Source organism: Acartia tonsa, chromosome 3 (assembly GCF_053477335.1).
Source record: "Acartia tonsa isolate MP-2025a chromosome 3, ASM5347733v1, whole genome shotgun sequence".
In the NCBI taxonomy this organism is placed as follows: Eukaryota; Metazoa; Arthropoda; class Copepoda; order Calanoida; family Acartiidae; genus Acartia; species Acartia tonsa.
Window position 1 is genome coordinate 34,491,238 of NC_137262.1, and position 144,179 is coordinate 34,635,416.

The following is a 144,179-nucleotide window of genomic DNA, read 5'->3' on the forward strand; positions in this document are numbered from 1 at the left end:
GGGAAAAAAATGTATTTTTATAATACTAATTGAGGTAAATATTTGTAAAGATTTACTTGTTATTGATTTCTTCTTGCGTCAAATTACTTGTCAAAAGACTCTTTTGGGACTTTTAAACATCTAGGGGGGAAAGGGGTTATACATTACTAGATGCTACGCCACTAGAGGCCTCTATGGGCACTTGAGAAGGAGGGAAGTTGAATTTAATAACCTATCTTTTTTATTTAAGATTTGAAAAGAAAAAATAAAAAACAAATTTTTTAGGGGGATTATATTTTAATTTAAAAAGTAATTTTAAAAAAAATTTATTTGGGGGGAGGGGGTAATTTTTTCTAGGAGCGATTTTTCTTGGGAGGTTGGAGGAACCCTCCCCCAAAATAGTTATATCATTCCCGGGACCTCTGAAAAGCTACCCTGTAAAGGAGAACCATATCTATTCATCGGTTAGCGAGATTCTTCGATACAAACAGACAGACAGAAAAACATCTTGTTACTTTATTATAAGGACTAGCGGTTAGTTTTAGCTAATTTTTAAAATTATCCGCTGGGCAGTGTTTTTTAATTTTTGGTGATAGTACCATCCGCCAAAATAGCTATAAACCTTTCCTTGGCCTAGGAGAAGCTACATTGTAAAGGAGCACCATATTGGTTCAGTGGTTAGCGAAATTCTTCGGTACAAACAGAAAGACAGACAACAGACAGACATCATGTTAGTTTTTTTTATAATGACATACAGAAGTCTAATCTGAGCTGGATCTTTAAATGTTTAGCTGTTGCCGTAGCCGTGGCCAGAGGTACAGCCACTAACCTAATAGCGATCTTTAAATCAAATTGGCCACGCGTGGCCACAGCTATGTGCGATCTTTAAATCACAACCACTTTTTGAATTTTCAGTAAAAATATGAAGAAAAAAAATATAATAATACGTAAAAACTTCAAACATTTAAAAATCCATGTTTTATTAACAGCACTGGTAGTGGTAGTCGACTATGGCCACAACTCCGGCCACGGCTACGGCAACGGCTATACATTTAAAGATCCAGCTCAAAATATATTTACTGAACTCTTATTAATTAATTATCACTAATGGAGTCAATTAGTGTCTTTAGTTGGGATATTAAAATGATTTTTGATAAATAAGAGAGTAAGTTTTTTGAAAGTGAAGCTAACATATAATAATGGTCTATTTCACTTACGTATGCATTTTAACATAACTTCTATTGCAATTGAGGTTAAGATTTCGACTAAAACTGACCCGAATTAATTTAAGTACCAGAATGGTTAAGGCTAAACTTGAGATTTAAGTCCTTGATGAGTTTTTCTTTTTACTACCCTTTTAGATGTTAGGGGCGAATTCGCTAGTATCATTCGATATCAGGGCTCGTCAGCCGCAACTCAGCCGAGCACAAGCCTCAAATTTTAACAGGCTTGAGTAAAAAAGTTATTCCAAAAAGATGCAAAAGAAGGAACAGCTTTAAACATCTAGCTGAATTTTAAAATTATAAAATGACGATTTCACCGAGGATTACACGTGGCTTCGCGCGGCTGTCAAGTTATTAATCAATTCATCGTCCCTACTGTGTATAAAGTGTTTAATGACTATTGTATAAACACAAAATACAAATTGATAAGGTAAATTTATGTACAATATAAGTGTCTCAGTCATACATTAACTATAAAAGGAGAAAAATATTAATTAGAAAAGCCAAAGAGTGCAAAAAACTCAAACATTTTTCTTTATAAATGAGTTTTAATATCCAACAAGGATAATGAAGTTCATAGAATTTAAAGATCACATATTATAATTTAGAAAAATTAAAATCCATGGACTATAAATTCGTTAGATTAATAACTTTTAATAAATCTTAAACTAAAGGGCGTGCAAAATAAAATGCGTAGATTTTTTAAATTCAAACTGCTCGGCTTGTGTTAATAGTAGATTAATGTTATGCATACCGTTAGTTCCGCTAAGAAGTCTATTTTATAGCAGTTTCAAAACTTTTTATCCAATCATTTTAATTTATAGAAGGCATTATTTTGTTCGTAATTATTGGGGATGCATATTATCGTTCATTGTCTTTTAAGTCCTTAGGAACCATAGAAAAAAACCTAATTATAGAAAGAAATATTTAGTCACAACTATTCGATAGAAAGGTTTCGTGATTTTTTATATGTAGATAATTATTATTTTAAAGATTTTACAATGAAATTGAATATAATTCCACGACTTCAGAATATTTGGCTACAAATTTACACGCTTTCATTTATTTCAGGAAAGAAGTATTTTTTTATTTAATACTTAAATATCTACACAAAAAATTAATGATAAATAATTGTTTTGTTTTTGTGTATGCCGTACAAATCCTACTGAACGGATGGAAATTATTTTCCAGTATGGCTTCGAAACCGATTAATATTCGCTAGATTAGAACCGGTTCTAGCCATTTTGAAAAATCATTTAAAGCATCGTTTTACAGACAATGTTCCCCCAGGGGCTAACAAAACTGATTTTAATCTTACAACTCTCTATTTTAATACCCGCGGAAAGCTGTATATAATATGATGCGATAATTTTCCCCCAGGGGCAACAAAACTTATTTTAATCTTACAACTTTATATTTTAATACCCGCGGAAAGCTGTACATAATACGATGCGATAAATAATTATTCTGATACTTAAAGTTAAAAATTCACAACAATGGTTAAAATCAATAATCTCTTTTTTGTAAAGAGAGTTTCTGAGAAGCATGGTACATTAATAATCAAGGAGGGAGAGAGGAGACATTTCCTGTCAATTCTCTTATTCGTTAGCTTAAAAACTTCAAGGCTTTTATTGAATTTTGATTGGACGGTTCCAATCTTTTCACCAATAATCAAGACTTTCTGGGAATTGCTATAGAGTTGCTACGCTCTCTAAATTGTACCTAAATGTTTTAAGAATCACAAAGTAAAGTTTGAATCCGATAGAACAATTCGCAACCATGATAACTAATAAATGAGCAACGCTTTAAAACAAAATACTTATTTGATGAAGAGGAGAGTAAAATATTGATTCTAGCATGTTTTGTTATTCTTTTTCTGTTTGGAGTATCTCTGGCATTAAACCTGGCGCCTTTTTTCTTGTAAGTATTAGAATTTGTAATTATTTGTTCTTTCTGATAGAGATGGGTATTTTTTTAATGTACATAAAATAAAATAAAACTCTCAGGAAAACTTCTGTAGAAATGATTATATTTGTATTCTAACTAGCAGAAGGATTATAACTATTACATTCAATGGTAGCGAAGCTGTTCAGAATTATGGTATAAAATAAGCTGTTGGAACTTTTAAGCAAAACATTAGACGTAAATAAAGAGGGAGAAAGGGAAGGAAATAGAGAATAAAATAAGGAGGGATAGAGGGAAGGAGATAGAGAATGAGAGGGGAGTAGAGAGAGATTGGGGAGGAGATAGAATAAGAGGAGGAGGGAGGAGAGGTGAGGAGATAAAGAAGATTAGAGGTGTAAGTAGAGAAGGGAGAAAGAGAGAGGAGAGATAAAGAGATTATATATATAGTTAGGGATCTATGTAGTTTAGAAATGCGTTACAGACAGAATGAAAAGAAAGACAGCCAGACAAATTATTGTCAAATTATTAAAACTATAATTCAATAAATATTTATATTTTCAGGTTTATGAGAGCTTATTCAGAAAAGAAAGATGAAAATATTTACCATTCTTTACAAGATAATTAACTATGATCAATTTTTATTGATTTATTCTGTATGTTTTATTTTTACAAGCGAAGCTTTTCTATAATTAGGGTCGGTCCGTCCGTCCGTCTGTCCGTCCGTACCAGGGATCCCTGGTCCGTACGTCTGTAACGGATAGCTTTTTTTGTTAATTTAGGCATGTTAGAATTGTCCTATCGATTTCACACTTTGCATGGTGATTACTGTAGTAGTTAGGTACGATTTAGAAAGCGTAGCAACTCTATAATCGTTACTAGAATGTCCATACGTCCATTTTAAACATAATGATTTTCAACTTTTATTAACAACAAAATTTGTATCAGATACAATTATCCGATTGATCTGATTTTTTTAACACTGATACCTAGGACAACAAAGTACAATATTATAAGCGAAGCATCTCTATAATCAAGTCCTAAAAATGTAAGTATGTCCATGAACATTATCCTGTATCTAGCAGTTTTTCAACAAATTTACTTATAATTTTGCTTCGACTCTTATACATTTATATTCTGATTATTCAGTTCTGACACTGTACAAGTGTTAATGTCAGTTTGTCCTACCGTTTCAGTGCTTCGCTTTTATGGATTTTGTCAACCTTGTTCTAGCCCTATTTTGCCTCTTTTGATTACAGAGCCTTTAAAGGCTAAAGGCCTAGCCGCTAGAACAATTACATTTTATCATTTTTTAGTTTGAGTAAATATGCAAAAAAAATGTACTTTTTTGTACAGACTTTGTAATAGTATAAATTATAATGTTAATTTAATAATAAAACTGATGTCAAACTGTTGTTCATGTCCGCCCTTCACTTTTTTCTTGTTTGTACGGCTTCACATTTATGTATGTTATCATCCTTGTTTTTTTTTATTGAAAAATATACATAAATAATATCATTATTGGAAAAAGAAAATTACAAATTAATTCCTAAATTAATATGAAAATCTGGTAATGTGTATTTCATACGAGTTTTTAAAATTGAAGGCATGCAGGGTGGGGGCCCGGGGGCTCATTGGAATGTAAATAAAACTGGTACCCAACGTTTTTTAAATATGCTTCCTCATTCGTTGGGTTCCACACATTTTACTTTATTAAATCCAGATTGGTTGGTAACAATTTTTATCTACAAAGGGGTAATTTTGTCTATCATAATTGGGAAAGTTTATCAACCATGTTTACGTAACCTGACACGTTACACATTTTCAAACTTCTAAATGTTGGTTATATGATGAAATGGTCTGTTAGAACATTTTTGTTATCTTTATTATTATTTAGAGGATTATTTTTAAAAGCGAAGCTTTTCTATAATTAGGGTCGGTCCGTCCGTACGTCCGTAACGGATAGCTTTTTTCGTTAATTTAGGCATGTTAGAATTGTCCTATCGATTTTAAATTTTGCATGGTGATTCCTTTAATAGTTAGGTACGATTTAGAAAGCGTAGCGACTCTATAATTATCACCAAAATGTCCGTACGTTCATTTTAAACATGTTGATTTTTTAACTTTTTTTAACAACAAATTTTTATGTCATCTAATCCTCCGATTGATCTGATTTTTGGTATATTGATTCCTGGGACAACAAAGTATAATGTAATCAGCGAAGCAACTCTATAATCAAGTCCTAAAAATGTAAGTATTTCCATAAATAGTATCCTGAATCATGCAGTTTTTCAACAAATTTACTTACAATTTTGCTTTGACTCTTATACATTTATATTTTGATTATTCAGTTCTGACACTATACACGTGTTAATGTCCGTTTGTCCTACCGTTTCAGTGCTTAGCTTTTATGGATGTTGCCATCCTTGTTTTTGTTTGTAGTCAATTATATATTGACGTAAATAATATTTTAAGTTTAAATTATTTTTTTTTTAAATTGATTGAATTTTTCCCCTTAAAATTTGTTACGTCCACTTAATATTTAGTATGGCTATTTATTGCATCGAATTATAGACAGCTCGGTCGATATTAAAATGAGAAATTATATGATTAAAACCAGTTTTGTTAGCCCCAATGGGCCGAAGTCCAAGACCAACATAACTGGTATTGATTTTATGATTTTTATTTTACTACTCGTGGATATTTGTCTTTAATACAATGCTATACTTTAGTTTTCAGTATAGCTGAGAACCGGTTATAATCCAGTGGATATTATTCGGAAAAAAATATTTTTACAGTTAAGCTTGTCTGTCTGTCTGTCTGGCCAAACGATTTAATTTGGAACTGGCTATTTTATAATAGACAAATTCAGGGTCTGATTTTTTTTTTGTAAATGTACGTACATTTGAAATTCACAAATATTTTTAAACGGTTTATTTAAACCAAAAATTAATTCAACTATTTGAAGTAGTTTTTTACAATGGTCATTGAAAATCATTTATAGTACGACAGGGAGGGAGGGGTCATTGGAAAAATAAACTTGTTTTATTTTAATTTTGAACATTTAGTTTCGAACTATTAGTGTTTACAATTTCAATATATCTTTATAATCTAGACCTATTTTTTGAATGTATTAAAATTTATCATCCATTGTCATATCCCTTAAGATCCCTGATAACCTCTGTCTATGGCTGAGGTCTCCTCTCCCTAGTATATTAATGGATATAGAATACGTGGATATTGTAACAGATTCTAGCACACCCTGATAAAATGTTTCTCCGAGCTGGCTAATGTAACAAAATTAAGCCTCCACAATAAGATATATAAGTTTTCCGAAATTTTAATGTTAGGGGGAGATTTGAAATCTGCATCAAATTTTAAGGATTTTTTTTATAAAATTCGTTTTTTGTATAATTCTTTATCTAAAAGCGGAAATGCATTTTAAGTTAATTAATTTTGACCAATAGGATAGGTGGATTTTAAACTACCTGCGCTCTAATTGGTTGAATGATGTACGCCATCCAATCAGAGCGCAGATTTTTTAAATTCACCAATTACAGATGCCAAAATTAATTAACTTAAATTGCATTTCCGCTTTTAGATAAAGAATTATAGAAAAAACGAATTTTATAAAAAATCCTCAAAATTTGATGCAGATTTCAAATCTCCCCTTAATTTAAAATTCCGGAAAACTTATATATCTTACTCCACAACAACCTTATCACTACACACTGACCATGGTGGAGCGTATTGGCCAATATCTAAGGATTGTTTTAGCAAGCTAAACTGATAACAAAAATTCCCCTGTCACAATATCAACTTATTCTATATCCATGTGTATATTAATATTGAATATATCAAACATATTAGTATTTAGATGCCACTAAAACTTTGTACTGTACATTGAAAACAGGAATGTCAACATCCATAAAAGAGAAGCTCTAAAATCATAATATTAATGACGGACAAACGAACAATAACTCTTTTAGAAGGCCAGAACTGAATAAGCAGTGTATAAATATATAAGTTTATATGAAATTTCAAGTTAATTTGTTGCAAAACTGCTTAAATACAGAATACTGTTTAAAGACATAATTACATTTTTAGGACTTGATTACAACATTATACTATGTTGTACACGAGTCAATCATTTATTTTCAGGCCAGGTTTTAATCCATTTGTTACTTCTTTATAAGAATAAAATAAGATCTGCCAAAACTTTATGTTAAAATAAATAATATTTCGGAGGTCAGTTATTATAAAGACAACAAAGTAAATAAATCATTTTTTTGTATTTTACAAAATTTTATATGTTGCTAATTACCAGTTCTAATACTGTGGAGTGTGGACATTGATCGGATTCGAAGCCTAACTGGAAATTTAATGTACAAGTTTCTATACTTTACAATTGATCATCGTATATTATTTCTTAATTTGAAAGCAACTCATGTTTATATTTCTATTGTCTTACTTCTTCAATACTCTTGATCAAAAAAGATTATTTAAAGAGAGACTCTTACCTTTAAAAATTACTTGCAAATACACCCTTAAAGCCCACTAGGGACACTTTAAAAAATTTGTCTATCCTCCATTTTCAACTGTAGGTTTAGTATTAAAAAGAAAACAAAAAAATTGAGTGGAATATTAATTTTAGGGATTGGTTTTTTTTGGAGAGTGGGGGAACCCTCCCAAAAATGTTTAAAAGCAGTGCTCGGCAGCCACGCGTCAGCCACATGTAAGTCCTTTTGAAATCCACTATTTACAATTTTTAAAATCAGCAGGAAGTCTAAACTTGATCCAAATATAGCTGCCGAGCCTTGGTTAAAATACTTCCCTGGAGCTTTAAGAATATTCACTGTCCAGCGGTTAACGAGATCTTTCACAACATTAACACATACACATATATCCCAGGATTTTTAAAAGCTATTTCATGTTTGAATTAAGGTCTTGGGATAAGTTTTAAACTATTTTTTTTCAAAAACAGAGTTTTGATATTTGTTATATATCGAAGCTAATTATATACAACTTTCTGCGAATCTTTAAATTTAAATAAAAAATTATAAGATTAGATTATCCTCTAGGAGCTGAAGACCTTGGCTTACAAAACTGGTATCAATTTTATGATTTTTCTCCTAATATTCGTAAAAAATTGTCTGTAATCCGATGCAAGACATGATTTTTCCGTATGGCTGAGAACCAGATCTAATACAGCGGATCCTATTGCGAAAATATAATAAAAAATCTATATCATAATTTTTATGAGTAAGAATAAATCCATTGTCCTTTCATTTTTAATGATATGGTCCTAGGGATTTTTACCGCATTTTTCCCCAAAAAAGCCGCCATCAATTGTTATTATAAATAGTACAAAATTGAGATAATGTGTGTGGCGATTAAAAGCGGCTGAAGAACTCTAGAAGATAAAAAAAAATAATTTTAGACCCCCAGAAAACATGTTTTTCAAAAAATATACAATCTCAATGTATAAAGTTTGACCTTCAATTAATTCTACATGGCGAAAAAATATTTAATCTGAAAAATATAAATAAATCCAATCATGTAAAGTACGATGTTTTTTTTTTCATTTTACGTTGAGATATTATTAAACTCTTTACCGATTAAGATCTCCATTTTAGGAAAGATTCACCAAGATCCAAAAATGGTTTCAGTCATTTATACAAAATTCTAAACTCTTTTGTGTTGAAGCAATTAAAGGAAGCCTGCAAGAAATACCACGCTTTAACTGCTGAAAGACTGCCACAAGTAGACCCAATACCCCAAATTTGAAGCCTTCAGCTTCTATAACAAAAAAGTTCTAGGCATTTTAAAATGACATTTTATGTACAATGAAAATTTTGAAAGAATTGCAATGCTCATGTTGAAAACTTTGAAATTAAACTACGTGGCCTAGAAACAAAATTATAAGCTTATCTTTGTCATAAATTTAGGTTTCCAGTAACTAATTATATTTTTACAATAAAAATACCCATTTTTATAGTCAAAATCTTTTTAAAAAATTAAGTTTTAATTGCGTTGTACCGAATGTACTGTAGCCAATAAGAAGGCTGAATCAGCTTAACAACCAATCACAGCTAAGCTTGTTTTAGTTTACCCCTTTGTTTCCGCTATGATTTTCGTTTAAAAATGCAATTTAAATCGAATTTTTTTAATAGATTTTGACTATGAAATGTGGTGTTTTTATTGTAAAAATGTAATCAGTTACAGGCAATCTAAGTTTCTGACAAAGATAAGGTTATAATTTTGTGTCTAGGCGACGTAATTTAATATTGTTTTTTCTTTTATGAGCATTGGAAATCTTTTAAAAATTTCATTGTACATAAAATGCTATTTTGAAATGCCTAGAACTTTTTTGTTATTGAAGCTGAAGGCTTTAAATTTGGGGTATTGGGTCTTCTTGTGGCAGTCTTTCAGCTGTTAAAGCGTGTTATTTCTTGCGGGCGTCCTTTAAGTCACCATAATGGTTGGATTAGTATTTTTAGCTTTGGTTAGTTTTATAAAACCTAAAAATAATATTCTAATGTGTACTGAATTATTTAAGTACGGTTGATAGATAAATCAGTATATTGTTAAAAGTGGCCATAACATGTGTAGTATTATTATATCGCAGGACAGTGTATTTGTGCGCCCAAATTATTTTCATAGAATTCCTTCCAAATTATTTTATAAACAGGGCTACATACGATTGTAACATACAATAATAAAAAAGAAAAGGAAACACAGAAAACAATAAAATAATTCAGATAGTGCATAATATTAAAAAAAAATTAATTGCAAGAATTATGTACAACTTTCCAAACAAAAATGCAATTGATCTTTTTATTTATGGAAATTGATTATGATAAGTAAGTTGTATTACGGCTTATAGAGTAGCTATGCTTTTAATTAAAACTAACACAAAATAAGATAGCCTGATATCTAGTTGCCGAATGTGTACGCAGTTTCCTGAGTGTTTCCTCATCCTAGCTCAATATTTACTACTAGCTAAAAAAGCTTCAAACTTCAAAAAAAAAAAATCAAAATTTAAAAAATTCAAATTTATAATGTATATTGTATAAATCGTTTACACATTCAAATTTTGATTTTTTTAAGGGAAGTTTGAAGATTTGTAGCTAGTAGTAAATATTGAGCGAGGATGAGGAAACACCCAGGAAACTGCGTACACATTCGGCAACTAGATATCAGGCTATCCAAAATAAGATACATTGTTTCGATAACATAACTTTAAAAGAAGCTGGCTTTCAAATAGCATACAGACAATTTCATTATGCTCATTAATATTTTTAGTAATGATGATTTAATTTTTCTTGTGAACCTTTCTGAGTAGACAATTTTGATAAAAAAAAATATAAATTATTTTCTCGTATTCATTTGAATCCGGTGGATAGGAACCGGTTCTCATGAATACGAAAAAACTATGTCTAGCATCGTATTATATCCAGCTTTCTACGAATATAGAAATGTACAATCATAAGATTAAAACCAGTTTTTTTAGCCGGTGCCTTTTGGCACCTCGGGGCTAAAAAAACTAGTTTTAATCGTATAATTGTACTTTCTATATCCGCGGAAAGCCGTTTATAATACGATGCGAGAAATAACTATTCTCGTATTCATTCGAATCCGGTGGATAGGAACCATTTCTCATCCATACCAAAAATTATTTTCTAGTATAATTCAAAAACCATTTGTATCTGTTGGATTAGAACTGGTTCTCAGCCATACTGAAAAATCATGTATAGCATTGAATTACAGACAATTTTTCATAAATATGAAAAAATCATAAAATTAATTCAATTTTTGTTAGCCTAAGCTTTTTGCCCCTCAAGGCAAACAAAACTGGTTTTAATCTTACATTTTTTAATTTTAGTATCCATGGAAAGCTGGCTATGATATGATGCTATAAATAACTATTTGGTATCATATAAAACTTTCCATGTCAAATAAGAAAATAAGATAATATTGCTATTTTATATCAGGGGTAAGAGTTAAATTAAAAACAAATTACTGTAGTTTTGATTATGATAAATTAGGAAGAAAGATCTTAATACAAACATCAAAACAGTAAAACAGATATTATTTATAATTCTTTACGTATCACATATGACCTCAGATATTATGTATTCTTTTACATTTACAAAATTTCTTTTTGTTGTTATGAATTTCTAGAAAAATGTAATTGAATTGTTAAAAACTATTTAAACTAATGATATAATAAAAACTGAATACAAAATATTCAATAATTAATAATCCTATTATATTAAGTAGTAAGCTTTTTTTGTCTGGAGCAAAGGATCTTGCTAACCGCTGAACCGATATGGATCTCCTTTATAGTAAAGCTTTTTATAGGCCCTGATATGGTTTTTTTAGGCTGCTTTATTTTTGCAAATAAGTTGATGTAAGGTTTTAGGCTATTTTTCTGCCCTTCCATATCCCGGTGAATATATAGCTCTTCTATATCTCTTTGAATAAAGAGCCCCTAAATGCTAGGGGCACAGACTATAAAAAGTGAATTACAAAATATATTCAAAAATCAGTTTTGCCTTTTTTTTTGTGCATGCTTATTTTTTTATCTTATATCCAATTAGAATACAACTCGCATGGTTAGGACTTGCAGTCATTAAATGAACAAACACACTATCTAAAGGGGAATATAACAACCAATTTCTCTTAAAGAATTCCGTTTGAAGCACCAAATTTGATTTTCAACAATGACAAGTGCTAAAAAACAAACCAACAGAGTGAGTTATTAAGCAGAAAATTAGTGGCGAAAAAGCATTAATACAAAACAGGAATATATAAATATTTACCACAAAACCTTTTGGAAATGTATTTTTTAGCTACCAGAACTCCAGACCAAGGAAGTTGTATGCTGGATGTTCTTTTGTAAAAGGTATCTTAATAGCAGAAATTTTTTTTATATCGGGAAAGAATTGGCAGATGTAGAGAACGACAAAATAAATTGTAGAGTAGCTTCGCTACCAACAAAAAGCAAATAATGATTTTATTTCAATTGGTGGATTTTTGAAAGAATCGAATTTAATTTATTTTCTTTTGTATAAGAAGAAGAGGGAACATAGAACATAATTTATAAACAATTCATTATCATATTATTAATGGCGTTCGTTATTGATCAGGGGGCCCATTTAATGAATAATTATTTTCTAAAATAAACACATTAAAAAAATGTCTATTTTGTCGATTAAAATATAAGCGTTTATCTTATGGAAATACACAAAGAGGTTTTTATTATTTTGTGTAGGGTAACCTCACCCTCAACACACAAGAAACCTTTGAATGCGCAGCTGTTAGTATTAAAAAATGTACTAATTTTGTAAATGCTGATGACAACATCCATAAAAGCGAAGCTCTGAAACGGTAGGACAGACGGACATTAACACTTGTAAATTGTCAGAACTGAATAATCAGAATATAAATGAATAAGAGTCAAAGCAAAGTTGTGAGTAAATTTGTTGAAAAACTTCTTGATACAGAATAATGTTTATGAACATACTTACATTTTTAGGACTTGATTATAGAGTTGTTTTGCTTATAATATTGTACTTTGTTGTCCCAAGAATCAGTATACCAAAAATCAGAACAATCGGATAATTAGATCACACAAAAGTAAAAAAACAACATGTTTAAAATGGACGGACGGACATTCTGGTAATGATTATAGAGTTGCTACGCTTTCTAAATCGTACCTAACTACTAAATACAGGAATCACCATGCAAAGTTTGAAATCAATAGGAATGTCTAAATTAACGAAAAAAGCTATCCATCTCAGACGGACGGACGGACGTACGGACCGACCCTAATTATAGAAGAAAAGGAGAAAAGTTTGATAATTGTAATTAATCCATACTAACAGGATGACAACATCCATAAAGGCAAGCTGTAAAATCAGACGTTAGGTCAACTAAAAATCAACACTTGTAGTGTGTCAGAACTTTTTTTATAATTCTTTCCCCAGGGACGTCCAAGTTTTTATTTTTTTGAGGTTTTTTTAAAGGTTGCAGTGGGGCAATCTAATGTATTTTTAAAAAATTTTCGGGGGTAAAATAAGGGTTTTTCGGGGGGTAATCACCCCTTTATACCACACAATAGGGACTATATCTGTCCCCCTAAATATAAAATCTGTATAGGCAACAAAAGATGTTAAGTGTTGATTTTTCAGTTATCAATAACATTAGAGGCAGTGATTATCATCTTGTTATATGATAAAAAAATATGTTATTATTATAAATGATAAATATAATTTTTAAGTGCGCATGAATATGACAAGTGTTATATAATAATTACTAGTTGCTTCTCCCCTAGCCTTTAGGGAAGGCGGGGATTTAAAAAAAAATTCAAAATAGAAAAAAGATTCCTAAGAGGATAATACCCTATTATCTGTTTTATTTTTCATATTACCAATTGAACTAGATACTAATGACGCAGCCGCTTTTTATTTTTGTATGAAATAATCCATTTACTCCCCGTAAAATAATAAAAGTGATTTTCTCTCTGTTTCAAGAAATATAATAGAAATAAGAGGAAAAATGTTAAGGAATATACAAGGACAAATAGAAATCATTTTGCCGCGAGTTATTAGTAATATCTCTTTTCCAGACCTCTTGCCCCTCTGCCTCTTGTTTTTTCATCCAATTTTTTTTCTTTCTCAATTTTCAATCTCTTAATAAACTCTTATGAGCCTTTCTACCACAATTTTCTCTCTACCATCCCTCCTCTCCTTCTCTCCCTCTCTCTCTCTCTCTCTGTCTCTGTCTCTCTCTCTCTCTCTCTCTCTCCCTCTCTCTCTCTCTCTCTCTCTCCCTCTCTCTCTCTCTCTCTCTCTCCCTCTCTCTCTCTGTGTCTGTCTCTCTCCCTTCCTCTCTGTCTCTCTCTCCCTCTTTTTTTTTCTCTCTCTCTCTTTCTCCCTCTCTCTCTGTCTCTCTGTGATCCAACTGTTGCTCTTGATATTATGATATGTTCTAAGAAGCCTACTATAGTTTGGTTTCATGAGGCTCAGAGGTTAATTATTATTTTTTACCTTCAGTGTTTTAATTAGTGAAACGTTTATTTTAAGATAATTATTTGAAATAAATTAATGAAATATTAATTGTGACAAAAATCCGTTTTACTTATTTTGAATTTTAATTAAATATTCTTAAGTTGATTTTGAAAAAAAAACAATATATTTTTAATATTAAAAATCATGTAATGTATTAAGATAAAAAAAAATATTAACCCATGGGAAAGAGTATTTGATGTTAACCTTTATAGGAAAATAAAATATAAAAAAAGATTTGTTATAAGAGTTTTTAAATAAAAGTAACAGGATGTTTGTCTGTCTTTATGTACCGAAGGATCTCGCCAACCTGAACCACCTACCTGATTTGGTTCAGAAAAGATTTAAAAATAGTTTAGGGGAAGGTATCATCAGCCTCCCATAAAATCTAGCCTCTAGAAAATAAATACCAAAAAATAAAGTGCCGCTAGGAAGCGCTATTGTATGACTTAATGGACTCTCCTTCGTATTACTAAAATTTCAATTTAAAGTGGGGTTGTCGACTTTCCCCTTCCCACCCTCCAACACCAAAGGGCCAAAGAGGCCTCTAAGTGCGTAGCCGCTTGTAATATTTATAAAATGGTAAGTTTTTGTCGAAAACTTTCTCGAAAATTGCTGGTCCCAATTGGTTTTGCTTTTTAAACGACCTCCCTCGCCCTCCCCTATAGGGTAGGGACAAAGAAATTAATTAATCATCATTAAATTAATAAAAAAATAATAATAACAGATAGATCAATTATACATACATATATTGATATTTTGACTTTAACAACGCACTTGAATATATTACTTTTTAATAAGAATGACCTTTTAAACTTTAGTAAGAGGGATTTAGAATTAGGATAAAGTAATTGTTATAATTTCATGTTGAAGAACAAATTTAATTTCATATTATATCGCTTAACATAAGTTAAAAGATGTTTGTCTATGTGTTTGTACCAAAATATCTTACACATATAACAAATAACAACCACCCCCCCCCCCCCTTTCAGAAAAAGTTCTGACACTCCACAAGGGTTATTGTTTGTTTGTTTTGACTTCTGATTTTAGAGCTTTACTTTTGTGGATGTTGTCATCCTTGTGTGTTTATTTTTCCCTGGAAAACAAAAATTATATTTAATCTACTTATCTTTTATTTAATTCAAAATTCATAATAATGAAAATATTTTTTAAGCAATTAAAAGGCACATAAGAACGTAAAAGGTCATAATTATTGATATTTTATTTCAATTTTTTAAAAACAAAATTCTTAAATTAATTTGTAAAAGTTCTTGTGATTCAATATTCAAATTTACTTACCTAATATACAAAATTTTTATCAAGCTACTTTCTAAGTCAGTCCATCCGCTTGTAAGAAACAAAATTTGTTAATTTGTTTGGTCCGTCTGTCCGTCGGCCTAAATACAAAAGAGTAAGACATAAATGTATTATCATGTTTAAAGGTTTCGTGAGTTTCTAAATGATCATCTTTCTTATTTAAGTTTTCTCCCACTCTGTTCATTATCACTGAATATCTGCGCTATATTTCATTTTGTCCGTTTTTCAATTTAAGATCCTGTTCAGCGAAAAAAAATCAAAATAATATTTTGAGGCCGATTAAAAGATCCTTTACTCCATAAATATCAAAACCTCCACGAATATATTTTTCAATAGTTTTAGGGTTCAGCTTGAATTTGTAGTGCTTTGCTAATTATGGATGATGTCATCCTTGTTTTGTCTATCGAATATCCAGTATGGCTTTGAAACCGATTAACCCTTAACGCTCTCCATCCGGTTTATTTATCTCATTTTCTGTGTGTGAAAGACAAAGACCCCAAACTGCTTTAAGTATGGGTATGACACATAACTGAGAGTTGGAATTTTTTGAATATCTCCATCCTGGCGGGCACAGGATGCCAGCAAACCTGGTAGGGTCATCCAGGTAAAGGGCAAAAATATTTTTCCGGAATTTTAAAGTTAGGGGGAGATTTTAAATCTGCATCAAATTTTGAGGATTTTTTATAAAATTAGTTTTTTCTATAATTCTTTATCTAAAAGCGGAAATGCAATTTAAGTTAATTAATTTTGGCATCTGTGATTGGTGGATTTAAAAAATCTGCGCTCTGATTGGAAGGCGTACACCATTCAACCAATTAGAGCGCAGGTAGTTTTAAATCCATCTATCCTATTGGTCAAAATTAATTAACTTAAAATGCATTTCCGCTTTCAGATAAAGAATTATACAAAAAACGAATTTTATAAAAAATCCTTAAAATTTGATGCAGATTTCAAATCTCCCCCTAACATTAAAATTCCGGAAAACTTATATATCCTATTAAACAAAGCATTTTATCTTACCGAAATACTAAAATATCCTCTAGTAGTACATTCTCATATTAAATACAGGTCTTCAAGTCAATTTCAGGTTCCAGATATGATCCTAGAGGTCCTGATCATCCAGGTCTCCAGAAATCTTAAAAAGGCTAATGTGGCCACAATTTTTAACTTAGAGACTTAAAATTTTAAACTTAAACTTTTCTTACTTGTCTACATAACGTATTTAAATTTCATAAAGATCCGACTGCGGCGGCTGGCAGCTGCCAAGTACAGCTGCGGCCGCTGAAATTTATATTTTGATATTTCTAATATATAATTTACATAAAGATAAACATTTTCTACAAAAAAATTTCTTCTAGCTTCAAAAATAAAAAAATTACAGCCGTTTGAAATTTTTAAGTAAAAAAGGACCTAAAAACAAAGGTTGTTAAATAAAAGGGTGAAGGAAGCGAAAATTGACTTTGACTTACTTAAAGTCGGAAATTCATTATCAAACTTGGGACTTTTAGCCCTCTAGCTCTAATAGGAACTGAGATAATAAGGGGGGGGGGGACGCCCCACCCCCCTCTGACCGATTAAGGTGCGGCAAGGGGCTTGACTGTTAAGGGTTAATATCTGCTGGATTAGAACCGGTTCTGGATCATACTGAAAAATCATGTATAGCATCGTAATACAGATAATTTTTCATAAAAATAAAAATAAAAATCTTAAAACATATACTAGTTTTGTTAAATCTTTACGATGATCTAAATATCTAGTAAATAATTAGTTTAATTTTTCAGACGAAATGTAACTATCTACAACCAATGAAGTAAAATGATCAGAAGAATGATAAAAATATGAAATAAGCTTGCTAAAACGATCAAACATGAACTTCTACCGACTTGTTATATCGATAACATTTGTTAATTCAGTTAACTGTAATTTTTTCACTCGATTTAGCAATGTAGGCCTAGCTGATTTTGACATAAAAAGTTTAATTTTTACAAATAGCGGATCTGGACTTGCAGGCCAATTATTGAACAAACATGGAGGTATGTACAATTTTAGTTATTTAAGCCTGTTAAAGTTGTCCTATCGATTTCAAACTATGCATGAATATTCTCATAACAGCTGTGTATAGCTCAAAACTCGATAAGTGTAACAATAAAGTCCGGTTGTCCATTTAAATATACTGATTTTGAACTCTTTTGAGATCATTTATTTTGATATTTGTATTATATACATCTGATTTATGAAACGATGATTCTTATGACAACAAGGTACAATTTCAGCAATAAAACTCTATAATCAAGGTTTTGTTTAGACTTATAAATTAATATACTGACTATTAAGTTCTGACACTTTACAAGTGTTGTTAAAGTTCGTTTTTTTCCAACTGTCGGATAACAAAGATTCGCTTTTATGGATGTTGCCATACTTGCCATCATACTCTAATCTTTGCTTTCTTGGTTCTCTTAACTTTATTTTAATTATACTTGTATCAATCACATATTTCGGGAAAATATATCGTCCAAACATTTGTTCGCTCGTATTGTTGAAATGAATCATATGTAATTAAACATAAACAAATATGTTAGTCTGTAAGAAATTCCTCTTTAAATTGGATGAATTATTGTGTCTGAGAGCCTATTTAAGGTTATCATTCTATTATTTTCTAAGAATCTGCACTTCCTATAATATTTTTGTGTAGTATATAAAGTTGGGTGCAATAATTCATATTTTACTATGTATAAACTTAGAAAGTTGGGCATATGTTATGTTTGATTATTTAACACTTAAGGAATGTGAAATTAATTAATTCGTTTTGCCCTAATGCAGAATTTTATTTTTGTATTAATAAAAAAATAGCCGATACAACAATAATGATTTTAATTGAGGTGGTACCCTTCCCCTTTCCAGGACCTTTGCGAAGCTACTTTGTAAAGGAGAACCATATTAGTCCTTTTGTACAGATAGACACAATTCTGTTACTCTTTATATAAGGAACTCCTATAATATTTTTGTGTAGTATAAGGAACTTATGAGAGACATCAAAAACAGTTTTTTGCACATGTCTTAACACAAAAGATATTGATATTGCGCTTCCAACTTTATGATATAGAAATCAATTTTGGCAAAATGATAATATAAACAAATATCAAGCGCACATTTTTGATCTATATATAAATTTCGGATCATGGAAAGGAAACGAAGTAGAGAGTTTCATTGTATTTTTACAGGGGCTTTTCTCCTATTTCTAGTCCCGCAGGGGGGCTGTAACCCTGCTGGGTCAATTCCCTAAACCTGCGGGGTAATCATTAACATTTACCTAACCTACAATAACCTATCAAAAGCTACTGTCAAAATACGACGAAACCCGCTACTTCGTTTTTCCATGATTCTAAATTTCCTATTATTATTGTACTTAGATTATAATCAAAACAAAATAATAATAGAATCTATTATATTTTAATCTGTTTAAATGGAATTCTTAATATTTGGATAGTGCATCAGATTATCATGTACTCTAAAAAAGTGAAACTTGTATTTGGTTGAAATAACGTCCCCCTCCATCTACCCTTTGTCTCCCACTGAATGAATGAACTGACCAATAAATGATGTCCAAGATAGCAACCTAAATTGACGACAATTTTTCCCCTGTCATAATATCCACGTATATTTATATCCATTCCTGGTTCTATATGGTAGATAGGTATTATATACCAACACATTTTAATTTCCAAATTTAAAATTGCCGCCAAAATAAACCGATCACGTGATATATTGTTAAAGCGGAGTCACGTGATTTGTTCATTTCAGCGGCATATTCAAAAAGAGAAGATTTCCTTCTATCTATCTATTTGATTTCTTTTAAACAATTAAACATTTTGCCATCAAATCATTAATCTCTTTAACTGTACGGCTTCGAAACCCATTAATATCAGCCGGATTAGAACCGGTTCTCAGCAATAAGGAAATATTTATTATAGCTTCGAATTATAGAAATTTTCCATGAATATTTATTAATTAATAAATCATAAAAATAATACCTGTTTATGCCCGACAGGTCTAACAAAAGTGATTTTAATCTGATGAAACTGTCGAAATATTATTAATGAAAATTAGATAAAGTCAATGGAAATTTGGGTAAGTATAAATTTACCACTGGTTAATTACAATGTATATTAGCCTCAAATGTATCAATGGTCATTTTTTATTTGACACTATACGCTGTTTCCAATTTTTCCCGTCATAATATCCAAATGTATATCCATTGATCCACACTAAAAATTTAATTTTGTGTAAACAAATATGATATAAGATTTTGCAGGATAATATAAACAATATAAATCAAGTTCTCTCCTACATTTTTGACAATTTCTCTGTGTACTGTAAAAAAAGTATAATTTTTTTTTGAGTTTTATAATATTTTTAATGTATACTTTATAATCTATTAATTACGACATTATTGAACGGTTTATTGCATGAGAAAATAAAGATACAAATTGCTTAACAGTTATTTTACATTAATTATTTGAACTTTTTTACAGTATGTACTTTAATATATTTTTTTATGAATCTTTTAAACTAGCAACTAGCAATGAAGTGAACTAAAAATGGATGTTTATGATCCAAACCCTTTTTGCATAAAATATATTTGTCTTTTGTAGCATGTTTGACAGTCAGACGGATCGAATCAATTATATACCGAATGCTCTTTGGTTAAGGAAATCTATCCCTTTATCTAGCAACACATCCGAGATTCATATTTTAACCTGGCGGTTCATACAGGTGGATAGACATTTCATCTATAGAGTAGGTTTGCTATTAAAAAAAAACAACAAACTTTATCAGATGAAAGAAGAGATTTTTCAAAGATTTTTACAGGGTTTTATGACCTATGGCTAAGGAACCAGTTTCAAGTTCTAGAAAAAGAATATAATTATATTAAAGTAAATTATTGTTAAATTTGATATAGAAATAACTAAACCTGAACTTTAATAATTATTCTGGCCAAAATTTAAACCTGAACTGTGATTGTTTCGGTTCAGAGAAACTAATTAAGGAAAACCAATCTAAATAATTAAGAAGACGTCAAAGCCATTCTTTTGTGGTTTTAAACATTTTTTTTCAACGATTTTGAAAAATGATTATACTTAAATTAATTTTACCTTTGACATAAGAAAAAATTCTTTGGTTTCCAATACGAACCTAGCGTTGTCATATATAAAGACGTTAAAAATAGCCTCCATTGCTACATTAGATTCGTGATTCTATAAATACGATTAGGAAAAGTGCCATAGCGAATCTTATTGGCATGCACAGCTAGGACTTACAGGTAAAGTCGTGCAATTAAAGCCTCAGAAAGGAAAGGTGAAGTTCTCCGTGGTATTAGTCAAGATTTAACTCTGATTAATATTTTACTTACTTAAATCTTCAATTATAACATTATGACAAAAAGATACTTCTCCTTTATTATTAACTAGCGACTTCGCCCCTAGCATCTAGGGGCTTCGCCCTGTGAGGTAAGGGGAAATCAACCCTCCTATATAGAGTTTGTTTTTAAAAAATGCGCTCTGCTACAGGCTGATGCCTAGTACAGATTTGTTTTTAAAAAATAGGTCTGCTACAGGCTGACGCCTAGCACCACAGCCTACCTAAAAAAAAGGGGGGTTGGAGAATTTTTTGTTTTTGGGGGTTGGGGGTGTCCCACCCCCCAAGAAAATAGCTCAAAATCACCACAGGACCAGTAGGTATACTTCCTGAAGAGTAGAGCACATTCGATTTAGCGGTTACCGAGATCTTAAGCTTCAGACGGACAGACAGACAGACATCGTTCTACTTTGTATTATAGATGGTTATTAATATGCCGGACTAGTTGATAAATTCCCTGAAATACAAAATCCAGTGCAGTGGTTGAAGATTTAATACAAACGGACGGACAGACATTGTTTGACTTTGCATTAAAGATTATTATTTTTGTTTCAGTTATTGAACCTGAAGAGGCCTATGCTAAAGTTGGAGAGGGAAGTGCTGCTATAAAATGTTCAATTCTGGAAAACTCTAAATATTATTTACAGGTACATCACTTGTGCAATAGAAATAGAAGAGTAGAAGAATATTCTGAACCCTTTTTCGTCAAATCTAAGAGAGAACATTCCTAGCAGACAAAAGTATTGTTTACTTTCGACTCAAGCTGATGTGGATTCTTAAAAAATGATAGACTCGCTCTTCGATAGTGAGGCAAAATTATTTTTGTGAAAAATCATCCAAAAGCACATTAAAAATCTACAAAAATTAAACAAAATCATATGTTAATAACCCTCTTAAGATTTTATTTCATTTTTGTAAATTTTTTTATTCGATTTTGGAGGATTTTTCACAAAAATAATTTTGCCTCACCAGCGAGTTGCCAGCCTAACTTTTTTTTTAAGAATCCAACTTTGTTTCAAGCTTTCAAATTGTAAACGAAATTTTTGGGCAATTAATTCTGATTCCGCAAAGCTTTCTACTAAGAAAATATACTGTTAACAGCTGACTTTTATGTATGTATGAAATGAAAAAAAACATGCCTTCGTAGGAAAATGTGTACATAATTTCAACCAATGAGATCCAATGTAAATTCCGATGTGATTCTCCTATTGGCTCAATCAGACATTCCCTCTCTTTCTTAGTACCTTTATTACTTGTGCTTAGGATGATAGGGAACATTTAGGGAACGTAAGGGACAATACAACGGCCGATAAATTTACTCCTTCTGTAGAATACATTTATTGGTTGAAACATTTGGACACTCAACTCTTTATGAACCATTCAATTAAAGTTCAAGCCTCAAAAGTTGTAGAGTCAAATACTAAAAAAAGTTATTATAAAACTTTGGGGACTAGTGTAATAAACAGCTAAATGTCACCTCCCTCCCTGGGATTATTGCACTGAAAATTAAACTGTTTTTAAAAGCGAAGCTTTTCTATAATTAGGGTCGGTCCGTCCGTCCGTCCGAGATAGATAGCTTTTATTCGTTAATTTAGGCATGTTAGAATTGTCCTATCGATTTCAAACTTTGCATGATGATTCCTGTAGTAGTTGGGTACGATTTAGAAAGCGTAGCAACTCTATAATCATTACCAGAATGTCCGTACGTCCAGTTTAAACATGTTGATTTTTCTACTTTTTTAACAACAAATTTTCATGTGTTTTAATTATCCGTTTGATCTGATTTTTAGTAAATTGATTCCTGGGACAACAAAGAACAATATTATAAGCGAAGCAACTCTATAATCAAGTCCAAAAATGTAAGTATGTCCATAAACATTATCCTGTTTTTAAGCAGTTTTTCAACAAATTTTCCCACCATTTTTTATCTCGACATTTATACATTTATGTTCCGATTTTTCAGTTCAGATACTATACAAGTGTTAATGTCCGTTTGTCCTACCGTTTCAGTGCTTCGCTTTTATGGATGTTGTCATCCTTGTTTAACAACAAATTTATATATGATCTAATTATCCGTTTGATCTGATATTTGGTATATTGATTCCTGGGACAACAAAGAACAATATTTTAAGCGAATCAACTCTATAATCAAGCCCTCAAAATGTAAGTATGTCCATAAACATTATCCTGTATCAAGCAGTTTTTCAACAAATTTACTTACAATTTTGCTTCGAATCTTATACTTTTATATTCTGATTATTCAGTTCAGACACTATACAAGTATTAATGTCCGTTTGTCCTACCGTTTCGGTGCTTCGCTTTTATGGATGTTGTCATCCTTGTTTTTTTAAAACTTTGTAGGATAAGTAAATTATAGACTAGATGTTCTGCACAAAGCATAAAGATTCATCATGACAAAATTAGGACTCTATCTATAATAGCAGCCGAAAAATAATGCAGACAAATAAACATTTTGATAAATGTAGTATTTTTAGAGTTGGAGGAAGAATACTTTTATTGAGAAAAAATATTATATATATCTCTCTCTGGAATTTCATTATTATTCATGTGGGGGAAATATTTTCAAAATTCCACAAATAAAAGACATTCTCACTGCAAATAATTAGTGGTAATAAAAAACAATTCCAAATAGTATATATTCCTTATAAAAAGGATGTAGATTATAGGTGGATACTAAAACAGGGGAAAAAATGTTGTCAATTTAAGTTGCTATTACCCCTTTGATTTATTAGACTGTACGTTTTTCCAGTATGAGGGGAGGGTAAGGGAGATATATTTATTTTTGGTTTGCTACACGGTTCACTTTATTAGAGAACATGAATATCTGGTTTAAGATCCAAGTTATAATAAATCCATTCCTAATTAATTAAAGAAATAGTTTTATATTACGTACTATTACTTTTGTGTACAGTTAAAAAATACCCCAGGGATTTTCAGAGATAAGACAATGGATGATAGATTTATGTCTATCCGGATATAGTAAACAAAACTAGTCCTTCCTTCCTTCCCGTCCTGGGTTCAAAGTAATTTACAGTTCAAATTTTCCTTTCCTTCCTGAAATTAATAAATTTAAAACATTGTTAAATCTCTTAATGATGATAAAAATGACATTTCACTGTAATAATCTCAATTAAGTGTAAGTAAATCTTTAGGGATTTATAAAACTTGTACTTTAGTTAATGAAAGAATGTAAATTCTAAAGTTAACAAGGATGACAACATCCATAAAAGAGAATCTCTTAAATGGTAGGACAAATGAACATTAACACTTGTTGATTGAATAAGCAGAATATAATTAATGTATAATATCGAAACAAATTGTAAGTAAATTTGATGAAAAACTGCATAGATATAGGATATTGTTTTTAGACATACTAACATTTTTAGGACCTGATTATAGAGATGCTTCTCTTATGACATTGTACTTCATTGTCCTAGGTATCAGTATTCCAAAAATCAGATTAATCGGAGAGTTTTATCACATTTTTTGTTAAAGAAGTAGAAAAATCAACATGTTTAAAATAAACATACGGACATATGGTACCCTAACGATTACAAAGTTGCTACGCTTTCTTAATCGTACCTAACTACTACAGGAATCACCATGCAAAGTTTGGAATCGACAGGACAATGTTTACCTGTTGAAATTAATGAAAAGAGCTAACTATCTGTAACGTACGGACGTACGGACCGACCCTAATCATAGAAAAGATTCGCTTTTAAAAAGATAATGATAAGAATCCAGTAAGGGATAGGATATTAGAGCATCATTTCTACTGGTATCAAAAGAAACAGCGTAAACTCCCTACAAAAAAGACGTCATACAATACAAAGTACCAATGATAGGCCAGTATAAATGGTACTTGGTATGGTATAGTAAAATTTTTACTGGCCTCTCATTGGTCACTTGTATTGTATAAAGTCATTTTTTTGGCGGCCCTTTACGCTGTTTCTTATCAAAATTTAAAAATCATCTTATTTGTTGGCTCAAAACTTTCAGTCCTTTTATTTGATTTTATTTGGTTGGTTGCATATTAGTAGTGATCAAACTTTATAACAAATATTTTGATTTGCAGAAGGTTAGTTTTGTTTATTACCATTGGGGATGTTAATCAATGTAATCTTATTTCTTAAGATACCTGTGAAGAAATGTTATTAAAATAGTTAATTTACAAAAGTGATATTTACCTAAAATTTAAAGACCGATAAAAAATCATGTTGACATAAGTAAAAGGGGGGTAAAAATCATGTATAGTATTACAGACAATTTTACAAGAATATAAAAATCTAATATTTCAGGGTTACAGACCAACAGATCTGGAATTTGTTGTTGAAATGGAAAAAGAATATTTGAAGTCAACCAAGGATTTGGAGGAATGGCCGAAGCAGGTACAACTTTTCAAATTAATAAATTTAAATTTTTTTTAAGTCGTTCTTTAAAGCTTCCGTGTAAAGCACTAAACATTTTAAAAAATATTTATTAGATCCTTTTTAGATAGGATTTATAGATCCATTTTTTTTTTGTAAAATCAATTATAGAAATATTTTTATTTTAATTTATTTATTTTGCTGCCGACTTTTTCACCAGTAATTACAACAACAACAAAAAAACATTTTTAGAACCTAAAATATATCATTTTAAACTATTATTCTGTGTTTAATTTCTATGATTAACCTTTTTTAGGCAAATGTTTCTGTTACTTCTATAAAGATATTGAATTCAACAACTATTGCTGGAGACTTTTTGCTGGAACAGGCTGCAGTTTTCAACATCACTTGCATTCTCAATTTAAATCAGGTATTATCATTAAATGATGCTTTCCCTCAGGGTGCCTAGCAAGCACAGAAACGCCCTCCTTTCCTAAAAATGTAAGTATGTCCATAAACATTATCCTGTATCTAGAAGTTTTTCAACAAATTTACTCACAATTTTGCTTTGACTTGTATTCATTTATATTCTGATTATTCAGTTCTGACACTTTACAAGTGTTAATGTTAGTGTGTCCTACAGTTTCAGAGCTTTACTTTTATGGATGTTGTCATCCTTGTTTTTTCTAATTCTAAACCCAATATATTCTAATTTAACCCGACCTAAAGTAAAATGAAAACAAAAACTACTAGCCCTTATTTTCAATTCATTTTAAGATAAGGATAGGGGTTCTCTATGCGACCAGGCACTTTTGAGGAAACAGCAGCTCTTTCTGGACACTTTGAACATAAACCTATAGATGCAATGTCAGACGCGTGGCATTAATGCAGAATATTATATCTCTTTGTATAGGAACAGGTGCTACCCATTCATTCCCTGTTTCCCAGGTACTTCCAGATAAAGGCTGAGCAATCAAAAGAATAATTGATTTTATGTTCTATAATGATAATATATTAAAGTAGTGAAACAATTGTATTCCACGAACAAAATTAGAAAAATAAAAAAAAATTTAATTTTACACCTCAAATTACGATGAAAGAAGTTCAAATAATTGTTGGTGTTAAAGTCTTTGGAACAAACCAAATAAAAGCCAATAATAGTTGATAACCGCATCGTATTATAAACAGCTTTCCGCGGATATAAAAATGTAATGTTATAATATTAAACCAGTATTTTAGTCCCGGGATGCTGAATGCACGACCATAAAAACTTTTTCATTTCTTATGATTGTACAATTTTTGTATTCGTAGAAAACTGGATATAATACGATGCTAAATATATTTTTTTTCAGTATGGTTGAGAACCGGTTCTAATCCACTGGATATTAATCGGTTTCGAAGCGATACTGGAAAAATTCTTCTAAACTTATAATTCTGTTTAAAAGCAGGGAAAAGGGAATGAAATTCTGACAAACAATTCTAAAGGAAAATTTCCCCACAACCCCCTTCCCCCTTTCCTTTCCTCCCCTTCCTACCCACCCCTCTTCGGTTACACAAAAAACAAGATATACCCCCAACTTACTTTAAAAGGTTTCGTGTCTTTTGTAGAATTTATTGTTAGAATAGCTATTTCTGAGTTCTAAATCAAATAAATTGTCAACAGAGAGAAATAATATAAATTTGTTATGAATTTATTTTTTTGTTGGACTATAATAGTGTTTACGCTTCATTTAATATCTTATTCATAAATAAAAATATAATTATTTCATTAAATTAAGAGTTTCTATTATATTTATACATCCTATTATATAAAGTAATAAGCTTTTTTTTTCTCTTTAACGAAGGATCTCAATAACCGCTGAACCGATGTAGTTCTCCTTTTCAAGGAATCTTCATATATGTCCCAGGATGGTTTTAGGCTAAATTATTTCCGGATTTATGTCTTGGGTTGTTTTTTAGGCTATTTGTTGCCATTTCCTAGCTCTTGAAATACAGAGCTCCTAGAAGCTTATAAAATTATATTGAAATCAAATTTAGAGAAAGCCTTATGTAACTTAACAAATCATTTAAGTTTTATTATGCTCTAGGATTTAAATTATTTGAACCATAATATTATTTTCTTTAGGATGGGGGTAATTTAGACCTTTACGATCTTTAGTTTCTAATAAAAGTATACAAGAATATATAGTGGCAATTTCTATTGGGAGAGTAAAGGTTTACCTTTCTTAACATCCAGCGGCACGCGAGTTCCTTTGGTACAGACTTACACACAGACACATATATCTTGTTACTTTTTATATTATACTAGTGGCTACGCTAATAAAGGCCTCTAGGGGAACTTGAGGTGGTGAGGTTTTTTTTCTAGAGGTGATTTTCTTGGGATTGTGGTGGTACCCTTCCCCGAAATATTTATAAACCTTCCTAGGACCTTGAGATTCTACAGTGTAAAGGAGAACCATATTGGTACAGCGGCTAGCGAGATCCTACGGTACAGATACACACACACAGACAGATATCCTGTTACTTATATAAGAATAAGTATTTAAATACTTAATTAATTTCTAGACGGATGCGGAAAATGGCTGGAAATCTAAGGAGAAAATTGGTGAAAGCATTATCTACGTCGGAGGTAAATATTGTTTTTTTTTACAGAGACATAGAATAATATTTATAGAAAACAGAAATAATATATTCATTAGTAGAGCAGCAGTAACGTTGTAAGTTTTTTTTTTTTATATGAGAAAAAAGATAATGTTTTGTTTTCCTTATATGTCATTGAAATCAAGATTTATCAGGTCAATGAATAAGAAATCATAGTTTATTAAACACTTTACTAAGTTCAAAGTTACACAAATCATATGTTTATTTTTCTATCTATCTATCTCTATCTACTATCTATCTATCTAATTATCTATTTATCTAATTATCTATATATCTAATTATCTACCTATCTAATTATCTATCTATCTAATTATCTACAGTAAGACCCACGAAAAAGTATCTTTTAGGGTTTACAGTTCTTATTTCTTAATATATCATCAAAAATAGCATATATCCGTGTTCTCTGTACATTTCCACACAAGCATATAAATTTTACCTCATTAACATCGGAGATTTTTAGAGCTAAAGTTTTGAAAAGGTGACTGAGAAAAAGATTTTTTTTGTTTCTTATAATTTTATGATGGTTATATTATGTCTTTCTGGTAACTGAAGAATGATATACAAAGAAAAACAAGTTAACTTATCATTTCTTTTTTATTCCACCAAAAAATATCAATTTTAATGTCAAAAAAAAAAACTATTAATGAATTGATTATTTACAAATTTCAGGCTATTTACTTACCTTTATTTATGAAAAGGATTTATTAAGGAAAAGGATCTATTTTTTTTTGTTTTTGTATAAAGTTTCTGGTAGTAACAAAAATAATAGGATTTCTATCTTAATTTTGCTAAAAAAGTAGTTTTTATGTTAAAAGTTAATTTTTTGCTCAGTCACTTTTTCAAAACTTTAGCTCTAAAAATCTCCGGTGTTAGTGGAGGTAAAATATTTTTTTTATATATGCTTGTATGGAAATGTATAGAGAACAAGGATATATGCTATTTTTGATGATACATTGAGAAATAAGGGCTGTATACCCTAAAAGATACTTTTTTGTGGGTCGTACTGTATCTATCTGTCCATTTGTAGTTGAAGCAGAGCCTGTGAAGAACTTTACCTGTGTATCTGACAACTGGCAGAATCTCAACTGCTCTTGGATAAGACCTTACAATCCTTTACCGTAAGTTTAATCATAATCCGTAAAGTAGGTTGAGGTGGGGGGGGGGGGACAATTTTTTTGCCTTTTACGTTTTAAACTGAAATTGAAAGGGGATGGTCGGATCCTCCCCTTTCTTTCAGCTTTGTCCCTAGAGGCCTCTTGGTTTGTTAAAAGCGAAGCTTTTTTATAATTAGGGTCGGTCCGTCCGTACGTCAGTACGTACGAACGTCTGTAACGGATAGCTTTTTCCCGTTAATTTAGGCATGTTAGAATTGTCCTATCGACTTTAAATTTTATATGATGATCCCTGTAATAGTTAGGTACAATTTAGAAAGCGTAGCAACTCTAACCGATTGATCTGATTTTTGGTATACTGATTCCTGGGACAACAAAGTACAATATTATAAGCGAAGCAACTCTATAATCAAGTCCTAGAAATGTAAGTATGTCCATAAACATAATCCTGCACCAAGCAATTTTTCAACAAATTTACTTACAATTAATATGAATAGACTCATATTTATTTATATTCTGATTATTCAGTTCTGACACTATACAAGTGTTAATGTCCGTTTGTCCTACCGTTTCAGTGCTTCGCTTTTATGGATGTTGTCATCCTTGTTTTATATAATAATTAACCTTATTTTTTTAGGATTGAGTATAGTGTTTTCTTTCGGACTGAGGGTCTTTTTTCACAGTAAGGATTCTTTCATTTTTGTTACGGTTTCTTTACCTTTTTTATAATTTATATGTTTTAGGGTTTCTTGTAGCGGGACAAAGTGTCTAAAAAAACAGCCATATGACGTCATAAAATAAAGGAGATAAGAGGAGAAGTAGAAAAGAAAACCCTAAAAAAGAGATGGATAATCCCTCATTTTATGACGTCACATGGCTGATTTATGAGACACTTTGTCCCGCTACGGGTTTATTCAGTTATAATAGTTTTAGTATAATAAAATTAATATTAGAATATAATATATATGTAAAAGTAACAGGATGTTTGCATCTCTTTAGCAAATGATCTTGCTAACAACTGAACCTATATGATTAAATAAATCATCCCCTTTAGTAAATTGAATGTTTTTATAGACAGACAAAACCTAACACAAAAGATTATTACAAAAAAAGAACAACAGTGGTTGGTTGTATTTTAGTCAAAGAGTTAAATGATAAAAAAAACCAAAGATTCATTTCTTCACGCTAGACTAAAAAAAACTTATTACTTTGTAAAGAATTTTCCAATATTACTTCGAAATCGTTTAATATCTGCTGGATTTGAAGTTCTTAGCAATACTAAAAAATAAAGTATAACATTGTATTTCAAACAGTTCTACGGATACTAAATTGAAAATCATAAAGCTAAAACCAGTTTTGTTAGTTCGAGCCTTCGGCCCGCGCGGGTAAAAACATTGGTTGTAATCTTATAATTTTGAATTTTATATCTGTGGAAAGCTGTCTATAGTACAATGCGACAGATATTATAGTTTTAAAAACTATGATTTAAGAAATGTCAAAAGTCCTTGTGCATGCTTTTTTTTATGTTTTTCTGTTATTTTCTATTTTTTTATATTTCTAATTTTTTTAGTTATAATCTATAACTATTTTGTTCTAATATCAGGGGGCAAGATAGTTTTTATCAGGGCTCGGCAGCTGCAGCGGCAGTCCCCTGTAAGCCTCAGGGAAAATACATTTTTAAGGTCAGCTGAAATTTTAAACCTGACCAAATATGGGAATCCAAAACAACTTTTTAAAGCATCCAAAGGATTTTGAATTTGAGGCTTAGTCGCGGCTGACGCGCGACTGCCGGTCCCTGGTTTTTATAGGTGCTATATCACTGTTTATTTGTATCTATTATTTTATTTTTAGTGTATCTAAATGTTGTTTGTTGGGTATTGCTCGTCATAATGAGCTTAGTAGGTTTTGCTATACCAGCACAATTGATGTTGGCGCATATGGTAAGTTTTGTTCTTGTTGATTAAGTTTTGATTTAATATTTGGTGTGTAATATCCTCTTAGAATTTTTTTTTAATTTTGAAAATTTGAGTCCACCCCCGACAACAAACAACTCTGGCCGCAGCGCTCGGCCTCCTTGCCTGCCTAACCGCAGCGCTCTGCCCCCTTGCCTGCCTAGCCGCAGCGATGGGCTCACTAGCCTATAACCTAACCTAACCTAAAATAGTTGTTTGTTGCATTTTAGTACCTTAAAATCGACTTAATTTTTTTTTTTTTAAACTTAAATTACTTAAAAAATAAGAGGTCTACAAAAAAACCGATTGCATATCTGAATTCTATGAAAAATTTTACATCTACTACTTACTAAAAGAACCGGCTAGCTATAAAAAAAATAGTTGATACACCTTCTTTAAAAAAAAAATTCTAAGAGGAGAATGCCATTTGGTGTCCTGCTAGTTGTCCGCGTTATAACCAATAATTCAAAACCTAGAACTAAAAGGGCGATTTTGATTATCATCATATATCAATATACATAAATTTATAGTCCATTGTCTTATCCCTTAAGATTCCTTATTTGTGCGGAATTACTTGGTCATTATACACTACACTAAAACAACATGTTTGACTATTATTGGAATTTTTAAAAAAATCCTAGGAAAAAAATAAATATTTTAAATAGAAGGAAAATGTAAAAATATATAAATATTTTTTTATTATTTGGTATTGCGGTTTTTAATATCAAATACAAATATTCAGTTTTTCAGAAATTTAGATGTTGTAAAATACCTCTGCGATATTTCAAAATATTTTACTACATTTTTTTAAACTAGCGGCTGCACCTCTTGCATCCAGGGGCTCTGTGTTCAAAGGTTATGGGGCAAAATAGCCTAGAACCATCTTACGACCTATTTGAAGCTTCCCTTCAAAATATTACTTACTCAAGACAGTATTTGTTGAAATCTTAAGCTTCAGACAAAAACAATAGGCCTTAAAAATGATTTTAATTTTTAATTTTGTAAATCTGATAATATCCTTCTCTACAGTGTTTTTGTTTATAAATTTTTAAAATTCAGCAATTTATTACAAAAAAATACTAAAAGATAATTGAACGCTACATTGACAAATTTACTTGGGTGACAATCGTACTAATACGATAAACCCTCAAGAGGACAAACGTACTAGGGGGGGGGGGGAAGGGGTCATTCTTAAGAAAAACGCTATAGGATTTTTTAACCTAATAAAAAAGTTATTTGAAAGTAAAGGGGGGAGAGTCTATCCTTTACTTTCGAATTAATACAATAGGTTGAAGAATTATTTTAATATTATTTTAGCCCGAGACTTTCATCTCCTGTACGGAGATTGGACTGCCTGGTATTATAAAGATCAGCCAAACAATAATTATATAACCGTACAAGCCAATAGTACTCATAATTATAAAGGTACTTATATTCAGTTTAAAAAAAATATTAGTGGTTTCCCTCTAATTGCCTAGTCGAGCATAGAAATAATTGATTGATTGATTGTAGAAACAATAAATTGAACATTAAATAGGGTAGTTGTTCGTGTGCTTTTGTTTTACTTTGGTTAGGTTAGGTTATAATGGGTAGCTTTACAAGGGTTAGACCCCCTCCAAAGGGATGGGGCATTAAGAAACCACCCCCTATTCTTTTATCTTTAAATTCTAAAAAAGGAAAAGGAGGGATTCAAGCTCGCTAAGCATTTTAAGGAAAAGCACTAAATCAGCTCACGTACTATTTCTTTTAAAAATCTATTAATCGTTTTGTCTCAATAATGATAACTTTTGATAAACAGAATAAAATTTCTTTGATTGATGTGCTCTAGATTGAATATATTTTCATACTCCATGTATTGTAAAAAGTAAAAGCAAACAAATAAGGAAAAGGGTTAGATAAAAATGAGAAAGATAATACAAATGAAAATATTTGTAATCCAAATGAGATGAAATATATTTGTCATTTTACAAAAAAAAGTTGATATTTTCTTTATAAAATTTTGAAATAGAAAGGTATTTCTAGATTTTATATTTAACAAAAAATTAACGCTTTTATATGACAAATATATAAAATTCTAAAAATATTTTAATTTAATCCAAAAATTCTCACAAATCCGTTTTTATTGTTAAATTCATTTTACTTAATATATAATATTTTCTATATAATATATAGGCGTTTTCCAAGATGGGCGTTTTTTGAGATGGGAATTTTTGAGATAGGCATTTTTTGAGATGACCCATTTTTCTGAGATGTGCGGTCAGCTATTAAGTTATAAAATTATTAAAAAATATGGCATATGCACCAAAGTACATTTTATTATCTATTGATAAATTCAAACATCTTTCATATTAATTTAGATAAGACTGGTTGTTTTTCTAACAGATTTAAGCAAAATTGTGAATGTTTCAGCACCACAGAGGATATTATTTATACATCTTTGTAAAAATACTTTTACTGCGGTCACTTGACCATACGTGACGGGGGGATTCTATATCCAATTAGACCCAGCCTAATTTGCCCTAAAGTAAAAAAAAAACAAAAAAATTTCCAAAATCCCTAAAAATTTTCAAAATAATGGATTCTTTACCCGACTGGGTACTTTTGGGGAAATAACCCTTTGTCTTTCCAAAAAGAACCTCATTTAATTTTTTCAGCTCAGAGACATCGCTAGTTGAATAAATATATATTCAAGATTAATATTCCCCTACGCACCCCAGAATCGTCTTGAGAAAATCCGTAAAATTCAAAAATGAAAGGGTTAATATAACCCTTCGCACAGGAAGTTGAAATTTAAGCCTAATATGTTATTTCTGACTGATATCTAGCCGTTCAGTTAAATTCGGACGTTTAATATAATTGAAAAAGGGAATATAACTCAACGTTCGCTGGCCGTAGAAAAATAATAAAATTTTGAAAATTTAATTGGGAACGTTCTCATAAATATTGTTTAAAATATTCACGCAACCTATTTTTCTGTTTTAGTTTTCCGGAATTTGATTTAGCAAATAATAATTGGCGTTTATTTATATAAAGTAGTAAGAGTTTTTTGTCTGTTCGGGATCTTGCTAACCGTTGAGCTTTTTAGTAAACTAGCGGCTGCGCCCCTAGCATCTAGGGGCATTTCATTCGAAGGGAAATGGAAGGGTAAAAAATAATAATAGCTTAAAACCATAATTAGACTTATTTGTAAAAACAAAATAGCCTAAATCCATGATAAGGCTAAGGAGAACCATATCGATTCAGTGGCTAGCGAGATCCTTCGCTACAAACAAAAAAAGCTTAGTACTTTGTATAATAGGATATTAAATAAATAAAACCATTTAGGTATACAATTTGCAAAATATATCTAATTAGACTTTTAGGTTTTAACACTTAAAAAGTTAAAATAATGAAAGAACCTATTTTATTAAATGCTCATATTTAAACTTCCTATTGTAAAGGATTATAGGGGGTGCGGTGTTCACAGGGATTTTACCCCCCCCCCCCCATATTCGATTGAATATGATTTACTTTACAGTTTACTACCATTCTCTGAAAAAATAATAAAAAAAGTAAAACAAGGCCAATAAAATCTAAAATAATACATTTATATAGTTCACAGAAGCGAAGCTCCTCTATAATTAGGTTTAGCCAGTTAATTATTAAACAGCTTCCTTAAAATTAAGTTATCCATCTTAGGTAAGCTTCATATAGGTCCCCGTATAGTTTAAGGCAAACCATAAGGGATAAGACAATGAGCGATAAATTTATTTACATCCCCAAAGATTGATAGTGGTTGAAATATTTTGATGCTCAACTTAATGAACAAACCATTAAAGTCCCCAAAGTTGTTAAGCCAATGAATAAGTAAACGTTATCATAAAACTTTGAATTGACAAAATTGTCCTATAGGAAGAATTATTAGGGGGGGGGGGATGTATGAAGTGAGAGAGAATGAGTGTTTATTTAACTCCTCCCCCCCCCCCCAGAAATGCTAAGATTACATTCAGACCAGAAAATTGTAGACTGATCATTAATGATATTGTCTTCCTATTGAAAACTTCGGATCATGTTACTTGTAGATGCAGCACTGCACTTACAAGTAACATGTTTAACTTTGCTAAACCTACAAGTAACATGTTAAAAAGATTTTTTAAAAATTTCTACAATAAGATGCGCTAATAGTTATTTCTTGCATCGTATTATAAACTGCTTTCCGCGGATATAGGATGTAGTGAATTAAATTATGTACATTTAAAATGTTTTACTTTTTAATGCATTTTTTAACGTAAAATTAGTAGTTGAAACGTTTAACCACTCAAGTCCCCAAAGTTGTTAAGCCATCAAATAAGAAAATATTATAAAACTTTTGGGATTAGTGTAATAAACATCCCATTGTCCCCTATCTCTTTGAACTTTGAAAAGTATATTTGATGAAAATCTTCGTAAAAAAATCCGACATAAATCTTTAATAGTAACCTTTTTATAGACGAATGTTAGGAGTTATACATTATAGAATTGTGGAATAGCTTTGCTATTAAAAAGTTAAGTAATATGTAGTTGAAATATTGAGAAGATAAATAATATCAATGGTCAGGTTTTAAGCTAGTTTCTCTATAAAATATAAGGTATCCCTAGGAACATGGGACGAAGCTACTAGTAAGTTAGTAAATTTCCCCTCCTTCCCCTAACAAATTTTAGTTACAAAAAACAAAATCCTTTTAAGTTTTGCTCACTAATTGTTTTCCCCTTTTTTAGTGGCACAGCTACTCTATAACTAGGTTAGGTCAGTCTAAAAGTCAAAATATCTTGCAATCAACATTAAGAAAAATCAGTGTTCTTAAGAGATAAGACAATGGCCAATAAATTGATGTACATCCTCAACAATGATACACAAAATTACCTTCTATGAATATGTCACTCTCTAGATTAAATAACTTAAACTACAATACACAAATATTCTTGTTGTATGTATTTATATCAATGATTTTGGATCTAGTCAACCTTGTTCCATTGTTGCATGAAAGGATGGGGGAGGGGAGAGGAGGTCATGTTATAATTATCAAATTACAATATGACGTCTATTTGGGGGGGGGGGGGGGGGGAATGACATGCATACACGGGTCATTTAATGTGATTTAGATGTACACTTGTACATTTAAATTATGCTTATTTTGATATTCCGACCATAAACACCAAAAATAGAAAGACAGAAGGACATTTCAAAATATAGAGTAGCTTCGAAAGTTTGGAAAGTCAACTCCTAAGTCTAACCCAGAAGAATGAAGGGATAATAAATAAAAGTAAAAGTTTTCCTCCCCAACAATCTACAATACAAAGTAGAATGATGTCTGTCTGTCTGTCCCTTAAGATCTTTGTAACTGCTGGATTCTACTCTTCAGGGAATATACCTACTGGTCCTGCGGTGGTTATAGGCTATTTTCTTGTGTGGGGGGGGGGGACACCATCAACAACCCCAAAAACCTACGTGATATTTTGTTAGCAGAACTAATCAGGGCAAGTTCCAACCTTCTCCCAATTACACCTAACACATGTTTTTGTAGTTTTACAATATACATGTACTAGCGGTTACGCCCCTAGAAGCCTCTAGGGGTACTTAAGGTAGGAGGGGGAAAAGTCGACCTCATCCCATTTTAATATTAAGTTTTGAAAGAGTAAAAAAAGAATATTTTGGGGGGGAAGTTTAAAACCTTCCCAGGACCTGTAAGAAGCTTTACTGTAAAAGAGAACAATACCGGTTCAGCGGTTAGCGAGATCCTTCGGGACAGACAAAAACGCTTACTACTTTATATAATAGGATAATTAAAAATACTGCTCCCCCCCCCTACAATTTATCATTACTTTTTACACTATCTACTTTGAGAAAATTACAAGGATAACAACATCCATAAAAGCGAAGCTCTAAAATGGAATGACTGATATTAACTTTTGTAGAGTGTCAGAACAAATTAAGCATAATATTTTTGGATTATTTTTGACAAAATTATACGTTATTTTTTTGTAAAACTGTTAAATACAGAATAATGTTAAAAGGACAGACCTACCGACCCTAATTATAGAAAAGCCCTGCTTTATAAAAAGTAAGGTTGGACCCCTTGCTCATATCAAAACCTCAACTTCCTGTTGTTGTATTAGTAAAGAAATATGGGAGGGATATTAAATTAATCTAATGATTTTATAAGTTTAAATTTTTAAAAGCGAAGCTTTTCTATAATTAGGGTTGGACCGTACGTCCGACCGTCCGTACGTCTGAGATGGATAGCTTTTTTCATTAATCAAAATCAGGAATCAAAATACCAAAAATCAGATCAATCAGATGATTAGAAGTTTTGGAATTACTTAATTTTATTGGTTGGCGCAAAACTTTGGGTACTTTTATTGTATTTTCATTGGTTGGTTTAAGACTATCAGTGTCCACACTTTTCAACCAATAATCTTAATCTACATATGGGGTAATTTTGTTTATCATTACTGGGGATGTACCAGGGGCATCCAAGCTTATTTTTTTTGGGGGGGGGAGGGTAAATTTTTTTTAATGGGAGGTTATTTTTTTGAGGGGGGGGGGTAATCAACCTTTTACCCCCCCCCCCTTGGATGTCCTTGGGATATTATTTATTGTTCATTGTCTTATCCCTTAAGATCCCTGACCAACCCTCAACATTTTGATCATAACTTAGACAGGGAGTTGTAGTATTAAATATAAATGATACAAACTATTTTTTTTGTAATATGTAAAATTTTCTGAAAAGTTTAGTTTAGATTGTAATAGCAAAGCTATTCTATAACTCTCTTTGACCATCGTCCTTTCATCAGTCCCTAGGTGATAGGATTCCTTTATTTCTTGTGAAGAATTTTGACTTACAAGCAACTACATTATAACTCACTTTGTCATTCTGTCCTGTATTTCTAAACAAAATAAAGTCTTTAAGAATTATCCGAATCTGTAACATGAAAATCTGATGTAATGTCCAAGTAATTATAAATCCATTTTAAAGTCGATACTATCCCAAAAAAGGACCACTGCACTGTTAAGGACATTTGATAATTAATGACACAAGTACTCAAAGTTTTATTAAAAAGTTTTTTTACTCGTAGGTTAAAAAAATTGAATTGTGATTGGTAGGGTCCGAACTTGTAGTGCCCAATCTTTTCAACCAATGTTTTATATTGTATAGATTTTTATTTATAATTTTTGGTGATGTACATCAATGCAAAGTCCATTTTCTAATCCTCTCAGATTCCTGGGTATGAATCATAGATTATTTGTGTGTGTCCATTCCATTTTAGAGGCGCTACTACAACGGAAATATTATTACTTGGATGCTGCATCATATTTTCATGTATTCTGATAAAGTGAAACTCATAGCTGGCTAAAATAACCATACCCCCCACCCCCCAACCTACCCACTCCCCTTCTACTAGATGAACTAATAAACAATAAACGAGTTCTATGTTAGCAAGCTAAATTAACTACAAATTTTCTTTCTCAATATATCCATGTATATTTCATAAAGCTTCTTAATTAAAAGTGAAAGTTAAATTTTGTTTCTTTTAACTTTTAAAACTGCTCATATTTAAACATCAAGTTCCTATTGTAAAGATTTATGGGAAGGGGTGTTAATTATATCTACTGCTGTAAAAAACAAAGCTTTTCTATAATTGGGGTTGGTTTCACGTCCGTCCGTCTGTACATCTAGAACCGATAGATTAAGAAAGTGGAACAATTTTATAATATTAACTTATAATTCTGTTTATACTTATACATTTATATTCTGATTATTCAGTTCTGACAATATAAAAGTGTTACTGTTTGTTTGTACTACTGATTCGCTTTTATGGATGTTGTCATCCTTGTTGATAAACCCTCCGATTTCCTTTATTTGGCTAAAGTTAAACAGAGTTGCCCCCCCCCCCCCATATCCAATTAAATATGATTTACTACTATTTTCTGCCAAAATAAAGGTAAAAGGTAAAACATGGACGATAATTGTTATTTCTTTCATTGTATTATTAACGGCTTTCCGCGGATATAGAATGTACAATTATAAGATTAAAACCAGTTTTTAAGCCCCGAGGTGCCGAAGAAAACTAATTATATATTCTAATCTCCCTCCCCCCCCCCCCCCATAAAAAAAGTTGCTCTTAAGAATTCATTTGTAGTTCAGGAAGGGAGCAGAGAAAATAAGAACGGCTTGTTTTTTTTCCTATGCCTTGTAAAGTAAATCATATTCAATTGAATATGGGGGGAACACACCCCACCCCCCATAATCCTATACAATAGGAAGTTTAAATATGAGCATTTATAGAAACAACAAGGATGACAACATCCATAAAAGCGAAGCGCTGAACTGGTAGGACAAACGGACATTAACACTTGTATAGTGTCAAAATTGAATAATCAGATTTTAAATGTATAAGAGTCGATGCAAAATTGATTATAGAGTTGCTACGCTTTCTAAATCTTACCTAATTACTGCAGGAATCACCATGCAAAGTTTGAAATCGATAGGACAATTCTAACATGCCTAAATTAACGAAAAAAGGTATCCGTTACGGACGGACGTACGGAGTGACGGACGGACAAATGGACGGACGGACCCTAATTATAGAAAAGCTTTGCTTTTAAAATTAACTTTTATGTGAGACAATGTTAGATATACCTTTGTAAGAATGTGTTTCTAAGGACCAATTTTTAAAAGCGAAGCTTTTCTATAATCAAGGCCGCTCCGTCCTTTACTGATATCTCTTATCATAATTTTCTTTTCTATAATTGGAATTGGTTGCACGTCCGTCCGTCTGTACATCTGGAACAGATAGATTTTTTAGAATTTAGGCATGTTAGTATTGTTCTATTGTACAATTTAGAAAGCATAGCAACTCTATAATATTCACTTATAATTTTGTTTTTTTACATTTATATTCTGATTATTCAGTTAAAACAACAATATTTTGAAGCCTTAAATTAGTTTTTGAAACTAACGATATGACTGGTTCATGGAAACCAAAAAATAAGCATAGCATTTCAATACATCTTTACTTCAAAATGACAATAACATTTCCTTTTTCAGGATTTTTTTCTGTCAATCGATTCGAATATTAACTTCGCCCCGCTTTACATGACCGCTATGTTCTCTTATCATATACATTTTAACCGGAATTTGAATTATTTTTTTTTTTTGGGGGGGGGGGGTGGAATAATGCGTAAATAAATAGTAATAAAATAATATGTATAATATAAAATATTTTGTTTTGTTTTCAATACTTTTTAAAAAGAAATTTAAGCTAATAACAAACCGGAACATCTTTTATGCAAGGATGCATCAATAGTCCATCAAAAAAATTGTTCGGATTCTTAATGATTATTATGTAACATACTTAGATTTTCTTTCCGGTTTGTTATTAAATTGCTTTAAAAATCTGTGGAAAGCTGTCCAAAAATCGCATGTTAAATTATATATAGCATCGTAAGGTTATTTTTATTATTTTTAAATCTTATGATTGTATGTACATTTCTATATTTGTAGAAAACAGTCATTGGATTTTTATTTTAATATCCGTGGAAAAATATATAGTGAGTTTGTTTTTTTCTGTGTTTAAGAAATCTAGTTAAATCTCTTTCAAGTTTTACATGTAATATAACACGATGCCCTTCCATTGGGTTTTTTTTTTTTTTTGGGGGGGGGAGGGGGATTATATCCTGGGGCATAATTGATAATACATTTTAAATACATTAGGGTCAGTCCGTCCGTCCGACAAAAACGGATAGCTTTTTTTGGTAATTTAGGCATGTTTTTCAACAAATTTACTTACAATTTTGCTTCGACTCTTCTGACACTATTTAAGTGTTAATTAATATCCGTTTGTCCTACCGTTTCTAGTGCTCACTTTTATGGATGTTGTATGATACACAAAATTACCTTCTAGATTAAATAACTCAAACTACAATTAAGTATAACTATATACAAATATTTTTGTTGAATGTATTTCTATATCAACGATTTTGGATCTAGTCAACCTTGTTCCATTTGTTGTTTGTACTCATGGGTAGGGGAAGGGTCAACTTATCATACATGCAACATGAGATCTTACAGAAAAAGGACAAACATGTCCACTCCTAAGATAAATTCTTATAATAGTTTTTTCTTTCATCGTATTATTAACGGCTTTATGGCTATGCGGATATTTTTGTAGAAAACTAAATATAATACGATGCTAGACGAGAAAATTTTTTATTAAAGTACTAAGGCCTACAGACAAAGGTCCACTTCTTTAAATTATTTTGAATTATTAAGGCAGACCAGATCTGAGGCAGACATATGAATTATAGAGAAGATATGCTGAAACAACAAATCTCTATTGCTCTCTTTTGGAAAGTGAGGGTTGTGGGGTGGGTGGGGTGTGTGGATCTCGCTAACCGCTGAACCGATAATGTTCTCCTTTACAGTGAAGCTTCTTAAAGGTCCTGGGAAGGTTTTAAACTATTTTTGAACCCCAAAAAAGTATTTGTTTAACTTTTTTGAAACTCAAATCTAAAATGGGATGAGGTCGACTTTTCCTCCTCCTACCAGTGCCAGTGCCCCTAGAGGCTTCTAGGGGGTGTAGCCACTAGTTTTATATAAAGTAGTAAGCTTTTTTCTATCTGTAGCGAAGGATCTCGCTAACTACTGAACTGATATGGTTCTCCTTTACAGTGACGCTTCTTAAAGGTCCTGAGGTGGTTTTAGGCTATTTTTGCCCTTCCATATGCCTTTGAATATATATAGCCCCTAGATGCTTGGGGTGCACGCAGCCGCTAGTAACTAAAAAAAAATTATGAAACTAAAAAAGATTGTATAAGGTTTCGTGATTTATCAAGAAGTAAAGGTATTCCATCAAATTATTATTTATTCCTTTTTTTTTTGGGTCACAATAAAATGGAACGCTAGGCTTGGAATATAATGTAGGGATTTAATATATCAGAACGATAGGTTACTGTCCAGTAATAATACAGTTAAAGTTTATTATCTTTAACCCCTTTCTATAGAACAATTCCCCCCGTCTCAAAATATACGGAAATCTAGAAATAATTGACCATGTGTGAAATTTGAGTCCAACGTCTTCAAATATTATATTAGTTTTGAACTAGCGATATCTCTGTTCAGCTTAATTTTAAAATAAAATCAAGTTCTTTTTTTCTTAACTTTTTAAATGTTGTGTTGTTTGTATTTTTCGTTGTATGTTCTACTTTGGATGTATTAAATGTATTTCTTACCCCAGATTTTCATTTTCTCTAATAAAGTTAAACTCGCAGAGGGCTAAAAGAACGATGTCGTCTCATCCAACCCTTTACCCCATCCCCTACTTTCCTCTTGGATTAATGAACTGACCAATACATGAGTTTCATATCAGCAACTTAACTACAACTTTTCCCCTGTTATAATATCCACAAATATTCTATATCCATTGATGTATAAATGCTAACAGTTTGGAGCTGCAAGTAACCTGACAGTTGGGATTAAAATGCTGGCATACAACACAATGACCTCACAGTTTGATATTTCAAGAATGAAGACCATAGATATAGATATCACTTCAGGAATTTTACATTTGCAATTATTCTTATTTTTTCATTTTTACTTTCTTTTTTGGAGAGACAGAAAGTATCATATGTGACGTCATAAAAATACTTTTAAAGTCATCTTTTTTTAGGGGTTTTCTTTTATTCACTTCTCCTCTCATCCATCTTTGTAAGACGTACTTTTAAGATGTCACTCATGACACTTTCCTTATCTTCTTTTTATGTTTCTATGTTTTTTTTTTTTGCACGATATTATTATTTGTTATTTTTTTAGACTTTTGACATTTACTTCAAGATATATCCTATATTATAAAATAATATAATATAAAATAAGATTTTTATTAGTAAAGGTCTTGCTAATTACAGTAATGATTGACTAGTTTTTAATTTCACTGGAGCTTTACCCCTTAATAGTGTTAGGATAGATCTTCTAACCATTCAAATAGGTCTTTTCAGTGCTTGGGGCGCAACTGCTAGTTTACAACTATAATTTTAATAACATAAACATGAGTTAAAATTTCTGTATGGTTAAAAATTAAAATTCTCTAAATATTGCATAAGTATTTACTCTTGACTAGAGAATACTCGAGGTGTGGAGAAAATATGGGCATTTGATTATAAATACCAAGGTAGTGAGGAGTGTTTTTTTTTATTGATAAAAGTGAAGAAAAGCTCTTTCTCTATATTTTTTATATTTTAAATGAATCCTGTAAGAAAAAGGATTTTTTGGATTTTAATCGCATTATATTGTTTTTATTTAACTTAAAACACATCATCAATAGATTAACAGAAATTGTAGAATAGAAGCTGATTAAATTACATTGTCCTTCACATCCATCAATTTAAAAAAAAATCAAATACTATTTTGATATATTTAAAATATTTTGGAAAATTTAGCTTAAATTCTAGATAGTATGACGTTAATTGAAAGATTTTATATTTAATTTATTTGTTTGTATAAAGACATTCAAGGATATAAATTTGCTCTTTTATACAGTTTGATATATACAAAGCCTTTGACATTACGTGTCTTACCTACAATCCAGGGAGTCATACAGATAATTTTGGTAATTGAGGTGTGTAAAAAAAATCGGGTATAGTCCCATTCGTGGCAACGCCTCTTTAGGGGCGTTTTATCGTATTTTCTCAATGACTTTCCCCTATTTCTATCCCTGCAAGGCCATTTGATTTACCCTGCGGGGCAATCACCTATCAAAGCTACTGTGAGATTAAGAAGAAACGCCCCTTAACCCTTTACAGTCGGGCCCCTTGCCGCACCTTAATCGGTCGGGGGGGGGGGGGGCGTTCAACGCCCCCCCTAATTATCTCAGTTCCTATAAGAGCTAGAGGGCTAAATTTTTTTGTGCAAGTCCCCTGTTTGATAATGAATTTCCGACCTTTTATAAGTCTAAGTCAATTTTCGCTTCCTTCACCCTTTTATTTAACAACCTTTGTTTTTAGGTCTTTTTTTATTTAAAAATTTCAAACGTCTGTAATTTTCTTATTTTTGAAGCTAGAAGAAAATTTTTTCCCAGAAAATGTTTATTTTTATGTAAATTTTACATTAGAAATATCAAAATATAAATTTCAGCGGACGCAGCTGTACTTGGCAGCTGCCAGCCGCCGCAGTCGGCGGTCGGCGGGAAAACGGCGGCGGATCTTCATGAAATTTTAATACGTTATGTAGACATATAAGAAAAGCTTAAGTTTAAAATTTGAAGTCTCTAAGTCAAAAATTGCGGCCACAGGAGCCTTTCAAAGATTTCTTGAGACCTGGAGGATCAGGACCTGCAGGATCATACCTGGAACCTGAAAGTGACTTGAACACCTGTATTTCATATAAGGATGTACTACTAGAGGATTTTTTAGTATTTTGGTATGATAAAATGCTTTGTTTTAGTCAAAAAAATATTTTTGCTCTTTACCTGGATGACTCTTCCAGGTTTGCTGGCATCCTGTGCCCGCCAGGATAGAGATATTCAAAAAATTCCAACTCTCAGTTGTGTGTCATACCCATACTTAAAAAGTCAAGCAGTTTGGGCTCTTTATCTTTCACACACAGAAAATGAGATAGAAAAAACCGGAAGGGGGGGCGTTCAACGCCCCCCCCCCCCCCGACCGTTAAGGGTTAATAGGCGTTGCCACGAAAGGGACTATACCCAAAAATTCTTAATGTATTACCCGAAATTACCAGTTGCCAATATAAATGGAAGAGTGGAAGATTAATTTATCTTTGATTTTCCAATCACTGAACCTGATAAACACTAAATCAGATAATATTTGTCATTTGTAGAATTATATAGTGCGACCTTTAAAAAGATAGTTATACTTTAAATGTAAAAATCCACGAGTAAATGTATCTTTCTACTCATTTGATTCTAGATATACATTAATATTTTTCCTTTGGCCTCATATGAGCGACGTGAGACCAAAATATCTTACTTGCTCAAATTTAATAACGAGTGGTTAATTTTTTGAGTAGATTTCTCTAGCTATAGCATTAATTTAATCTTAACCCTGACAACATTTAGGTTTCTTCTGTGTCCATCCAAAGATTCTGTAGAAAAGGCCACAGGAATGATATTCCCCGGGGAAGACCTAACCTTTTGCTTCCTAAATTTCCAAACGTGGCCGCTGTACCGCCAGACCATGCGCAATTACGCCATCTTTATTGTGTTCAAGACACTGTTAGATACAAACACAACTGTACAAGTTGAGAATATTAATCATATGAGCGTTGGCAAGCCTGGCTGTTGTGTTTTCAATGTTGTTTTTAAATACAGGGTGTTTTTTAATGGAAAAAAAATATTGATTAATTAACTCACTTACCATTGACAGAAATTAATAATTAATATCTCATTTACTTCATTGATGTGGGGCATTTTGTATCAGATAAAAACATTTCGTGGTTCTCAACAAAATATGCTTTAAAAACCAGTTTTTCCAAAGGGTCTAGTTTTTGAAGATTAAAGAACCCAATTTAAGGGGTGTGCAAAAATACGTACATTTTTAAAAATTCAAATTGCGCAGCTTGCGTTAATAGTAGAAAAATGTTATGCATAGCGCTAGAATTGTCATAAACTCTAGTTTTTGAAAACAAATTGTATCATATTTGTGCTATTTGTAGTTAGGGGGCTATGCAGAAATTTTTTTTGAAAGATTTAAGAGTTTTAAATCAGTTGGAATATTTCATTATGTAGATCCTAAACTATACCTCGCATAGGAATGGTTCTTATATATCAAAAAGGTTTTAAAGTTATATTTTGTTAAAAATCATGAAATGTTTTATCTGATGCAAATGCCCTACGTTAATGAAGAAAATAAGATATTGTTTATTATTTTTTTTTCAATGGTAAGTGAGTTAAATAAAGCATACTTTTGTTCCCAAAACACCATGTAATTTTTGAACCTCTAGATGTTGTGTGTTTTTAAAACCCATTCCGCTTAAACTCGATAATTTTAAATATCTAAACTTTTATACATCTGATAAACACTATAAATATCGTAGAAAAAATATATGTTTTTAAATCCATTCCAACTGATTTTGTTTTCAAAATCATTTTTATTTAAAATTCACTTTAAAATTTAAATGATTTTTTTTAAATGAAGGTAAACAATAAATGCGAATATTTATAATATATTTTTAGTAGGGAAACTACTGTATAAATCACTTTTTATGTCTGTCCGTAAATCTATGGGGGAAACCTGACTTTTTCGGCTCCTATTAAAGATAGACAGCTGAAATTTGTAGGGATTAATATGCTTTCATTTTACATATATCAACCAAGTTTCGTCAAGATTTGCAAATTCATTGGGGTGCTAAATCGATTCCTTTATTTTACCCCCCTTAAACCAAATTACCCCCCCCCCCCTTAAAAAATCCCCCTCCAAATAAAAAAGCTTGGGCGCCCCTGAGTTCACGTTCCACATATTTCCAAAAATTTCTATATTAATTGGGATGCTAGATAGATTCCTAGATTTTTAGGTTTTCTTCATTTTTTCGACCCTTATTGAAGATAGAAGGCCGATATTTATAGGGATTGAATAAGTTCACATTCTGCATATTGCCAAAAAGTTTTATAAAGATTTGTTTAATCGTTGGTATGCTAGATCCATTCCTAGTTTTCGTGATTTTCTAGACTCATATTCAAGATAGAATAATTGATTTTTTTCCTAATGTCCATCCATAATTTTTTAGGTGCGCTACTTATGGATGTTGTCATCCTTGTTTTAATTTAAAATTGTTTACTTTTTATATGGATTATATTCTTAAATTTCCACAGAGGCATTGTTTTTATTCTATCTATTCTAATCTTTTGACAAAATAATTTTATACTTAAAGAAACACAAACAAACTTTTGTTTATGAAAATAGGAAATTTTTAACAAAAATAATAAATTTATTGTTGCTAAGTTTAAAAATTTACTCATGGAAGTCCATGTAGGGGGGCCGGGGGGTTAGTTAATACCACCCTCAAAAATGATTCACTCCCGAGATCTCTTACGCCGAATTATTGGGTAATAACACCTTCCAAAAAGACAATTTAGACAAAAATCCTCCAATCTCCCTCCCATTTTAAATGTCCCTAATTTTACAAAAACTAATATTTCTTTAAAAAATAGAATCACCATTTGTTTGTTTAATGTTTAAACAAAAAGTTATATAAAATTATTTTCTTTTAATTAAATTTAAAACAAAAATAATACCTTCTAACTGATAAAATGTATTAATTAATTTTAAAAAGAATTATAAAATTCAATATACTTTTATAAAAAAGAATTATTTTTGTTCCTACTGAATAAACTGTAAAAAATTCTTTCTTTGTACTTTTTCCCCTTGTATCTAAAAACCCTTTTCCTAATCTAAATGTTAATATTATCACGTGTCTTATAATATTACAATGAGAGTGAAAAGGTATAAGAAGGTATATAATGAAAACAAGGATGACAACATTCATAAGTAGCTAAACACCGATAAGAATGGACAGACGAACGGACAGGGTAAACTTTTATACCAGATTTCAGTGGATATTTAAAAAAAAGAAAGAGAGTATACAACAATTGAATTATCAGGAAATTTAAAAAAAAATACATGAGTGTATTTTAAAGCCTAGCCGACGACTGACCAACTAGGTTGTATATTGAATGATCTTTGATAGAGGGCATCTCAAAAAAAAATATAAGCAGTCGAGAAATCCCGATGCCCCCAAAGCGTTACGGACAGTCAGATTGCAACTAAAAATAATTGTATAACACCAGTTTTCCACAGAAGTTGAAAGTATTTTTTTTAATTGGGCAACGGCGGCTTTGAAAAGCGGCTTAGCATTGTTTGCAGAAAACCAGTTGCCAAATTAAGTATACTACCTAATTGGTCCGTCAGTCTGTCGGTCAAGCTACAAAAGACAGTTAAATTTTGATATGCAAGGTTTCTTAATGTTCTATTCATATCCTTCTATTTTTTTTATTTTTATTATGACCACTAAACATCTAAAACTCATCCTGTCCGTTTGTTCATTCATGATGTTTTGCTTTACAACTTATTGATGTTGTCATCCTTGTTATTAGTAATATGTACTTGTTTGTACATAAATCTAAATTATTTATATTTTTATTTTAAAATTAAGAGGTTTAACTTTAAAACTTTTTTTAAGCATTTTGATTTTTTCAGACATTTCTGGTTTAAGTTGGTTTATATTCAGAGCAGAGTTATTGCTTTCTTTTAAAACTTATCTTTTTTTTTATTTCAACTTTATACACTTTTCATTTCATAATAAGTACTTGATTTCTTGATGTTAATTGGCGTTGCTAAAAAAGACCTAAAATACAAAAGACCTAATTCTACAAAAGACCAAATTTATGGATGTTGTAATCCTTTTGTTTAAGGTATATTTAGGCCTTTTGTAGGAATAGGTCTTTTCTAGCCCCAGGGTTAGGTCTTTTGAAGCTTAGCTCTTTCAATGATAGCTTTTAGATAAACTATTTATTATTTTTTAGTTGTACCTGGACCTGTAAAAATGCTAGAAGCCACGAATATTACTCATGACACCGTCACATTTCTTTATGAAATTAAACCTCAACTTAGGCATATTATTGTCATTATGTTATGCTATTAAATTTTGGAACGAAACCAAAACTTGTATCTTATCTATACACTAGCGGCTATGCCCCTAGAGGCCTCTAGGGGGCATTTGAGGAGGAGAGAGTCGAATTTAATAATTCAATTTCTTATTTTAGATTTTAAAAGAAAAGTAAAAAAAAAGTTTTACGTTTGACGTTTGTTTTTCGTTGAACTCTCTTTCTAAAATTGTGAAATAAAAAAAAAAATTAATTTCTCTAGGGAGGGTGGTGGTACCCTCCCCCAAAATAGTTATAAACCTTCCTGGGACATATGAGGATCTACCCTGTTAAGGAGAACCCGATCGGTTCAGCGGTTAGCGAGATCCTTCGCAACAAACAAACAAACAGACAGACAGACAAACAAACAAACAGACAGACATCGTTCTACTTTGTATTATAGATTATGCAGGCAAATTTTAGGTTATATGCCAAGTCAAACACAAAAACTCCACCCCCTTATTTTGCTAATGATAAAATAATTGGGTTGATGGTTTTTAATGATATTATTTGTTACCTTATGCTAGGTTAAGTTAGGTTATAATGGGGATATGGTAGTACCACAGGGAATTTTGTTATAAGATTGAAAAAAGCCCCTCTTCATCCCCCCTATGTAATTTTTTTAATAATTTGTAAAGCCGGTTTGAAGGAAAGCAGCAAATTTCGTAGGGCTAATATCTCAACATAAGTATGTAGTTATAATGCTAGTAAACAATTTGTAAATCTATAGTATTTACATTTTATTTTCTCGTTTATAGAATGAATGATTTGCGCTAAAAACATTTGTTGTCTAAGGTCCTGAACATTTGGGATGCTGAAATAATCCTATTAATGTCATATCGTTGTTTAAAGACTTTAGTCTTTGTAAAATAAAAATTCAATTTAATTTAATTTAATGACAATAACTTTGGATGTTAGAATGTTACCAGAGGCAATGATACATCAGATTCAATACAGGTATTTAATACTTTTCACAAATAAAATTTAATCAAATAAAAACTATATACTGACACACAAATATCAACTAAGGACGTTGAAAGGAGGGCGTTAAGAGCGTGAAAATCCCACAAATTATTTTTTTTACATTTAGCGTAATGGTTTAAAAGCCCTTAATTTTTACAAAACCGGTAATTTGGTGAATTTTTCTATAAAATTACGAATTTTCTTCAGAAACAAAAAATATTCTATTTATGTTTGCTTCTGAATCTGTCTAAATAATGTTAAATATAATTAAAATCTTAATTAATGACATTTTGACTGAAACAGCACGTTTAATCATTTGCAAGAGAGCAATCTATTGGATTAATCGATATTTTATTACTTGGTTGTTGCACCAGATTTTCATGTACTCCAATAAAGAAATGCCCGCATACTGATTCCCACCCAGTCCTTCACCCAATTAGATCCATTCTCACTGTATAAACGAACTGACCAATAAATGAGAAGCATTGTAGCAACCTAAAATGACGACAATTTCTCCCTGTCAATATATCCACGTATAATATATCCATGTTTAGATTATCCGGGACCTCAACTTGGTATGAGCTGGCTCACCATGTCTCAAAACCAAATCTTAGTATGATTTCACTCTTTGATCATTTTCATCAGGTAAGCTCAGATATAATGGCAGACAAATTGATGTACATCCCCAATGATGATACAAAAAAATCTCCCATTGTGTATATTACAGTTAGTGGTTTAAACATTTTGACACTCAACTTATTGAACCAACCAAACAAAACTTTAAAAAAATGTTATTGAGTCATGTAATAAGAACACGTTATTAAAAAACTTTGGGAACTAGTGTAATAAACAGTCCAATGTTCCTTCCCTTCCTGGGATAGGCTACATTTGGGTCATCAAAAAAAAGCCCAACTCAAAACACGTCTATCTCAGAATTTGCTTATCTAATGAAAATGCCTACTAAATAGATTTTAAAAAAAGAGTTTAATTTATTTATAGCAATCAACAGATTATATAAAAATATATTTTGTTAAATATGTCACTATATATAGCACTAAGTGTTTTGAGTATATGGCCCTACATTCATAGTTAAATGGAAAGATCTTAAAGGATAATATAATGCACGATAAATTGATGCAGTACCCTTATGTTTGTTAAAATCATATTTTGAACAGTCTGGTCATCGGATAAAGTTCAACTCATCCTGCTAAAATATAACAAAAGCACCCATAGTTTTTATTCCAATGAAAGAAGGAGCACGCTTTTAAAATTAAGGTTACCAGTTTAGTTTACAGTCCATTTGCACCTTCCTTCTTTGTTAAATGTGATACGCTATATTGAATGTGGAAGTGATTATGGATGAAATGATATTATATTATATATATTAATTATATTTATTTATTTGAATTTTTTTTGTAACTAACCTATACCTAATAAAAATTATACATAGTATTTACCATGTACTGTAAATAAATTTCACAGAAAATTTCTGGTAGAAACTGGAAATTTCGGTTGGTTACATGCAGAAACCAATTTATAATTTATATGATATTTACACAAATACACTTATATTTTTAACAAGCATGATGTATCCAAAAAATTAAGAGACATTTTATTAGAGAGAAAATAGAATATTATTTTTAAATCTAAGCAAAAATATGTCATTAACTAGTTTAAATCTTGGATTCGACGTACTAACGTTAATGACCGAGTTCCTTATAGTCAATTCACCATCTTATGAAACATTAAGTTTGAATAATATTTCATTGTATTATTGTATTATTGTTCATTAAATTAGTCATCTATAATTTATTTGCCTGTTTAATGATCAGAGGACGGACTGACAGTCCTACCATGAAAGTACAAAATACTGTATAAAGTTTCAAATACGTGCACTTTGAGAATACAAATACCCAGTAGATCAATAATATACTAGGTTTCCTAGTTCAAATGTATGAACCTACTAAAATACTCCTAAATGTATAATTTATATTGTGTTTTAAAATGCTCTTTGTGTTGTATATTCTTTCAAACAATAAGTACTGTACAAAACTGGAGCCTGAATTAGCCTATCATCAGACTTTATATATTAAAGCAAACACATTAAAACTTGTTTACCTTTATATAAGTTTAAGTCTATTGGTTTTCATTCGACATTAACACTGTAATGTTTGCTCTAGTCTTTTCATTAACTTTTGTTAAAAGCGAAGCTTTTCATAAATTGAAGTTGGGCGTCAGTCCGTAAAGGTTAGCTCTTTTAGTTAATTTACACATGTGTGTCAAGATTTCTATAACAGCTAGGTACGACTTAGGAAGCGTAGCAACTCTATAAGCGCTACCAGAAAGTCCGTACGTTCATTTCAAACATGCTGATTTTTTGTATGATATAATTATCCTTTAAATTTGATTTTTTGGAGTACGTACTATATTACAATAAGGAACAATGTTATAAACGAAGCATCTCATTTTCTATAATCAAGTCCTAAAAATGTAAGTATGCCCCTAAAGAGTATTTTGTATTTAAAGGTTTTGCAACAACTTTACTTACCATTTTGTTTAGATTTATGGATTTATTGTTATCCTTGTTAATTGTTATATTCGTTTACATTTCAGGCCACAAATGAAGTGAAAATACCAGCATTATACCCATATTCAAATTACACTGTAAGGTAGGTCCTATACTAAAAGTACTTTTTATAAAACAAGGATGACAACATCCATAATAGCGAAGCTCTAAATGTAAAAGGAACAACAAACCAACAATAACTCTTGTAGAGTGTCTGAACAGAATAAGCAGAATAATAAGCATAAGTCTAAACTAAATTGTACGTAAATTTATTGCAGAATTGCTTGAATAGAGGATACTGTTATAAAAAACTATCTGTCTTAACCATGACACTTTGGTTAAGTGTGACTTCCGAATTTGCGGGAAGTTCTAGAGATCTTAGTTTGACGGACAAAAACCCCCAATACCAGGAACCATCAAGTTTCAACAGCAGGTTTGAGTATAGATTTATTGATACAAACTATTTCAAAGTCCTGAAATTACAAAATCAATTAATACAAAATTCCAGTTTTTATAACCACGTAATATTATTTGCTTTTTAAAATCTTTTTTTCTACGGTTAAGAATCTTTGGGTACTTTGGCTTTAAAGGAAAATTATTTGGTTTAATAGATCATTGTTAACCCTTAACGGTCGGGGGGGGGGCGTTGAACGCCCCCCCCTCCTGTTTTTTCTATCTCATTTTCTGTGTGTGAGAGATGAAGAGCCCAAACTGCTTGACTTTTTAAGTATGGGTATGACACATAACTGAGAGTTGGAATTTTTTGAATATCTCCATCCTGGCGGGCACAGGATGCCAGCAAACCTGGCAGGGTCATCCAGGTAAAGAGCAAAAATATTTTTTTGACTAAAACAAAGCATTTTATCATACCAAAATACTAAAAAATCCTCTAGTAGTACATCCTTATATAAAATACAGGTGTTCAAGTCACTTTCAGGTTCCAGGTATGATCCTGCAGGTCCTGATCCTCCAGGTCTCCAGAAATCTTTAAAAGGCTCCTGTGGCCGCAATTTTTGACTTAGAGACTTCAAATTTTAAACTTAAGCTATTCTTACATGTCTACATAACGTATTAAAATTTCATGAAGATCCGCCGCCGTTTTCCCGCCGACCGCCGACTGCGGCGGCTGGCAGCTGCCAAGTACAGCTGCGGCCGCTGAAATTTATATTTTGATATTTTAAATGTAAAATTTACATAAAGATAAAAATTTTCTAGAAAAAAATTTTTCTTCTAGCTTCAAAAATAAGAAAATTACAGCCGTTTGAAATTTTTAAGTAAAAAAGGACCTAAAAACAAAGGTTGTTAAATAAAAGGGTGAAGGAAGCGAAAATTGACTTAGACTTATAAAAGGTCGGAAATTCATTATCAAACAGAGGACTTGCACAAAAAAAATTAGCCCTCTAGCTCTAATAGGAACTGAGATAATAAGGGGGGGCGTTGAACGCCCCCCCCCCGACTGATTAAGGTGCGGCAAGGGGCCCGACTGTAAAGGGTTAAATGCAAAAATAAAGGCACATAAAAATTACTAAAACATAATAATTGAATTATAATAAAGTTTCATGTTTAGCTGGCTAAAGCCTTTTAAACTTAATAAATTCGTCCTATACGCCATTCAATTTAAATAAAATGAACAAAATCTACCTGAAGTTCTTGTGGTTTAAAGCCCCTGGTATACTAGGGTTGTTCACGCACTATGAGACCAATGATAGGCCCAACTTTATTCTCCGAAATCTTCATCCACTCACATATCATTCAAAAGTAAAGAGCGTGGAGCATCAAAACATAAACAACATTCATGCCGCGTCTCTTTAGGAAAGGAAAGTCAAACAAAGACGACATTTGCGCTGAATTGGGATTATGAATAAGGGAATTAATTTCGATCTTGATAAACACAAAGCTTCCTCGAAAAGAGGTTAAGACACTATCGATAGGACAATAATAACTTCAACAAAAATCTAACCGTTACGGACGGACTGACGGACCGACCCTAATTATAGAAAAGCTTTAACATGACTACATAATTATTGAGTAATGATGATTGAATTGATAGGGTTCGTACTGGAAGTTTAACAGCAAATCTGTCTCTATCTACATATTGGAGTAAATGGAGCTACAGAACATTCAAGACAAATCCAACAAGACCTTACAGGTATAAAATTAACTCTTAATGGTCTGGGAGGGGGGGATTTACAACCCCCCCCCCCCCCAACCTCATCCCACCATCCGCTTTATCCTATTAATTAAAGTATTAAGGTTTATTTTATGAAGCTTGAGATTTCGATAAATACTTAACCGATTGAGTTCTATATTGGAAGGAAGCTCCTTACAACTTGGAATACAGAGCCTCTAGATTAAATAGTCGCAACCGCTAGTAGGAGTAAAAGGGAGACACTATTAATGAGGAGTTCCTTGAAAAACAAGGATGACAACATCCATAAAAGCGAAGCACTGAAACGATAGGACAAACGGACATTAACACTTGTATAGTGTCAGAACTGAATAAGCATAATATATATGTATAAGAGTCAAAGCAAAATTGTAAGTTAATTTGTTGAAAAACTGCTTGATTCAGGATAATGTTCATGGACATACTTACATTTTTAGGATTTGATTATAGAGTTGCTTCGCTTATTACATTATGCTTTGTTGTCCCAGGAATCAATATACCAAAAATCAGATCAATCGGATGATTAGATCACAAAAAATTTGTTGTTAAAAAAGTTAAAAAATCAACATGTTTAAAATGGACGTACGGACATTTTGGTGATGATTATAGAGTTGCTACGCTTTGTAAATCGTACCTAACTATTAAAGGAATCACCATGCAAAATTTGAAATCGATAGGACAATTCTAACATGCCTAAATTAACGAAAAAAGCTATCCGTTACGGACGTACGGACGTACGGACGTACGGACGGACGGACGGACGGACGTACGGACGGACCGACCCTAATTATAGAAAAGCTTCGCTTTTAAAAATGTACATCTTGGAAAGGCCAATAAAGTTAGAGAATAGAGGGAGCAAGGGTACATGACTATATAGAACTATCGCAAAGACCTACCAACACAATCCCATTGCTCAAGAAATTTGACAGCTTAGACTCTAAAATGGCTGAGTTTTATACAGGGTTTTTCATTTTTAGAAACAATACCCTAACTATAAAATTTATTATGTATTTGTGTTTGTCCTTTATAGATAATACATATATCTTAAAATTAATAAAGTAAAAAAACAATTTTGGCGTTGTCAAAAAATTATAAAATCGTAAAAATCTGGATAGTAATTTCATTACAAGCTGTCTTGAGTACAATTATTTCGGAAAGTAGAGATTATTTTCATTTTTTATAATAACAATATTAAAGTTCAAGTTAACAGCACTATAGATTTAATTTGTTTTTAAAAATATATTTCTTTTTTTAGGAGGCTTTTAAATCTTTATCTCAGTACTAGATAGATAACTTTCTTCCTTACAACTTTCCTAAATAGTTTAACTGTCCATAGCAATGTGAACTGAACCAGAGCGCATGTCTGTGTATATGTCATATTTAGTAGCGAAGCTACTCTATAATTCACTTTGTCTATCCATCAGACAGTCCGGATTTTTTTTCAATGAACTTGTAATTAAAATTAATTGTATTTGTTTTTTATAAAAGGATATTACATCCTAATAAATATATGTAAATTATTTCAAATTGTAGCTCATTTATGACACTATACATGCTATACTCTGCTTTTACAGTTACCAAATGAATGTAATTATTTTAAATTCCTGAAAATCATAAAAATCTGTAAATTGCTATATACATTTTCAATATTTCATGCAATAAATCAACTGTTTTTTGAAAGACATATTTGTTAAATGTTGCTAAACTTGATATCATCATCCTTGTTAGAATGTACTATAGTATTTGAATAAAAAATGTATTATTATTTTTTGAAGCTAGCTTTTTAATAATTACGCTTAAATTCTGTTAGATTTACTGATAATTATCATATAATAATTTTTTGCTTATTTTCAAGGTCTTACTATTCTAATTATATATACATTATTATGTTTAATAAGAAAATTCTGACATTCATCTTAGGTTATTTTTTTTTAAGAATTGGTATCTTTGAATTAAATATTCAAATAAAATTACACAGTACAAATAATAAAACAACAGGTTTTGCATACAAAACACAATCAAATTAATGGAAACACTTTTGAAAAGATAGCATTGATTTTAAATGATAAATATGCTCTAAATTTTTACAAAAATTAGGCAAAACATTTATTTTTTGTCGTTGATAACAATATCTTATTCTTATACTCTTATTTACAAATAGTTTTACACTAAAATCTTTTGATTTAATTGTTTTAACTCTTGTACATTAGGTACATGACTTTAATTAATAATAAAGGTCCCCCAAATCCTTATACCAAAATATACGGTGGTTTTGATTAATTAGTGAAGTTCCTTCAAATCTTATTCCAATGACAGCTTATGAGCTTTCTAGCAGCTAAGTGAGAAAGCAAAATTTCTATCGATAAACAACCTTCTGCAGCGTCAGTGGTCTTTGAAAAAAGAAAATGGTTTTATAGCTATTTATCACTCTATATATATTACTTTAATGAAAGGCCTAAATCCATGTATAGCTTACCATAAAATGGTAATTGATATGGAGCTTAATTAAATTAAGTATCTAAATCTTATTATTGACCATTAATTTATCAGAGTTTATCGCTAGTTTAACCAATTTTTATGTATTAAATAGTGTATTTAAAAATCAATTAAGGATTTCTAGCTTTCCAGGATGTTTATTAATCTGCTAACCATATTAATGCGAATTATGAGATCTTTACAATTTACATCAATCAAGCCACTCTCTGTACCAAAAGATCTTGGGAACAGCTAGACTGAACGATTTGAAATAAAATTAAGAGATAAAAAATTATATGAATATGAATATAGAGAGAAATGAAATGAAGAGAGAGTAAGAGAATGAGATAAAATAAGTGAGCGATATATATAGTGAGAGAACGAAAGAGAGAAAGATGAATAGAGAGATATAGCTAAAGAAGGAGAGAGATAGTTATAATTTGAGAGAGATATAAAGATAGAGAGAAAGAGAGATAGAGATAAAGTGAACTAGATAGATAAAGTAAGAGCAATAATAGTAACTGGATTTATTTTTACTTGGATCTTAAACCAGATTATCCTGATAAAGTAAAACTTGTAGCGGGCTAAAATAACGATACATTACCCTATCCGCTCCACTCTTACTAGATAAACGAAATGACAAATAAATGACAGAGGGAAAATATAAACCTAAATTGATGTAATTTTTTTCCTTGTAATGATATCCACATATATTCTACGTCCATTATTTTAATCGTCTTATTTTACAGTCTATTTTCTTATCAATACGGATGTAACATAAATAGCAACTTATTTTCAAAATTAATCATATAAAATGTTATTATTAATATAAAAAAAATCAATATTTGGTTATTAAGGGTATTATTGATTTTTGTATTTTTAGACCTCCGAAATTGCCTTCTACAAGTTTTGTATTAGAAAATCATCCATTGGTAAGTTTTTCAAATATTTACATTTATGCATTTACGAGCTGCTACGCCACTAGAGGCCTCTAGGAACACTTGAGGAGGGGGATTGAAGTGGGGGGAGTCAACACTTTTTTTAGTTTTAAGATAAATAAAAAAAATTTTGGAAAAAGAGTATTTTTTTCCAGGTATGATTTATCCTGCTTGTTTGTCTGTAGATTTTTAAAATATTCTTTTTTAAATTGGCTTTCAATCACCTATTCTTCATATTTTTGTCAAAGTGCCAAATAAAAGCGAGGCATTGAAATAGATTTGAAATTAAACAGATATAAACTTAAAACAAACCAAACAAGGTGTGATAAAAATAAGCCAGCTAATGATAGATTTTTTTATTGAACATTGGGGACCATTTAGTCCAATGTTTCCTCCCTCCTTGTCAACAAACATTAATTAGAACTAATCCTTATACAAAAGTGACAGAATGTTTGTTTGTCTGTGTATCTGTTTGTCTGTACCGAAGGATCTCGCTAACCGCTGAACCGATCAGGTTCTCCTTAACAGGGTAGCTTCTCATAGGTCCCGGGAAGGTTTATAACTATTTTCTTGGGGGTTGGGTCACCCCCAACCCCCCCCCCCCACAAAAAAAAATATTTTTTAAAACTAAAATTAGAAATGAGTGGGGGGCAGCCCCCCCCCAAAAAAAAAAAATGTTTTTTCGCCCCCCCCCCCAAAAAAAAATTTTGTTTTACTTTTTCTTTTAAAATCTAAAATAAGAAATTGGGTTATCAAATTCGACTCTCTCCTCCTCAAAAATATAAAGTGATCATTTACTAATTATTATAAGAATAAGGAAAACTGATCATAAAATATAATTGGAACAGAATTCATTTTGATTATCAAATTTTCCTTTTCTTATTTTTATGGTTTCAGCAATATTACTAAAATATTGAAATAAAATAATGCTTGTCCGCAGTTTTAGAAATTTAATTTTTCGCCCACATCTTTAAATTTTTGTTAATTTATAAAGGTTTAATAATTATAAAATTTGTTCTTAAATGTTTGACTCAGCTTATTTTCAATATAAAAATTTAGTTTGTATTAAAAAATAATTTTAATTCATTTTCTATTTTGCACCTTTCAGTTAAACGCGAGCAAAATCTATAATACATATATCTTATATATGTAGGCAGACAGGCAGAGGGGCCGAGCACCGCGGCCTGGGTCATAGTTAAACAAAAAATCCTTATTTAAAGAATATATGTATGTTTACAGACTTATTCCTAACCTAAATATTTCAAACTTAGAATTTTAATGAACAAAAAAGTATTTACCTTTAAAGCGAAGCTTTTCTTTGATAGGGGTCTGTACGACCTTACCTTACGGTTAGCTCTATTCGTTAATTTAGGCTGTTATAGTCCGTTTGATACTTTTAATGACGATTTATGAATAGTTAGGTAGGATTTAAAAATAAACGAAACTCTATAATCGTTACCAGCTAATCCGTACATCCATTTATACAATATACATGTTGATTTCTGTTTTTTTTGCATGATACAATTATCGTATTCATCTGATTTGTATAACAATGATTCCTAGAAAATAAGGTAAACTATTTTAAGTGAATTATCTCTATTTTCAAGTCGTAAAAATGTAAGTATGTTTTTAAACATAATCCTGTATTTAAGCATTTAAGCAACAAGATTATATTTACTATTTTGTTTAAAAGATATTTTGCTTGTTAAGTTTTGACACTCTACAAGTGTTAATGTTTTTGTTTGTTAAATTCAGAGCTTCGCTTCTACTGGTGTTTTTATTTTTGTTTTTGTGTTCCTTTATAAAAAAAAATATGTCTAATTATGCTGTTTGTGTGCAATAAAAAGAAGAAAAAAAAATCAACATTGAACTGTTTTTTGATGTTTATTATACATTTGAAGAGGGATAAAGTAATTCTTATGGGATTTTTACAAGATTAAATGTATCTTTAATAAATTTGTTCAATTTCTTATATATTTAATATTTTTAAATTTATCTTTACCGTTTTCTTTTAAATGTAATATCTTTACAAATCAATTTTAAACGCTTAAGTGTCCTACACACAACCCAGGGATCTTGAGGGTTTAAGACAATGGCCGATAAATTGATGCATATCCCCAAAATTACCCCCTCTGTTGATAACAATAAGTGGTTGAAACGTTTTAATGCTTAACTAAAAAAACAACCAAAAATTTAATAAAAGTGCCCAAATATGTTAAACCAACGACTAAGAAAACTTTATATAAAACTTTGGGGACTAATGTAATAAACATCCCAATGTCGCCTTCCTGCCTGTTTCCAACCTGTAGATGGCATCGCTGAGGAAATGCACAGTACATCCTTTTTAGTAGCGAAGCTACTCTATAATTCACTTTGTCCGTCCGTCAGTCCGTCCGTCAGTCCGTCAGTCCGTCCGTCAGTCCGTAACGCTATGGGGGAAATGGGATTTACTCAGCTCCTATAAAAGATAGAAAGCTGAAATTTTTGACAACATTCCCATCATTAAGGAGCACAATTAACTATAAAACATCAATGGCGGTCGGACGGCTTTTTAGCAGGTTTTAGGCTATTTTTTTATTTTCCACATTTTTCCTCATATCTTTGGTGTTTATGGTCCGATTTTAAAAATTTTTTCAGTTAGATATATCAAAATTAAATTTTCCGTCGTTTGATGAAAACAAAAATGACGGTCAGACTGCCTTTTTGCAGGTTTTTGGCTATTTCTATATTTTTTACATTTTCCCCCATATCTTTGGTGTTTATGTCTGGTAAGCCGAGCGTTCTCGGCCCACAGGGTAACGAGTTCGGATTCAACGAGCCCTAGCCTCTAAGTATTCTACCAAACAAACAAGCAGGATTCAATCATACAGAAATTATATATTTAAACTGAATAATATTTACAAGTTATGTTTACTATATATATACAACAGATTATGACAATGGTTAGGTTTGAAGGGGGTGTGGGGCGCTAGGGCTTAGCTCCCGACGGCAGACAGGCTGTGGGGGCAGCGGTGGTAAAAGGGGAGGCAACGCCTCCCAGTTATATAAGCGCGTGAGGGACTCGTGATAGTTGCATGTTTGAGTCCCCTCCCCACATTTAGGCAGGCTAGTTTGACCGCTGGGTGCGGGGTCAACAGCGGTCATGAGATAGATGGTGATATAATAGGACTTAGTGCAGGGGGTTTGTTATCATAAGTCACAGCGAAGCAACTCTGTAAACGGCCTGTCCGTCTGGATGTCGTATTACCACAACCTCCCCTTCAAGGGTTGCGTGGCTCCTGAGCCACCAGGCCTTGAACCTGGGGATACGACAGCCGATGCATGCGCCGGACAGGCAGTTCTTGGGGCACAGCTCGATGGAGGACAGCTCGGGCTACACAGGCTCCCTGGGACACTCGTTGCTCGGTCTGACTGTGGTTGGTGATCAGCATTGTCAGCTCCTGGTTGGCTTCGAGGCGTGGGTTGGCGACGGCCAAGCCTCGCCGCTGGAAGTTTTGCCTCGTCTGCAGGATCAGTTCTGTGGCGGCTGGTAGCTGGACACGGAGGCCTAGGCAGACTCTGGTGGTTCCTAAGGGTGGAATGGTGATGGCAAAGGGTGCATAGAACTCCATGGGGGCGCCTGCTTGATTCAGGTTGCTTGGTCTCCTAGCTCCTACCCGGATGGGGATGGCTGTCATCAGCAGGGGGCACATGGCTTCTTCTTCTTCTTCTGGGGCGGCTTCTTCCATCGCAGTGGCTGGCTCTCCTCCTACAGGCTCGCTGCTGGCTGGCAGGTTCTCCATGTCCGTGTCAGGGTTCCAGATGGCATCTCTGAGTGGCTCTGGAGCGGGCGGCGGCGGCGGTGGTTCGTTGGGCTGCTCCTGCAGGTTCTCCTCTACTGGGTCACGATCTTGGCCGCTAGGCTGTGGGGCGGCTGCGGCTGGCTGGTGCACTGGGAGCTCCCCTGGGTTGCTAGCTGCGGGCGCCGCCGCTCCAACTGGCAGCTCAGTGGCGTCCTCGTCGCCGTCCATGTCAACTTGGATGTCTGCTGGGATCTGGTGGGCAGTCACATCTCCAGTGTATTTGTGCAGTCGGCCTACATGCGCGGTAACTTCTGAAATCCTGGCTACTGGAGAGGCAGGTTTAATGACATAATGGACTTCTGTAGCTTTCCTCACTACCTTCCAGGGGCCAGTCCATCTCTTGGTAATCTTGGCTGCCTTCCCTGGCACCAGGCGGGGGGCCAGGTACCAGACCAAGTCTCCAACCTCATACTTGGCCGTGCCTTCGTAAGCTGCCGCGCTCCTCCTGATGGCTCCCTCCTCCTTCTGCTGGATGGCATCATACACTGCATAGTAACGCTGCAAGAGAGCTTGGACGTTGGCTGGAACTGAAGCATATTCGGTCTCTGGCAGCCGCAGTACCATGTCCACCGGAAGTTTGGCCTCTCTCCCAAAGAAGGCCAGGAACGGGGTCACGCCAGTGGATCTGCAGGCCTTAGTGTTGTAGGCGAAGGCGATGGCAGGCAGGTGTGGCTCCCAGTTGTTATCGTCTCTGTCCAGGAACAGGCGCATGCCTGTGTTGAGCGTCCTATGAAACCTCTCCACTCGGTTGGACTGCGGGTTGTAGGGTGGTGGATGTGTCAGGCCAATCTCAAGTCTGGAGGCCAGTTCCTGGAATACCTGGCCGGTAAATTCCATTCCATTGTCGGAATGGATCTTCAGGGGGCATCCGAACGTGGCCAGGTGGCGGTGCAACAGGGCTTCAGCCACCGTGAGGGTGCGCTTGTTGGGGATGGCGTAGAGGCTGACAAACCGGCTGAATCCATCTTGGCAGGTGAGGATGTAGCGGTTCCCAGCTGAGGTCTCTGGCAGTGGCCCCACCAGGTCGATGAATAGGACTTGCTGTGGATACCCCTGGCGGGAGGGCACATGGATCCCCTGCTTCAGCCTCTCCTTGGTAACTTTCTGGACACACTCAGGGCAGGTTTGTACCATCAGGCGGACGTCACGGGCCAGGTTGGGCCACCAGAAGTGCATGGCAACGCGGGCGATAGTTGCGTCCATCCCAAAGTGCCCAGCCAGGGGGGTCCCATGGGCTAGAAAGAACGCGTCCTGCTGGAGGGCCGAAGGCAGCAGGTATCTTGTCCTCTCTCCTGTCAGAGTCTGGTCAGTGGTGGTGAGGCAGCCGTGCTCGTCAAGCCCCAGGGCTGGGAAGCGGCTGGCATACTGCTGCTCGTCTCGTTCCTTGCCACGCAGCTCAGCCTTGGTTGGGGCTTTGCCATCAGCCACCCATTGGCGGACACGGAGCAGGAGGGGGTCCTGTGTCTGGGCCTCCAATACTCTAGCTGGATCCAGTCGGGCGGCAGGAGGCCGGCTAGCTGCGGACTCCCCTAGCTGGCAAAGGTTGTGGATATACTCAGCCTGCTCTGCTAATTCTTCGGCGCTAGCCGTTGGCATGTTGGCATCTTCCCGGCGGCTGAGGGCGTCGGCGTTGGTATTCTGGGTGCCAGGCCGGTGGCAGACGGTAAAGTCTAAGGCCGCTAGCTCCTCCTGCCAGCGGGCCACCATCCCTGTGGATGTGTTCAGTGATTTCATCTGTAGCAAGGCAGAGGAATCAGTGTTGATTTGGAAGCTGCGGTAGGACAAGATGCCGTGGAATTTTCGGATCCCATACATAATGGCGGCCATCTCTCCCTTCCAGGACGGGTAGCGCGTCTCAGGGTCGGTTGTCTTGCGCCCCACGGCGGCAATCAGCCTCTCCTTGCCCTCCTGGCATTGACTCAGTATGGCAGAGATGGCGCGGCTGCTGAAGTCGGTGGTGAGCTGGAACACTGCTGGCAAATCAAACCTGGGCGGTGCTCGGATGGGGGCCTTGCGGAACTTGTCCTTGAGTTGCAGCAGCTGGGCTTCCATCTCAGGCGTCCAGGTTAGGGCCTTGGCCGTCTTCTGGCGGTTCATCTCGTAGGTGAGGTCTGCATACTCTGGGATGAACAGGCGGTAGTATCCAAAGAACCCCAGCAACGCCAGCAAGTCCTTGGGGGTGCTAGGGGCTGGCCAGTCCAAGATACGGTCAATATAGTCCTCTTGCATGGCTATCCCCTCACGGCTGAGGGTGTGGCCCAGATAATCCACCTTAGATCGGAACAGCTTGGTCTTGGCTGGCTTGAGGCGGATCCCTCCCCTGCGGTGGGCTTCCAAAACCTCTCAGAGCCTGGCCAGGTGGGCCCAGGTATCCTGGTGGAAGGTCAGGACGTCGTCAAGGTATGACTGGAGGTTGGCTGTGCCTAGTGGGTTTAGGACCCCTGCAATAAACCTGGAATAGACAGACGGTGCCGTAGCCAGGCCAAAGGGCATCCTTTTCCATTGATACAAGCCCCTGGGGGTGGTGAAGGCGGTGCAGGGCCTGCTGTCCTCGGACACACGGATGGTGTAGTATGCGGCCACCGCGTCTAAAGCACTGTAGACACGGTGCCCGCCAGCTCGTTCCACCAACTGCTGGATCCTAGGCAGGGGGTAGCTGTCCAGCTCCAGACACTTGTTGAGGGCTCTGTAGTCGACAGCCCAGCGGGTGCTCCCGTCCTTCTTCTTGATGGGCACCAGGGGGCTGCTCCAGGCGGAGTCTGACGGCTCTATAACTCCCTCCTGTAGCCAGGTGTCCAGTTGTTTCTCCAGTTCAGCCTCTTGCCGCGGGTTCAGATCCCTAAATCTCTGGCGGATCGGCTGGGTCCCTGGCTTGAGGCGCAGCTGCAACTCAACCACATCTGTGCAGCCGGGGGTAGAATTAGAGAAAACGTCCCTGTATTCTGACAACATGGTCCAGACCTCCTTCTTGAGCAAGGGGTCCTTGCGTAGGAACTCATTGTCTTCCATCTCCAGGGCCTCCCACAACTCCTGCATGTCTATAGGCTCAGCAGGTTCTTGGAACGAGTGGAGACGCGGGGGAGGCGTATCAGAGACCTCTAGAATGTCAGGTTTGACCAGCTCCCCTGCCACTGGGAGGCCAGCATCCAGCAAGAGGGGCACCTCCCCCTCATTGACCACCAGTACTCTAAACACAGTGGCAGAGCCAGGCCTGTGGGCATACAGGCCCTCTGGAATAACCAGATCCTCCCCAAACCTCTGTTCTGGGGCAGCTAGTTGGATGGCATCCTTGGTGCGATGGCCTACTAGCTCAACAGGGACCGCCATAACCCCGCGGCTAGGCAGGACCACCCGCTTGGCTGTGCGGAGCTGGGGTGGCTGGCCATCAGTTGGAGTGACAGCGCTTAGCCTATACGTGGCTGGTGCGGGGTCAGCTTTGGCTCCGGGACCCACCGGCCGCGACTTGACGGGCTCGGCTTCTAGAGGGGCTGATGTGTCGGAGCCAGGCGTGGCTCCGAGGGCGTCCGGCCACGATTTGACGGGCTCGGCGCTGGGAGAGGCCAAAGTGCTGGGTCCAGCTTTGGCTCCGTGGACGTCCGGCCGCGACTTGACGGGCACAGCGCCGGGAGAGGCTGGGGCCTGAGAGTTGAGTGTGGCTCCGGGTACATCAGACCGCGACTTGACGGGTCTGGACTCGGGCTTGGCTGGTGGACTGGCTGGAGGTCCCAGGTAGAGGGGGCCAGGTGGACACGGCTGGCCGTTGATAAAGGTGTCGGCGGAGAAGATCGGTTCTGGAGGGCTGGCAATCTCAGGAAACGTTGTTGGCAGGCTCTCCCTTGGCACCTTGGGCACTGGGGGCAACCCCATGGCTAGCAGGTTAGCTCCCTTGTGTGCGTTGAGCTCAGCGTCCACCCAGTGTGTGCCTTTCTCAACCACACGCGGCTGCTCAGGCAGGGGGCCTGGCAGGGGCCCCTCATAGCTTAGCTCTCTCTCGGCTGTCTCCCGGTCAATGGGGACGCCACGGAGTGGGATAAACTCCCCACGCACCCACAGGCAAGGTGGTTGCATGTCGAAACAGAGCCTAGTTCCGAACTCCTTGAGAAAATACCCTCCTAGGTTCAGAGGGTGTGAGAGGTTCCGGACCACAGTCACGTGGTATAGATGGAGTATAAGCGTGTGTGAGACTGCCATATATAACTCTTTTAACTTTCCAATTACCTGGAGGGGCTGACCTTCCTCATTAGCAGTCAGGATCTGGGTGTTGTCCGGAATCAACATGCGTTGCACGCCCATTGCGTGCATGAGGTGCTCAGAAATTACAGCAGACCCTGGTACACGGTTGCCAGAATCAATCATGGCATCAACCTGTACATGCTGGGCAGGGTCAGGGGTAGGAAACCTCACCCTGATATGGCAGGGGAAGTGGAGGTCCTGCCCTTGAGACAAGGGGGCCTCTCGTTCAGCTGGGGTTGGCAGAAACTTTGGTGGTGGCCGCACCGCAGCTATGGTGGTATCGCTTACCATGGTGGCTTAGACTGTAGCTTCGATTCACTAGAGCTTATTAATTATCACTTGGTCAACAATTTTATATTTATTTTTATCACTTGGTTGACATTTGTACACAATTATGTGTTGTTATCACTAGGAGCTCTAGGTGTGATTCTGGAAGCACTGGCAGCAGGGAATGTCCGTCCTGCAAGGTTTAGAGGGGTGACGGCGGTAGGGAATGACCCGTCCTACAGCGCCGCTGGTTCGAATCCCGAAAATGGCGGCAGGGAATGGCCCGTCCTGCAGCGCCTCGGGTTCGAATCCTGGGAGGCAGCGGCAGGGAATGTCCCGTCCTGCCGTGCCTGTGGCTCAAAATCTGCTATCCGTCGCAGTGGTAGGGCTTACTTGTGTGCTGAAGCTTCGCAGCCACACATTGCCTTCTTAGGGAGACCAGCACACAGCTGTCTGTCTCGTAGGTTTGGCCTGGGTGTCCTGGGGCTTGTCCCAGCTACACTTGCCAATTTAGACTCAGTTCTGTAGCCGTCTGAGCTAAATTATCCGATTGCCGTGGCTGCGCACCTAGCGCTACTCCTACACGACACGGAAAAAGCGTCTTAACTGGCGCTTTTAGCAGGCTAAATCTGCTTGCCGTAGGCCAGAGGCCCACATATTGCGTTCAAAATGATGGAAATTCGACCTAAAAAGGCCGTCTCACGGGTCAGTTGGCGGCTGATTGTCCCCTTACTTGCCAAAGGGTCCAATCAGAGGTAGAATAGGCTAGTTTCTGTAAGGCTCGATTGAAACACGCTGACACCAAGTTCTGGTAAGCCGAGCGTTCTCGGCCCACAGGGTAACGAGTTCGGATTCAACGAGCCCTAGCCTCTAAGTATTCTACCAAACAAACAAGCAGGATTCAATCATACAGAAATTATATATTTAAACTGAATAATATTTACAAGTTATGTTTACTATATATATACAACAGATTATGACAATGGTTAGGTTTGAAGGGGGTGTGGGGCGCTAGGGCTTAGCTCCCGACGGCAGACAGGCTGTGGGGGCAGCGGTGGTAAAAGGGGAGGCAACGCCTCCCAGTTATATAAGCGCGTGAGGGACTCGTGATAGTTGCATGTTTGAGTCCCCTCCCCACATTTAGGCAGGCTAGTTTGACCGCTGGGTGCGGGGTCAACAGCGGTCATGAGATAGATGGTGATATAATAGGACTTAGTGCAGGGGGTTTGTTATCATAAGTCACAGCGAAGCAACTCTGTAAACGGCCTGTCCGTCTGGATGTCGTATTACCACATATGGACCGATTTTCAAACTTTTTTCAGTTAAAGATATCAAAATTAAATTTCCGCTCATCTGAAGAAATCAACAATGACGGTCAGACTGCCTTTTTGCAGGTTTTTGGCTATTTTTATATTTTTTACATTTCCCCCATATCTTTGGTGTTTATTAATCGATTTTCAAAATTTTTTCAGTTATAGATATCAAAATTAAATTTCCCGTCGTTTGAAGAAAACAACAATGACCGTCAGTCCCAATACGAAATTTTGTGCTTCGCTACTTATGGATGTTGTCATCCTTGTTATTTTCTATTTCCATCTATTAAATTTTTCCCCAATTCATTAATTAAATCAAAATGTAAATTTATTCGAATTTTACAATAGAATCTGAAATTTCATAATTATTTTCATATTTTTCCTTTTTTAGATTCTCATCTGCTCTAGAATTCTTTTTCTCGTATTCATTTGAATCCGGTGGATGGTAACCGGTTCTCATGAATACGAAAAAACTATGTCTAGCATCGTATTATATCCAGTTTTCTACGAATATAGAAATGTACAATCATGAGATTAAAACTAGTTTTTTTAGCCGGTGCCTTCGGCACCACGGGGCTAAAAAAACTAGTTTTAATCTTATAATTGTACATTCTATATCCGCGGAAAGCCGTTTATAATACGATACGAGAAATAACTATTCTCGTATTTATTCGAATCCAGTGGATAGGAACCGGTTCTTATCCATACGAAAAAACTATGTCTAGCATCGTATTATATCCAGCTTTCTACGAATATAAAAATGTACAATCATGAGATTAAAACCAGGTTTTTAGCCCGTGCCTTCGGCACCACGGGGCTAAAAAACTGGTTTTAATCTTATAATTGTATGTTCTATATCCGCGGAAAGCTGTTTATAAAACGATGCGAGAAATAACTATTATTCCTTCTAAATATCATTCTCTAAAATATTCAGGGAAAGAGGGGACACTGGGTAGTTTATTACACTAGCCCCCAAAGTTTTTATAAGAATGTTTAAATGTATTTATAATTTGGGAACTTTAATTGAATTGAGTAATTGGTTCATTAAGTTGAGTATCCAAACGTTTCAGCCACTAAATGTAATCAACAGAATGTATAATCTTGTGCATTATCATTGGGGATGTACAAGATTTAAGTAATTTTAAAAAAGCATTTCGCCTTCTGCTAATAAAAATCATTGGTTGAAAATTTTAAACACTTCAAGTGTGGAGCTAACAAATCAAAATTTGAAAAAAGTACTCTGAGCCAAAAAAATATAATACTGTGATTATAAAACTTTGGGTACCAGTATAACCTACAGCCAATGTCTCCTCCCTCCCTGGTTTAACCAGAATTTATGGTTCCATTGTAACATGATGTATACATTTATACAGGGATGTCATAAAAGTTTCTTTAAGTTGAACATAGAAAAGAAAAGAGCTCTGAAATTTCTTGTGAATTTTTCCCCTAGCATTTACTATAGGAATAATTTAGCTTATGTGCTTAGCAGTTTATAGTTGTTGCTATGGACGCTAAAGTGATATACATCCCTATTCCCTAATGATGATTCCTTTTATTAATTATTGGTTAATAAGTTTGTAAACTAGCCTGGAACCATTAATTAAAATTACATAAAAGTACCCAAAATTGTTTGTGTCAAAAAATAATAATAATACGTGGTTTTAAATCTTTCTAACCAGTGCAATTTTCAGTCCAATGTCCCCTCCCTTCCTGGGTTGCTGCTTTAAAGTAAAACAATAAATAGATAAAGTAAATAAGTGTATGTCCCCACTGCGTAGAACATGTACCGACTTTCAATTGGGTCTTTGAATATCAGCCAATATAGTCTTAAATATTAACACAGCCAAGTCGCTACAAAAGAGCAGAAAGTAATTTGCTGGCAGACTAAAAGTTCCCCAACACTTGATCCATGTAGTTTTCTTGATTATGTATCTATACTTATACACTTATTGTTATAATATTTAGTCGCGGCATGTGCGCATCTACTGGGAGAAGTTATCCCCTGAGGAGTGGAATGGTCCTGAGTTCAAGTATAAGATTGAGTTGAGGAAAGTTGGGCAGGAGTCAAGACCAGCTCAGTTTCTCAATATGGTCGACAACCAACAATTTTCCCACATTTACAAGTAAGTTATAAATTATTGTCATATGCCTTCGAAACCGATTAATATACGCTGGATTAGAACCAGTTCTCAGCCAAATGGAAAAATCTTGTATATCATCTCATTACAGACAACTTTCCACAAATATTAAAATGCATACCATAAATTAATACTAGTTTGTTAAGCCAGGGCTAACAGAACTTGTCTTAATCTAACAATTTTCCATTTTAATATCCACGGAAAACTGTCTATAATATGATGTGATAAATAACTATTATATAATAAAATGTGATAAATCAAAACAAAAAATTGTAAATACTTTTATTCAGGGATATAACACTGACAGAAGAACTTGAATTCTTTATTTGGTCTGTAAACAGGAGAGTTTAGATTTTTAATTAAATTAAAATTTATTAATCTGTGCTGTATATTCATTTTATATTCATCAAGGATCTGAAGGGATAAGACAATCGCCGATAATTTGATGTACATCCCCAATGATGATACACAAATGGGATAATTTTAACAACAACTAAGGGTTGAAACGTTTGGACACTCAATCTGATAAACCAACCAATCAAAAATCAAAAGATCCCAAAAGATAACGTTATATTAAAACTTTGGGGACAAGTGGAATAAACAGCCCAATGCCCTATCCCTACTTGAAATTCAAACAGTTTTAAATTTGAAAGGTTTCGTGTTTTCCGCCATTGATTTTTTTATGGAAATGTCTGCTTTTTTAATCAACTTGTCTGTTTTCAAATCATGAATTATTTATGCTTCGCTACATATAGATGTTGGCATCCTTGTTTAAAATATAAAATTCTAACTCACTGTATTGTTGTATGGTATAGAAATGGAGAATCAGAACATGCATCAAGAATTTTAATACCACGGGTAGCAGACGCCAAACTGATATTTCCGCAGTATATTCTCTATAGAAAAGCTTCAGATGTAAGTTATGTTTCCAGTATGGGTTCGAAACCGATTGATATCCGCTGGATTAGAAATTGTTCTCAGCTTTACTAAAAAATCATGTGTTGCAACGTAGTGCAGACAATTTTCAACTAATATTAAAAAAATATTATACATTTGTTAGCCCGGGGCTAACAAAACTGGCGTTAAGTATATAATTTAAAATCCGCGGAAATCTGTCAATGATACGATGACTATAATAACTATACGTAAATTTCAGGATCATCAAGCGATAAGACAAAAATAGTTATTTCTCGCATCGTATTATAAACGGCTTTCCGCGGATATAGAATGTACAATTATGATATTAAAACCAGTTTTTTTAGCACCGAGGTGCCGAAGGCACCGGCTAAAAAAACTAGTTTTAATCCTATGATTGTACATTTATATATTCGTAGAAAGCTGGATATAATTCGATGCTAGACATAGTTTTTTCGTATGGATGAGAACCGGTTCCTATCCACCGGATTCGAATGAATACGAGAAATAAGTTTAATACTGCATAAACCAACCAATCAAGTACAAAATTACCCATAGTTTCTAAGTATATTAATTTTGGACATCTTGTTTATAATACTTTGGGTAAAATATGTAGTCCAAAATATATAGTCCAAAATAGGCGCTTTACCTAAATAACCCTGTCAGGTTTGCTGGCATCCTGTTTTTAACAATATAAAGTGCCTCCAAAAAATGATAGGCCAGTATAAATTGTAATTGATCAATGGTAAAATTTATAATGGCCTCTCATTGGTCACTTGTATTGTATGACGTCATTTTTTGGCGGCACTTTTTCATCCTGTGCCAGCCATGCTGGTGATATTCTAAACATTTCAATTTCCAAACGAGTCTCATTTCAAACGTCAGTTATATATAGCCCTCTATCTTCTAATACACAAAGAAAATGAGATAAAAATACAGGGAAAAGGGAGGGGGTCGTTTAGGTATGGAACGTCCTACCCCCCCCCCCCCCCCGACTGTTAATGGTCAAATTGTACTATCAAAAAAAGTTCTTTTTAGCTCTTAATTCTTTTTGTAAATAGTACCTACTCTCATGAATTAGATGAGAGATATAATATTAAACATATAAAATGCATAATCCTAGAAATGAGAATTAAACATTAGCTTATTGAAAATCCTTCGTACTAAGCTTAAACCTGAACAATCTGGAAAATAATTCGTTCAAATTTAAACATACATTATCTTGGGAAGATTGTAGCTTTTCCAGTGTCCCTTCGAAACCGATAAATATCCGTTGGATTAGAATCGGTTCTCAGCCATACTGAAAAATCAGCATCGTATTATATCCAGTTTTCTATGAATATAAAAATATTCGTCATAAGATTGAAACCAGTTTTTAGTCCGTGCCTTCGGTATCTCAAGGCTAAAAACTGGTTTTAATGTGATAATTCTACATTTTATATCCACAGAAAACTGTTTATAATACGATGAGATAAATAACTGTTCATGAAGTGAAAAAGAACATATAACTATCTAAATATAAGTTAATCGATAATGATATATTATATTACATCATAGGTTTATTATTCTGCATTCATAAAGATGTACAGACTTATTTATACAGCTTTTTACGTCTTAAAGGGAGTGGACGGAGAGTCTCGTTATATTAGCCAGCTGCGTGAATTACTTTATCAGAGTGCATAAAAGTCTGATGAAACATTCAATTAACATCATATTTTGAAAATTACACAAATACATTGTTACAAAATATCAAGATTGTAGGAAAATTGTTCAGTTGCAATCTTTTTTAAAGATAGTAATCTTTTTTAACAAAGACAATTATGTCCATAAACAGCGCAGCAATAACAAAAAATACATTTTAAGGGATAAGACAAAATTGATGTAGACCACCAATTATGCTGAACTAATTTGCTTTTTTGTAAAATAAAAAAATTGTTGAAAAGTTTGGACACTGCTTGTTTGTACAATCTAATTAGGACTTCCCAATATATTCCAATAAAATTCCCAATATTTCTGATGTTTGGTAGATCATCATATTTTTCAGTCTTATATCCATTTATTTTATAAGTAACTTTTTGTGTAGATATACGTATATACGTTCTAAAATACGTATAACTCAGTTATAGAGTAGCTGTGCTACTAAAAATTAACATTGAAAGCCCCAGTGCACTGGTCAATACAAAATCAAGGCCATTGTTTTTTTTTGTGGTGTAGCTACTCTTTAATTCATACAATTGTTGGTCTGTCCGGCATGCCTGTCTGTAAGTAAGAGTATAGTATTTGTTTCATCTTTATTTATAGTTTTTGTGTTTTCCCTCTAACTTTCTAGTCGATCAAAGAATTCGCCTTCCCTTATTTGAAATGAATTGAATTGAATTGAAATAAAATAAAGTGTTTTTTTAAAGCACCGTAGGTTTAGACTCTGCAGGGTTAGGGCCACCGTAGAAGTTAATTTTGATTATTTATATCAATAAGGAGGGGGCTTGTTCTCAGCTCGATAGTCATTTTCAAAGAAAGCACCATTAAGTTTTTAAATGCCTTGTAGAATAACTATTCAATTATTTCATTTTGATTTGTTTATCTCTATGAATAATAATTATTATTTTTAGCCTAGAATGATTACAAAATAAAGAAGATTAATAAGATATTATATAGCATTACATATATTTTCTTCTGTACAATATGAAGTATCTCTTACTTTATACATAAGTACTTTTTAATAAGCGCATCCTCTCAATATTTTCTTATTTCTTATCATCTTTTTCCTATTTCCCCTCTTTCTTTCTTTCATTCTCTCTCCTTTATCTCTCTCTGTCTGTCTCTGTCTCTGTCTCTCTCTCTCTATTTCTTCTTCTCCCCCTCTTTTTCATTTATTTCTTTTCATTCTTATTCAGTTTTTGTCTTCTTTTACAAAACTGAAAAAAAAAATTTCTGTCTATCTATCTATGTTCCTAATTATTCTTGGGTCTTGTAAATTCAATAGATTTATTATCTTAGATGTTTATTCAGACACAATAGTCCACGAAATTTCTAGCAGACCAAATTTTTTGTTTATATTTATTACAAGCAATATAATTTTTAAAATGACATAATTTCCCCCAAGTAACAAATTTATCTTTTAGATTCAACCATTTACAGCTGACTAATTAGAAGAAACTGCACTTTCATATTAGATTATGTACACTTTCTAACCAATTCTGTGGTTCAATTGTTCCTACTGTGTACAATTGATACAATTTATTGATTAGAGACTTTCTATATTTATTTTATAACTGTATAAATATCAAATATCTAAGATTATTTTATGTTTAAGATATTTCTAGAAATAACCAGCAAATTATACATAAAATATTTATTTTACAAAAATAAGACGTATCATATTTTGCTTAATTAAACTTTCCCAGTAGAAATTTTATAAAAAAAAAATCAATATGAAATTGACTAAAAGTTATATGTCTATTTAAGGTAAACAAAACGTATATAATTTTAGATGTAACCATAGGGAAGTGGGTATGAAGTAAAGAAATTAAGGCAGTGGGTTATTAGAATTTTCGCCATAACCCTGGATGTTTTTACCTAAATCTATTTCTTGACAACCTAAACCCCTGTATTTCCAACTTTTGTAGAGGGCTCTCACTCAGCGAACCTATCTTTCCAGGGCTCTTCTAACCAATACTAACCCTAACCTAAACTAAAATAATTATGTGGTCAAAAACAATACGAGGAAAACTGCAAAATCCTGGTAACTTGTCCCTTGCTAAATTTAGATATATATCCAGGATTCAGACTATGATATAAGTTGGAGAAATGTGGCTAGCAAGAGCATCCAGGAAAACAATGGCATCCATGACAGTAAGGGTATCCAGGATAGTCAGGTGGACTCCTACACTGTTCTATGGATGCAATGCAGGTAAACATGCATAAAAAGTATCATTTACTGTATTATAAATTAGTTCTTATATATACGGATATAGACAGATACCAAGTTATAAATTATTATGTCTTGTTTAAAAAACCTTTTTGTATAGTTACTAGATAAAACTTCTTTAAAATATTTGCAAAATTAATAAAAATCAATTACAACATATTTACTATAAAAACTTTGACTCTATTTGCCACTATTTATTTTAGCACTTTGTATAAACTAGAGATGGAGAGTTAAAATATCAGAAATTAGGTTTATTCAAATAATACATTTATCAATTGTTACCAAGAAAATCAGAATAAAATATTTCTATATAACATAATATTTCCAAGTAGTAATCCAATTAAATTAAATTATTAGTTAATCAATCATATAACTAAAAAAAATTTAATTATATTTATATATGGTTTTTCAAGAGAAATGTCTTTATCAAAATCATTTATATAAAATGCTTTATATATTTTGAAAGAAAACAGTTAAAGTGTCGAACTATGACGTCAGAAAAAATTAACAATTAACCAATAAGAAGCCAGTATTCACTGTGGTAAAATATATAGCGGCCTCTCATTGGTTGATTGTTAATTTTTTCTGACGTCATAGTTCGACACTTTTACTGTTTTCATTTTGAAAACCTGTTATTTATTATGCCTTAAATCCTGTTATTTATTATGCCTTAAAACCCGGTTTTTCCAAAAGTTCCTGATTTAGCTATTGGCTATTTTATGAATTTATTTTATTTTCTTATATTTAAAAAAACCTTCATATATTCTTATTAACGATTATAATAAACAAGCTAATACCTTTTATCATCTACTTTTTATAATCTTTTGGAATATAAAATTCATTCAGCATTAATAAGAAATCTTTCCTAAATCTATTTAATTGTTTTAGCTGAATTTGTTTTATGTACTCGTAACTCGACCTCTCTACTTCAAATTAAATTTTTATGCAAATTATGTTTATTTTATATTAATTCTTTTAAGCTTCTTTATTCATTTTTTATTCCTTCCTTTTTTGTAGCAAATCTCATATATAATTTAATTTTGTATGCCTTTACGTCAGTCCCTCCGTAATGCAGAGGGGAAAACTGTCTGTACCAATAATGATAAATATTTGGTGCTTTCCCGTAAATTGTTTAACAAAACTTCATTGTTTTTTGTTTTTTTTAAATGGTAAATGCCTTAGGTGGGTTAGTTTTCCCTTTGCCTATCCCCTGCGGAGGACTCATCCCTACTGGTCCTATTCCTATGTTAGCCTAACACGGCGAGGCTATCCAGTTCCAAATATAAACAAACTTAACTTGATCTAAAGTAATTAGCAAACTACTTTTTCAAAACATTAATGGGAGTTCTTTGCTTGACTGGTGGGAGGGTTAAAGATTAAACCCCAAAAAAGCTCACTAAATACTTTATATGATTGGATTGATCTATTCACAATTTAGGTCGAACCTGTTGGAATCCTGTACAGGAAAACTGTCCTGGCAAACAATACCTGTACAACATGAAACAGAAATATACTCATTCAAGCTACCTTTCAATTCTACAGAACAATATACGGTAAATTTATTACTGATCAAGGGATATTACGAAATAAGACAATTGACCTTACATTGATATAATCTCATTGTCCAATGATGATTGCCCCTTTTGTAGATTATTACTATATTGAGTTTTTGAACAAACGAATATAAATTCCAGTATGGCTTTCAAACCTATTAATATCGACTGGATTAGAACCGGTTCTAAGCCATACTGTGTCGTATCGTACTATGCCCAGATTTCTACTAATTTTAAAAGGAAAATAATAATATTGAATGCCAGTTTTGTTAGTCCGGACCTTTGGACTCTCAAGGCTTAATAATCTGGATTTAATCTTATAACTTTTTATTCATATTAATATGTCTATACTATGATATGAAAAATAAAACTACGATATTATTATTATATTTGATATGATATAAATAAAGTATATTAAGGCCGGATATACGAACAAAAAATCAACTTAATATAGATTAGTCTCACAGAGGTTTACTGAGGTTTCGTGATTTAAACTAATACATTTTTTGGTTAGGTTGGTGTTGGAGCCAATAGAAAAGGGTTTTCAAGTGGAATCAATTGGGCTGAGTGTTTAGTTCATAAGGTATTTATTATTATTAACTGTCTGTCTGTCCGTCTGTCAGTACGTAGGTCTGTAAAGCTGTAGAAGAAAGGAAAATCTGCATTATAAATCACCTTCCAATTATACGTTATTCCATCCATGATTTTGTTATTCTTTTTCAAATGAATAAACCTTTACCCAAAACAAGCTTTTCTTTTACCCCCCCCCCCAAAAAAAAAAAAATTTTAACCCCTGAAATATGTTGGCAGGTGTAAATTTAGTTTACCCCCCCCCCCCAAAAAAAAAAGTTTACCCCCGGGGTAAAATTTTTTGGGGGGATAATTTGATTTTATTAAATATTTAGTATTAAAAATGCGCGCGAGGCGCACAAAATTTTTTTTTGTTAGAGATTTTTTATTTTATCATCAATTTATTTCATAATAAGAGGGAAGGGGGTTTCTGCGCTCGACTAGACACTTTAAGGTAAGCTGCCGCAGACTCTTTTTGTATGTTGAACACCCTTAACATTTAATTAATAAATCCTAATAGGAAATAAACCCTTTGATTGCACGACCTTTTTCGGGGTTCGCACAGACAAACACGCACCAGACATAGCAGCACTTAATAAATATAGATAACTATTAAAAATCTAATAAATTTAACTTTTATTTTTATTTTTTAAAGAATACAAAATGTATTTTATTCACAAATAGAATTTGTCTAGAATTTTGAAAAAGTCATTAGTTTTCATATTTTTTTGCATTAAATATAAAAATTTTGTATATTTCTTACAATTGGTCAGAAACCTAACAAAGAACAAGGATGACAACATCCATAAAAGCGAAGCGCTGAAACGGTAGGACAATCGGACATTAACACTTGTATAGTGTCAGAACTGAATAATCAGAATATAAATGTATGAGAGTCGATGCAAAATTGTAAGTAAATTTGTTGAAAAACTGCTTGATACAGAATAATGTTTATGGACATACTTACATTTTTAGGACTTAATTACAGAGTTGCTTCGCTTATAATATTGTACTTTGTTGTCCCAGGAATCAGTATACAAAAAATCAGATCAATCGGATAATTAGATCATATAAAAATTTGTTGTTAAAAAAGTAAAAAAATCAACATGTTTAAAATGGAAGTACGGACATTTTGGTAATGATTATAGAGTTGCTATGCTTTCTAAATCGTACCTAACTACTGCAGGAATCACCATGCAAAGTTTGAAATCGATAGGACAATTCTAACATGCCTAAATTAACGAAGAAAGCTATCCGTTACGGACGGACGGAAGGACCGACCCTAATTATAGAAAAGCTTCGCTTTTAAAAATGTACAATAAAAACAAATATCTTCTTAGAATATTAACCCATTAGTGCCGAACTTCCCCCCTGTCGTCAGAATCACTTGAAATTTTAAACACAGCTTCCTTAAGGGATTGTAAGACATTTGTATTTTTAGATTTTTTGATTTGTGGCATACCAAAGAAGTTTTTTTTTTGCGTCGTTTCCGACGCATTCGGACTAATCATTTTTCCCATGCGTCTATTTTGTACCATATCGGACTAATCATCTTAGGCTTTTACTGTATAATCTATTAGTTGCTTCGCCCCTAACCTCTAGGGTGGGTGGGGAATGTCAGAAAAATAGCATAAAACCATCCCAAGATATTTATAAAGCTTTCCTTATAAGTAAAACCAATTCAGACCCGAAATTTCTATAATCTTTAGCTTCAGACAAAAACCTTACTACTTTATAGTATGGAACACTATACTAGCAGCGGCTTCGCCCCTAGAGGCATCCAGGGACCCTTGGGTTTGGGGGGAGTCAAACCCCCTCTTTCAATTACTGTTTTTAAAGAAAAATTTTTAAAAAATAATGAGAGGGGTTTATTATTTTCTAGGGGTGATTTCTCCTAGAGCGGTTGTGGTACTCTCCCCTAAAATAGTTATAAACCTTACCAGGTCCTATGAGAAGCTAAAATGTAAAGGAGAACCATATCGGTTCAGTGGTTAGTGAGATCCCTTAGTACACACAGACACATGTATGTAGAATGTATTTAGATCCTGTTACTTTATTAAAAGGATACATAACACAGATACTCTACAATTATTGTCTGTCTGTACGTCCATTCGTCTGTATAAAACAATTCAGAATATAATTATTTGGTACTAGTGACTACGCCCCTAGAGGCCTTTAGGGGCACTTGGGATGGGGAGAGGTCATTGAATTCTACAACAATATTTTTTATTTTTTATTTAAAAAGAATTAATTTCATTAAGTTCATTCTATTTTTTCTTGTGTTGGGGGTCTTTTTTAAGTGGCGATTTCTCTTTGGAGGGTGGTGGTACTCTCCCCCAAAATATTTATAAACCTTACCAGGTTCTATGAGAAGCTACCATGTAAAGGAGAACCATATCGGTTCAGTAGTTAGTGAGATCCCTTGGTACACAACACACAGACACATGTAGAAAGTATATCCTGTTACTTTATTAAAAGGATACATAACACAGATACTCTACAATCAGTGTCGGTCTGTACGTCCATTCGTCTGTATGAAACAATTCAGAATATAATTATTTAGTACTAGTGGCTACGCCCCTAGAGGCCTTTAGGAGCACTTGAGATGGGGAGAGGTCATTGAATTCAACAACAATATTTTTTATTTAAAAAGAATTAATTTCATTAAGTTAATTCTATTTTTTCTTATGTTGGCGGGTCTTTTTCAAGGGGCGATTTCTCTTTAGAGGGTGGAGATAACCTCCCCAAAAATAGTTGTAAACCTTCCTAGGACCTATGAGAAGCTACAAAGTAAAAAAAGAAGCATATCAGTTAATCAGATACACAGATAGATACCCTTTCACTTTATTACAATGTTTAGCAAAGAAATATGATTTTGTCGACAATTATATTGAACAACCCAATACATGACAACCCCTCGCCCCCCCCCCCTCCAGCCCCTGTTAATCCTTAAAGTTTTAAATAACTTTTTCTTATTTGTTGTCTTACCAACTGTGGGGAATTGTATTTGTATTTTGATTGGTTGGTTTATTAAGTGTCCAAATGTTTCAACCACTAAATGTAATCTACAGAAAGATTTTATGGTATAATATCCCTGAGTAAGTACATCAATTTATCGGTCATTGACTTACTATTTTAGATCCCTAACCAATACATTTCTTAGTTGTAGCGTAGTTGTTAATTATTTGGATGCAATTATATATATACAGACGGACGGATGTACAGACAGACCATAATTGTAGAGTATTTGCGCTATTTTTATGAATATATTAACAGCTAGGCTGCAATAAAAATTACGGAAGTATAAACATATTTACAGTCTTTAATTGGCTGTAATTTTGGATATATAGACAGACATACATACATTCCCTAGTTGTAAGGTAGCTATTATTTATTTGGATGCAAGTATGGAAATACAGACAGGTGGACGTACAGACAGACCCTAGTTGTAGATTATCTGCGCTACTACTTTTATATCCTTAAAATAAAGTAACATGTTATTGTATGTCTTTGTGTGTGTACCAAAGGACCTTGCTAACCACTGAACCTATATGGTGCTCCGTTACAAGGTAGCTTCTACTAGGTCCTGGTAAGGTTTATAACTATTTTGAAGGAGGGTACCACCACCATCCCTTAAGAGAAATCATCCCTAGAAAATAAAAAAACCCGAAATTAAAAAAAAAACTTTTTCTTTAAAAAATTGTAATTGAAAGAGGGGATTCGACTCCCCCTGCAATCTAAAGGGCCCTAGATGCCTCTAGGGGCGTAGCCGCTGCTTGTATTGTATTCCATACTATAAAGTAGTAAGGTTTTTTGGCTCAAGCCAAAGATTACAGAAATTGAAGGTCTGAATTGGTTTTACTTATCAGGGAAGCTTTATAAATACCTTGGGATGGTTTTAAGCTATTTTCCTGACATCCCCCACACGTCCTAGAGGTTAGGGGCGTAGCAACTAGTAGATTATAGGAGATTATACAGTAAAATCCTAAAATGATTAGTCCTATAAGGTCAAAAAGGACGCAATGGCTAAAATGATTAGTCCGAATGCGTCGAATACGACGCACAACAATTTATCAAAAAAAAGTATGTAAACTAACTAAAATTAAAGAAAACTTAGCAGAAACTAAAAATATATAACAAATGCTATAATTAATTATAAATAAGTATGTTTTAATTCTTTAATAGAAAAAAGTTAGACCTGGTGTGGAAATTTTTTCAATTTTTTTCCACTTCTGCCATGAAAATATGATTTCATCTGGTCATCGAATTAAGTGAGAGCCCAAGCAATGTAGAGGACAAAACTTGAAGCTCTATTCAGTTATTTACAAACATTTAAAAAGGACAGCATAAAAAAATAGAGTGATAGTATAGGTTTGAATTTGTGCGTCGTTTAAGACCCTATTGTCATTAATGGGTTAAGACAGGACAAAAATTGTCGTCAATTTAGGTTGCTATTTTCCTTTCATTTATTGGTCTGTTCGGGAGGAGGGGGGTGAGAAAATGAGGGAGATTGTTACTACAGCCAGCTTCACGTTTCTCTTTATTAGAGAACATGAAAATCTAGTGCAAGATCTACGTTATACATCAAAGTAAATTCATTCTTTAAGAAAAGTTAGAGTGGGAAATTATATGTTTACTATAAATGCATGTTTTGAAATTAATTATTATATTATTTCAGTATGAAGAGGTAGGCAAGGTGGATACAGTTCGAGTCCTACCAAGCATAACGTAAGTATCTCACTTGCTCTGTCCATTTAGTCCTTTAGTCAGTTCATAACACTTTCGGGGAAAATTTTTTTTTCTCGACTGCTGTTTAATAAAGATATTTAATATTCTTTTAAGACCTTTGCACAACTTAATACATGCTTATCGTCTGTCTGTTATTTAAACTTTCAAAAATAATTACTTATTTTTATATATATGCTTCGATTTTACATCTTTTTTTATTCCAACTAAAATAAACATAAAATCAAAAAATGTAATTTCATTATTTTTATCTCAATGCATATTCGTAATGAATTTCTAAAAATATTAACTTTCCTTTTCTATAAAAGTAACAAATGTCTGTCTTTTTGTCTTTTCCGAAGAATTTCTTTAACCACTGAACCGATATTGTACTCCTTTATAGTGAACCCTCTGTTTGGTCCTGATAACCGTTTCTATAAATTTTTGGAGATTAGACTGTAACACTCCAAAATAATTGTTATAATATATTTGTCATAGTTAAATTAAAATAGAAAAGAAGGTCATTGGTTTTTTATCAATTGAATATTTTATCATTATTATATTTATATATTTTAAAATAAAATCTTTTGTTTAGGACTGCAGACGTACATTGGCAAGTCTCCTGTAGAAACAGGTATGAATTTGATCCTTGACTTATTGGGTCACTTTTCAATCCATTATTATTCTCTTGGTTCTTGGTGTTATTTACTGTTTTCTATTGAAGTTAACATAATAATAGCATTGATATTGACATTTTTTTATAATGGCGTTTATTGATATTATAAGGGGGGGTATAAACCTTAGTTATATTTATGTTCATCCCAATGACGATACACAAAATACCCCCACTGTAAATTTAATTTAGTGGTTTAAAAGTTTGGTCACCAAACTTGATGAACCAACCAATATAAATTCAATATCAAATATCAATATCAATTCTCAAAAGTTGTTAAAACAACGAATTAAAAAGCGTTATTATAAAACTTTGGGGCATAGTTTAAAAAACAGCTCAATATCCTCTACCTCCCTACTTTTCCCAGAGGGCTAATATTTGAACCTCCTTTGCGACCCTATTGAATCTTCTGTGGGGTTGGCTTGAAGATTTTTGATTGATTTTTCGTCTGTAAATCTCAGTATAATTTTAGGCAAAGTTTGATTGAAAGTTACGAGTTAGAGTTATGTCAAGAATATTCAAATGAAACTTGCCAACTAACAGAGGTAACTAGTTTTTTATTGCACAACCTTTGTCTTCGAGTCCTCAGATAATATAAAGTTTTACATTGTGTGGTCCATGTCACATGTAAATTTATTTCACCTTTCTAACACAGCTGCCGTAGTTACTATAAAATAGTTATTTCTTTCATCGTATTATAAACAGCTTTCCGTGGATATAGAATGTACTATTATAAGATTGAAACCAGTTTTTTTAGCCCCGAGGTGCCGAAGGCACGGGCTAAAAAAAGTGGTTTTAATCTTAGGATTGTACAATGAATACGAGAAAAGATTTTATTTCTGAAATTTGTAATTTGTATGTCTCTAGTATGTTTGTGTGAAACAACAGGGATGTCTGAGAGTTGGGGTGGGGGGGGGGGGGGGTATTTGTATGTCTCTAGTATGTTTGTGTGAAACAACAGGGATGTCTGAGAGTTGGGGTGGGGGGGGGGGGGTATTTGTATGTCTCTAGTATGTTTGTGTGAAACAACAGGGATGTCTGAGAGTTGGGGTGGGGGGGGGGGGTATTTGTATGTCTCTAGTATGTTTGTGTGAAACAACAGGGATGTCTGAGAGTTGGGGTGGGGGGGGGGGGGGTATTTGTATGTCTCTAGTATGTTTGTGTGAAACAACAGGGATGTCTGAGAGTTGGGGTGGGGGGGGGGTATTTGTATGTCTCTAGTATGTTTGTGTGAAACAACAGGGATGTCTGAGAGTTGGGGTGGGGAGGGGGGGTGTATTTGACAGACACTCGCCCCCCCCCCCTTATCCCATCGAACGAGTTCATGGGAGCCCAAAACATTTTGGACATAAACTAATGATTTTTTTCTCTACCTCAAAATTAATTTCGACCTAATTGGCTGGTTGTTTTATTCCGGCTTTACATAATTTGTTTAAGTAAGACTTACGTTGATAAAAAGTAAATTTGTTATTTTTAAAGCCATATAAATACATGTTTTTCTGTACAGATGATAATTTATAAAGTATTAAAGAAGGGCTGAGGGATAGAGACAACAATTATCATTTAAAAATATGAGAAACTCAACTGCATTTAAGTTGAATCTTACAAAATAAATTATTTTAAATAGGTAGCACAGCTATAAAAATATCAATAACTTCATTATAGTGTGATAAACTAATGGACAGGTGAGCTACTATACCCAATGTATAGAGTATTTGCACTTCAAGCACATCATAGTTTCTGCTTATAAGTACCACTTCGATAGCAACAGATGAGAAACAATTTACGTAGGATTTTTTTTCCATTTTGCTTAATATCATATCTTTAAATAGATTAATAAAAACTGGAATTAAATGTCTGATTAATATCCTGGGTGATGGTTGATTATAACACGCAAAAATTGCGTATATATTTTGCCAATACATTCCTCCAATGTAATTTCTAAACCCACCCATCTGACATAACAGCAGTAGGCACAATTCTTAACGGTACGATAATAGCAAATAACTAATGTACCAACACATAGAGTTTAAAGAGCCACAGAGAGAGAGGGGACAATGGGCTGTTAATTACATTATAGTCACCACCAAAGTTTTATAGTAACATTTTCTTATTCGTTGGCTTATTATTTTTGGGGACACTAGTGAATTTTAATTGGTAGATTCATTAAGTTTAGTGTTCAAACGTTTCAAACACTAATTTGTGTATCATCATAGGGGATGTACAATGTACATCAATTTATTGTCCATTGTCAATAACGTAGAAAATTTTTTAAAAATTTCCCACAAATTTTCCTCTTAGACATCTGTAAAAAAAAAACAGGAGTGTTTTAAATCAATCAACAAGACATCGTGTTTTTAAATAAATCTCTGGGAGACAAACAATATAAAATGTTTATTTTAAAACAAGGTCCGTGTTGTGCATAATTGGCGCAGCAAAAACTAAATTTGTTTGTGAAATGAACTTTTTTCTATCACGGCTCCAGATTCAACATATTTCCTCTAGATAAGAACCTGTTCTGAACTGTAATTAAAACAAATGTTTTTTATAGTTTTATTGAAATTGTCAACGGTAAAAATAAACCAGTAATTATCTCATAATCTCAAATAGGCATTACACCTTAATTGACTGCGCTTGAAGAATAGCCACGCTATTTAAAAATTTGTGTACAATTTGATTTACGACGTTATCTAGTTATCATAGACGATGAATTATAATAAAAAGTACACCAAAGAAACTGTACAATAGTTATGTATTTATCGCATCGCATTATAAACAGCTTTCCGCGGATATAAAATGTTCAATTATAAGATTAAACCAGCTTTTTTAGCCCCGAGATGCCGAAGGCACAGGCTGAAAAAACTGGCTTTATATTCGTAGAAAACTGGATATAATTTTTTGTTTAGATTAGAACCGATTCTAATTCACCGGATATTAGTCGGTTTTAAATGAATGCGAGAATAGTTATTTCTCGCATCGTATTATAAACAGCTTTCCGCGGATATAGAATGTACAATCATAAGATTAAAACCAGTTTTTTTAGCCCGTGCCTTCAGTTTTAATTTCATGATTGTACATTTGTATATTCGTAGAAAGCTGGATATAATACGTTGCTAGACATAGTTTTTTTTGTATGGATGAGAACCGGTTCCTATCCACCGGATCCGAATGAATACGAGAAATAATGTTATTTTTTGTGTATTTTTGTTTACTAATTTATTCGTTTTTTTAAAATTTGATCTTAAAATACGATATCAAATATGTATTTATTTAATTTTAGATTGGCTACAAATATGTTGACCATAAATTGAAAAACTTGACTGCTAATACTAACTATAAGGTAAATGGTTTTCAAATAGAAATTTTACAAATAAAATTCGCTCAAAAACCGGGGAAAAAAGGAAAACATTTAATAGCTGTCCAAAAAGTTTCAATCTCCAGATCTCAAAAACTTTGACTATTTCATTGAGGTTTAATTCTGTTGATCTCCAAACTGTTAGTGTTCAAACTTTTTAACCAACAGCCATTTACTGAAAGGGTATTTTTGTTTATTATTAATGGGAATGTATTTTTATTTATGTCAATTGTCTTATCCCTTAAGATCCATGATCTAAAACCTATTTGTTTGATATAGTTGAGAATGCGATACAAAACCCACGAAGGTCAGGTTGGAGCTTGGGGGGAGACTGTTACCTTCAGAACTGAACAAGGTATAAACCGAATTATTATTACTTTGATGTTGGTCCAGATTTTTATCTACTCTGAAGAAGTAAAACTGGGTATAGTCCTTTCCACGACATCCCTCCATAAGGAGCGATTATTCGTATTTTTCACAGTAGCTTTTCTCCTATTTCTAGCCCCTGCGGGGGGCTCTAACCCTGCGGGGCCATTTACCTAACCCTGTGGGGCAATCACCTAACACAATATAACCTAACCTAACCTAAAATAACCTATAAAAAGCCATTTTAAAAATACGAAGAATCGCTCCTTAGGGAGGGATGTCGTGGAAAGGACTATATCCGTAAAACTCGCAGCTAGATAAAATAACGATACCTCCCATCCACCCCATTCTACCACGCGATCTGCTATTTTTCTTAGGGGGGGGGGGGATTGAAATATTTATTTTCCCATACAAAGTAATAGTGTTCAAACTTATCTAATAATGATTTCATTTTTAAGGGGGGCAATTTTATTTATCATATAGTTTGGGGTAACATCAATTTATCATATCCCTTAAGATTTATGAAGCCTTTGCAAAGTAAAGAGAAATTAATATTATTGTATTATCTATCCCTGCATCCATGAATTATATCTTAATTATTAATAAATAATGGGTTTATTATTACTTGGATCTGACACCAGACTTTCATGTTCTTAAATAAAGTAAACCTCTTAGTGGGCTAAAATAACAATATCCCCTCCCCTTCTACTGGAAAAACGAAATGACCAATAAATGAGAGAAGACATAGCAAGCAAAACTGTCGACAATGATACCCTTTCATAATCTTGATCTTGATAGGGTTTTCTGTCTCGTAAGACACTACCCGTCACCATTTCTGCACTTCTTTCTGTGTCTTGCTATATTCGGTTTTGATATATTTCCACCACAATATTCGCAAGGAATTCTCTCTGTTCTCTGACCTATTGCTGCAACCTCCGGCTCTGGATTACAGCTCTTTCTGTGTTGGCTAAAATTTTTCTTAGAAATTGTCCTGCTACACTTGTCACATGTTCTTGTCTCTGGATTTAATGACCTGATACCTGTACAGACCTTTATGTGATTTTTCAGGTATCCTTTGAAATCGAAATTTTCACCACATTTCTCACAGGAGAATAAGTTTTTGTGGTTAGATTTCTCATGGACTCGTTTTCTGTGAATGATAAGACCTGTTTTGCTTTCACACTTTAATCCACAGTCTTCGTAGCTGCAAATAAACTCTTCCTCTGGATCCCTCTCGACATTTCTCTGGCCTGGGATGTCCTCTGTCCTCTTTCCTCTGCTCCTCTCCCAAGCATGTAAGTGGTTCATTCTCTCCGTGACAGTTGCTTTCCAGTAAGATCTGTCCTCTGTTAACTGGCCTATCTGTGTCCAGTCAATCCCAGCCTCTCTCAAAAGTCTTTTCCAGTAAAGGATCGTCTTTCTTTTCCTACCTGGGACTTTCTCATAGCTTTCCAGATCCTCCATCCAGCCTAGAACTACAGCTTTCACTGTCCTGTCGTCGTCCATTCTGAACACATGCCCAATTCTCTCCAAAACTCTTTTTTCAATTTTCCATCTGACTGACTTTACGTTTAGCTCATTTCTGACATCCTGCATATTGTAACCATCCTCCTGCATTTGGATAAGTGGGGGTTTTATCTTCTTACTCCAAAGCCATCTGTATTTCTTGTCCATTGTCCGCTGCAATCTGTTAATCTCCGTCACCTGCCAGGTTCTAGCTTGGCAGTCAAATAATAAGGTTGATTCGACGCAAGCCTCTATAACTCTTGCCTGCATGGTTTTGGATAACTTAGATCCTTTCAGTCTATTCTTGACCTTGAACCATGTAGCTCCGGCTCTCTTTATTCTCTGTTTAGTGTCCTCAGTCTCTCCCATGTAACAGCCTAGCATCCTAATTTTGCTGCTGTCCTCCCTTCCAAAGTTTAGTTCTTCTTCTTTGTCATCGTTATTCCGTTCTTCAAACTTGTTCATAATTTTCTTTGTTTCCTGAACTCCTTGTTCCAGCTCTTTTTTCTTGCCAGCTATGGTGGTATCATCAGCAAAGAGTCCTTTATCAATCCTTATTCTTTTTGCCTCTGAATTACCACTCTTTTCCCATTTAACCGAGCTGGGAAAAGTGCTACCTGGGATCCAGCAGTAGCTAATGCCAACTTCAAGTCCTGTTTCGTCCGCCTTTCTTTTCCGTGCCTTGGCTCCCTGTCTCATAACCACTTGGTGGAATATATTAAAAAGCACTGGAGAGGATGGACAACCCTCTCGGAGACCTCTCTGGGGCACCCAGCTCTCACTTGTGCCTTCTCTACTCTTAATTTTGTAAAAGGTGGTTTCATGTAAATCCATGATAACTCTGAGTCCTTTACCTCTAGCTCCGTATTTCTGTAGGATCTTCCATAACATCGGTTTGTTTACTCTCGGGTAAGCTTTCTTTAAGTCCAGCAGTCTGGCCCCCGGCATTTCTCCTTCCTCTATGGTTATATCTGCAGCGTCAGCTCTCTTTATCAGGTCCTTGGTGTCCTCTTGAATTCTGTACATCATCTGAGTTACGTCACAGGTGGATCTATTTTTCCTGAATCCTGCTTGGTCGTCGTCAATTAGTTTAAGGTTTTCTGACCATACTCTCAACCTGCTGGCCATGATTCTTGCCAGGATCCTGGAACCCATGGCTAACAGGCATACTCCTCTGTAATTATTCACATTGTTTCTGTCGCCTTTTTTGAAAAGTGGGATAACCAAACCGGATTTCAAGCTATCTTCCCATTTTTCAGCTCCATACTCGAACATAAACTGAACTATCTCTATAACTTTCTCTATGACTTCTGGCCCACCCTTAAACAGGTATATGAGCCTTACTCCGTCCTCTCCTGGAGCTGATTCCTTCATCTTCTTCATCTCCTTTAGGATTTCTTCCCTGGATGGTGTGGCATTCAGGATCTCAGCTTCCCTAGTAGCTTCTTCAGTTTCACTGATATCTTCAACTAAGTCGGCTGTGGCCTCCATCTCTTCAGGATCATTTTCAAACCGGTCCTTTGAAATTTTTTGAAAATGAACCTTGAATTCCTCCTTTGTAAGATTAGTTGATTCAGGTGCTCGTGTCATGCCTCTGGTCCCTAGTTCTTTCAGTTTCTTGTAAACTGCTCCTGTGTCTCCTCTCTCGCCAGCTTCTTTACACTCATCAACAATGTCTGACCACCAGTCTTTCTCCCATTGTCTGGTCTTTCTCTGTAGTTCTGTTCTTGCCTGTTTTAGTTGATCTTTTGTCTGCTGTAGTTCCAGGTTTATTATGTCAGCTTCTTGTTGTGTGTCTGCTTCTCTCTGTCTCTCCATTAGGTCGTTTCTTTGAGTCAGCTTGCCAGTGATGTTTGCTCTTAGTCTTTCTATCTCTCCTTCTCTGCCTGCCATCCATGGATTTAAGACCTTTTTTTCTTGGGTACCACAGATGTCTTCAGCTGCTTTGGTTACAACCTCTGTCAGCTCGTTCCATTTTGTTCTGCTGTCTCCTACATATGGCTCTGTTCTCTCCTGTTCCTCTAATAGTAATTCAACTCTGTCTCTGTATCTTGTAGCAATCTCATCATCTTTCAGTCGTTCCCAGTTGATTTTTGGCGTCTTTTTTCTGTTCGTGTAAATTTTTTTCTTTGGTTTATTTATCACTAATGTCATCCTCTTTGGTTTATGGTCTGACAGGGAAAATTCGCCCAAGGTGCAAATTTTCCTGACTAAATTATGTCTCTGGTTGTTCTTCATCAAGAACCCGTCCAATTCGTACCATCTGCGTAGCGCTGGGTTGAACCATATGCCTCTCCGTTTATGATTTGAAAAACTGTTCACATAGCATAAATTGTTTTCTTCACAAAAATCTAGTAACTCCTGTCCCTGTCTGTTTGTTTCTCTGAGTCCAAATTTGCCGCAAATATTTGCTCTGTCCTCGTTTCCTCCAATGTGTGCGTTAAAATCGCCGCCAACAATTAACACTTCGTCCTTGTTGGCCCACTGTATATGAAGCCTCAGGTCCTCTTTGGCTTCCTCAATCTCTGCCTCATTATTCCCCCTCCAGACAGGCAAGTATGTGGAGGTGAGGGAATGGCCCATTGTTTTAATTGAAATTGACCGTTGACTATGCTTGGTTATTTGTCCTTGTTCACACCAAGCTTGTAAAGTTTGACCTCTCAATAATATGGCTGCTTTATTTGTGTGGACTATAGCAATTAATTTTTCGTCCTCTCCAAGCCATATGGTGCCTTGTCCCTCTCCATTGACCTCTGAGAGGAGCACTGCATCCCAATTGTTCTTATTTGCTTTCTCCGCTATCTCTCTCAGTCGTCTCCTGTTCCTCTGTCTCAATGATACTCGTTGGACGTTCCATGTTATCACATTTAATAAGCTCTTTTGACTAGTTGTGTTTATTCTGGCTCTGCGTTTTTCATTCCGTTTCTCCTTCCTCCTTTCTCGTCTGGCTCTCTTCCCCTCCTCTGTCTTGTCTCTTGGTCCCGGGTTTGGATGTATGGTCTGTAAATTTATCTCAATCTCTCTCTCCCTTCTCCTCCTTTCGTCTGTTGCAGTAATGGTGTTTCGCCTACATGTTTTTAACGAGGGAAAAAGCTCGGCTAGTGCTTTCCCCCTCCGTTCCCAAAAAAAGAGCTCTTTTTGGTTCCCCTTGAACAGAGTACACCTCCAAGAAATATGTCTTCTCCGGGCTCCTGGTCTCTTTGCCACACTTGTTGATCTTGTCCAAGGTGTTCCCGCTGGCGCTTGTACTCTTGTACGGGAGCGGACCATTTGTACCAGCACCCTTTCATAATATCCACGTACATATATTAATCAATTTATTAATCAATTTATCATATCCCTTAAGATTTATGAAGCCTTTGCAAAGTAAAGAGAAATTAATATTATTGTATTATCTATCCCTGCATCCATGAATTATATCTTAATTATTAATAAATAATGGGTTTATTATTACTTGGATCTGACACCAGACTTTCATGTTCTTAAATAAAGTAAACCTCTTAGTGGGCTAAAATAACAATATCCCCTCCCCTTCTACTGGAAAAACGAAATGACCAATAAATGAGAGAAGACATAGCAAGCAAAACTGTCGACAATGATACCCTTTCATAATATCCACGTACATATATTCTTCATCATCTTAATAAATTAATTACTAATTTTAGGTGTACCAACTAAACCAAGAAATATTTCATTTTCTGGTGCAAAAGACGACATTTACAACGATGGAAAATACATTACTATGGAATGGACACCACCACTACAAGCAAATGGAAATATTACTAAATATGAGGTATGGAAATTATGTTAGATATATAGAATGAAAAATGTTGATGAATGAAATTGTAGTATTTAATGAGCTTTCTTAGGTAGGACCGTAAAGTATTGCTTTCTAAGTTAAGCATAGCAACTTTAATTTTGTTAATATGACAATTATGTTTTTATATTCTTAAATTTTTATGTAATCTATTTGATTTTTAAAATAGTGATTCCTATAACGATTAAACACAATGCATGCATTATGTCATTTGTGTAAATTATCTATAATCAAGTCTAAAACTTTTGCTATATCGATATTGTAATCCTTACTTCTTTTAGGTGCTGATTTCCACACTAGAAGGAGCAAGAGTTGATAATTTTACATCAACTGAATTATTTCAAGATGTTCCAATAAGTTCCTTATCATCATACACAGAATATTTAACCCAGGTAAGATGTTCCTATTAATTCCTTACTATCATACACAGAATATTTAACCCTGGTAAGATGCTCCTATTAGTTTCTTACTATCATACACAGAATATTAAACCCAGGTAAGATGCTCCTATTAGTTCCTTAGTACCATACACAGAATATATAACCCAGGTAAGATGTTCATATTAATTCCTTACTATTATACACAGAATATTTAACCCAGGTAAGATGTTCCTATTAGTTCCTTACTACCATACACAGAATATTTAACCCAGGTAAGAAGTTCCTATTAATTCCTTACTATCATACACAGAATATTTAACCCAGATAAGATGTTTCTATTAGTTCTTTACTATCATACACAGAATATATATTATATAACCCAGGTAAGATGCTCCTATTAGTTCTTTACTATCATACACAGAATATTAAACCCAGGTAAGATGCTCCTATTAGTTCCTTAGTACCATACACAGAACATATAACCCAGGTAAGATGTTCATATTAATTCCTTACTATTATACACAGAATATTTAACCCAGGTAAGATGTTCCTATTAGTTCCTTACTACCATACACAGAATATTTAACCCAGGTAAGATGCTCCTATTAGTTCCTTACTACCATACACAGAATATTTAACCCAGGTAAGAAGTTCCTATTAATTCCTTACTATCATACACAGAATATTTAACCCAGATAAGATGTTCCTATTAGTTCTTTACTATCATACACAGAATATATATTATATAACCCAGGTAAGATGCTCCTATTAGTTTCTTACTATCATACCCCAGGTGGTCCTTTGTATACGCGGATCCTTTTTTTAGTATACATTTTTGTTTACAATAGTATACATGGCCTTACTCTAAAATTGTATCAATTTTGTTATACTATAGTATAGAAAATTTGTGGGATCTACAATAGTATACCATCGTTATGCAAGAATTCTTACGAGGGTACGAGAAATTTTGTTAGTACAAGAGACATATATTATATACTAAAACCATTTTTCGGCCGTGATTCTGTAGGTTAGAAAATTAGTATGAGTCATTAAAAATTAATACAAATTAAAATTAGTACGAGAAGCAAAAAATGTATACTACAAATTTTTTTAAAAATTCCCAGGTAATACATAGTAAAAGTAGAATTTTTTTTGTATTATGAAAATCATACAAAAGTACAAAAGTGGTTCTTTAAGGGTTAGAAAACTTATATTTTCTCAAAAAAATATCATAGAGTTAAGGGAGATATTTCCATGATTTAAACTATTCATAATGATAAGAGTACATGAGATATTCTCATCTTTTACTTCTATAATGGAAGCTCAGTGAAGAGATTCTCATGTTTTAACTCTTATCATGGCTAGGCTATGATCCTTTCCATGCTTTACTGAAGTTGATTAGGTTTGGTATACTGGAGTCTATAGTTTAGATTTTGTAATTATTTAAAATGAAATATTTTAAAATACTGAAAAAAAACAATGAAATGAGAAACCAATTTGAATAAGATTTACTTATTTGATTTTTAAACAACCATATATATATTGGAAACCCCAAAAAAACAAAGTTTTTCTAACAAGTGAGAGACACCTAGCAGCAAAAATTTGAACTATATCAGGTAGAATTATTTTTGTATTATGAAAATTATACAAAAGTACTATTGTATTATTTTTTTGTAATTTTGTACAGTCCCTTATTTTTTTCTTGTACATGTTGTATCATTTTTGTCTACAATAGTACTTTTATGGTTTTTTTCATTAAGTAACATATTAAGTCCCAAAATTTTTTACTTAAAAAAAAATTTTGTACTTATAAATAAAATCAAAATTGTAGAATTAGACAATTTTTTTGTCAAATTCTAAAATTTCTTTTTGATATTCAAAAAATGTTTTTCAAAATATTTCCTATGTCCTCAGTTTTGGAACTCATCTAAATTTATGTTATGGTATATTTTTTATTGTTCGATTGTATACATTCTTAAGATTTTGTTAGAGTCTACAAAATTGGAACTTTAAAAACATTTTTATAATGAATACTATTATACAAAAAAATTATACAATAAACGCTATGTTCATTTTTAAGCAAAGTCCAAAAATTTGAAATGAATACTATCACACAAAAAAAAGTACTATCAATACTATGTTCATTTTTAGGCAAAGTTCTAAAATTTGGACTTAACCAAATTTCCTAAACTTTGTACTATTGTATATAAAAAGAAATACAATAAGCATGAAACAAAAAACTCTTTTAAATCCACAAATTATACTCTAATTATTTTTGTTACTTTCGAGACATATTGAAATATTCAGTAAAATAAAAAAATGTTTGGACTCTGCCAAATTTTTGAAATTAATACTATTGTACAAAATAATAATACAAGATATACAATCAGGAAAATGGTATTAGTACAAAAATAAAAAAAAAAGTGTACAACATATACAAAAAAAAATATACTAATAAATAAAAAAACATAAAAGTACTATTGTATACAAAATTGATACAACATGTACGAGGGGACTTTGCCAAAAAAAATTTACTGTACAAAATTTAAAAAAAAATTATACAATAGTACTTTTGTATGTTTTGTATAATTTTTATAATACAAAAAAAAAATTCTACCTATACTAGGAACAACCTGGGACACAGAATATTAAACCCAGGTAAGATGCTCCTATTAGTTCCTTAGTACCATACACAGAATATATAACCCAGGTAAGATGTTCATATTAATTCCTTACTATTATACACAGAATATATAACCCAGGTAAGATGTTCATATTAATTCCTTACTATTATACACAGAATATTTAACCCAGGTAAAAAGTTCCTATCAAATGCAATATTGAGACTTTATTAAATTTTAAAAGTTCAAAGAAAACTAAGATGAATATCCATATCTATTTCTAGAAAATATTGTTTTGATTATGATTTTTGGGAAGGGCAGGGGATACCATTATTAAATTATCTCAAGACATTTATAAAGCTTCTCTGAAAAGGATAACCAAATCAGTCCAATATTTTCAGAGATCTTTAGCTTCAGACAAAATCGTATTGCACAAAAACAAATACTAATATAAGTGAACGAATCTCGAAAGCTACTATACATTAATGATTTGACAGATAGACTTACGGACATACTCCATAACGGACGGACTGACGAACGAACCCAGGTTATGGAGGATATGATTTACAATTAATTCAATTCTAAGAACCAAATTAATTAATCGTTTGTTAAATTGAAAATATTATCCGTTTTGAGTAAAAAGATAGAGGATGTTTTTGTCAGGGATCTAAAGTGATAAGACAATGGCCGATAGATTGATGTATATCCCTAATGATGATACATAAAATTACCACTTCTGTAGATTACAATTAGTGGTTGAAAGGTTTAGACACTCAGCCAAATGAACCAACCAATCAAAATTCAGTAACAGTCCCCAAAAAGCTATTATAGGACTTTGGGGACTAGTGTGATAAATGGCTGATTTTCCATCCCTTCATGATTATTTTTTGTACAGTTATAAAATTAAATTGGAAAAGATTGATAACATATTATTTCCAGATTATTTCGTTTTCTCATTAACTACTTAAAGGAGAAGTTTTGAAATAAAATAATTTATATATATTTTGTAACTAGCGGCTACTCCTCTAGAGGCCTAAAGGGTCTTCAGAGAGGGTGTGTTGACCCCTAACTTTCAATTGTAGTTTTCAAAGGGCGATTTTTCTTGAATGGTTAAGTGGTGGTACATTACCCAAAATATTAATAAACCTTCTAAGGACCCATGAGAAGCTACACTGCAAAGGAGAACTATATCGGTACAGATGATAATTAGAATCCTCGGTACAGACAGACACAAAGAAAAACAGAGATCATGTTTCTTTTAGTTTTAGTTTATTTAGATATAATAATTAGGGAAGGGGGGGGGGGGTCTTGGTGTGTTAACTAGTTACTATGAGAGAAAGCACGGAACAGTTGTATTGACAATATAATTATGTTTAGGTGTCAGCCTGTACAACCTTCAGATGTGGTCCCTTCTCAGATCCAAACACTTTCAGGTAAAAGTTCAAATAAAATATTATGTTATTACCTCTATAACTAATGAGTTTTTTATTTGTATTTTTTGGGGGGTTGGATTTGAGGTATAAATGGAATTTTCTCGACTTTAGTATATTTGATACCCATGTATCAAAATGACAGGATCTGTGTGTCAGTTTCTATTTGAACATATGATTCTCTTCTCATAGATAATGGGAAGGTTTATAACTTTTATAAAATTCTTACTTTGTCAATTGCTATACTATCAAAGGATATTATTGTCATAAGTTTTTTTAAAAAAAGTGTTATTGACTTTAAGCTTGATTATCAACTTCTATTTCTTTTAGAACTCCAATTGGAAAACCGGGACAGCCAAAAGAACCCAAAGCTTTATTTACCAACAGAACGCATATTCAAATTACTTGGGATTCTAACTTTAGGGTAAGTTATTAGCTGTGTTTAAGGTTCGTTCTTGTTAAGTTGTTTGTAGCGTAGCTAGGATATAACTAGGATATGTACTTACGTGCGTCAGTATGTCCATATGTCAATCCCATAGACATTCTTTTTGTATTTTTATTCACAATTATATATATATATTAGTCAAGCCCTAATTGGGTATATTACAAAAAAAGTAAGTTTTTTGCCGAAGCTTAAGATTTCGATTACTACTGAACTGATTGAGTTCTCAATATCAGGGAAGTATCAAAGGATATTGTAATTTATTTTGCGTGGGATGGATTTTGGCTATTTTCTACCCTTCCCTATCCCTTGGATACACTGACTAGTGTTATATTGTAATAGTTTCTTGAAATCTAAAATTAACTTTTTAACAAGATGACTTAATATATTCAAGGAAAATTACTCTCAAAATTAGGTTGACGATTCAAAAGCTTCTACAGGATCAATAAATCATTTAAATATCTAAAAATAAAATTTATTAACTTTTCTCTTTAATGGCTTATTTAACTAAAAAACTTTCTGATTTATAAATTTTTTATAAATATATTTAGATAATATATAAAATTGTTTACAAACAAACGTTTAACAATTGATTGAGTATTAAAATGTGAAAAATATTAAAATAGCCAAAAAAAACTTCTAAAAAGCGGTCCGACCGCTATGGATGTTGAAAAGTTAATTATCCTCCTTAATGATGGAAATGTTAACAACAAATTTCAGTCTTCTATTTTAAATAGCAGCGGAAAAAATCACACTTCCCTCCTAGCGTTACAGACTGACTATCGGACGGACAAACATACCTATTTAATTATTGAGTAGTTTCGCTACTAAAAGATAATGTTTAGAACATTTAAAATAAATAAAAATAAAGATATTCGTAAAACAAAACAAATTTTGTTCGTTAAACACGTTGTTAAAATCTAAATGCAGCTGAATTATTTTAGGCTTTCTGTTTTTTTTTTAAATCTTACACATCTATAATCTATATTAAAAAGTAGAACGTTGTCTCTCAAAAGCTTAAGATCTCGGTAGCCACAGTAAACACAGAAACTGATCCTTAGGTGGTTATTAGCAATTTTCTTGAGGGTTGGGACATCCTCCCCCCCCCCCAAAAAAAAAAAAAAATGCTCCATCCTATTTCTTGATTTTGATAAAATAATATCTATTTGTATTTTGGAAAAATATTAAAATTAACTTTTTAATTCGTTTAATTAACATTTCAGTCTAGCTTCGAAACCGCTGAATTAAAACCGGTTCTAAGCCATATAAAAAAAATTATGTATCGAATTATAGCCACATTTCTACGAATATTAAAATGTAAATCATAATAATAATAACTATTTTGTTAGCTCTGGCCTTCGGCCCCTGGGGACTAACAAAACTGGTTTTCATCATATAATTTTATATTTCAATATCGGCGAAAAGCTGTTTATAATAAGATAAAGAAAAATAACTATTATTTTTAATTTTAATAAATAAATAAACATAAAATATGGTTATATAAAGAAAGAAATTTTTTCATTTACGTCTTTTCGGCTCGTAAACATATATTTTTAATAAATTATCACCAGAAAAAATATAACTTACTAGATTTTAATTAAATTTCTTGTTTAAACTTTAAGAAATTATAAAATGCTAAAAATGTCATTGATTTAATTTGATATAATGTTGGCATTAGGGGAATGTCTTGGCCTAAAATTAAGAATATTGTATTTTAACAGTCGTTATTTTTGTTTTATTTTTTGTTACATAATTGGGATAAATGTGAATGAATAACATTATAATTTGATTATTAAGAAATTATAATAGAATAAGATAGCTCCCATCCTTTCATATAAAGTAGTAAGGTTATTTTTGTCTGTAGCATAAAAATACGGTAACTACTTAACAAATTGAGTTCTCCATATAAGGTAATTTTCAAATATATCCTGGGATGGTTTTAGGCAATTTTTAGCCTTCTCTACCTATTCGAATACAGAGCTCCAATATGCTAGGAGTGCAGCCACTTGTTAATTTATAAACTATCTATCTATCTCTGTAACATTTACCTGTTCTTTTCAGATTGGAGCGCCTCAAGTATTTCAATGGAATATTTTGATTGACAAGCCCGACGACTTGTTTAATCATACACACTTAGAAAAGGTTTGATTTTATAGCTATTCTATGTATTTAGATATGTATTGAATAATATCAAAAAGAAAGATCATAGAAATTCTAAGCTATTGGTTTATCTCAAAGTACATAGTCGAACACACAAACCCACAAGATAAATTTTGAAATAAATTGAAAATATTTTTTTGTTGGTTATTTATTACTTTAGGTTAGGTTAGGTTGTATTAAGAAAATAGTAGCCCTGCAGGGTTAGTACCCATCGCGAGGGATTAGGCATAGAAAAAAAATGCCGTAGTATTTCTAAAAATTACAAGGGGTATCAGTTCACGCAAGCCTCTTTGAGGGAAAAGATATTTCATATTTTAAATTAAAAATTGCGTGAATTTTATGAAATTGCATATTTAAAAAAACCTTTAATTTTTCGTCTATCACTCAAGGTGTATTTTTTGGTCAGGTTACTGGAACAGAACTAAGTTATATATTTGACATAACAAGACTGAATCATTCATCCTGGATACCAGATTGTGATAACTCAAACTTTACAGATCGTTACACATTTTCCATACAGGTATAGTTCTCAAACTTTACAGATCTTTATACATTCTTCATACAGGTACAGTACACAAATCCTATAATTTATAGTAATACTTTATGTATGAAGCTTAAGATCTCGGAAATTGATAGTCCAAATTAGCTGTAGTGTCCAAGCAAGCTTTAGGATATTTTCTTGACAGCAACCGAACACCCCTAGACTAGAGGTAAAGCAACTAGTGTAAAGTAAAGCAGCCGCAAGCTTGCAGCAGTAAAAGCCACTTATTGATTGCTAATAAAAGCCCTTTACCAAAAAAATTACCTCATAATGGGGCTATTCACCATGACACTCTATCGTCAGGTCCAACAATCCTGGAGAGACTCTACAAAGTGTCAAAAAAAATTAGCCGTGGGACGTCAAAAGATCATTTTTTTGGACTCTTTGTAGAGTTTCAATGAAAGTCTGTATTTAAACCACAAATAAACTTTTAAAGATATGATATTTTGTTTTTAGGCGTTAGTTAAAGATAAAAATGAATACGTGTTTGAATCTGATTGGAGTGAACGTGGCTTCTCACCACCCTTCTGTGCTGGTGAGATGGATAGATAGATAGATAGATAGATAGATAGATAGATAGATAGATAGATAGATAGATAGATAGATAGATAGATAGATAGATAGATAGATAGATAGATAGATAGATAGATAGATAGATAGATAGATAGATAGATAGATAGATAGATAGATAGATAGATAGATAGATAGATAGATAGATAAAATTATAATTTTAATCTAAGTTAATATGTTTGATTAAATTCTTATTTTTATCAACCCCAAGTCAAAAAACAAAAATACTTCTGAAAACAAAAGATTATGAATTATAACTATTGAAGTAGATCAAATTCTTTTGATTTATCATTCTTTTGTTTTGATGAATAAGAACAGTAGTTTTTCACTATCACAATTGAATGAATAAATACATTTTAGGAATGGCCACACCTATCTACCTAGTTCTGATTATCTCAATTGGCGCCATTTCTGCTGTTCTCGTCTCATCATTGGTCGTCTTTCTTGTCTTCCAATGGTTTCATTGGAGGAAATCATTGTTTGACAAGATCGGAGAGGATTTGGATGGCAGGTTCGATCCTACAGACAGGGATGTGGAGCCAGACCTGCCAGATGATTGTTCTGGAGCTTTCCAGGTAATTTAATTATCATAATTGGTATAAAATACATTGTTTTGAAGTGAAGAAACTAATGTAACTAGATCCTTACATAAAAGTAACAGTATGCCTATATGTGTGTGAGAAGCGCTAAAGTATCTCGCTAAACTCTGAACCAATTTAGTTCTTCTTTACAGGAAAACTTTTCATATGTCCATGGAAGGTTTATAAACATTATTTTTTTACTTTTTTCTGGGGGGGGGGGGGGCTAAACATACTAGACGGGGATAATAACACCCCCCAAAAAAAAACACTTTTCGTGGTGCCTGAGGCAACCATAGCGAAGGGGCAAACTTTTTAATGTGAGGGAAGTACACACCCCTTACCCCCAGGCCCCCCCCCCACCCCCCAATCGTGAACGTCCTAGCTGAATACACTTAAAGGAAAAAATATTTTTAAAAATTAGAAAATTGAGATTCAAATAGTATTAAAGTGATTGATATATGTATGTTCAGAATTTGTAAATAACTAATGGAATACAAAAAAAAACTTTTATTGCAGATAAAATACTTCTCAATCAAAAACTTTTGACAGTTAGAATTAGGGAAAAAACACAAAAAGATTTACTTATTTATACAATAAAGTTTTTTTTATATTATTTCCCATATAAAACATTTTCAAAGCTTAAAGTAATACCTTATCTAATTCGTTGGCTTAAAATCTTGATTTTTTTTAAAAATAGGCCTGTACTAAGTATTTGTTTTAAACCTTTTAATGTACTAATTTTAATCTGTGGTTGTTTATTATAATACAAGAATAAGGTATAACCAACAAGCGAATTAAATCTAAAATATTATTTGGGGGGAAATGGAGAGGTCGTCATTTTTACGATGTGTTGCCCCCCATCGACAGCGGAAAAACACGTATAGGTTTCGCAATTTTTGTCCGAATCAATTGTATTGTTAGTATAAGCTGATTATAATAGGGCGAACATCAATTTATCGGCCATAAGTGGTGTGGGAGGGGTTTCTTTTTTATTTTCTTTTTTAATTTGTGTAATCTGATGTATTGGACAAAATTTTTGGTGGTAAAATGAGGGGTTTAAGGGGTTTAAACATCTCTTTAAACGTCTATGATGTACAAATTATTTTTTGTAGTAAAATTTGCTTGAATCATTTTTCGTATATTTTTATTTTTATTATAAAAATAAAGATATTTTTTTTATTTTTCTTTTTACAGAAACCTTGATGGAAAATTTTGATTTATCAGCATATTTCGTATTTTGTTTATCTTTAATATTCTTCAAATTTTTTAAAGTTAAGCTTTTCTATAATAAGGATAGGTCCGTATGTAACGGATAGCTTTTTTATGTTAATTTAGGCATGTTTGAATTGTTCTATCGATTTCAAACTTTGCATGATGAGTCCTGTAGTAGTTAGGTACCTCTAAGAAAGCGTAGCAACTCTATACCAGAATGTCCGTACGTCCATTTAAAACATGTTGATTTTTTACTTTTTTACAACAATTTTTATGTGATATAATCATTCGATTGATCTGATTTTTGGAGTAATGATTTCTATCACAATAAGGTACAATATTATTAGCAAAGCAAGTCCTAAAAATTTCAGTATGTCCTTAAACAGTATTCTGTATTTTAGAAGTTTTGCAACAAATTTATTATAACTTTGTCAAAACTATAAATATATTTATATATTGTATATTTAGTTCTGACACTCTACATGAGTTAATGTACGTCTGTCATACCATTTCAGAGCTTCGCTTTTATGGATGTTGTCATGCTTGTTATTTATTAAAGTTAAATTGAAAAGAAAAATGTGTTTCTCGTATTCATTCAAATCCGCTGGATAGGAACCGGTTCTCATCCATACGAAAAAACTATGTCTAGCATCGTATTATATCCAGCTTTCTACGAATATAAAAATGTACAATCATAAGATTAAAACCAGTTATTTTAGCCCGTGCCTTCGGCACCTCGGGGCTAAAAAAACTTCAACATATAATGCTAATAATAGTCGGATTAGAAAATTATAAAATTTAGTTTTGAAAAGGTTGAAGTTTTTTATCTAAATTTTCCGTAGTCTTTAAAAAAAATCTTTCCATTCCTTTTTTTTATTCTGAATCAATATTTATATTTTATTCATGTATGTAGGTTAGATTTCAAAAGTTTTCCCTTGGTTTTTGAATGTTAAAAGTTATTTAATTAAAAACAAGGATGACAGCATCATGTAATATGGATAAGGAGATTTGTTGAAGTCAATAATAGATTTATAGGGAAAAAATCACGAAACAATTTTTTATAGCAGCAGAGAAAATCCAATTTCCCAATTATGATTACGGACTGATTAATGTACGGACAGACAATTTGAATTATAGAGTAGCTTCGCTACTATATAGAAAGCATAAAGCCAATAACAACATATTAATAAGGAATATTGAATGTAAATTTCAAGGTCTGAGATTAGGCATATAAAAATTAAACTTTTATAAGATTTAATTTATTGTTGTCAACAAAAAGTTAATAAAAATGTATAAAAAAAACATTCGAATTGTGTTAAAGATTAATATTTGACGCTATCCCATGCATATACAATTTTCTAAGCTTGTTTATAAGTTAATGGTTCCTTGGCTTTACAATTTAAATACATGGAAACTCTATGATAACAGTATACAGTATGATAATAAAAACATTCATGTTATCTCATTTGAGTATATTTTAACTGAAGGAAAAGTTAAGATTTTATACCCTTGTCTGTAACCGCAGGATGCGTGATGATTTTAAAGTCATGTTCATCAAGTTTTCTGCATTTTTTAATTTCCTTTTCTTCTTTTACATTAGAGTTTCATTCGAGTGCTGATTAAAAATGATGATAACAAACTTTTTGCTGGAAATTGCAGCTGATAATAATTTTGGTGGGGTAATCACCCCTCACACCCCTGCCTCTTTCCATGTTAATTCTACCCTGGGGTAAATCAGAAAGCCCATTTAAAATGTGTTGATCATTAAACTTTTTTTACATTTATTTCTTATTTGATATAAATATCCCATTCTTTTGAGTTTTGGAATATTGGGCAACTAGTTACTATTTAATAAGCAAAGCACCCCAATAATCAAGTTCTGAAAATTTTGCTTAAAATTTTGTTTATTCTACATTGCCATACTAAAATAGTTATTTCTCCCATCGTATTATAAACAGCTTTCCTCGGATATAAAATGTACAATTAAAAAACTGGTTTTAATCGGATGATTGTAATTTTTATATTCGTAGAAAACTGGATATAATACGATACTAGACAAAATTTTTCAGTATAGCTGAGAACCAGTTCTAATCCACCGAATATTAATCGGTTTCGAAGCGATACGGGAACATCTTTTAGGCCACTCAACATTAGTTCAATTGTCTACCAAAACATAAAACCTGATCGAAAAATGCACATATGTACAGTATTTAATTTGCATACATTTTGTGTGCAAAAAGGAAGAACAATGTCGTAATAGTTTGTCATTTTTTTCTGTTAAACTCAGGGATCTCAAGGGATAATACAATGGACGAAAAATTTATATGCATTCCTAATGATAATTAACAAATTACTCCTTCTGCAGGTTAAGATTATTAGTTGAAAAGTTTGAATACTTTTAGTTTAAGCCAACCAAAATTTTAATAAAAGTATCCATAAAATGTTTGAGGCAAAAGAATTATTACTATTATTTTTTCATTTTTGGTTTAAACCGCAAACATTGGCTGTAAGAGATTATTTTGTTTATTATAATGTGGGATGCACATATTTTCAGCAGTATTTATAATTTTTAAGTCTATAGGGAAGTATCATCATTGTCTTAATTCAATCTTCATCATTTTAGGATGACAAATCTCGGGATCTAAGAAAAAATCTTCTATCAACCAAGTCTTCTGAATTTTTGTCCAAGGTAATTAATATATTCTTAGCTATTTGATGACAAAAAAAGAATTTTCTTCAAATTAATCTACAATTCTTAATGGTTTATAAAAAGGCAAAAAAAGTATTATATTTTCTGTATGCTCATGTATTACTTAGACTCTAAGTAAATTGAAATATTTTTTCACTGTCAGAAAAGTTAGAGGCAGTGTAGTTTTATTTGTTACACATTTCTCCTCGACAGAAATACCGTATTATGGACAGCTTTCTGCAGATATTAAAATGAAAAATCCTAAGATTAAAACTAGTTTTGTTTAATGGGCTGAAGGCTCGGGCTAACAAAACTGGTATTAATTAATTAATGTTATGATTTTTATTTTAAAATTCGTGGAAAATTGCCTGTATTACGATGGTATACATAATTTTTCAGTATGGCTTAGAACCGGTTCTAATCCAGCAGATATTAGTCGGTTTCGAAGCTACACTGGAAAAAAGTTTATCTTAAAAGAGATCAAATGTATGTTTTTATTTGTTGTAATAAGCATATTTCCTGTTCCAACAATGTAATCAAAATATTTTTTAAATTAATCTTTTCTTGAATATTGAATTTTTGTATCTAGATACATGGATCTAAAGGGATAAGACTATGGGCGAAACTTTGACGTACAATGATAATACATAAGATTACCACTTTTGTAGCGTAAAATAAACTTTCGAACTCTTAACTTATAATCACAATTCACTAAAATCCCCAAAGTTGTTAGGCAAACAAATAAGAAAACGTCATTGTAAAACTTTGAGGACTAGTTTAATTAATCTGTCAATTGTCCCCTCTCTATCTCTTTAATCTGGATGACTTTCAACATTTAATGTATTTTCTTTAAGATGTAATTATTGTCGATAATTATTCGAATGAAAACAATTGTCCTTGTTAAAAATCGTATGTCGTTTTGTGTTGACACTGAAGGATCACGGAAATGAAATTTCTATTCCAAATGTAAAATATGTAAACATGAAAATAAATGAACATGGTTATGAGCACAAAAATTTCACAATTTTATTCAAAAAACAACATTTTTTTCTAGTTTTTAAAGAAAACTGTATGCATTTAAATGCTGATGTATGCATATTGCATATATTTTAAAAAAATTAAAATCCTATGTGAAACGTTTTGAAGAAGAAATTACCCCTTAGAAAAGAGATGGGGTAGAGACTATTTCCTGACGTCAATAGAATAGGTAGGCCAAAAGCAGTGACATCTATCTCCATTTTGCTAGGACACTATAGAGTATAGACAGCTACGATAAAAAGTTTTTAATTTTTGATAATAAAAGAAACTGCTAATGTTTATATTGTATACTATCGATTACGCCTCTTGAGGCCTCTAGAGGTCCTTAGATTTTAGTTTTAAAAAGAAAACCTTCGGCACTTTTTTACAAAGGAAAGTCCAGTAAGTAATACATTGGCGATTTCTCTTTGGAGGGTGTTGGTACCATTCCCAGAACCTATGAGAAGCTACATTATAAAGGAAAACCATATCAGTTTAGCGGTTAGCTAGATCCTTTGGTACAAACGGACACAAAGAGATCATGTTACTTTATCATAAGGATAGGACAAACCTTACTACCTAGATTAAGAAGAACCACAAGATATGTTGAACTAATAACTGCACTCAAGTTTAACCAGGACATTTAACTAACACTTTATAATCACGTTCTCTCATTCGTTGGCTCAAATAAAAAAAAAATATATTTAGGTGCCTCGACAATCCAGCAGTGGATATGATTCTATTCCAGAGGATTTGAACACCAAGCTGACCCAGCAACTTGATCAATATATTGATGGAGATAATGACAGTCTTAATGATGATGATTCTCAAAATGATGACGATCTTCAAGGAACACTTTACGAATTTTGTTCATAAAATATAGATTCTTATTGTTGAAATAAATTTTACTCATTTTTATGGATTACGCAGTACGAGTTTTGAAACTTTGAGGTGCAGAATTATTTGAATGCCATTGTCTCTCTCTTTGCTATAAATAAAAGTCTTAGGTGCTAGAGGCGTAACTAATGGTATTTTTTTTATATTTATGACTATTTTATTATTTTAAATCTCTATACGATCAATACGAACATGAACATCTTTTTATTATTTCTTTATTTTCATAATCTAAAAGTAAATTGTTAAGTGTAAATGTATATTAGATATTGAAGATTCCGAATCCACCGAATCTATTGAAAATAACGCAAGTACAAGAGTAAGTGAACTGGGCTACATTGTGGCTACAGCAGCCAATACAAATTTCAGTAATACAGGTATAACATTTTATTCTTTTTTTTTATGTTCTTGAAAACTTAGAACTTTTTAAGCTAGAAGGACAAATATTTTGTTATTGAAATTAAAAATCATTCAACTATCGTTGACCAAACGTTGCCAATGTAAGAAATATTCAAAGTGTGCTGGAGACCTACAGAATCATACCTGAAAACTGATTAATCGGTTGTAATAATTGTAATTTATGGGATATTTTACTACTTTGGCCAATTTAAATGCTTTGTCGTATTTAAAAATGTGTTTGCTCAATACCTGAATTAGCCTGCAAGATTTGCTGGTATCAGGCCTGGACCCACTATTTTTTTTTAAATCTCAGTTGTGTAAAATTTCCATTTAGTGATCTATTTAATAGTCTTCTATCTTTCACACGAAGAAAAGAGATAGGCTCCTCCCCTATCAGTTTAAACCCCTAATTTCTACAAATCGTCAACATTTTAATTGCGTAGTTTTTTAGCATTTATTTCATATTGAAGGTTACAGTATGATTGCTTGTAAAGAAAATGGAGAGATGTCCCTGGTGCAAAACAAGCACGCCAGAGTTAATACCTGGAACAATGATTCCTCCAGCAGTAATTCTGGAGGCTGGCAGAGTTCTGCCACTGGATATGTCCAGCAGCCTTTGTTGTCAGGTATGCAATTAGAAATAATATTACTTTTGATAAAGCTACCAATTTATTGGAAACTATAAATTTATTTGTTACTTTTTAAAAAATATTGTTTTTGTGTTAGGTGTTAAATTAACAGCACATAAATTTATGTTTAAATTATCAGGATTATTATCTTTCCCCATGTAGTTTTAAAATAATATTATTTTTTGGGGGGGAATAGTCCCTTCCGCGACATCGCAACTTAAGGGGCGATTTGACGTATTTTTAAAATGGCTTTTTATAGGTTAATTTTTTTTATTTAATATTGGGTTAGGTGATTGCCCCACAGGGTTAGGTAATTGCCCCCGCAGGGTTGGAGCCCCCCGTAGGGGCTAGAAAGAGGAGAAAACCTACTGTTAAAAATACGAAGAGTCGCTATTTAAGGTGCGTTGTCACGAAAGGGACTATACCCATTTTTTTATCTTTCTAATTCTACTGTTCATATGTCATAATGCTTCATATTCTTTTTATAAGAAGCGGGCGGGTATCAACCCTCCCAAGACCAACTTGGACCAGAGAGTTAAAAATTACTTTGGCTGTTTTATAGTAGTAAACTATCTATATGAAACAAGGAAAGTACACTAGCCATAATAGTAGTCGAGTTAGTAGAGTGAGGGCTTTTTTGCCTGTCACCCCGTTCTATTAATGTCCGATCTTTCAGGGTTAACAATTATGATTACTAAATGTTTGATTATAGGATTATCAACAATGAATGGGCGACTACGGAGCTCCTCTACCTCAAGTTGTAGTAGTAGTTACAAAGAAGATTATCCCTACACCCTCTCCCCCACATCCCCAGACCCTTGCACACAACAACCTTTTTCCCACAGTTCTAAACTTGGATTAGAAACAAATAATTCAGGCACTGTTGGCTTATTAATGCTGTTTGGTTATTACTTTTCATGATTTAATAATTTCATGCATACTATTAGTTACAGCAAAACATGATTTTCTCAACTGCTTATAAAGATAGCTGTCCAATTTTTTCATAAAAGTATACTCTCTATGACTTGGCTGCTATATGTACTAGTCTTCTGAAAATTAATGTAAAGATGCAAATTAAACTAATGATTATATAATCAAAGATTTTCTGTCTGTCCATTTGTCTAGCTGTCCGTCTATCTGTAAAATTAAAGTTTCGTAAACTTTGTTTAAAAACCTTATTAACTATGTATTAATAAGTCAACTATAATAGGAGATTACACCAACCCCCCTAATTCCTTTACCCCTGGATCCCGCCAGCAGAGTAGCTCTGCTACAAGTCCTTATATCCTTGCTTCTGTGCCTTCTAGCCCCACCCACAATCAACCTGGAACTAACAAACAGCTTCTGGCCAATGACAGAAAATTTTCAATTATGAGTGATACTTCAATAAGGTAAATTGACGATTTCAACATAAAGGTACTAGTCGAACTTGTACCCCCCCCCCCTCAACTCTACTTTAAAAAATCTAAAATAAGGGAAGGAGTTTTTTATCTGTTTATTTATTGGTTAAATTTGGTACTGTATATTCCTGCAGGAATTAGGCACCTCATGTATAGGCCTCTCACTGGGGTGGGGAATAAACACACCCTCTCCTCTGAATGTTTAACTTTAAATGTTGCAGAGATATGTCAATGAATTACTTTTTATAATTAATATAATAGCATAACTTTAGCTTTTAAACCATGATCTCATGACCACTTACATAACTTTCTTTAAATGTTTTAATTATTTTAGATCAGCATCAACTTCAAGTTATGTCGATGCTGCGTCAATGATGACCTCACCCCAACGATTTGTCCTTCAATCCCCAACAACCAACCAACCCGTGGCACTAACAGAATTAAATGAGGGTTATGTTCAAGCCACAAGCATTGTTGTTGATAACAATAAGATTTTATTAGATAATAAAAATAGTAACGCTGGTGATACGTTTGATGATAAAAATGATAATGGTGATGAGAAGTGCCTATTGCTAGAATCGAATTCACTGAAAGAGGAAAACCAAAATATGAGAAATATGAGATATGGATATATTAGTGACATATCAAATAATGGACACATAAAGTTACAGAGTTGTCATCATTCAACGAATGTTTCAAATTTTAGTTTAGAAAATAATGAATCAAACAAGTTTGAGATTGAGTCTAGTTTGTCTCCAGATAAATTTGATTACACAAGAAATTTAGGTTGCTGCTCAGTATCTAAGCAGCCTGCGGCGAAAGTTGTTACAGGTTATGTTGCTGCTACCCTGGTTGATAGAAGGAATTCTTTACAGTCACAGGTAATAAAAAAATGGGTATAGGATATTCGTGGATATATTGACAGGGGAAAATTTGTCGTCAACTTAACTTGCTACTATGGACCTTATTTATTGGTCAGTTCGTTCATCTAGTTGGAATTGATTGGGTAAAGAGAGTGGGTGGGGAGAGGGGGTATCGTTATTTAATCTTGACGGGAGTACATACAAATCTGGTGCAACATCCAAGTAATTATATGTCGATTTCGGTCCAGCTGTTTACGAAATCTGTTTTGGCATATCCTACCCAAACACCCAACTCATTTGCAGAATAAACTTAAATTAATCATGTTAAAAATTGCTTTTGTTTAGGTTGGATTAAGTAATGTGAAAGAAATAACAGAATTGGGAACTAGACCACTATCCACTGGATATATTATGGCCACTTCAGGTAAAAAATAATCTTTAATAAGCGATTGAAGAATGGTTATTTATCCAGGGAGGGAGGGAACAGTGGGATGTTAATACATTAGTCCCAAAAGTTGTATAACAACGTTTTTATTTATATGATATATTGGTTTAGCAACTTTGAGGACTTTTGTTCGTTAGAACTGGTTAATTAAGTTGAATGTTCAACCACTAATTGTAATCTAGGGGGTAATTTTATTTATCATCATTAGGGATGTATTGTATATCAATCTATCGGCAATAGTTCTTTCCCTTTAGATCCCCGTATTTATTGCATCGTATTATATACAGCTTTCCGCGAATATGTATGACTGAGGACGGTTTTAATCCAACATTAATAATTAGTTTTGAAGCCATACTGGAATATTTTATTTCTATTATGTTAAAAATAAAAATAAATGTTTTTATAGGTTCTCCTTCTTCAAACGAGACAAGCCCAGATCTTTCACCAGAAGAAATCTATCCAGAGACACCAGACTTGTCCAGATCTGACACCCATAGTAGTGAGACAACTAGCATTATAATAAATTCTGGATATGTTACAGTGGCCAACCAACAACACCCACCAAACAACCAGGTCAAAAATAATTCATCTGAAAATGTGCAGAATGATAAATCTGATACTAATAATGATGATACAGAGTATAGACCATTATTAAAAACAAGTAATGGATATATTGCCTTTCACAAGGTTAGTCAAGCACAAAGGAGGAGAGATGAAATTCAATCTATTATGACCCCTCTTATTCTTGAAGAGGACAGTTAAAATTTTGTTAATGTATTTGTCAGGGAGAATTTTTTTATCCGAAAAAAAACTATCATCCTTTAACTTTACATAAGTCAATAATTTATTATATCATATATTATTTTATAAATAAATGTAAATTTAGATAAAGAAAAAGATAGAGCTTAAACATTTTTAGATAAAATATAACTCCCAGATTAATACTACTCAAATATGACAATCGAACTCAATGTATGATATTTTTAAAATTTTACATGATATTGTTTATGTGTATAATATTAGCTTTTTTAAAGAATAGCTGTTAGCGAAAAAATTTTATCTAGGTTTCTTTAATATATCAAATTATATATGTTTTTATTCAGAGAGGGAGGGGACACTTGTTGGCTTTTCATTTAGATTGTAATTGGTTGGTTTATTAAGTTGAATGTCTAAATGTTTCAACCACTAATTTCTATCTAAAAAAGAAATAAATTTGCCTATCAAAGTTGGAGATTTATGATTAAATTGTCTTATCCCTTTAGATCCCTGGTGTTTATTTGTAATTAAAAAAAAATTATTTCAAAATAGTAATATAAAAATCAAATGGCAATAAACTAGATATCAAAAAGCGCCTCATGTTTTATTATTTTCTTTAGTTATTAAATTACATAGCCAAACACATTTTATTTGGAGGTTTGATTCCAAATGTTTGATTTATTTTCATTTGGATTTTGACTTTTTAAATGTATTAATTAACTGAAAAACGACTGAATTTTGTACATATGTATGTGATAACTTTCATAATATGAAATTAAATTTCTGAAAACAATTTTAAGTTAAAAAGGTTAACCAGTGATAATCTTTATTTTCAATAAATATTTTTATGATGTTAAGTATTTTTGTTTGATTGATTATTAAAACAAGGAAGACAATAATAAAAAATGCGAAGCTCAACAAAAAAAGTAAGATTATTAAAAGGAAGCAGCTTATAGTGCCTAATAAAAATGACGTCATACAATTCAAATGACAAATAATAGGCCAGTAAACATTTTATTGACCAATGGTAAAATGTATACTGACATGGCATTTGTATTGTATAATGTAATTTTTTGTTAGGCACTATAAGTTGCTACATAAAAAGAGTAAGTAGATGAACCTTTTTTAACATAGTAATTTAACACACATTAAATGCTTAATTAATGCCTTTTGATGTTTATTTCTTTGTCCCTAGTTAAAAACCCTCTTTCCTCTCGAAAAGTGTTACATTAATACTTTTGTTCCATTAAAAAATACATCCAAATACTTTAGTTTTTAGGATGTTAAATACATTTTTTACATAAAAAGTGAACATTTCATTTTGTACAAAAAACCCGTAATTATGTTTCCGTCCATCAACAAATATCATGTTTAACACGAGCAATGATACAATAAAAACAAGAATGAATACATTCAACATTCACAGAGACATAAAAACGAGGAGTTTTATGTTGTACTTTCCCTCAAAGTGCCTAGCGAGAACCGACCCCCCTCCTCCTTATTTTTAAAGATAGAACCCTACAAGGCCTATACCTTCGTTGACCTAACCCTGCATGGCTGTACACTATATATCCTTACCTGAACTAAATTTTTTTAAATCAACAAAAAGCTTCCCCCATCCACATTTTCTTCAATTTATTTCCATGAGCATCTATTTTTAGGAATATTAAGGGTTAAGACGGTTGACGATTAATTGGTGTACTACACCCTTCAATTTGATAAACATAGTTTGTACCTTTTCATTTAATGAATGTATTCAAAGTTTTTAAACTTACAAAATAGTTTGGTGAAGTATAATTTACAGTACAGTAATAAATGTATAAGTAGAGATGTATAATCCAGAAAACTGCGTGGCCCAAGATGTGGAGATTCTTTTTGTCTTCTAACAAATTCCTTTCTGCTCTTTTGTGGGGACTTGTTTGTGTTCATATTTCCTACGCAAATAGCTGATTTCAAGACTGGGTATAGTCCCTTTCGTGGCAACGCACCTTAAGGGGCGATTCTTCGTATTTTTCACAGTAGCTATTCTAGTAAAAATACGACGAATCGCCCTTTAAGGGGCGTTGCCACGAAAGTGACTATTCCCCAAAGACTCATTGTAAAATAGGGACTGGATCTCCGCCCTGTTGGCAGAATTATATTTTCCATTTAGTCCTTTACCTCCAATATCACTTCCTCCCTGTATAGCTTTAGAGATAAAACAGGGAGAAATAAGAGGAAACATGTGCTTTAACGAAATTTTTCAATTCATAGTTCTTGAGAAAAAAAACACTTTCTCCTAAAGTGCCTCTGCGAACACAAGACAGCCTCCAATCACCGAATTTTGATGGATATACATATATAAGAAATAACTATGAATAGTTGTATTATTATATAAGCGCTGTAGGGGGAAGGGTCTCCTAACTCTCCGAGCCTATATAATGCCTTAAAACTGCGATTCTACCCTTTACCCAATATAATCTAGCCTAACCTAAACACACGAAAAAATACACCTCCATCATTTTCAATTCATAAATAAAGAAAGGAGTGGGGTGGGCGGGGAAATCCAGTGCTCGACTAGGAACTTTTAGCCAAAATTTCAAGTATGTATTCTTGAAATTGATAACAATTTTTGAAGAACACTTGATATTAAAACGAAAATGATTTTTTCATTATAATATTTTTTCGTGACAAATTAGGATAAGTTAAGAGTGTAACAAGGATGTTATTCGATATTTTTAAACATTTTTAATCATTTTTTATCATATTATTATTAAGTACCTATTTGTACTTAATAGTCTTCTGTCACTCGACTGCTATTTAAAATAAACTGCTGGTTTTAATTTAAAATATCCATTACCAAAAAGAAACGTCATACAACTTACTTGGTCCGCTGGTCTGGTTGTCACGCTATAAAAGACAAAAATATTTATTTTTTAAAGGTTTTGTGATGGATAATTGTTTGATAATAAAATATGGCCTCACTTTCTTTTTCTATAAATTTCATGTTTTAGTTCATTAAATAAATGTATGAGTATAAATGTATAACCCAGACAAATACCTGCTTCCAGTTATAGGGACCTTTTTAGCCTACAAGCAAATTGCTTTCTGCTCTTTGTAGAGACATGGCTGTGTTAATGTTTCCAACTCCATTGGCTGATATTCAAAGACCCAATTAAATATCTGCACAGCGTCCCCGCTCCGTGAACTTATAGTTATTAAATCCTACTGCCTCTATTCTTTAACTGTAATCGTTAGAAAATTAATAAAATCATGAAAAATTAAATAAAAGATGATTCAAGAATTGTGTTCTTCAAATGCCTACATAACAATTCATATATACTGTAGGTATCTTTCCAACATGTAGAGTTCAAACAATCTATAATATAAAGTAGCTTGATGTCTGTCCGTCCCTCCGTCTGTCTGACCCTGAACCGATAGGATTTTACTCTTCAGGGAATATATCTACTGGTCCTGTGGTGGTTTCAAGCAATTTTTTTTGGTGGGGGGTGAAACACCCCAGCCCCCCAAAAAGCCGCTACATACAATAAAAAGCATAATTCTTAAAGTTTAAATAGATTATTCTACAATTATATCAATTAGAATATGCTACAAATCCTTAAGTCTTTTCATTTATATAAACAGGTAAAAAATTCTATAAATTTATTGTTTGATAAATTTAGTAACCATTCTAAATATATAGTTTGTATGTTAAAAATAAAGTAACACAATAGAGGGGGAAGGTGTTAAAGAACTGTATGTCCCAACATCGACTTTTAATTGGGTCTTTGAATATGAGCCAATAGCGTCCAAAATATTAATACAGTCAAATCGATACAAAGGAGTATAAAGCAATTTGCTAGCAGACAAAAAGGTCCCCAACACTGGATCCAGGTAGTTGTCTGGGTTATACATCTATATGAACTAAGATGAACTAAACCAGCTGAAGCAAACTGACTTTAATCTTGATATTGGTTGAAGTGTGTGAACACTGAGTGAGGGTGTCTTCTCTAATTCTTGGGTGGTCCTCATTAGTTTAAAAAAACAATAGAGATTGTAGATAATAAAGCTAACATAAATTCAAATCAAGTAAAATCCTTTCATCCATTAAAAGCCAAAATCCTTTCAATATTTCCTTAGGTTAATGTTTTTTTGTTGTAACTTTCATAAAAAATAACCCCTAAAAAGTTTTATAATATACCTAAAAGTTATAAATTATGAAAAAAATCTTGAGAGCCCATCCAACTTATTGGACTAAATCCATCAAGCAATTTTCAATATATTTTAAACGAAAAAAAACTTTTAGCTTTTAGTTAGTAAAGCAAATCTGACAGTCTATAGACATTAGATGTCTATTGCCTAAATTTTACCAAACATCTAAAATGCTTGAGACGTAACCATGTAAAATTTGGCGCGGTTTTTGCGTACAAAATTTACCCGGTAAAACTTGGATGTATTTTGTTGACATAGAAATTGTTATCATCAGTTTTTTTATTAAAATTATGTGTTAAGTATTATATTTATTAACTACTAATATAGCACTTATGTTTATTTTTAGACTAGAAACTTTTTTACAACTTCAATATGTAAATACTAACTTCCATTTTAAATGTTAAAATTTTTTTAAGTAAGTATAATTAAGTGTTTTTTTTCTAGGAACTATTTATAAAACCTTCAAATTACACAAGGGAAGTAGGGCGGATTCAATATTGGTTCAGCAGTTTGCAAGATCTTTCAATTACTGACAAAAACATATTTATTTGGGTATTAAAATTTAAATAGTCATGGAATTAAAAAATACAAGATGCAAATACAATTAAAATTACTGTAACAATAAACAACCTTAATTCTAGTCAGTTCTGCCCGGGTATTCATAAATAAATAACTATGGATCTGTCTACTTTGCCCATAATAGATTAAACAAAGGTATCCTGGATCCTTTTAAACTTATAGAACTTAGTATCGTCAAAATAGAAATAAAATAAAATAAAGACAAACATGTACACAGACAAATATACAAAATGTTGATCTAATAACATCTTAAATGTATAACAGGATTGGATGAAGACTAAGAGTAAATGATACATTAAGATTAAGAACGCGTAGTGTGGAGCCAAATTATCAAAAAACACAAAACACATCAATTGCTTTATGACCTAAAGATCTTTAAGATGGTCTTATTTTTTTAGGGGTGATTTGGCATCTAGATAACTTCATGACATTGCAATATAACCTTTATTTTGTGTTTTTGGTTGTGTTGGTACTCTATATATTTTCTCAGTCTGTCAGTCTAAGACGTTGTTTGAGGATGGTTGGTTTATAAAAAGCTTATTTAATACTGAAATTAATAAGAATCAACAATATATATAGGATGTACCTCGATATATTGTCAGGGGCAAATATTTCTTCAAATTTATTGGACATTTCGTTCATCTAGTAGAAGGGGAAGGGATGAGGTAAAGAGATTGGAAGGAGGGTATAGTTATTTTAGCCAGCTGCGAGCATCCCTTTATCAGAGTTTATAAAAATTTTGTGCAAGTATATTTTTTTAATCAACTAGATATAGATATAGCTAACTACTTAGAATTAGATGATGTATGAACATTAGAATGTTATCCAAACTCTGAAGATAATTAATGGCATTGTCCCCAGAATATAGGGGCTTCGTTCCTTGATCCTGGAAAAACGGACGGATAAACAAACATCCCTCTACATTGTAATAGATTGTTAATATATGAGTAGAATGACATCACGTTGCTTTTTTTCAATATACGACAAATACAATAAATAGACCATGGTACAATAGACTGAAAATACTTTGAAGCATGAAATTTCAAGTTTTAAGTTTTGAGACTGTTAAAATAAACTTTGAACCAAAAAAAAATATAAATTAAGTTATTTTTAATATCAAAAAAACTTTTGTTTGGTTAACTTTCTTGGGTATTAGATAATTTCTTTCAACATATAATATGTAGGTGATTTCTTTAAAAATACAAAAATATGAAAGATCTGGAGATTTCAAACTCTAACTTATCTCAAATAATAATGTGCACTTATATTTTCCTTTCTTTTCGTAATTTTTATTTTGCAACTATATCACAGGGACACGGGGGTTAATATCTTGATCCATTATGAGCCAAATGAGCCAAAGCCAATACAACTAAAAATCCAATTATCTCAGAACTCTGAAGAGTTGGCAAACTATTGAAATATGGCTTTAATTATCCAAAATTAAGCTGCCATGTGTGTTGCTTAAAATTGCAGTTGCCGCATGGCTTCAGCTCGGTTACGGCTTCATGTTGTTTACTAACAGCTGCTGTTGACCCAAAAAATTTGAGCTGACAAAACTGCGGGCAAAAACCAGACCATTTAATTTTATATCTAAATCTTTATATCCAAAATCCCCTACTTGTTTCACTGTCATGAAATATCAGGATGCGCTTAGACAATTTTGGATGAAAGAAAGGCGGATTTTTATCTAAATCTTGCATAGAAAGAGAAATTAAAAAATGAGAAAAAGAGTTATTGTTATTGTAGTTACTGCAGATTTTCCAGGATTTTTAATTCATGTGTTACTTAGGATATTTTGAAGAGATTAGACAATTACAATAAACAAAATTATCAATTCTGCAGTTAGCTTAAAGTTTGGAAACTGTTAGTTTGAATCAACTAAATAATTTTCAATGTTTTGGAGCAGACGAATGAAATAAAAACATGTACATAAAAAAACTTTGTGTATCAGTACGTTTTCAATTCCTGTGTCCCCCTCTCCCCTTAATTTCTTCGGAATAAGACTTTATGGTTATGAGCCTGTTTAAATTAATTTTTTGGGTGAGTGTAGGTCAATCATATAAGGGAAAGGGCTTAGAATAATATTTACCTAACCAATAAAATGAAGGTCGGAGATTTCAAAACACAGTACATTACATTTTCAAATTTAAAATTTCACTTTTATGATGGCCTTAACCTTTCTCTAAAACTGTAATTTCCCTCCAATGCTCAATAACTGGTATGTTCAAAAAAAGATGTCTCATATATCCAGGGTTCTAAGACAATGGCCCATAAATTGATGTACACCAACAATGATGCAAAACAAAATTACCCCTTCTACAGATATCAATTAGTGGTTGAAACATTTGAACCAACCAATTAAAATGTAATGATTGGCCCCAAAAGTAGTGAGCCAACGAATAAGGAAATGTTATTATAAAACATTGGGGACTTGTGTAAAAGACAGCGCAAACTTTTATGACCATGTTATCTTATTCCTACTTTGAGTACTTTTATTGAATTTTGATTGGTTGGTTTTAAACTAGTAGTGTCCAAACTTTTTAACCAATAATATTATTCTACAGAATTTAATAAACTTATCCATTGTCTTGTCCTAAGGATCGCAGAGTTGTTTTTCTGTCATTTTTATATTTAAGGATGGCTTTTTCTTTGCCATTAGTAGGTCTACATCAAGGTTTATATAAGATTTAGATAATTAGTCTCAGGGATCTATAGAGATAAGCCAATGATGAACATGAATGATGAATGTTGCTACACAAAATTACCCCTTCTGTAGATTTAAATTAGTGATTGAAACGTGTGGACAATCAACTTCATGAACCAACCAATCCAAATTAAATAAATGTCCATAACAACGAATAAGAAAAAGGTATTATAAAACTTTGGGGACTAGTGAAATAAAAAGCCCAATGTCCCCTCCCTCCCTGCAATCATCCACTAAATAAAAGCAATCTAGCTATATAGTAGCTGCAATATGTATGTCATGAAACCATATAGGAAAAGGACCGGATAATTAATTACAGAGTGCATCAAAGAAAGAAAAAAAATAATTTGAAAACAAAAGGAATAAAAGAATGATTGCAAAGCCGAAAAGGAAGAAAAACTGTGTGTATGTCACTCATATTTTTATTCATTAACTTAATAAAAATGAAATAAGGATAATGTCATCCAAAATAGATTTCATTTTTCTAATCTAATTAATGGATTAATTCAGATTAACCTTTCAAGTCCAAATCCTTTAAATCGTTAGAGCTTCGAAACTGATTAATATCAGGTGGTTTAGAACAGGTTTTAGTCAAACTGAAAACTCATGTATAACATCTTGTTACAGACTTTTATATTTATAAACAACTATGTTTAAAAGTTTAGACACTGTTGTTTGTTAGTTTGTATTACCCAATCAATATTTAATAAAAGTACCCAAAGTAACTAATCCAACAAATGAGAGAACCTTTGCATTAATTGTGGGCAAATCACTGTTTCCCTATCTTAGAATAGTTACTTAGGTGGCTATAAGTATACAATTACAGCACTTTTAAACATAATTACAAGTCAGGAAGTTTACTGTGAAATCAAGGCATTTAATAACCCTAGAAATCACTCTTAGTGTCATGATTCTTCAAAGAAAATGATGTATTGGTGTATGGAGGGGTGGGTTGGAACATTTTTTGGAAATTGGGAGAATAGTTATTTCTTGCATCATATTATAAACAGCTTTCCGCGGATATGAAATGTACAATTATAGGATTAAAACCAGTTTTTTTACCAAGTTTTTAAAACTAATCTTTGTATGCTTGTCTTTTAAAACAGTGATTCCTGGGGTGACAAGGCATAAAGTTATTAGTCAAACGTATTTTAGTAAGTTGAAAAGTGCCTTTCAAAGACATCCATCTTAGTAATATTCACAAAATCAAATAAAATGAAACCCCTTCTTGCAAAGTTGGTATATACGCCTCTCTACTTTGAAGAAGAGCATAAATAAAAGAAGAGTTCTTGTGAATGTCATATTTCTGCTCAGGAATAAAGAGATAGTCCAATAAACGATAATTTATGTTTATCTCATGATATCTAATAAATTAATTTGTGTATGATTTGATATCTCTTAATTAAAACAACAGCACATTTTAACATCTAAGGATTAAAGATTTCAACAGGCGTCCATGTTGATTTTTATAACATATAAAATATACATTCATAATCGAGAGATATCAAGAAAACCGTGCTATAAATTTGATGTCTTATTTTTATCAGAGAACTAGGACTTATATTGGCTTTATATTATTTAAGGTCGTACATGAGGGGACTGTACAGAGGTTTGAACATCCCCCTTGAAATTGAAAATTAAAGGACCTACTCCTTTTTTAAATCACACTAAATTATAACCAACATGAAAATATTCTTTGCATGCCAACAATCCAATTTCTTAATGCCTGAATTTTCGTGCTGTTTTTAAAGTTCAAGGCGATATTACTACCATTGTCATCTCTTTGATCCATCAGCATTTTCAAACCACATTTTAATACTGAACGTGAACAATTTCTTACTCTTATTATTGTTCAAATTGTAAAGTGGCACTATCTTAAAATTTTGTTATTGCTGTCCTACCAAATGAAAATAATTTTAGTACAATGCTATAAATATTGTTGTCTTAAATATCAAAGGCTAAGTAAGCACTGAAAAGATTGAAGGGAAAGGATTCTTACCACTCGATTCTTAATTTTAATTTAAAAAATAAATGTACATTTCTTTGTAAGGAAGGTTTTTCTCTTTTTCTTCCCAAAAAATAGGGACCTATCCTAACTATTATAATTAAACAAAATCAAATCGTTCCAGCCGTTAGCGAGATCTTTTGGTACAGGCATAAATACAACCAATCTTGTATATAAGGGTAATTTAACATAAATGGTTATTGGTTGAACCAATTTTAGCCTCATGAATAAATATTTTGTTTCTTTAAAATGATTGTTCTAGCAGATGAATACAATAGCAAGTTACTTAAAGGTAAACTCCTACTATTTGTGTGTGTGTGTGTGTGTAGCCATAGTTTTTAGTGTTTTGAACCAAGTACTCATGTATTAGGACGAGACATTTTTGTATGCTAGACACCAGGGCCAGCTCAAGATCCACACTCAAATAAAAGTACTTAACCCGCTGTCTCAAGGGGATCAAAAAAAGGCGTAATTCGTAAAAGGACCAAGGAAATCTTCACAAAAAAAGACCAAGGAAATCTTCAGCAAAAAAAGTAAAAAAAATGGGGGGGGGTATTTTTTGTTTTTCGGGGGGGGTTGGGGGTGTCCCACCCCCAAAGAAATTAGCCTAAAACCACCACAGGACCAGTAGGTATATTCTTTGAAGAGTAGACTCCGATCGGTTCAGTGGTTACCGAGATCTTAAGGGACGGACAGACATCAAGCTACTTTGTATTATAGATATAAAATAATTACAACGTTGCTTTTTAACAAGGATAATAACATCCAAAAATATACAATTTACTAAATTACCATTAAAGACAGTTTAACATACAAAATTTTCTTTATTTATATCTAATGGCAGATAATCAAATCCTGTTATTTCTTAAAAGAAATATTTTAAACTCAGGAGGGAGAAATTTTTGGACTATAAAGTCTACTTCTCTCAAAGTTTAAAACACACGTTCTCTCGTCAGTTGGATTAATAACTTTGGTGACTTTTATCTAATTATGATTTATCCCTGCATTGAACCCAAGAATAAGGATATCGAGTGGTGAGAGGTAGGTAGAAAAGATAAAGAAATCCCCAAATTAATTGGATATTATAGGATTTAAAAAATCATCTAGAAGTATAAGTCTTTGAGTTTCCCTTGTAAAAGTAGGTGTAAATATTTGATGCAAAATTACTCTATTAATCATTTAGATCTTTATTATGATTCTAAAAGGGGCGTTTTAAGCATTGTCTTAAAAGTAGAACAAGAGCGCAAAAAGTAATGAACAAATACTTTTAGGTCATTAAGGATAGGTAGTACTTGCGTTTCAAATTATATTTCTTTAATTATTTCTTCTATATAAAAAGAATCATAAATTCTCTAAACTGTTTGTACGTCTAAGGAATAAATGTATAGATTAGCTGATTTCCAATACAAAATCAAAACTGGGTCTCCTATAGACAGAAATACATAAAGCTCATGCCCTCTTTATTATTCTACAGAAATATCTAAGGTACTAATAACTTATATAATTTTTGTTATTGACGAATTTTAAAATAAAAAGAGAAAAAAAATGCCCCTTAAAGGATATTTCTTATCGTTAATTTAGGAGTGTTAAAATTGTCCTATTGATTTTAAACTTAACATTAACACTAGAATTAGAACACAATTTAAAATTACAGACCGAAAGACATACAAAAACAAGGATGACAACATCCACAAAAGCTAAGCTATGAAAAGATATGACAAAAGAACATTAACTCTTGTAGAGTGTCAGAACAAAATATATACAAAATATAAATATACCTATAAGTTTTGACAAAATTATACATAAATTTGTTACAAAACTTCTTAAATACAAGAATCTGTTTAATGACATTTTAGGTCTTGATTTTAAAGATGCTTCGCATATAATATTGTACCTTATTGTAATAGTAATCAGTACTCCAAAAATCAGATCAATCGGATGATTATTTCACATAAACAATTATATGTTAATGATTATAGAGTTACTACGCTTTTTAAATCGTACCTAACTACTACAGGAATCACTATTCAAAGTTTGAAATTGATAGGAAAATTCTAACATGCCTAATTTAACGAAAAAAGCTATCCGTTACGGACGTACGGACGGACCGACCCTAAGTATAGAAAAGCTTTGCGTTTAAAAATTATTAGAAATTTGTATGTATGACACTCATTTAAAAACTGATTTATTTAACGCGTGGGCGAGGTCATAAACAGGAATCGTCAGCCGCAAATGTATTCAGCAGCCCATTTATCTTATATTGGATATCAAATATATAAATGTTATTGACCAATAGCATTTATAGAAATTTGCAGACGTTGTTGCTCCTGCACCGCTTGGGCCAGGTATTTGTTTTGTATTTTCAGCGGCTAAATTAGATGACAGCCGCAGATATTGACAGTCGCTCTAAAAAATTCGGATATAGATCCGAGATGAAATTCAATGTGATTGTGCATTAAGAGAAAGTGTAAATATATTGTAAATATTGTAAAGTGAAACTTTTTTTTCTGTTTTTTTACATATCTTTTTAAGACGAGAATTTTACACTTTTATTTGATTAAGTCCGTATATCTTTGAAAGATATGCTAATTTAAAAATAATTTAATTTAACAAAAAAACTATATGTTTTATGATATAAAATACCTAATTATTGCTCATTTAGTAGTTTACCTTATTTGTCTAGCTTTTTTATACCTAACTAGCGGTTGTGCCCCTAGCATTTAGGGGCTCTATACTCGATTAAATATAGAAGAGCTGAAAAATAGCCAAAACCATATCTACCAGGAGTTTTTACAAAAATTAAATAGTCTTAAACCATCCCGAGATCTATAAGTAGCTTTACTGTAAAGGAGGACCTTATCGGCTATCTAGCTCTAATAGGAACTAAGATAATAGGGGGGCGCCCCCCCCCCCCCCCGACCGATTAAGGTACGGCAAGGGGCCCGAATGTTATGGGTTAAGAAGCCTCACTGTAAAGAAGAACATTATCGGTTCAGCGGTTAGCGAGATCCAAAACTACAGACAAAAAAGCTTCCTACTTTATATATAACTAGCGGCTACGCCCCTAGAGGCCTCTAGTGGCACTTTAAATGTTTTTGTTTGTTAAAGTTAATTTTTTTATGTACGATACCACCTTATTTGACGTTGAAGTCTCTCCTAAATTAAAAAAAAATCGTCATTTCTCTTGGGAGGGTGGTGGTACCCTCCCCCAAAATAGTTATAAACCTTCCCAGGACTTATGAGAAGCTACCCTGTTAAGGAGAACCCGATCGGTTCAGCGGTTAGCGAGATCCTTCGGTACAGACACACAGACAGACAAACATCCTGTTACTTTAGTAAAAGGATAAAATTTATATAATACGATAAAATAAAAGTTTTTTTGCGACGTTGTTTTTTAAACTCGTTAAAGTCACCAATAAAATATCTTTGATAAAAAAATTTTGAGACAAAATCAGTATTTCTTTAGAAATTCTTATATTTTCATTTTAAACTGCGCACTCCGTTCTAAATATACATATTTTTTCCCTTGTTAATTTGAAATGTTATAAAATGTATTATTTCATAATAAAAAAAAATAATTGTCTTTATAATTGAAGTTTTGCTGACAACGCTAGTAACGAATTTAATTGCTCTTGATATTTTGCTTATTAACTGAAAAATTTAGGGTCACATATCTATTTCAATTATGCCTAATTAGTGCCCTTAAAGAATTTTAATAATTGGCCCTAATTATTGAATATATGTATAATTATTAGGATTTTAGAATTTTAAAAAAAGGTTGATAGATTAATAAATTCTTCGCTATATTGAACATAATTATTTTTAAGCAGACATGACGAATAATTTCATAAGTAGCGCAGCATTAGAAGTTACCATCTGCTTGGACGAAAAATAACTAAAAACTTTTGTTTGAAAGTCCACTAAGTTTGTAAAATTAGAAAAATTCTAATAAAAATTCCAACGAACACGAAATCTTGTGGGCTAAACTAGCTTTACGTTGTGACATTCTGATTGACATACAGACGGACGGTTTGACATACCCTAGTTATAGAGTAGCTGCGCTACTACTAATAAAAAACACAAGTGATAAATACTGTTATACAAGGGATTTATTAAAACATAACAAGAAAAGGTGTAACAAATAATATTAACAAGTAACAAGAAGATGCAAACTAGCGCAACTATAAAAATGACTATACTCTATATATTCGCTGTTGATTATAAGTTGTGTGCTCAGGTACGGAGTCAAGTCCGAGGGGTCGAGTCCCTGCCTATCAATTCCCTTCCGGTGGGCCGAGAGTTTGATTCCTTGACTTCTCAAAGTAGAGAAGGCCGCGGGTTCGAGTCTTGGTCCGTGGAACGGAGGGTGTAGAAAGAGACATTTGTCCTGTGTCCATCTGCGGTCTTATGGTTAGAGTCAGTGTTGTCTTCACGGGGTCAGTTTGGCGGGCACGCGGGGAAGCGCGGTCATGACCGCAGTCATTCCCCCCGCGGGCTCTTCGTGTCGTCGTTTGATTGGTTGATCTGTAAGGCAGTTTGTTTGTTTTGAGGGTAGGGCAGATTTCTTTGGAGATATCTAGCCTCCGCGTCTTACTACTACGGCTGGTTTTTGGTTTCTTGTGTCAAAATACAATACAATTATGTGTGTGCGTGTGTATTATTAATAGATATCATAGTCATAGTCAACATAATATTGAGATTTTTAAGGGAATTGGGTTTTATATTTGCTCATGTAATGATTTGTCGTACATATAAAAATATGTATGTACGGCTCGTACAGTACAGGAGATCAATAATAAAGTTACATGGTTGAGAAAATGAGAATCTGTATGTGTGTGTGTGTGTGTTGGTGGGTGCATGAAAACCCAAGCTCCAGCTAAATTTTGGCTCTTATGATGATTTTGGCTGAAAAATTGAGAATTGTGTTTGTTTATATATGCGTGTGGGCGCTAAGGTCGCGATCTTGACCCCACACTTTTGGTTTAACAGAGAGACTTCAATTAACTTCCTAGATCCACTTCCTTATTAGGGCAGCAGAGCGGGTGTGTATGTGTGTGTGTGTGGGTATCGAGCAAGCTTAGCTGGGTTGTGTCAATACTCAATATATATATATGTAATTATGGTGCACAGGGTGAACTCTAACTTGATTAAATCCAGATATCCATGAAGAGTAGACAAATATCTGGAAAATGTCCTGCTCCCAGAAAAATCTGAATTCATATCTCTTTTTTTCATCTTGCTGTGGTGGATATACATGTATGTTTCTTTTATCCTTCTGCATTGAGTAGGTGATGGTTGAGATGGTTAGGGGGAAGGAAAAAAGGACATTTCTTCCCCCAAACATTCTTACCCAAAAAGAGGCAGGATGAAAAAAGGTTGTTTGTATGGCCAAGGGCGCTAAAATGGGCAGAGATTGGATGGCGGGGCCTGGGGGTGGAGGGGAGGTGAGGGGGTGCAGAGCTGTATGAAAGTGGGTCATGTCAGGTCTGCGGTGTGTGGGTGTGGGCGACACACAAAACATGATCTGTGCGTGTGTGTGCGTGTGAGTCAAGACGTTTACCATGTCCCTTAAAAAAGGAACACACAAACACCCTCTCTCATTCCCCATATAATTTTATCATTCTTTATAAGGTGGTATTACAGCGCCCCCCATCCCACTTCAATCTTCGTTTTGGATGGTTTCAAATCTGGAATTTATCCTTCTCTCTGCTTCATTTGTGGAGGAGTGAGGGGGGGATATGAATCCCCTCCCAACATCCCTCCGAGCCCAAAATCTCCACACCCTAACTACAAGGCCAAAATGTTGATATATTGTATACATATAAATGTAAAATATGTAGATATAAATAGCTGGTGGGCAGGCAGGATTGCTCCAGGCGGGTGGGGAACCTTTTTTTAATCCATTCAAGTGTGGTGGATGGTGCTAGGAATAAAAAAGGAACATTTCTGACTTCCCACTTCCTGGACAGTGTGGGATAGAAAATTTGTTGTAGATCTGTCATCCTGCTGTTGTTCATCCTTGTAGCATCCAAGTTGTGGCTGCTCCAGGCGGCTGCCAGATAATTCTGGAGGTTGGCTAATCATGCGGTTTCAACAGTAGACGTCTTTGTCAAAGTTTAGATTAGACAATTAGTCATTGTAAGTTTAAAAATGCCTAATTAATAAAAAAAATAAGTTGGTTTCTAATTCTGTAAATTCATTTGTCTTTGTGTTGGTTCAGTCTTGACCTAAGCTTAGGCAGATTCTTGGTACACTAAAAATATAAAAAATGAATTAGTATACTATTAGTGTTATTTAGAAAATATTAAAGAATGTTTGGAAAGTAAAACTTTAAATCAAGAACCAAAAACTTAGAGAGATAAATAATAATTTCAATATAATTTCTAATAAGTATTTGAATAAGAATTTAAAATATTATATGATATAACAACATGTATCTTAAAAATAAGGCAATAGACGAAATATTTATAAACATGCCCAATGATAGTAAATAATTAACCCAGCTGTTTATTTAAATTATTGGATCAAAAACATCTACGAATAAGAAAAAGTGTTTTTAAAAACTTTGGGTACCAGTGCCAATGTCCCTTCCCTAATTCCCCACTAACAAGGATAAACTTACTTTTAACAGCGTCGTAGAGTGCAGAGGTAATTGTGTCAATGGTTTCGGGGTTGGAGAAGAATCCAGAGGCTTCGGAGAAACTTCTCTTGCCAGTAGGGGTACCAGCCAGGGTGAGGGGGGTGCCGGTGTTGCAGATAGCCAAGGAGAATGGATTCAACAAGAGGTTGATGAAGTCAATCTTAAAGTTACCGAAGGGGGTGATGATACCACTGAGAGCTCCGAGGAGAGGGGTTAACAGCTGGGCGAGGATGATGGCGGCGAAAACGGCCAAAAAGAAGGGGAGCAGCTCCAGAATTTTGTCGAACTTGAACAGATCGCCGCCATCGTCCTCAGCAACGGGAGCACCATAGCCGCTGGCGGGTTCTCCATAGGAGGGGACGCCATAACCAACATCAGGAGTTCCATAGTTGTCGGCGGGAGCGCTTGGCACGCCGTATGAAGAGCCAGCTGACTGGTAGGATGAGGGAGCACCGTATCCGCTGTCGTCAGCAAGGGCGAGTCCGCAGCTCAGGGCAAAGACAGCTATCAACAATTTGGCCATTCTAAACATTAAACATTTATTAAATAAATATGTTTCTAAATTGTAATGCTAAAATATTAAGAAAATAAACTTAAAAGTATTTAAATAATAAAAAAATAATAAAAAGTTATGTTTTAAAAGGTAAAGTAAATAAGGTGTAAGTTTATAACATATTCAAATGTATACCTAATCGTTATAGGTGTATTTAACTATTGTTTTAATTTCACCTATAAGTAATAAACATGATTTGATGTACTAAAACTTTTGTTCATGTAACTATAATAAGTTTTAATAGATTTATAAGTTTATATAATTTATCACTAAACCTCTTAAATATAAATTAAATTTTTATATTTAACCATTCTAGTATCATGTATTATAAATGTTAAGATATACTATTAAATAATATTAAACTTAATTTACATATTAAGCAAAATTTTAAAATTTCTAAATAATGTAAATCAATTAGCAAAAAATATTCATAAAATTGTCACAAATAAAAATATTAGAAATTCCAAAGTTAGGTAAAAAAATCAACAAACCTTTTGTTTTTTAATATATTAGGTTAACACGTAAGGTTAGGTTAAGTTAGGTTGCTTTTGTGCACGGCCTGGTGTGAGGTCAAAACTCTACTATTCCTAGTTGTGGGTTTCTGCTCAAGTTATCTGCTGCGCGCATAATATAAAAGCGGATATACGCGCCGCGCTCATGTATATGATAACGGAGAATAAAAACAGGGGAGGGATAGGGGGGGGGGGAAGGAAAAAAGACGCACTTTTCTTCTCTCTAACTCTCACTTTTAGGAACGGGTGAGACATTCATATATGTGTTATTGGTTTACGGCAGGGGGGGGGGGGGGGGGTGGCGTAGTGGCAGTGGCGCAATCTTTCTCTTTCGACCCAACCTGACCTAACTTAGCTTCACTTTCATTCACTCGTCTCGCGCGTAACCATTTTTTAGGCGCACACACACACACACATAAACAGTACAAAGAATAAGTTTGCGTAGCCTAAAGTAAAGATATCCAGGGAGGGAGGGAGGGTACTATGGGCTTTTTATTTATACAATAGAACACAAAGTTTTATACTAAACTTTTCTTATTCGTTCGAAAAACAACTATAGGAAATTATTTCATTGGTTGGTTAATTAAGTGTCCAAATGTTTAATTGCACTCAATATAAGGGGTAATATTGTACATTGGGATGTACATTAATCTATCAGTGATTGTCTTATCCCTTTAGATCCCTGGAAGTTAGCACATTTTACTCGTTCCTTCCTTTAAAGATATATCTATATATATGGTATATTATGTATTGTATATTATACAAACTTCGCATTCCAAAACGGATTTAACACCTTACATCTGAAAGAAAATGCTTAAAATAGCCAAAAACATTATTTGTTTCTATTATCTCTGCTTGATGTTTAACTACCGACTGCGCCTCTAGAATCTAGAGGCTCTCTATTCGAAGGGAAGGGTAGAAAAATAGGCCAAAACCATAACCAGACTTATTTTTAAAAAAAATTTTAAAAAATAAAACCATCTCAGGACCTTTAAGAAGCCTCACTGTAAAGGAGAACCATATCGGTTCAGCGATTAGCAAGATCCTTCGCTACAGACAAAAAGAGCTTACTACTTTATATACTTGGATTAGGATATCATTATTATAATTTTATAAGATACTAGCGGCTTCGCCCCTAGCCTCTAGGGGCTTTGCCACAAGAGGTATAATTACATCTTCTATTACTTACCCAGCAGAACGGATCGCAAATTTTCGCATGTACCCAACAGGAAATATTTTTTGCGAATAAATAACGAAATCGCAAAATTCGTAAAAAAAAAATAAGAAGGGATTTTTTTTGTTTTGGGGGGGTTGGGGGTGTCCCACCCTCCAAAAACCACCACAGAACCAGTAGTTATATTCCCTGAAGCGTAGAATCCGATCGGTTCAGTGGTTACCGAGATCTTAAGCTTCAGACGGACGGACGGACAGACATCAAGCTACTTTGTATTAAAGATAACGCTTTTTGGAAAATGACATTGTTATAGTAAATTTGTTTGCTTTTATGTCTTTTTGCTTCTTAAGATCCCAAAACGACTGAACCTGTAAGAAAATTTATAGGGAAAGCTTATTAAAGATAATGTGCAAAAATTATTTTAATTTTACATAGAATATTAAAATTGGCTACTTATTAACATATTTTGAAAATCATAAAAACAATCATAATCACTTTTTTAGTTTCTTAATTTTCAAAAATTTTTAAAAAGTTATTAATGTTTGCAGTTTTGGAAGAGTATATTTTACCAAACCTACTTCCCTCTTCTTTTTCTTTTTGTCCATAAGTATGTCCGTCCGTCAATCCGTCCTTCTGTCTGTCTGTACGTCCGGCCGTTTGTCCGACGCCTGAGTCAAGAGAATTTGACCAAATATGAATTTTGAGGTTCAAAAACTGTATTTACACAACTGTAGAAAACCAATAAAAAAAGAATATATTACAGTGATTTTAAACATTGTCAACTTTAGAAATGATTTAAAGTCAATTTTCTCTGTTAATATTTTGTGCTGTTATTAAATTAAGGAAAGGGGTCGAGAGGCCATTGGAATGTAAATTAAATTGAATTTAAAGTTTTATAACCACGTTATCTTATTTATTAGCTCAATAACTTTAAGTACTTTTAGAGTAATTTTTAGTATCCAAACTTTTTAACCAATGATTTAAATGTACAGTGTGGGTAATCTAGTTTGTCATCATTGGGGATGTATATAAATTTTTGGTCCATTTTTACCCCTTATATTCCCTTGCTTTAAATTTCTTACTTCAATCTAAAATTTGTTACTTTTAAACTGATGCTTGTCGACATAAGCAACTAATCTTAAAGTCAACACATTGCTTTAAGTTTAACAGATCCACTGGACCAAAACAATGTGTGCTTGCTTTTTTTCCCTCAGTGCTTGTTTGTGTGTGTGTATGTGTGTGTGTGTGTGTTTGTATTTGTGTGCGTGTGTGTGTGTGTGTATGTGTAGTTAGGTTTATTATTGGTTGACCTAGGATTCTGCCGACGGCTAAATGGGCATTTGTGTGTGTTTTTTCTGTGTAAGAATGTGTGTGGGTGTTTGTTTGTGTGTGTGTGTGTCAAAATTCTTTATCTAAATGTATATTATAGAATATACCCCTAGGGTGAATTTATCTACTAATATACATAATATTACAACTTCTAAAAGTAAAAATTGGCGTTTTTAATGGGTGTTTAAAATGATAGAAAATAAAAAAATGTAGATTAAAATTAAGATTAATAAGTTAAAAAGTTTGAACACTGTTTGTTTAAACCAACCAATCAATATTTAATAAGAGTGTCCAAAGTTTTATACCCAACGCATAAAAGAGCAGGTTTAAAAAACTATGGGTTTTATTATGTATAGTCCAATTTCCAATCCCTCTGACAAAATCAATTTTTAAAGACTTATAACTAATAGTAACAGACGAACGTAAAAACAGTTTATAGAAAATCTCTGAATTTTATATTTACGAAGAACTTATAAGAGATATTATATATAAATGAGTGAAAGATAATTGGTCTAAATTCTCTGAAATTTTCCTAATAACAAACCAATTTAAAGAAAAGTAAACAGAATTCCATTCAGTAACCTCTAAGTCAGGGAGGAAGGGGACATTGGACTTTAAAGTATGATGGTACCCAAAGTTTAATAACAACATTTTCTTATTTGCTGGCTTTAAAACTTTGGATACTTTTATTAAATCTTGATTGGTTGGTTTAAACAACGATTGTTCTAACCTTTACACTTTATAATCTACTAAAGGAGTAATTTTGTTTATTATCATCAAATTTGTCCATATTCAATTTATCGTCCATTGTTCCCCGGATTTTAGTATACATAATTGCGTTTCTAAAAATCAAATTTTTTCATGTATTATAATTTAGCATGTTTTGATGCATGGCCAGTTATTTTATGGATTAAGGATGGATTTAGGCTATTTTAATGAGAGCTAGCAAAGGCCCTAGTACCTATGCATGCATCCGCATGTATGATAGTTTATGTTAGAATCAAAAGACCAAAAAAAACTGTTTAAATTAATTATGTATTAAAAGAAGTTTACTTTTGGTTTGTTTATAGCTTTTTTAAGTCATAGAGCCTTTGAACGAAGCCGCTTATTTGCACTGTGTGTATAGTATCTACGATATGTAAGAATTATATCTCAATGGTCATTAAAATCAGAATATAAAGAACATAGTAAGCAAGTACAGCAGACTAGCTGTCTTATTTTCTTTTGTTGTTATATCCATAGACCAAGATTTTCCATTTACTGTGTAGGTATAGTATTTCTAACCAGGGACACCCAAGCTTTTTTATTTTGATGGAGGTAAAATGAGGGATTTAAAGGTTTGTGGGGTTTAATCTAGTATATGAACTTTTTAATTTTGAAGGGGTAAAATAGGAATTTCTAGGTTTGAGGGGGGTAAACACCCATTAGCCCCCACCCTTGGACGTCTACGTTTTTAACCACTATTTAAGATTTTTAGAACTTGGCTGTCTTGTAATATGTTTGAAAGATATTATTTCTAGCATTAAAAAAAACTTATTAAATTAGCTTTACATACACATAAGTCCAAACAGAGGGTCTAGAGGGAAGCTAACTGTAATAGAACACAATATGCATGTTTAAATTCGTTCAAAATATATATATAGAATATATATAATACTTCTAATTATAAAAATATGCAACTTTACACGCATTTTAGAACCATTTGGGCATTTTTAAAACTATTTAAATACCCCAAATTCCTAACGATTGAAGATTAATAGATAATTAAATTAGTTCTTTAGAAATATTTGAAATTAAATGCCTTTAAATTAAAATTCTTGTCATTTTACATTTGCACCTTCCATATGTAATTAATTTTAAAAGCAATATGAAGTTAAAGAAAATAAGAAAACAAAATAAATAACACGTTTTGTCTTGTTATTTTCCATTGAACTAGATACTTTTTCCCCAGAGGTAAGGGCTATTTTTTTATTTAGAAAAGTTTTACATTTGTTTGGCAAATTTACCCTTAGTCATAGCCTAGACCTTTTCAAGTTACTCATTCACCATTAAAATATCTCTCAAGCCATTTACGAGAACTTACTACACAAAGATTAACACAAATGTTGTTTACGTGCAATCAATCAATTGCATCAGATTAAATAATAATATTTCTAGCCTTTTTTTTAATCAAAGAAATAAATTTAATACTCCTATATAATAATTATGTTATGAAATAAGATTGCTGTTTCTTAGGGATATATTGAAGTCAGCTTATTAATGCTGCGACATTTAAATAGACAACCGAGTAACCAAGTTTGTTTGTGATCAATTAATGTACCTAAAAATACGCGTCTTGGAATGTTAGGGCCGGGTCCTTCACGGATAAGAAAGTTATTATAAAAACTTCCTAAAAATTTGTAAAAATGTAGTAAGAAAGATTTTTAACAATGATAACAACATCAATATAAGCAAATTTTTTTTCTTTATTACGATTTAGTGATTTAGTTTTTAGCCAGACTGAATAGTATTTTGTTGTTTATTTAGCTATTTACTTATCCGTGTCCCTACTCCCATGTCATTCCATCTGATAAGCTTTTTTATGCCTAGGACCATTTCATTCAATATGTGTCATTTCCGGATACATTCTACACACTACCTAACTAAATACAAACAGCTATCCATCCATCCTACCATCTACCTACTATCCAGCACGGTTCGGCAGCCGTTCGGTCCTGGAAAAAAATTCAACAATCGGCAGCCGCAATTAAGCCGCAGTCAAGCAACACAATTCAAAGCCGCAAGCTCAAAAAAGACTTAAACTACCCGCAGCTTTGCAACTCGCTTTTTAACATATCCAAACACTTCGAAGAAAATCTAAACTTTTGAGTAAACGCATTTTTCTCATAATCTGCAGCTAATACCCAGCCGCGCTTAAAACTTGCGGCTGCCACACCATGCTTTCTATCTATCCAAGTATTTACTGCTTTACAAACCACTTTATCAAGTAGGCAATATGGAAATGCTTTTTGCTTTGATAAAGATAAGTTTTTTTCCCTCCTAAATGTTTGTTTGTTGTAGCTTTTGTGTGTCCATTTTTTATAGTCAATGTAGCTGGTCATAAATGTAATGTGATATAGTCACAGTCCTCAAATTTGTATTCCTTTTTTATATTTTTTTCAATGGTAATGGTCGAAAAGTTGATTGCTTCTGTTGCCTGAAATAGAAAAGACGAAATAAATAAATATGTTTAAGCAAACCCCAGTAATCTAACCTGATTTTACATAAACTTTAAGCATTTTCTTTAGCTAATAGAAAACACTAAAGCTAAACATCCATAAGAAGAACACTGAAGAAATCAAAAAATTTATGATAACTGAATATCTTGGTTTATTAAAAGCAAGGCTTTTCTATAATTAGTTGATCCTTCCGTACGTAACGGAGAGTCAGCTCTATTTGTTAATCAGGTTAGAATTGTCCTTTGGATTTAAAACTTTGCATAGTGATTCCTGTAGTAGTTAGATACGATCTATAATCGTTACCAGAATGTCCGTATGTCCATTTTAAACATGATAATATTTAACTTTTTTAACAACAAATTATTATTTGATAAAAATTATCTGATTGATCTTATTTTTTCTGAATACTGATTCCTAGGGCAACAAAGTACAATGTTATAAGCGAAGCGTCTCTTTAACCAAGTCCTAAAAATGTAACTAAATCCTTATATAATATCCTGTATGTAAGCTTTTTTCAACAAATTTACTAGCAATTTTGTTTTAACTTTCATACATTTATATTCTAATTATTTGTTCTGACACTCTACACTAGTTAATAGTGAGAATCACGAACGAAGATAAGTGTTCCTAATGGTATTTTCTTATGTCAGGCTTATGTAAGCTTTTAGTTAAGTATCCCTATGAAGTTTCTAAGTTATTGTTAAGTATTCCTAAATGTAGTAATGTTAAGTAAGACTTAGGGAAGCTTTAAGGTAAATTATGAAGTTTACTAGAGGTTCCTATTTTGTTCTTAGTTACATTAAGTTAGGTCAAGAAAAATCAGGTTTGATACACGAGTACCTTTTTGGTTATGTCTTAAAACAGCCAATTGTTTTTCTAACTAAAGATTTTTAAAAAATATTTCTATCTTTTTTAAGTTTTTGAGCACGGTTCCTTGTAAATTCTGCCACATACATCCTATCTTTGTTATACATAATAGCAATTAACCATCTAAGGCCTCTTTAAAGATATTTTTTTATTTTCATAATTATAAAGAATGGTTACTTCAAAATATTTTTATAGGGTGATTTTTTTAGTAGAAAATATGGTAAATTAACCTCCCCAATATATATAAAAAACACAAATCATATTCAAATATTGGAAATGGGCAGGTGTGCTAAACATTTGCAAATTATTTTTTTTCGTTAAAATGAATGAACAACAAAATAGATGTAATTATTTGATTCTACATTTACAGAGCTATAATTCAAATTTTATTACAATGAGTACACTTTTAGTTATTTATAATGTTTCTTTTTTTCTATTTATGTAGACGAAAAAAACTTTACTCTAATTAAGACTTATCTTTCATATTTTTTAATTTTATTTTTTAATTATTTAATTAGGGTTACATAAAATTACTTAGGTATACTTAACATATAAAAGGTATCTTATCTAGTTAAGTCAGGTAGAAAGCAAGTACAAATTCTCATTCACTCCAGGGAGGGAGGGATCATTGGGCTTTCTAAAATATTACATTAGTCCCCAAATTTGTATTATAACGTTTTCTTATTCAATAGCTTAATAACTTTTGGGACTTTTTTTCGAAATTTAATTGGTATGTTCATTAATCTTAATATCCAGCCGTTTCAACCACTAATTGTACAGTACAAGGACGTCCAAGCCTTTTTTATATGGGGGGGAGGTAGATCAAAATTCAAAAATTTTGCCTAGGCATCCCAAAATTCAATTTGGGCGGGGTATCAATTTATCTACTATTGTCTTATCCCTTTAGATCCCTGATTTCATCTACATTTAACTGATTGATATATTCATTTGTGTTCCTTCAGATGCGCTAAAATCCGTATACTAAAGTAGCAGGATGTTTGTTTGTCTGTGTGTCTGTACCAAAGGATCTCGCTAAACGCTGAACCGATCGGGTTCTCCTTAATATGTAGATTCTAATGGTTTCTGGGAAGGTTTATGACTATTTTGGGAGAGGGTACAACCAACCTCCCAAGAGAAATGACAAAAAATCGAAATATTTAAAATATATGGGAGACTTCATTGTAACATAAAGAGAATTATCGTAAAATAAAGAAGTAATGTAGAGACTTTAACAAATAAAAACATCTAAAGTGCCACTAGAGGCCTCTAGGGGCGTAGCTGCTATTTTAGAAATAAAGTAAAAGTGAAGGTAAATGCAATGGTCATAAAAAAAGAGATATAATCAAGGATGTTTAAAATATCTTGCTAGCTTCTGGAATGAGTAGGTTTCTTTTCATGGAAGCTTCTTATATGCCATTAGTTATATTTAAAAAAAAGGAAACTTATTCTTGCTTTAAAAAACTTTTAAAGATACTAAAAACTGTTTTCATGCGTAGTTCTTAGTCCAGTCCTACACACACAGACAGACATACACCATATGTTTTGGCTACCCCTCTAAAGATATTAGATTTATATGAATTGCTTCAAAATGTTTTGTACAGGATGATTTTTAAAAGCGAGGCTTTTCTATAATTAGGGTCGGTCCGTCCAAGATAGATAGCTTTTATTTGTTAATTTAGGCATGTTAGAATTGTCCTATTGATTTCAAACTTTGCATGATGATTCCTGTAGTAGTTAGGTACGATTTAGAAAGCATAGCAACTCTATAATCATCACCAGAATGTCCGTACGTCCATTTTAAACATGTTGATTTTTCTACTTTTTTAACAACAATTTTTTATGTGATCTAATTATCCCTTTGATCTGCTTTTTGGTATATTGATTCCTGGGACAACAAAGAACAATATTATAAGCAAAGCAACTCTATCAAGTCCTTAAAATGTAAGTATGTCCATAAACATTATTCTGTATCAAGCAGTTTTTCAACAAATTTACTTACAATTTTGCTTCGACTCGTATACATTTATATTCTGATTATTCAGTTCTGACACTATACAAGTGTTAATGTTTGTGATTTTTTCAAATTAATTTCGTTATTGGTATAAGCTGGTAATAAATAGCCCATTGTCCCCTCTTTCTCTATTAAAATAAAACATGTGATGTTTTATTAGCAATTTTCTTAGCACAGTAAAAAATGTTTTCAGTGTTCTCTTTTCCCTAAATCAACACTTCATAATAGATAGGCGAAGCATTGCCGTAAAAAAATGTAATCAAAAATAAGTCATTTAAAGCTGTGATTCAAGATTTGAAGAAATAAAGGAACACCAATAAAGAAATTATCAAGTAAGAATTATTAAAAGGTATAATCTAGATACATACTCCCAAATTCAGCCAATAGGAATACAGGGGAGGATCAATCTACCATATATTGGTTAGAAAGTAAACAAAATTTGGTTAGAAAGAGCAATTATCCTTTGATATCATTCGCAAAATGAATCATCTATAAATAGTCTTTCATAGGATAAGCCTTTGCTTTGGTCATATGGTTAAAAAATTTCTTCCCTCGCATGATTTAAAGCATATATGACATAACATATATAAGAAGTCATCTTTAAATAGTTAACTTTCTTAGGATAAAGTTACCTCTTTGGATATTTCTTATTAAGTTTCACAACTTATTGGGCCCAATTTACCATCTAGATCTACTATATCTATTGGTTCATTATACTATACTTTTGTACTTTCTTGGTAGAATATTTTTTTAAAGGTTATTATTTAAAACAGCTAACTGTTCTTTTAGCTAAAAAATCATAGAAATTATATAGCTTTCATTAGTTTTTAAGTAGTTTCTATTCAAGTCCTGTCTGTGTTATACTTAATAGCTACAACCCCTCTAAGCTTTAAAGTTGTTAGATTTATAAAGAAAGGTTAAAAAAAACGTTTTGTAGAGAGTGATTTCTTAGCTTGGTAAAGGCACCATGTAAAATATAGGTAAAACACATGACATATAATCAAATATTAGAAATAGGCAAGTGTTGAACCTATGATACTTTTTTGTTAAAATGTATGAACATCTATATAGATGTTAAAATTAAAATCTACAAAGAGCCACATGTTAACAAATTTTATATGTTTATTACAAAGAGTAGCTTTTAGTTCTATATGATCTATCCTTATAGTTTGTTTTTCTATTATAGTAAAATTAAAATAATCCACACAAAGTTTTGTTGAAAAAACATCAAATTGTCATCCTAAGAAAGAATTTTATTTCTTATTATTTTTAAAATTAGTTAAGGTACCTTTTTTTTGATAAGATACCCTAGGATTTTTGATGGAGAAGTGGATCAAAAGGGATGATTCATATAAGGTAGGGGCATCGAAAATAGGGAGGGGATTAAGCTACCTTTACATAAATAGTTAGGGATTCCTAAACCTTTCTTTGCAAAGAAAGCAGGTAGAAATTAATAGGGAAGGGTGGTGGTGGGGGGGGGGGGGGGGGTTGATAAAGGTTACTTTCAAATTTATGTAAGCTTTTTTAGTACAACTTTAAGGTAGGCTTACATTAAAGTTAGCGATGCCTAAGGGTTCTTAATTCAAAAGAAAGCAGGTAGAGGTGGGAAGAGCTTTGACATCCAATGAATAGATATATAAGATCTAGATGGTCTATCTGGCACCAAATTCTGTCATACATATAGAGGTGTAAGACAAACCCTTTTGTTTATTTGTAACTGTATAAGTTTCATTTTGATAATTTCAGCAACAAAATGTTTAGATGATATAAATTTCTGAAATGCTTTTGATTATTTAGACGTATTTGATTAAATTCAATAATTTGGGCAACAAAATTTTTAGATGATATATTTTTTCCTGATTCTTTAGCTTTAAATACTCTAGGAAGTAGTCCTATAGCCAAAAACCTGCTAAAAAGCACTCCAATTACCATGGATGTTTCCCTTAGAGCAATAAGAAATTAATTGGGGGGGCTAAATTAGCCGCCCCCCTCTAGTTTTTTCAATGTCACTTGCCTTCATTACATCATGACTTTTTAAGTTTAGTAATTATACATTTTTATATAAGCCGGTGCTTTTATTAAGTAGTAGATGTAAAATTTTTCATAGAATTCAGTTATGCAATTTTTAAAATAATTAAGTTTGTTTTTTTAAAATTAAGTTGATCTTAAGGTACCAAAACGCAACAAATAAAAGGAAGAAAATGGGCATTATGAACAAAAATAGTAAGATCTTTAATTTGACACCTTACTTTTTGAATTTTGTCAGGTAATTATTGAAAAAATTGATTTTTTTAAACCCACGAGAATAAAAACTTTGAACTTAATTTTATCATTACACAGGTATAAAAAATATGGGTTCATATATACCTTTAGAATCAGAAAAATATTACGAATCCATTATAAGCAAAATTGAAAAAAAGTAAAAAAATAAAAAATGGCCTAATATATTATTTTGTACAAGCAACACTTTCTTCATCCCCTTTTTACCCCCTCTTTACCCCCTTCCCATTTTTATTCTCAAAATAAGAAATAAGATGGTTGCCTGTATAATATAACATAATATTTGTATATAATTCCTTTTATTGTAGTTTATATACTATAGTGTAAACTTTTTATTTCAATTTTGCTTAGAATGGATTTGTAATATTTTTCTCATTCTAACAGTATATATAACGCCTATTTCTTATGCCTGGGTAATGATAAAATTAAGTTCAAAGTTTTTATTCTTGTGGGTTTTAAAAAATCGATTTTTTCAATAATTACCTGACAGAATTTAAAAAGTAAGGTGCAAATTAAAGATTTTACCATTTTTGTTCATAATGGCCATTTTCTTTCTTTTTTTGTTGCATTTTAGTACCTTAAAATCGACTTAATTTTTAAAAAAAAAACTTACATTACTTTAAAAATAAGAGGTCTACAAAAAAACCGATTGCATATCTGAATTCTATGGAAAAATTTACATCTACTACTTACTAAAAGCACCGGCTAGCTATAAAAATAAAAGTAAATACACCTTCTTTGGTGCCACCTAACCGACTTTGACCGGACGCCATGACCGACACAGACTAGATATCCTTATATGATCAACTCTTGCCGACATATAATTACTAAACTTAAAAAGTCATGAAGTCACAACTCTCTATCTTACCTACAAAAAAATGACATTGAAAAAAATAGAGCGGGGGGGTCAATATGACCCCCCCCCCTGATCTGTAAGGGTTAATAGATAATTATACTTCTTAATATGAGAGTGTTGACAAAAAGTTACTGCTGTATATCTTGAATAGGAGATGAGATAATCATATTCTCTACATTTTTGTCTTTGAAGGACAAACTGACCGATAGACAAACATTTGGATCTAAAGAGTAGCTTCACTACTAAAAATTATTTACCCCTTCATCAAATGTTGGTAAAGATTTTATTGTGAGGGTAATAAAAAAAATTTTTTTTCAAAGCATTTTTAGGAAGTTAAACAACCATCCCTCCCCCCCCCCTTCCCCACATATTTTGACGTCCTCACTTTTGTACAAAAATCTGCACAATTTTTAACCAATAATATGGCCGAATTATTGCTACATTGTTTTCCTATTGGCTGCATTAGAAAATGTGTATCTAAATGTCCTATATCTATTCAATTAAGGCAGGTTCCTAAAATCTAAAATTTTAAAAATAACAATACTAATAAGATTGGGAACATAAATGTAATTACATAACAAATTTAATTGAGAGAATGCAACTTTGTACTTCTCTTTTTAAAAGCGAAGCTTTTCTATAATAAGGGTAAGTCCGTCCATCTGTATCTGATAGCTCATATTATTAATTTAGGCATATAAGAATTATCCTATCAATTTCAAATAATGTTTCCTGTAATAGTTAGATACGATTTAGCAACTCTATAATCGTTATCCAAATGACCACATGTTCATTTTAAACATACTGATTTTTAAAACTTTTTTTATAAAAACTTTAATTATTTAGTTATCCTATTCATCTTGATCTTATATTTGAAATAATGATTCCTAAAAAATGTGTGTATGTCATTATCCTGCATTTAATCAATTTTACATTATATTTGTTTACAAATTTAGAGCTTCGCTTTTATTGATGTTGTCATTCTTGTTTAGCAACTCTCTAATAAGAAAGGAAAAATGCAAAGAGTACATCCAATAGACAAATTCATGCAAATAGATTGTTAATTTTTTTCTGTTGTAGTAAAGTTAAATTTAATCTACAATATGTTTTGTTAAAAAAATGTATCAAATTGTCTAGCTAAGAAAGAATTTCATTCATTATTATTTAAATAAAATAAGGAAAGCCTTATTTTTTCTTAGGGTATCCTATCATCTTTTACAGAAAAGATACAGGGAGTAAGGGAGGGGACAATGGATCGAATATTCAATTTTTAGGAGTCTCAGACTTTGGGGACTGGCTTAAAGGGAATGTGCAAGAATTTAGCAGTTTCTGACTGAGTTTGGGGACTTGCGCATAGAATGCCGCTACTCGTTATGTATGTTTTGAATATTGCAGACGGGGAGACGGGATAAGGGAAGTGGGGGGAAGGGAAATAAACACTCGTTGTGTTAGTTTGGAATGTAGCAGACGGGGAGAAGGGAGGTGGGGGAAAGGGGCAAGGGAAATAAACAGAATAAAAAGGGTAGTCATATTCTTGCTAGGAGCTGGCCGGGTCCAATAATCTTTTAATATAAAAATCACAACAAAAAACCTCAATATATTTCATCAAAAACAAGTTGTGATTTCACTTTACATGACGCTATGGAAATCTATTATTCAATTAACAATCCCTTTATAATTTCCTACAAACTTATTGGATTAAACTGGATTTCATGCCCTTTCTTTGATAACTCTTATATTGAATTAATTGCCCATTGTCCCCTCCCTTACTCCCTGGAAAAGATAGGAAGAGTTTTTATAAATCAGCTAAACAAATGTTATCTTTAAAGTATTAAAAACAAGATTAAGGGAGAAAAGAAATAAAATGCTATCTTTAAAGTGGCAAAAAATAGATTAAGATTAATGGGAAAAAAGAAAAAAAAACGTAAGATACAAATGTACAGCCTCAATCATGATAACTTTTAAACCCAAAATGAAGAACACTAAGGGGGGGGAGGTGGGGGGAGGATTGGCCTAGTGAGTGTTAACACAAAATTAAGGTACACTTATTGGGGGGAATCGGTTGAAAAGGGTAGATATAAACAATTGGGGGGAAAAGAGAAGCAGTAAGTAAAGTAAAAGAGAGAGGGGAAAAATACATTGGTGGTGCAGCCTTATAATGTCATGAGGAAAACTAATAAGAGTTAAGACAACATCTTTTCCAATATCATTTTTAAGCATATTTTCATTTAATGTTGAAATTAAAATGAAGATAAAAGATAAAATAAATTGTTTTCAAATCAATCAGAACCTTTTCTATTAAAAGCAATTGAACCAAAATGGCTTTCTCAAATATTAAATTTCCCCTAAATGTTTCAGATGGACAGACATAAATTCATATTATATAGTAACTTTGCTAATAAAAATCTTTTAAATCCACGATATTAGTAGAAAAAGGTTTAAAATATTTTTTTAACAATTTAATATCAAAATTTTATAACAAAAGTTAATTAATCTTCTTTAAATTCTTTTAGTTTGGAAAGAGGTGCAACAACAATATGGTTTAGCACAGCAAAAATGGCCAGGCCTACTGATTTTGTCCATTCTTAAATTCCCTTGATTCCCCTCTTTTACTTTTTTCTCTTTGCCTTTATGAACTTTTAATCATACAAAGAGTTCATTTCTACAATTCTATTCTTACAAATAATGCAAAGAGAACTGTAATTTATTTATGAAATACTTTTTTTTAAATCCACGTTATTTTACATAAACAAATACATAAAGGAAAAGTTAAGAAAGATTTTAAAATATTCCTATTTTTTATTGCAAGTTGATGTAATAAAGAAGGTTTAGTACAGGCTTATGTACACTTGTTTATGAGAGGTTTATGTAAGGCTAAAGTATGCCTATCAAAATCTTTACTTAAGCTTGACATTATTAAATTTAAAGGTAGCCTATCTCCCCCAAACTAAATTAAAGCTTAAGATACCCTTATTTTTAAAGGGTCCCTAATAAACCGTTTGTGATTAGCTCTAATGTTCATTTGTACTACCGTTTCAAGCCTTCGCTTTTATGTATGTTTTTTATACTTGCTTGTATTTCTTACAATACAAGAAGCTTAAAGTTAAAATGTATTAACTGGAATAATTCAATGATCCATTCGTCAGTTTGAGAGATCATACTTTATTATACATGACAATTATAGGTGACAAATACTAATTAAATTTTATTTTTACTGGTTATTGGCCCTTATACTTTTTAAACTTGTGTACATTCCTTGACTACTGAGTAGCAGCCACCACTATATGAAATCAATTGATCCTGTAGTATATCATGACATATCTCATCCGGGCTGAAAATCAATACTGCCAACCTTATACTTTAGCAAAAGTAGAAAAAATGTAAAATCAGTGAGGGGGGGGGGGGGACATTGAACTGTAAAATACAATAACACCCAAAGTTTTTTATTTCTTTTGTTGGCACAGATCTTTCAACTAACACTTTTAACAAAAAGTTTTATTCTTCACAAGGGGTAAGTCTGTTTATCACCGTTTAGAATGTAAAATATTGAAATAAAATGTAGAATAACTGATTTAGAGTGTGTATTATAAAAAAAAGGGTCCGATTATCGGTTCTAGCATATTTTTATGTACTTTTATAACGAAAATATTTTTTTTTCACTGAGAGATACATTCTTTTGTCAATATTAATAAAACGTCAAATTTTGAAGTATACGCCACACATTCTAGGCATTTAAGGACCACAATCTATCTGCTGGATCCAGTAATTAATATTCACATAGAACAAATATTTTATATCACACTACTGGTTGCGCCTCTAGAATCTAGGGGCTCCGTATTCAAAAAGGAAGGGAAGAAGAGTAGAAAAAACTTTAAAACCATTCCAGGAATTCTAAAAAAACAGCCTAACACCATCCCAAAACTTATTTTAAAAATTATCCAAAAACCATTCCCAAGACCTTAAAGAAGCTTCCCTAAAATATGAACTCAATCGGTTCAGTAGAAATCAATATCTTAAACAGGTGACAAAAATACTTACTACTCCATTAAATAACAAGAAGCTTCACTGAAAAGGAGAACCATATTAAACCACTATTAAATAGACCATCAGTTCCAATTAAGATGTATAAAATAAGAGTAAAACAAAATGCATTTTGAATCCTATAATTTATAGGATACTGAAGATAATTTTCCTATTATTAGAATTCAAGCAGCTAAGAAAGAGATGATTGTCGCATATATTTTTGATGACAAGTTGCTCCTTTAAATTGTCATAAACAGATGAATAGTTCAGTAAATTGTTTTTTAGCTACTGTACCAATTAGTGCTCTTATTCTTGTTAAATATCAATTTTTACCTGAGCATAATTCTTCATTATATTTTTCTATGGGAATTTTTAAGGCCTCCGACTGATAAATTACCATTTTTCCACCCGGCCCACGCAAACCATTAATGAGTTATCTAAAAACATTAGCACCGACACACTTCACTTTCAGATGGACATCCTATTACTTTACTCATTTGTGTGAAATCATAGATCATTAACCATTTAAAGCTTATTAAACCAATGCTTCGTAATTTACTATGGATTAGATTAAAAAAAAGGGGGGGGAGGTGGCAGGGGGTAGCGAAAAAGCACAAGTTATCCCAAGACAAAATAGTATTGATTTGATTATGTTTAGGCTCAGTTAAAGTGTACAAAGTAAATAAACAAAATTATAAGAACTGTAATTAAGTTAATCCTCGAATTGAATAAACCATCTTCATGAAAGTAGTATAAAATTTTGTCAAATAAAAAAAGGACTTGAATAATAGCTTATACTTTCGTTTCGTCGTACTTTCACAGTTGCTTTCTCCCCATTTCTAGCCCCTGCGGGGGCACTAAACCAGCGGGGCAATCACCATACCTAATCTATCATAACCAATCAAAATCTACTGTAAAAATACGAAAAAACGCCCCTTAAGAGGCGTTGCCCCATATTTTTTTTGTAATTTACATATTATTTTTACACTAACAAAAATAAAAGATTGTACAATAATGTAAAGACAAATTATGACCATCCAATTTTAAAAGCTCGTATAGATTTAAATATAGGAGAAGTATTTTTTATCTCACTTGTCAATAGATGCCAAGGCTAATAATCACGGAGGGAGGGGACATTGGACTGTAAATAACACTAGTATTTAAAGTTATCATCTTATTGTTGACCTAAAAATTGCAGTATTTTTCTTGA

The 144,179-nt window shown here is 32.7% G+C and overlaps 3 protein-coding genes across 3 annotated transcripts; 2 read left to right on the top strand and 1 right to left on the bottom strand.

Annotated features, from left to right (window-relative positions):
- Positions 1-17,278: 17,278 nt before the first annotated feature.
- LOC145314851 (uncharacterized) lies at positions 17,279-33,464 on the top strand. The gene is made up of 10 exons (XM_080154931.1): positions 17,279-17,526; positions 21,464-21,555; positions 25,228-25,317; positions 25,613-25,726; positions 27,862-27,925; positions 28,985-29,075; positions 29,707-29,751; positions 30,921-31,009; positions 32,339-32,446; positions 33,379-33,464. Exons 1-10 carry the CDS (start codon positions 17,361-17,363, stop codon positions 33,462-33,464), a joined length of 945 nt encoding a protein of 314 aa, XP_080011057.1. The 5' UTR covers positions 17,279-17,360.
- Positions 33,465-42,488: 9,024 nt separating this feature from the next.
- On the top strand, positions 42,489-110,887 carry LOC145314852 (uncharacterized). Its single transcript, XM_080154933.1, has 36 exons — positions 42,489-42,594; positions 43,155-43,207; positions 48,572-48,659; positions 49,610-49,648; positions 50,209-50,299; positions 52,268-52,323; positions 54,271-54,369; positions 57,746-57,794; positions 69,421-69,578; positions 69,884-69,932; positions 70,407-70,508; positions 74,288-74,418; positions 75,875-75,989; positions 76,504-76,572; positions 81,238-81,287; positions 81,880-81,918; positions 82,430-82,502; positions 85,238-85,297; positions 85,592-85,667; positions 90,850-90,977; positions 91,283-91,393; positions 95,380-95,435; positions 95,763-95,856; positions 97,936-98,016; positions 98,441-98,554; positions 99,032-99,110; positions 99,506-99,720; positions 103,562-103,627; positions 105,353-105,512; positions 105,805-105,915; positions 106,408-106,563; positions 107,279-107,443; positions 107,777-107,957; positions 108,301-108,847; positions 109,175-109,253; positions 109,681-110,887. The coding sequence occupies exons 1-36, from the start codon at positions 42,521-42,523 to the stop codon at positions 110,034-110,036; spliced, it is 4,170 nt and encodes a 1,389-aa protein (XP_080011059.1). The 5' UTR covers positions 42,489-42,520; the 3' UTR covers positions 110,037-110,887.
- Positions 110,888-123,600: 12,713 nt separating this feature from the next.
- LOC145313972 (uncharacterized) lies at positions 123,601-127,332 on the bottom strand. Its single transcript, XM_080153640.1, has 3 exons — positions 127,194-127,332; positions 126,132-126,673; positions 123,601-125,762 (listed from the first exon to the last, which is right to left on the bottom strand). The coding sequence occupies exons 2-3, from the start codon at positions 126,670-126,672 to the stop codon at positions 125,743-125,745; spliced, it is 561 nt and encodes a 186-aa protein (XP_080009766.1). The 5' UTR covers position 126,673; positions 127,194-127,332; the 3' UTR covers positions 123,601-125,742.
- Positions 127,333-144,179: the final 16,847 nt, after the last annotated feature.

Coding starts and splice junctions, on each gene's coding strand:
- LOC145313972 (XM_080153640.1), bottom strand. CDS start 126,672: ATGGCCAAATTGTTGATAGCTGTCTTTGCCCTGAGCTGCGGACTCGCC. Junction 125,763..126,131: donor ACTCTACGACGCTGTTAAAA/GTAAGTTTATCC, acceptor TTATATTTTTAG/TGTACCAAGAATCTGCCTAA.
- LOC145314852 (XM_080154933.1), top strand. CDS start 42,521: ATGCTGGCATACAACACAATGACCTCACAGTTTGATATTTCAAGAATG. Junction 69,579..69,883: donor CAATTTTCCCACATTTACAA/GTAAGTTATAAA, acceptor ACTTTTATTCAG/GGATATAACACTGACAGAAG. Junction 82,503..85,237: donor AAACTTGCCAACTAACAGAG/GTAACTAGTTTT, acceptor ATTTAATTTTAG/ATTGGCTACAAATATGTTGA.
- LOC145314851 (XM_080154931.1), top strand. CDS start 17,361: ATGAACTTCTACCGACTTGTTATATCGATAACATTTGTTAATTCAGTT. Junction 17,527..21,463: donor ATTATTGAACAAACATGGAG/GTATGTACAATT, acceptor TTTTTGTTTCAG/TTATTGAACCTGAAGAGGCC. Junction 25,318..25,612: donor TGGAGGAATGGCCGAAGCAG/GTACAACTTTTC, acceptor AACCTTTTTTAG/GCAAATGTTTCTGTTACTTC.